The sequence below is a fragment of the Lutjanus erythropterus genome, chromosome 8 (genome assembly GCF_056507025.1).
Source record: "Lutjanus erythropterus isolate fLutEry1 chromosome 8, fLutEry1.hap2, whole genome shotgun sequence".
NCBI lineage: Eukaryota > Metazoa > Chordata > Actinopteri > Lutjaniformes > Lutjanidae > Lutjanus > Lutjanus erythropterus.
The window spans coordinates 5869555-5989335 of record NC_139324.1 but is presented as its reverse complement, the minus strand read 5'-3'; the positions used below and the strand labels follow the sequence as shown (position 1 = coordinate 5989335).

The 119781-nt window shown below is 39.1% G+C and overlaps 1 protein-coding gene across 2 annotated transcripts; it reads left to right on the top strand.

Annotated features, from left to right (window-relative positions):
* Positions 1-44796: 44796 nt before the first annotated feature.
* Positions 44797-99416, top strand: sh3bp4a (SH3-domain binding protein 4a). Of its 2 annotated transcripts, none has more exons than XM_084724324.1 (5): positions 44797-44938; positions 72866-73090; positions 76631-78993; positions 96420-96608; positions 98065-99416. In XM_084724324.1, the coding sequence occupies exons 2-5, from the start codon at positions 72967-72969 to the stop codon at positions 98287-98289; spliced, it is 2901 nt and encodes a 966-aa protein (XP_084580450.1). In that variant the 5' UTR covers positions 44797-44938; positions 72866-72966; the 3' UTR covers positions 98290-99416. The 2 variants fall into 2 exon arrangements, with proteins under 2 accessions (XP_084580450.1, XP_084580451.1); XM_084724325.1 differs by lacking the exon at positions 44797-44938 and adding an exon at positions 52037-52209.
* Positions 99417-119781: the final 20365 nt, after the last annotated feature.

Below are 119781 nucleotides of genomic sequence, written 5' to 3'. Positions count from 1 at the left end.
TGTTAAATAAACATTGTACCTGCTAAACATCAGCATGTAAGCTTCACTGTTATGAGCCTACTAGCATGCTGACATTACCATTTAGCTCAAAGCACTGCTGTTGCTAAGCAGCCTCATATAGATGTTAGAACGACTGTCTAACATCTGTGTCAAAACACAATTTTCAATCTTTTTCAGGCAAACATTTAACAAGTAGAATTCGGGTTCCAGACCTGACTGTTTCAGTCTATTGTCTGGTGGAAAAATTAGTTACCAAGGTAGAGAAAGGCCATTTCAACATTAATTAATATTATAATGAACTTAATATAAAATGCGTATGCTGCATGCAGCTTGACCTTCACCACAGCTGTGAGGATGAAATGCCAAGTTTATCGCCTGTGCTCTGTCATTGTCTGAACAGCCTCATGGAAGTAATATTTTACAGTTCTTCGTATTATAAACAAATTAAATCCATTAAAACAAACTATTTGTTGTTTTCAAAGTCACTCCACTGATCTGAGACAGATTACATATTCTGTAAGCGTTCAGTGCCAGCTTTCTGCTGTGACTCCAGCAGAAGGCTGGCACTGTTTTATAACTGCTTTTTCCTGCTTTGCCTCAGGATTGGGGGGGTCATTGCACCCAGCTCTTGAACATCCTCCCCCACCCCGTTATCAAAGTCACTGCTGTGTTGCATTTCATTGCAAGTGGGCCATTCCAGTATCCTCTGAGTTTGTGTACCAGCTGAAATGTTTCCTCAGCAGAAAACTGTTTGCTTCTTCACAAAACGGCCAGACACGCCTGACTCTTTAAGGCAATGGAAGATGACGCTCTGATTGGTTTATTTCATGTTATGCCCAAAACACACCTATGAGTAATTAAGAAAATAAATACAATTGTGCCCTTTAGCAAAAGTGGAGTTGGACACACCCTAAACTTGCACCATATGCTATAGATCATTTAAATAGGGTCCTTTGTCTTGTTGTTACTTGATTGAGTGATATTTACTAGGTTGGAAAGGTACAACTGGTACTGTTTTTTTGCTGTAAAATCCTAAACATGTTTTCAGACTGAAGATGGGAGCACCAGCTAATTCACTCAAGTTGATGTAAAGTGATGTCTCTGCAAGTTGAACATGGTTCAACGCAACAAAAAAAGAACGACCACATATAAAGGCGTGTTCAGATTGTGAAAAGTGAATATTCTTGTTTTGTTCATGTCTCTGTTCGACATGCCTCCCTCCCAGCTTGCTCTCACTGGCTTTTGCAGGTTTCTGCTCAGTATCCCATTGCTGTTCCTTTCACATTACAGGATTTCAAGTCATAACAAATATATTTGATATTAATGATTAAGAAACTCCAATCCAGCTGGTAGGATTATGTCTATGAAGCCCTTAAACTACAGGATTATTTGGGCAGATAATCTGTTCAGACCAGCCTTGAACTGAACTTGATTGTTGTCAGGGGCGGATCAGACCCAGAACCTGCCTAATTATCCTGTAGTTACCTTATGAGGCAGCTGGATTTGCAAGATCATGTGACAATCTGTCTTGTCAGGCTTTAAGTCATCCGTTTGTGTCCAAAAAAAAAAAAAATGGTGCAGGCAATCACCATCCTAGGGGGAACTACTGGCAGCTGGGGGCGTGGTTTTAGGTATGATGACCGCAAGAAGCATCCGTGAAAGATCTGTTGAAGTTAGTCCATGATAGACAGAATGTTCATCCAATCTCCTGCCAAGCATTGAAAGTGCTTGCCCTTTTCCACACAGTTTCTAAGGATGACTTCCCAGATTGCTCTGTGTAACAAACCATCTGGTGTGTCAGGTTAATCCTTAAGTGTGGGTGGTAGCAGACCCTGCCTCTTTTTGGGAAAAAAACAGTGTTATATCAAAGTGGACAAATAGCTGGAATGATGCTAAACTGACCTAACCTGTATATGCTGTGACATCACTGATTGGGGCGTGGCCAGAGGTCAAACATGTTTGTTAGTTTGAATCCACGTACAGCAGAGCAGCAGCAGTGAATCAGTGTGAGTTCTACCCTTTAAATGGGCAGTCAAAGAGTTTACACGTGATAACTTTTTTTTTATAACTTGTTGTACTTTTGGCCAATATACCCATAGCTTAGTGTAATATTGTACTCTTCACTGTCATTGTATAAACTGTGGACACGGGCTCTGGACACTGTGGACATGATGGAAACAGATTTACACCGGTGAGGCCACAGAAGTGTGATCATCAGAAAATGGCAGAATTTTCCTTTAAACGGACACAAGCTCAGAGATCAGACAGCCTCTGTTATAAAACCATGTTACTGTCCTGACTGTGAATAAAGAACAACGGCGTCCATAATATCATCATGTTGACATGGGCAACAGAAACGCCAGTTTCTATAGCAACGGCCGCTGAGCTGAGGGATGGAGCCAACGTGGCCGACAGTGAAAACTCTTTAGATCCTCTGAGCACTGTGTTTGTTAATGCAATGTATGCTATAGTCATTGTGTGCTCTTTGGCTCTGTGTGTGTGTGAGGGAGAGAGAGCGATCTTGAGTGTGTGTGTGTGTGTGTGTGTGTGTGTGTGTGTGTGTGTGTGTGTGTGTGTGTGTGTGTGTGTGCACTGTATACTGTACAGCTGTTTTCTGTATTATTGTATTAAACACAGAGAACTCCAGTTGCCACCTGTTATCAATTTATTCAGACTTTATTTGGAACGGATCATGCAGTTGTTGAGTGTTTGTGTGCATGCACGATCAGCTAATCTCATATACTACTAGACCAGTCAGAGGTGAGAAGTAACTAAGTACAAATACTTTATTCTTTATTTATGCTATACTTTATTTATATATTCAAGTAATTTTTTCAGGTATCTGTACTCAACTCTAGTATTTCTTTTTATGGCAAATCAAGACTGATTTCAACAAAAAGACAAACAACATAAAAGATGTAATGAAAAAAGGCCTAACAAAACAAAAATAATGTAAAAGATGTAACAAGACAGAAAACTACAGAAAAAATGGAATGAGACAAAAAAAAAAAACAATGTAAAAGACATAACAAGACGAAAAAGACGTACAAGACTAAGACGATGAAAAAGATGCAACAAGACAAAAACAAGACGAAAGACAAAGACTCTTTGGTTTTATACTTTCAATACATTTCAGAGCCTGTACTTTTTCACTTTTACTATAGTAAAAGTTGAATCAGTACTTCTAATTTTCCAAGAGTTTTTACACAAGTATCTGTACTTATACTTGAGTAAAGAATGTGTGTATTTTTGCCACCTCTGGGACTGATCAGACCAATTTTTTTGGTGCACATTCATGACTGTATGGGATTTGTGTGATTTTGCAGAAAGTGAATGTTTCAGTGAGCTCATGGGCAAATTAGACTGAATAATATACACATACAATATGTTTGTTTGATGTTTGTAAGTTACGTAAACCCCTTTTGGGCAAAATACTACACTGATATCAGAATATAGACCCTGCATTTTTATATTTTTCAGACCTGCAAACTCATAGGACACGAAAAAGGTCACCACTCACCTGAAGGGGGATTGTGGGCATCCTCCCCCAGAAAATACATTTCAGTTTGTACAGTGGGAGGAAGTGGAGCTGCAACACTCACCTTTAATAGACCACGCTGCTGATGTAGGATAATGACAGGATAGTGACAGGCTGCAGGGTATCCTGGGTAAAGTGGCTAAGTTAAATTAGAGCACATGCAAATATCTGATTTTCTCCCCAAAATTCTTATTAAAAAAACATCATGTTTGGGAAAAGTTTTAACTGAAATGCCTTTTTTCAAACAAACTGGAAACATAAAGGATATTTTATCACACATTGTATTACACTGCCACAAAAATAAATGAATAAAAATAATGAAAATTTCAGGGTGAACAATCTGGTTAAAATACATGTTAGCTTGCACACAGTTTTGCATCAAACCTAGCTGTCAAAGCACATCACTCAAAACCACTGTGAGCGTTTGGACCTGTCCAGAAACTTGTTTTGACAGCCTGAATCTGATGCCATTTAAAGAACATGACCTGTTAAACTGTATCAACCAACCCTTCAGTCTCATACACTGCATTACAGCTGACAGCAGGGGGCAGTGTGAACATGACTTTTCGTTCCTCATCCTGTGTTTGCTCTGTGAGTACACACCACCTGAAGAAAAGACACTTTGAAGAAAAAACATGAATTATTTTCCCTGACAGTTGATTATTTCTGACCTCACACTGTGACTTTGTTGTCTCCAAATGAAACCATCCAAAGCAGTTCGTCTCTTCACTGATTTGCTCCGTTGCCGCTGTTTATCCACTGATTAGTCCAGTTTAAAAACACTACAAGTGTCTCAAGTCACAGTCAAATGGTTCCTGATTAACAGCAGCAGTAAAACAAGGAAAGACTCAACACTGTCTCTGCTCTGCAGTCCACAGCTGTTACTACAAAAGAATCCTGAAATGAAGATGAAGTGAAATTAACCAGATGGACAACAATCATTACTGAGGGGAAATATTAATATATTTCACCAATAATATTTGGGGATTTTATTAATAATTAAATATATTGAATTGTATTGTTTTGTCTTTGATGTCACAGACAGGAAACGTGGGAAGACGATGCAACAATGATCCTGCAGTTACATGTTGTACTATACACCTCAGACATCTGAAGCAAAAGGACACCCAGAGGTCTTTTCTATAAAAGGGACAATCAAGTAATTTTTACACATGTAAGTAAGCTATTACTCTATAAAATGTCATGTCTAACAAAATACTCCTGGTGATAATATTCTGGTTGTACGCACTGTTTCTGTTTCCAGCCGCCGCTCCCTCTCGCTCCTCTCCTGATGTTTTTACATCAAACTCAGTGAATTAAGGCTTTATTTCAGGGCCGCCTGCTGAAAGCTGAAGACTTGAATCATCAGTCAGAGACCCCTGAACAGACATTCTTCCTTTATTTCTTTTGTCAGTCAGTGTGCATTAAAGTAACAGGATAAAACAGACAAAAGCTTTCAAAAATGCACAGGGAGAACATTTCAATGAGGGATTATAAATAAGGGGAATCATAGATATATTTTTATATTAGCTGGTGCACATGTTAAAAAAAAATATCCATGTGACAACATGTGCTGGTTCAGGGATGTTCAACTCGCTTTACCTGGGGGCCAGTTTATATACAAACATGAATAAACAATTAAAAAAACACTTATTTTTCTTTGAAATTCATTATTTTCAAATTAAATTACTTATTAACTAAATTAACTTGGTGCTGCTGCAATGACATTTTATTTGTTAAAAGAGTTTATTTAACATTAAACATAGCTGGAAACTTTTTTTTCAGCTTGCCAAGCAATAGCCAATGATCATTATTTAACATTTACTAATCGGTGTAAACAAACAATAAGAAAACAAACAAATCCCAAAATATTCCCAGTGTGAATATTCATTGTGCGTCATTACAAAATGGTCAGCAGGCCATGGAACAGCCAATCGTGGGCCAGATTTAGCCCCTCGGGCCTTAAGTTGAGCATCACTGTTGTAAACGTTTCAAACCAAGTCTCTAAATCTTCACAAGCCACAAAACTAAATGGGATGGAAGCAGAGAAGAGTGATAGAAGTGGAGGGCAGGTGACACAGCTGCTGCAGTGCATCACAGAGTTTAGTGTGGAGTACGTGAGACTTTAATTCCATATTCTCATGCCACATTTTCAGACATTTATGCATATTGTCAGACTTTAATCCCATGTTTTTAGACTTTTAAACTGTAGTGACTTTCATTCCATATTCTTTATTGCCATTGATATAATAACCTTGCAAATGATATAAGAGATTATTTGGTTTTATTTGGCTCATGCAAGAATCTATTGTGAAACAAAACAGCAAAATATACATTTTTACGATCCTAAAATTAGCTATTTTCCTATTTCTCACCAATAAAGAGAGGTTGTACAATGTCTGTGACCATTTATGTGGATATAATTTCAAGATGGCCACCTTATGAACCCCATGGAACATTAGTTGATCTTGGCAACATCAAAAAGTTTCAACTAAACACCATTACAGTCCTAAAAACAGGTATAAAAAATTCTATTCAGGTGCAGAGGAATCTATTTTTATGACTAGTCTACAAGGTCTGTTTCTGTAAGGATCCGTTCCAGTGTTGTCAGACACATTGACTAACAATCTGAACCTGTCAGTGGCAAAAATAAGCACTCAGTGGACACACTTTGACAGTTTACAGTTCCCCCCAAGGATTATGTTGCAACCTGTTTTGTGACTGACAGCTGCAGCACTCTCCCTGTCTCTACTGGACCAATTTCAAAATTTGTTATCCCCGTAAGTCACAGAGACACAAAACCTTAAGAAAAAAGGGTCTAGGTTTAAAAATAGCAAAGTTACCCTTTAAGGTGGTTAGGTGGAAGTCACCTGATTACTTTCTTTGGCACTTGTATCAATCTGTATGAGACCCTAAAGCCAATAATTAGCTAATTTATGGGATTCAACATGATTTTTTCCACAATAAGCAGAGTGGTTAGTGTGATGGACGTCCACCTGACTCAGCAGAATGTCCACAACAACATCTGTGACTGACTGAGTTTTTACTTTCTGAGTGCAAAGGGTCAAACTATCGTGTGAGAGCAGCAGCAGCAGCCTGCAGTCCGGCCAAACTCATTATAATTAAGACTATAACTCTGATTGACAGTGTTTGCCAGCAGCCACAGGCCTGTGTCAGCAGTTGGAGAAGACTTCACCCTGATCAACAGCTCGCTTTTTAAAAATATCCCATTTTCTGCATGCTCTGACATCTGACAGGCCGGTTGATTTTATTGATCCCGGTGTGGAAATTAGGTTAATGCAGCAGCAATTAGGGATACGGCACGGGACACACGGTTTGTTGAAACAGTTGACTCAACAAAAACTGAACATTATCAGTAGTGTAACAAGTCAGCTCTAGTCCCCAGTGCCAGGCCCAGCCCATCACAATCAGTCGAAATATAACGTAATGTCAGTAGTGAATGAAAGACGTGGCCCACAACGGAGAAATCACTGCACTTGAAGCCGAAATGAAATGATTACTAGGAAAACAGACTGCTGTGATATATAGGAGAAGTCATAATTGCAACACCAAGATATATCTTGGGCTTTTTAGCCTTTATTTGGATAGAGGCAGCTGAAGATATGACAGGAAAGCGGGTAGGGGTGGGGGGGTTGGGGGGGGGGGTGACATGCAGCAAGTGGGCCACAGGCAGGAATCGAACCAGCGATGCTGCAAAGAACCAACAGCTTCAGTATATGGGGACACACACTTTACCACCTGAGCCTAGGGGCCCCCCAACAGATGAAAACATGATGGGTAAAGTAACTAATTACCTGTTAAGAAAATGTACCTGGCAACATAACCTATGTATCACAATATTAAAGTAATGTAACTTGATTACTTTCTGTTACTTTTGGATTACCTCAAAATAAAATATGGTGAAATTGTTTAGCCTAATATAGTGTTTTTAGAGCTGCAACTGACAGTTATTTTCATCATTGATTAATATCAACTAATAGATCAACTAATGATTATATTCACCATGGATAATCAGTTGATTATTTTGCCAATTAACTGATCAGTTGTTTGCTCCATGAAATGTCCAAAAATGGTGGAAAATGTTGATCAAAGTCCAAGATGACGTCTTCAAATGTCTTGTTTTGTCCACAACTCAAAAATATTCAGTTTACTGTCAGAGAGGAGTAAAGAAACCAGAAAATATTCACATTTAAGAAGCTGAAATCTGAGAAGTTTAAGCTTTTTTTAATCATTTAAAAAATGACTTGGAACGATTGACTGATTAATTAATCCTGTCACAGTCTTGACATTTGAAAAATAGGTCCCATTTAGATCCTAATTTTCAAGTCTTTCCTGTAATGATTACTTTCATTAACGATGAATCTGTCGACCATTTTCTCCATTAATCAGTTAGTTGTTTGGTCCATAAAATGTCAGAAAATGGTGAAAAAAGATGATCAGAGTCCAAAATGACACCCTCAAATGTCTCCTTTGTCCGCAACTCAAAGATATTCAGTTTGCTGTTAGAGAGGAGTAAAGAAACCAGAAAATCTTCACATTAAACTTAAGCTGAAAACAGAGAATTTAGACTTCTTTGATTAAAATGACTCAAAGTGATCAGTTAAATAATCCTGTTGCAATCCTGTCAGTTATAAAATAGGTCCCATTTAGGTTTTGTTTTTCTGGTACTGATGTATTTCATTATCATTGATTAATTGGTTGATTTTTGAATACACGTTTTTTCACCAGAGGCCATGATAATGAATTGGCTGTGTGCACTGTGCACGGTCATATATTGTTCTTTATTCAGAGAAGAAACTGTAATCTTACTAATAATCCTTATTTTGACTAAATGTATTTGTAATGATTACATCTTTTTTATCTGTGACTGTAATGGTATACAGTTACCTTTTTTGTATCCAAATTACATTATCCATGTAATCCATTACTCCTCAAGCCTGTTTTAGTGTAACCAGCTTTGAAGTCTGTGTCTGGCTGCAGTTCATGCTGCAGGATAGTGACACCAAGAAGCTTCTTTTGGTTTGTGTCTGTTTGTTTGAGAGAGAGAGAGTGCAGCAGTGGCCGAGAGAGCTAGAGAGTGAATGGAGAGAGGGAGTGGTGGCAGTAAGAAAGCCGGTGAATCAGAGGATTTCTGTTGTGACCGTTCGATCGTGTTGAGGAGACACAGCTAACGTCTGAGTGGCAAAATGTTCCCTCTGAAATGAAAGACCGATGAGGCTGTACTGAACTTTAAATAACTCCTTCTTTGCCACCAAGATGGAAAAGAAGAAAAGGTCTGAAAGAGTGTCAGATTAATAATGTATGATCAAAGAGAAATGCTCCCAAAGTCACATCCAGGCAGCAGGCTGAACATGGACCCAGGTGGTGTCTGAACGCTCAAGTTGAGAAAAACGGGAGGTTGTTGCAGCTCGTTCAGCTCCAGCGAGCAAACACGTTTCCTCTGAAAGGGCCTTTCCCTCTCCGCTCTGTGATTCAATGATTTGAGCAGAGGAGCAAAGTTTGAAAAGCCTTTTGTCAGCCAGGAATCCCTTTATTTAGACCAACTGTGAAATAGCCAGAGCACAAAAGCAGATATCCCTGACCTCTGTGATCTGCCTCAGAATCTCATGCAGGTAGTCCAAAAACACTGAAACATGCATCTGCAGCTCTGGTTTGTGTTCTCTTGACATGTTTCATTTTATTGTCTGATGCTTTTCTTTTGGTTTAAACATTTACCTACTGCACCAACATTTGTCTGGATAAAGAAAATTTATTTTTGTGAGACTCTGCACACAAGATCAGTCAAAATAATTGTCAAAATATGTTTTTTATTGTTTTTGAAATGGCACTAAAGCTACATTGCTCAAGTACCACCACCAGTAACCAGCAGAGGATGCCGTCCTACTTGTCAGTAGATATTTGGAAATTGGTGATTATTTTAAAATCACTAAAGGACCAGCGTGTAGGATTTAGTGCCATCTATCCATGAGCTTACAGATTGCAAACACCTTGCCTCCCCCTCCCCTGGATGCAAAACATGAAGCTGGTGTTTGGTTTGTTTGTGCTACTGAAGAAGCTTGGAGGTGCAACATTACCACCTGCCAGATAAAAAAACTGACCTATTGTTATAATGGTTCCTGCTCCTGTAGACTTTTTTTCCCTGTTCCGTCCCAGTCCTGTGATGAATAGTGAAACTGACTCACATCCTGCTGAAATCCTGCGGGATTCCTGAAAAAATGAAGAACAAAGAAGAATCAGGTATAATAAATGAAAACATACTTATGAATATAGTATTACACTTTTGTTGCATGCTGATGTTTGACATTTAGCTCAAAGCATCACTGTGCCTCAGTACAGTCTCACTGAACTGCAAATCTAAGTATCACAATAATTAAGTAATGTAACTTGATTACCTCAATAGTGTTTTTAGGGCTGCAACTAATGATTATATTCACCGTGGATTAATCAGTTGATTATTTTGTCAACGAGTCGACTAGTTGTTTGATCCATGAAATGTCCAAAAATTTTGAAAAATGTTGATTGAAGTCCACGGACACGTCTTCAAATGTCTCATTTTGTCCACAACTCAAACATATTCACTTGTTGCTGAAATTTGACATTTAGCTCAAAGCTCACTTTGCCTCAGTGCAGCCTCACTGAACTACAAGCACAGCTGTGGAATTGCTAGTCTTCTTTATAAAAGTAGAACTCTTCTGTCTTACAATGTACTGTCTTATGTGATTGAAGCTTTAAAAATTCAGTCATTCAGAATTTAATTCTATGATTTTTTTTTTTTCCCAGACCAGACAAACGAAACACTGGCTCCATAGGGTCTTTCTTGGTTTTCATGAGTTTAGCAACCTCCTACATGCTTGGAAGGGGAGGGTGAGGCGAGCTGCTCACAATTTGAAGCCTCACTGTTAGATTACACTAAGTCCTACACACTGGTACCTTTTTCTGATCATCTCTGAAATATTAAGTAATAAGACATGCATCCACTCAAAACAATTTTCAGTAACTGCAGCACAATGATGTGAATAAATGGCACAATATTGCACATATTTCAGTGGCAAATACTATTGTGCTTTACAAGTGACAGCTGGTCAGTAGAGGGTGCTACACCACCTCCCCACCTCTCCCCAGATCCTAAAACTGTTTCACAATGTCCAAAGTTGAGGGTAGGTCATGTGTTTCCAGCTTGGGGTGCAGTTTTTTGAATGTGAGTTGACTATAAGTTGTACATGCACAGTTCAATCTTCTCACTACAAGAGAAGGGGCTTGATGGGGTGCACATAACCTGTGGCCTTAATTTGAATGCTGCTGGTTAACACATCATCAACCTCTGGGTGGCAGCAGAGAGCAAGAGGCTCAATCTACAGCTGACAATTAACAGGGCAGACAGGAGAATGTGGAGCTGATCAGCTGACATCATAAAGCAACAACAATCAGAGGAAGATGATAAAGTGTCTGTGGAGAACATGAGACAGTGGAAGTCAGCCTCACACTGAGACCAGGTGATCTTCAGACAGGTGAGCTCTGCTGGAGAAACTATTCACATCCTTTACTACAGTAAAAACACTAATACACACTGTGAAAATACTCCACTACAAGTAAAAGTCCTGCAGTCAAAACCTTACTCGAGTAAAAGTATGTGAGTATTCTCAGCTGTTATCAGTATGAAAAGTAAAAGTATCCACTGTGCAGTAAAATATTCCCTGTCAGTAACTAGTAACTGCACTTGTCAGGTAAATGTAGTGGAGTAAAAAAGTTAAGTACAACTATGAAATAATATAATATGCATGTAATTCAAAATATAACTTAAGTACGCTACTTGAGTAAATGTGCTTAGTTACATTCTTGCACTGGAGATGACAGAAGTTGAATGTGTGTTGTTGGTATTTTACAGATTTTTAAATAGTCCTGTTTTCTGTAGAAAAGTGGACGAGACACAAAGAATTTATGTACAAAAAGTACATTTGAAGCCACAAGATTCAGCCACAATTTTGAAATTTCAAATGTAATGCCATATTTTTATTTATTTATTCTTAAATCTAATTATTTTCTGTCAGGTTTTAGTGTGTTCATAATTTTCTTCCATTGTCTGAAGGTCTGTGGTGTCACATTTCTTTCATACTTGCTGAGGTACATTTTGCTGACTTTAGTCTTTCAGTAGAAACTTTAAAATGAAATCTAATTATTATAGATGATTTGCACTAAATAAAGTACCTTAACTTAACTAAGCAAGTTCCATTAGGCTAAAAAAAAGTGAATTTAGTTTTGCAAATACAAATAAAGGCACTTTTTGTATATTAAAATACACTGGTATGATACCTTAAGTTGTTTGCTTGATTTTCACTGAAGCCCCCCAGAGAAAAATTCAGCAGCTGCCACTGCACCTGACTGTTTATATCAAATGCAAAGCAATTTTGGGAATACATTGTTATGCTTATTCAAACAAACAAACAAAAATTGTCTCACAGCAAAAAATATAGAATCAACATCAGTAATGATGACCTGGTTCTTCTTCTATTAAATAAAAAGAAGAAAAAACACCCAATATAGAAAGAGAGGAGAACTTTATGAGTTTGACTGGTTTGTTCAGGAGCTGAAACTACCACAGCCGCTTCACAACATTTCAATTCTGCAACACCACATTTGAAGATGCAGAGGAGTAGAAATCTGACTTCAGGGGGCATTCCAGTTCAAATATCCAACTGGGAACTCAGAACTTCCCAGTTTAAATGGAATGCACCAATGCTCTTCCACAGGAGGGGGGTCACCTGTAGCTCAGTTTGAAGTTGAAGACATTTTCCATAGAATGTGAAGTGAGATATACACACCACCATCATACTGAAGCTCATTTTCTTTTCCTGTTGTCTCTTTTATCATTCAAAATGGATGTCTGTGAATGTTTTGAACATGACATCGTCAGTGACATGCAGTTTGATTGGTCAGATGTGTGCATGTCAGAAGCAAAACTTCAGAAAAATCGACCTTGATGTGAAAGAAAAGAAAAGCTGCATTATTACTCAGTGAAATTTCTGTCCTTGAGCTTGCATTGGCTGCATACAGGTTTGAAAAATGTTAAAAAAAAAACAAAAACAATCAAAATGTGTAAAGGTCTGCTTTTCCAAAATAAAACAGGCATTATGAAGATATGCTATTTGGCCAAAAGTATATGGACATGTTTAGTTGGAGACAGTTTTTCATCTTTAGGACTTTGAAAATCATAATGCTATGACAGGCAATGACAACTTAGACAGTAGCTTGCTTCCAACTTTTTTTTTTTATCCGTTTGTGATTGTTCCTTTCCTGTTTCAGCATGACACTGTGCATGAAGTCAGCTCCATAAAGATGTTTTCCAGTTTGGTGTGAAAGAACTTCAGGCTTCAACATTCAACAGGCAAGTAGTCAGAGATGCTTGTCCGAAGTTAAGTTTTTACTTGTTCCTTGTACAAACTGACTTATTTATTATCAGGTATCAAGTAACAAAGACTAAAGTTAATTGTCATGTTTGATCTAGGGCTGCAGTGTCTTTACCTTGCAAGTAAGATGGATTTGCGAGATCACATGATCATGCAAGAATCCATCTTGCCAGCATCCTAGGAGGGACTACTGGTAGCTACGGGTGTGATTTTAGGTGTGACAAAAGCGAGACGCATCTATGGAAGTGACTCATTTCAAACAAATAATGGCGGCTCCTGAAGAGGTAGGTACTGTGATAGCATCAGTTATATCAGAACTCAACTGGTTGAAGTTAGCCCATGTTAGTCATGATAGACAGATGGTTCATCCAATCAGCTGCCAAGATTTTTTTTGAAAGTCCCTGCCCTTTTCCAAACAGTTACCAAGGACTACTTCCCAGATGGTTCTGTGAAACAAACCATCTGGAGTGTCAGGTTAGCAGTGTCTATAAAATGTCAGAAAATAGTGAAAATATCCCGTTTTTTCAAAGTCCAAGGTGATGTCTCTAAATGTCTTATTCTGTCTGTCCAAAACCAAAGACCAAAGATATTCAGTTTAATATGATAATAAACAGAGAAGTGCAGGAAATCTTCATATTTGAGAGGTTGACAACAGCATTCCTGACATTGTTGCATGAAAAATTACTTCATTGACTAATCATTCTTTTTTCAGTCAATTCAGTTCTTTTTTTCAATGTCAATGTCAGTTTTTTTTTATTTAGCACATAAAAAAACAGCCACAACTGACCAAAGTGCTGCACAAGCTTCAAATACTAAACAAGCAAAATAAGCACAATAATCATAATAATAAAAAAACAAACAAAAAAATATGTTTAACTCAACCCGAATTGAACATCAAAGAGAAGAGATGTGTCTTAAGCAGTGACTTAGAGCACTGGATCCCAACCTGGGGACTGTCTGTCCTGTCTGCTCTGAGGTCTTCCAAAATAGATTTGCACATGTTCACTAAAATCACATTTTAAACAAAAGTCAGTATACAAAACTATCTTAAAAGACACATTTCTTTGTCCTCAATTTCAAAAAATAGTTGGCTAATTAGTCTGTGACCTCTTCAGCTCTGAATAATTATTTCTCTTTCAGGAAGAATGGTTGTGAATAAATCTAGGTTGTTAAAAGACTAAAACAAGCTTATACTATAAGAAAGAGGTATGTAGGAAAGGTAAAAGCTCTAAGAATGGAAACAATATAATTGATGTTCATTTTAGATAGTAAAGATTGAAACAAATTGCTTATTCTTTTGGTGTATGTGTGCGTGCGGGCTGCAGGAGCTCAGTGAAAAAAGGCTGAGAACCACTGACTTAGAGGTTTCTGGGGTTTGAACAACTCTTATAAGGAAAGGGCAGCCACTGCATCGGTCGCATTTGCATCTGGATCTTGGAACGTCCAGGATCAACATGGCTCCATGATCGGTCAGACAAGTGACTTGCTAGATCTACTAGACTGACGTAGCATTTCATTTCCTGCGGGCAAGGTGGCAGTCCTATTGTTGACTGCTGAACTTGACCTGCCTGCACAGATCCTTGATCTCAACACCTTTGGGATGAACTGTGGTGACTGACCTTATCACCCAACATCATTTTTGGCCCTCGCTAATGTTTCTGATGAGTCTGTGCCAGCGAGGAGTTCATTAGAGGTGTTTTTGTACTGGACTGCAGTACAGTGAGAGGTGTTCACTATGTCTGCTCTACCTCCATCCTAGACTATAATCTGATCCCTCACAGTCATAAACCAACTGTTCCACTCTTTGCAATCAATCCACCAGTTCTCAGCTCCATTTGTTAACCTCTTTTATTATCGTGCTGCCTCTGTGGTGGTGAATTTGAAATGAGAGAGTGAAGTCATTTTGCGATGGAGGAAACTTAACGTATCGGTCATCAGATGTTTTTTACACTGGCAGGTATTTAAGGAAAAAAAAGACCGCTGGCCTTCAGAAAATAATCAAAGGCTCTCTGAGAACTGGCCTCCCGCCGGTCATTTGTCTGTCTGCTCAGATGTGAATGAAGCGTCAGTCTCATTGTTGACACTCAGTGGGTCTGTTCTTTATTTGGGCTGATGGCGTGACAAATGCCATCAAACTGAGAGGGAGGACGAGGTCTCGCCACACTGAGGATCATAATAATTGGATTGTGAATACAGTCATTTAGTTTGCTGCTGAATGGGGACATTATTAACTGTGTTTGTTTCATCACCCAAACCTAATCCCCACTGGTGATGAACAGGAGCTGCAGCTGCACTGAAATGACACCCATCAGGGAGAAATGGGATGCAGCAGTGTGACTGTTGGACCTGATCTCACAGAAACACCCTCTAGTCAGTTGGTCTCTTGGTTGGTTGACACCTTGTGAGGCAGCTGGATGTGTGAGATCACAAGATAACATGAGAATCCATCTTGCCAGGCTTCAAGACATCAAGCTCATGTCTGCACCAAAAGTGGTGCAACCAAGCAGCATCCTAGGAGGGACTACTGGTTGCTATGGGCGTGGTTTTAGGTGTGACCACAGCAAGAAGCGTTCATGGAAGTGACTCGTCTCCAACAAACTATGGTGGCTCCTGAAGAGGTAAGCATAGATACTGTGATAGCATCAGTTATATCAGAACTGCTTGCAGTTTTTGTTAGTTTGTTACAGCTGATGGCTACTGTTAGCAAAATGCTAGCTGGCTAGCTAATCTACATTGTCTACAGTCATTAGCTAGCTAGCTTCATATTTAACGTACAGATATGGTATTGATGTTAATTGCTGGCAAGAAAGTAAATAAGTGTATTTCCCAAATTGTCAAACTATTCCTATCAGATGCATTTACAGCAGCTTCTTTGGCCAATACAGTTACTGAACGTTTGTCCTCAGTTGACAAAAACTGATTTGTATTTGTTGCATTTCATGTAACGTTTCTGTGAATGGCATGTAAGTGGCTGCCACTTGTCCTGTATAATACAAGATTGTCTGTTAAAAAATGAAATGTGTTGTCCCTTACTGAGTCAATACAGGATGCAATTTGTTCCTTATTTTCATGCACACCCTCCTCTAAGGCATAACACTGCCGTCTCACATACTAAATCAGAATGACAGGCAAGTTGTCACTCAACGTCAGTGTTACCCTGGTTACAGATGCTCAGACATAATGTAGACAAATACCTTAGGTGCAAGTCCACCTGTAAAAAGTGAGAACCTGTCCAAATACAGATCTAAATGGTGGACAGAACATGAGTAGATCAGTCCCGTCAGTGGGAGTGAGGACAAGACAAACTGCCCAGTATTTTATGTCGCCTGTGGTGGACGGTCTGACTGTCCAAGTACAAGGGCAGAGGTCCAGAGTGGAGTTATTGTGACAGGCCAAACATTTTTTCCTAATGTCTGATCTGGTGTTTGAACCCTTAACACTACAACAGCCAAAGGTAGTCATTTTGACCGTTGTCAAATTTATATGTGTTCAACTTTGTCGAATTAAAACAAACACAATGCTGCTGGTACCTGACTTCTACTAAAAGTTTTATATATACACATATGTATATATATATATATATATATATATATATATATATATATATATATATATATATATATATATATATTGCACAAAAGGCAAAGAAATTTTGATAATTTTTACCCTTTTCAACCACTACTTACTTACTTTTTGTGCAGTTGGAGATGCATCTTGGTTGCCTAGCAACTGTCATTATCCCTGGCAATAAAACTTCACAAGTGGTCTCAAGTTCCAGACATTAAAATACAATTAATTTTGTTAATTGGACTCAATGAAAAATAAAGTAGGGGAGACCAGGGACAGTTGTAACACTTTGTTGTCTGAGCACCTATAACTGATTTTTTGTGTTAAAGCTCTTAAATTTTGAAGCAAAGTACTTATTACTAATAACAATGTTTCCAGCTTTTTGTGGTTTTATTTTTGCACTTGTTTCCAGCCTCTTCCCATAGGCTGTGATTATTTTTTGTGATGGTTCTAGGTGGAAATTTGTTCTTATTAATGTTAGAATAACATCTTTATAATCTTATAAAATACATTTAATAGTTTTCGACTCTGAGTAATTTTAGACTGATTTAAAAGTTGAATCCTATCACTTGTAAATGCATAAATCTCTCAGTCTGGAATTCATCATGAGAGAGAAGTCAAAGGTCAAAACAACTCCTTATGGCTGCTCTAGTAGTTATGGAATTCAGGCGTTACTGTGTCAATATAATTGATGCAACTGAGCTTTGAGTGCATAAAAATTCACCAGAATGCAGGGAATGAAATGTCTCTCAAAGTCTCATGGGAGAGGACTGGAAAGTTGTCCCTTATTTTTCCACATTGAAGGCGGCAGCCCTGGTTCATGAGCATGCCAGCACGCATGTGTCAGTGTGCACAGCATGCAAGCAGAAATGCTTAAGAGCATGCATGCTGATGAGTGTGTCTGTGTGTGTGTGTGTGTGTGTGTGTGTGTGTGTGTTGTCTCTGAGCGTGCCTGTTGTGTTCGGAGGAGTGAAGAGAAGAGGCTCCCTCTGTCTCCAGCGAGAACACTTGAACTCCTCCGTTTCCTCGGAGACTTTCTGCCGTTTTTCAGCCTCACCTGTGAGCTGAATGTTAATGCTTGGCGGCCTGGAACTGAGCTGTCATATCACCATTCAACATGCCTTATAAGCAGAGAATGAAGTGCTTCTGTGGGAGTAGTGGGCTGTAATGAGGATGTGCTCGATACTGGGGATGTGCTGAAGCACTACAGCCTGGCTGAAATGCATTCTGATGGGGACAGATGACAGCGCGTCTTCATGACGGAGGACAGCCTCTATACTCCAAGAATACACTGGATTTTCTCATTAATCTCCTCTTTCATCACATATTTATTATCTTTCTCTTAATGCCGAGGTCCCACATGAGATGGAGAGAAATAGAATCAAAGCTGATTGAATTGTAATTTAGTTCCTATCTTGAGTAAATTTGATAAGTCTGTGCATTCAGTTGGACTGTGTGAATTTGTCACGAATAATGGAGTCAGTGCCTCAGAGTGTGTACTGGATCCTACAAACTAGGGCTGCAACTAATGATCAGTTTCATAGTCGATTAATCGGTCAATTATTTTCTTGATTAATTGATTTGAAAATGGTAAGTTGACATCCTCAAATGTCTTGTTTTGTCCACAACTCAGACACATTCAGTTGACTGTCAGAGAAGAGGAAAGAAACCAGAAAATATTCACATTTAAGAATTGATACCCATACCTATTATCGAGCACACAGACACACGCAATGATAAATCTACTGCTATTAATACTTCTGGCAATATGGTGGGGATACTAGTCGGCAGTGAGCCTCAGGCACACTCAAACTTTTGTGCGAAATTTTCTAGTTATTGTTATTATGTGAGCCCGTCTCCAGTGGTGGACAAGGTACTCAACCCCAGTACTTGAGTCAAAGTATAGATCCTCCTGGTCAAATATTACTCAACTACAAGTGAAAGTTGCTCAGTCAAAATTTTACTTGAGTTAAAGTACTAGAATTCTTGCTTTTAAAAATACTTAAGTTTTCAAAAGTACAAATCACAAAGTACATTTTCTAATATCAATACATGCTATATTGTTTTCACGATGCATTTACAGAACCTTGTAACTTTCTGAAACCATCTAATGATGCACTGACCTGCTTGTAGAACCACTCTGCTACACAAAGTCTACAGAAACACCTATAAAAACTTCAGCATAGAAATACAATCAAAAAACAAAAAGGACAGTTATTGTTATTTTCTGATGTAACTGTATTAAAATCACATCATAAAATTAGATTGAAGATAACTGTGAGGAGTTCTCCAAGTCTGTTAAATAACTGAGATTTCTTTCTGTCCTCAGAGGCAGTATATATACATGTATTATGTTGGATATTTCACCCCGATAAAAACAATCCAACTTTAAAAGCTACCTGGAATAATTAATAATTATAATAACATCTTGAGATTTAATTTTGTCTTTCTCCTGCTGTCACCATTACCACTTTTTGTTTGAATGACAGAGTGAGAGCTTGCTTGTTCTTGTTACAGAGCGTCTGGACGTATTTCTGCTTTTACATCAGTCCCATTTGAGAGGAGCTACTGTGATTGGTTTCCTTTTGTGAGGAACACAACATGTGACCAACTGCATTTCAGAAAAGAAAAAACAGCAACAGCTGACTTCAACGATGTGCTCAGTCAAAAAGTAACAACAACCTTCCTAGAAATGTAGTGGAGTCAAAAGTACAATATTTGTCTTTGAAATGTAGTGGAGTGAAAGTCAGAAGTTTCCAAAAAAACAAATACTCAAGTAAAGTACAGATACTCAAAAAATGTACTTTAGTACAGTACTCAAGTAAATGTACTTCATTACTGTCCACCACTGCCCGTCGCTAATGACATCGATCACAGTTTAGTGTTTGGAAAATATTTTTCTACCTCTCTGACTTTTCTGCAGTTTTTCTCTTTAGGAGCTCTTTTGAGGGTTGAGATCATGAATAATATATAATAATCGTGAATAATTTTTATCTTTACTAGAATCTACTCTTAACGTTACGGGGAAATTCTCCAAAAAACTTCTAAGAGCGTATTATTTCATCACTTGGGGCAAGTCTTTGCACTAGAAAGCTTTGTGAATACGGCTGGGTGGGTTCAGCCTTTCCAAGCACAAGCACATGCTGTGATCCAAACTTCATTAACTTTGTATACTTTATATGAATTTACATAAACAATTAGATGCTTTTCTCTTACATAAATGCTGTGTAAGGGGAAACCAAACTTAAAGGGGTTTTAACTGTAGAGAAGAGAGAGTTTAAGATGATGGCAGCTCCTCGTGCTCTCTGTGAGGAGCTCTTAATGTGCTGCCACTGCTGACAGATGATGATTGGAGCTGGACGAGCAGCCAGAGAGACGTCTGCTGCTGCTTTTTCAGATCAGTGATTGATTGTAAGCAGCAGATGTTTTCTGTCTGCTGTCTGATGGTGACAAGAGAATATCAGTCATTTGGTCGCAAACAAGTGAAAATGTGTGAAGTATGACTGTGACCACAGAGGAGCAGCTCCTGTTGTCACTGCTGAAGTGGCCTTGAACAAAGTACTGAACCAGGCAGGTGTTTTTTTTTCTTTCCCAACAGATCTGAAGTGCACTCAAACATTTCCTTCACACCTTTACTTTAATTTGTAAATTTTAAATAGAAGACAATGTGGATGTGACAAGTTGTACATATAGTGGTCACGACAGTGGACAGCTGTTTAAAAACACTAGTGTACTATCCCATAAATATACTGCCACCCCTGGCCAGTCCTCATAATGTAAATAATGTAAAGTAATGTAACTGTTACTTTTGGATTACCTCAGTATAAAATATAGTGAAATTATTTCACCCGGAATATAACTAATGATTATTTTCATCATTTATTAATTTGTCTTTTTTAATCTGTAACTGTAATGGAATAAAGTCACCTTTTTTTGTATCCAGATTACATAATCCTGTTACATGTAATCCATTACTCCCCAAACCTGGTCAGAAACTCTGAGCAGCTCGGGAACATCTTGCCAATCCCTCTATAGCTGGAGACTCTTGTACGTAACTAAGATTAGGTCACATTAAGTAACAACAAGGGAGTAATACGACTGCTAAACTTTCAGAGCGTTGATTCAATTGTCTTATCTTTTTTTATTCATCCACGACGGCCATCATGCAGTCTTTCACGGTTCGTGAGTCTGTGAATGGCCTTTTTTTTCGTGCCAGGATCCAGAACACACAGAGGGAAGCTGCTGCAGCTCTGTCTTGGGCTGTGCATGATTGCATCATTGTAGTACAGCTCCGGTTGTAAGATGCGATCAGACTCTTCACTTTTGCAGCCCTCTCCTGTGATCTGTCGGGAAAGTCTGGTGTTTGCACTTGTAAATTAAACACATCGGTTTGGCGCTTGGATTTGGCAGCAAAAAAAAAATATATAAGTATTTGTCAGTCCAGGCAGGGTTAAACCGATGGTTTTCATTGTCAATTTTGCATTTCAGGGTGAAGAGAAAGAATTGTTTTTAGGGGTTTTATTATAGGACTGTTACTTCTAACTTACCCACTAGTACACACACATTTTCACAACAATGCTGAGTGCTGCAAGGCTATGCAGAGTGTTGCATTCATGATCTGAACGACTGTAGGAATTTCCGTAGAACTGTCTATAGGGTCGGAGAACATGATTTTCTCGGTTTTTCTCTGCTTTTCTGGTTTTGCCACGGGCTCGGCCACTCAGGGATTACACAGGGATTACTTCTGTGCTGCACATAGCCCATGAGCTGCCGTTTCAATGGGCCTGGTGTAGGGTATCATGCTTGGTTTGTGACATCATAGATGATGATGTCATGGTTGGAGTTCTATGCCAGGCTATAAGTCTCTCCTGTGATGTCATACTGGTGTCTCTGGTTCAGAAGTTTATAAATAGACCTTGAGAAGATGATATGGACTGAGCTGGAGTCGACCCGGCTCCCTTAGATGGGATGCGTGGTGCAGACCTCCCCCACACGTTCAGAGGTGAACGAGTTGAGTCACTGGCGATCGGCAGTTTTGGGAGTTTCCTGCTCTGATCCAAAGTCAGCGTGCATTAACCGGTCTTGGGGAAGCTGGGCTCAACTCACTTTGGCCCCTCCTCTGTTGCTGTGGGCTGTAGGAACACTGCAGACACTCATTTCATCTTCGTAAGTCTGTGTGTGTGAGCGTGTGTGTGAGACATGTGTCCCCAACAGACCTGACTGAAATGAAAGTTGAGTTGAGGAAACAGTTGTCAGTCAACACAGTTTGTCACTGCATTTACAAATGAAAGTTAACATCAGAAGTGTGTGAAGTGAAATAAATTTATTTCGAGAACAATATATACCTCCATATCAGAAACAGATGCTAATGTAAGCCTGCGACAGTGTCTAAATGGGCGAGCTGAGAAAAGTGGCTGGGTGCTCTTTGGGCTACACAGCTAAGTGAGCTGCCAATAAGGCAAGTAAGGCATTTTAGGTAGCAGAAAAAGCATACATGCTTTTTAAGAGGTGTACCGCAGATATAAATCTTAAATTTTGCATAGTTTCACCCATAGTCTTTTATGTTTTAGGGGACCCAAATGAAATCTCAAGGGACCCACTTATGAGTCACGACCCAGTGTTTGGGAATGACTGATCTACAGTAACTTTAAGGTTGTGAATCAGTTGATTTATGTTGTTATAATGTAACTTGCAATTTCTGAAACAAAAACAATATTTTGTTCAGATTCTTGACAATATGTAATACTTACACCTAAACAGGGGTAAGGCTACACTGTCTAAAAAGCTCAAGAATGCTGATTTTGTAGAACTATTGAAAAGAACAGCACAAATGCTAAGAATATTATAGAAGTAGCAGTAAATTTTCAACTTCAAATTCTGATCTGTGCAGCATCAGTCCCTTTAATATGTGTCTGTTTCACTGCCTGACTTAAATTGAAGGTTTAAGACTGATTTGTCAGTGAGTCGGGCTGATTTGTCCGTCTTTTAGATCCATTATCAGTGCTTTTAGAATACTAAGCTTTAGCCATTAGCCTGACATTTACAACCACTCTGCAGCTGCATGTGCGTTTATAACTGGTATTTTTCATGTTACAGTCAAACACTGAAAGCATTTTTTAAAGCAGCAGAACCTTCAGTTCATGCAGTGCAAGACGATACTGAGACACTGACTTTTGAAAAGCGTGTAATCCTAATTATTAAAATAATGTGAGGTTCTAATTTTAAGCCTGCAGACTTCTGGAGTGATTAACTGTGACAACAGATGTGATGTCCTCTGCTCACTGACCTTTGAGAGACAATCCAGCATGGTGGAAACTCTCATCTCATACAACATGGTGCCGCAGAGCAGAGAAAAAGGACATGGAGTGTCTTGATGAATCATGTGTCAGGAGTAAAGGACATCTTCTAAGCATTTGATGATTTTATGTTTTTAAATTGATGCCACTGAGACCTTTTCTCACAGCGTTTTGACATTTCAAACACAAAGTGTAACGAATAACATTAATAACGTGTCAGAGACATGTACACTGTAAAACTCATTAGTAATGAAAAGTTGAAATGTGTTTGAATTTTCTTTCTTATATGTTTAAACTCATGACTTTCAAATTATGTCCCTAAAACACAAATATTTTAAGAAATTAAAAATATGTATTTTTTAATATATTGAGGTTATTGAACATGAAATAATAAGCTTTTATACTTACTCTATTTATTAATATTATGTATTAAATACTGTACTCAGACTTAACAGGATTATGTGATGGATACAGAAAAAAGACTATATTCCATTACAGTTACAGATAAAAAAAAGATGTAATCAGATTACAGATACATTTAGTAAAGAGTGATATCCCACCATGCACAGTGCACACACAGCTGCCAAATCATTATCATGACCTCTAATGAAAAAATGCTTCGCTCAATTATTAATCAACTATTAAATGATTAATTGCTTTGAAAAATGTTCAGATTCTCTGATTTCAGCTTCTCAAATCTGAGATCAAATAACTAATCGATTAATGGAGAAAATTGTCCACAGATTAATAATTTAATAAAAATATCTGTAACATTAGAGACATGAAAAATAGGTCCATGTTAGATCAGAGGTTCTTAATTTACCCCTTACAATCTGAGTGTAATAAAGACCCCTGCGGATCCCCAGAGCCCTGTTTGACAACAACTGTATTCAGTCATAAATCAGAGAATTGATACTGTTTGTCTGCTGTGTCTGCTGTCCTCTGCAGCTGTTCAATGTGTCCAGGTAAGACAAAAGTAACGAGTGATGAGCCCTTTGAATTCCAGTGATTGTAATTGTATTATTAAGCTGAAAAAGTAATCAGTTACATGTCTAGTTACTGCAAAAAGTAGTGAAAAACAGTAACGCATTGCTCTTAACACGGTTGATGACCATTACAAACTTTGGTTAGAAACCAAACAAAAGAAAACTGTGTAAGATGTAAACTTCAGAGGTGAGAAGTAACTACAAATACTAGATTTTTCAGGTATCTGTACTTTTTCTGGCAACTTTTTACTTTTACTCCCTACATTTTAACAAAAAAAAATCTGTACTCTCTACTCCTTCTACTACAGGCTCATTACTTTATTTTTAGAGAGGAATTATTGATTATTTTTGTTGCATTATTGTGTGCTGCCTTCCCAACATCAAGACTGATTTCAACAACAATACGACAGTGATGTAAAAGATATAACAAGATAACAAAACCAAAATAATATAAAAGATGTAACAACAAAAACAACAGAAAAGACATAACAAGATGAAAAAGATGTCAAAATGTAACAAGACAAAAAAAGGCCTAACAAGGCAAAAAAAAAAAAATATATATATATATATATATATATATATATATATATATATATATATATATATATAAAAGACATAACGAGACAAAAACAATGTAAAAGACCTAACGAGACAAAAAAGGCATAACAAGACTCAAGAGCAAGACTCGACCAGGGAGAAAAAGTGAGGTTCAGTTAGCTTCACACACAAACAGCCGTCAGAAATGTCTCTCAGAGGATGACTTTTTGCTTTTATACTTGGAGTATATTTCAGAGCCTGTACTTTTTCACTTTTACTTGAGTAAAGAAGTTGTACTTCTGCTTTTACAAGAGTCTATTTTTACACAAGTACCTGCGCTTGAGTAAAGAGTGTGTGTACTTTTGCCACCTCTCATAAGCTTTGCAAAAACTGTGTATCTTTCCAAGACCAGCAAGTGGACCAGGGTCTGCCTCCATCCAGAGCCCGGTTGCTATAGTTACGCAAAGCACTTCAATGTAAGACCAGCATCCGATACTACTGTGACTTCAGCTGAGACGCTCTGGGCACTCAAACTGTTTTCTTTTTGTTGTAAAGAACTCCTGCAGCATTTTGACTTCATCACAGCAGGACAAGTAACACAGGTGTTAATAAAAATTGATGAGGATATAATTGTTATAATATTTTCCTTTATACCATTCATTAATGAGCTTAATTTAACACACTGGTCTTTGGTTGATTTGAAAGCAAATATTCATGATGCTTGTTTTTTTGCCGGCTCTTTAGCGAGCGGTGAACAACCAGGATTCTCAAAGTGTGTTTACGCTTCCTTTTTCCAACAACAGAGTGACTGATTGCTGGGGGATTGCTTGTTAAATATTTAAAGTTGTTTTCAGCAGATTTCCTTTCATGCAGACACTCCAGCTGCACCCGCTGCTGTGATGAGAAGTTTGCCAGCGGAGTCTGGTGTCAATTAAAGTTTTTACACTGCCTCCCAAGCACAGGCCTATTTACACTCCAAGTTTTTCCACACAGGAATCGTCGCTTTGATCCATAATATTTATTTACACTCTGTCTGTCTGTCTGTCTGTCTGTCTGTCTGTCAGTCTTTCTGTCAGTCTGTCTGTCTGTCTGTCTGTCCGTCAGTCTGTCTGTCTCTCTCTCTCTCTGTCTGGCCTGCAGCTGTGGCAGTTTGCCTTTTGCCAAGTTTAGAAACAAAGTGTAAACTCATGATTGAAAATGTTATTTACAGGGTGTCCACAAAGTCTCTTTACAATTTAGAAAATTTATTACAGAAACAATTGATGAAATATGTTAATCAGATTTGTTCTATGTACTCAGAGGTTATCAAAGCTTTTAATAACATTCATGCTTCACACATAAAGCAAAAGATCACTGATGTCTTTGCCACTACTGATGAAGCTGTGCTACAGTGAACATGGCAAGAAATCGAGTACCGTCTTGATGTGCTTCATGCAACTAATGGTGCTCATATAGAGGTGTATTAAATGAGGCAAAAAAAAACTTCAGTATCTACTTTTCATTTTGTAATAAGTGAAATATGAGAAATGTAAGTGAATTAAAATAATGATTTACAAGTGCCATCCATCTGTCTGTGCGTCTGCCCATTCATCCAATCCATCTGTCCGTCCGTCCATCTGCCCACCCATCCGTCCGTCTGTCCGTCTGCCCATCCATCCATCCATCCATCCATCCATCCATCCATCCATCCATCCATCCATCCATCCATCCATCCACTCACCCGTCCATCCATCCATCCATCCATCCATCCATCCATCCATCCATCCATCCATCCATCCATCCATCCACCCACCTGTCCATCTATCCATCCATCTGCCCACCCACCCATCCATCCATCCATCCACTCGTTCATCTATCCATCCATCCATCCATCCATCCATCCATCCATCCATCCATCCATCCATCCATCCATCCATCTGCCCACCCATGTCCACCCAAAGGGACATGAGTTTACTTCTGGGTTACAGTAATGGAACTGTCCATTCATTTGTATGCATCATACTTCTACTCTATTCTAATCCTACTCCATTACTGAACAGCCTACAATTTGAAAACCTGCTTCAGGCTCAGGACAAGAATACTTTGTACTTTATTATTTTATTGAAGTATTATTTTAAACACCAGTAGTTGAAGTTGAATCATATTTTAGTAATGTAACAGCACTCTTTCCACCACTGATGGCTCTTAATATGTAGGCAGTTACCCAAGTGAAAGATGGCAGTAATGGTTAAATTATAACATTTTCAACACTGACTATGATGAGACAGGATGAGGAAGTGGAATTTGTCATGAATGACTCAAAGAGCCACAGAAAATAAGACAGAGACACCAAAGATTCTCTCACTCACTCACTGATTTATTTACAATAAATAAATGGATGAATTCATAAAGTTATATAAGAGATTAGATGTGGATGGCAGTAAAGTCTGTTTGAAGCAAACTTGGAAAGTAATGGATTATGTGATCTGGATACAAAAAAGTAACTATTCCATCATCATTAAAAAGATGTCATCAGATTACAGATACATTAAGTGAAAATGGGGATTATAAGTAAGATTACAATTTTAAAACACACAGTGCACAGAGCTGCAATTCATTATATGACCTCTAGTGAAACAATGATTCACCAGGCGGAAATATAATCATTTTTTGTTTTTAAGTCAATCAGTCAATCAATAAATTGTACACGACAAAGGCAGAACAGCTGAACAAACTAATAAACCTAACAACAAAAATAAAACACTTAGAGCTGCAATGATTAATTGATTGTTAATTGACTATTAAATTAATCTGCACCTATTTTGATAACTGAATAGTTGTTTTGAGTCACATTTTAAAATAAAAGAGTCAAAATTCTCTGATTTCAGCTTCTTAATGTGAATATTTTCTGGGTTCTTTACTCCTCTCTGACAGTAAACTGAACATTTTTGAGTTGTGAACAAAAATCTTGGACATTTTTCACAGTTTTCTGACATTTCATCAACCAAACAACTAATTGATTAATTGAGAAAATAATCAACTGATTATTGATGATGAAAATAATCATCAGTTGCAGCCCTAAAACATTATATTAGGCTAAACAATTTCACTGTATTTCATACTGAGGTAATCCAAGAGTAACAGAAAGTAATCTAGTTACATTACTTTAATATTGTGATACTTGATACTACATTTTTTAACAGGTAATTAGTGACTGTATCACATTTTTAAAGTAATTTTTCCAGCCCTGGTGGAAAATCTAGTGTGCAGATGTTGTAGGGAAATGATAAAAGAACCAAACAAATCAAATGGACAGAGTCTCTCCAGGAGGACTAAGGGGACAGCTCTCACAGTGACCAGGTACACTGGGCTCAGGTGCTCACATTTAGTTCAAGTGGACAGAGGAGCAACAAAAGCTTGTCATATTGAAGAACAAGCACAAAGCATCTGCTGCTTCATCTAAATGAGCTGAAAATGTGTATTTATGCTTATAAGACATGCAGGAAGTGGACAAACAACTCTAAACCACAGCGCAGGTGGACACAAGTCAACTTGTCCTTTGACAGCATGAGTGAGGCTTTGGTGGGAAGTTGAGGAAAGCAAAGTGTTTGTCACATGTCAATAGCAGCTCAGAGGTTGGTGTTCCTTCTTTTGTTCTGCTACTTCCAGCATTTCTTTCAGAGGAACAGCTGGAACTGACATCTCCTGCAGACTGGGAGCTGAGTCATGTTTTATTATGCTTAACAGGGCTGAACTGCTGCTTCATTTGCACATAATGACAAAGTGTTTGTACCATCAGACTCTGTGTTACACAATGTTCACTCCAACTGTACATTTTCCATTCAGCTAAGATATACCTGGAATTATCTCATCTTTGGGTTTGGAAGGGTTACTTAAAAAATGTATTCCAATACAGTTACTAGTTACTGGTTAAAAATGTAATCAGTACCACAGTATTAAAGTAATTTAACATCATTACTCTTCATTACTTTTGGATTACCTCAGTATAAAGTATGGTGAAATTGTTTAGCCTCATATAGTGTTTTTAGGGCTGCAACTGACGATTATTTTCACCATCAGCAATTATTTTCTCCATTAATCGATTAGTTGTTTGGTCCATGAAATGGAAATATTTTGTTTTGTCCACAACTCAAAAATATTCAGTTTACTATCAGAGAGGAGTAAAAAAACAGGAAATATTCACATTCAAGAAGCTGAAATCATTGTTTTTTTCACTTTTTTTTTAATTATAAAATTACTCAAAGTGATTAACTGATTAATTAATCCTGTCGCAATCTTGTCAGTTGAAAAATAGGTCCAAACGTGTGGAGCACACAACGTAGGTCCATGTGTTCCACAAGTCTTTCCTGTAATGATTATTTGCATCATCGATTAATCTGTTGATCGTTGTCTCCATTAATCAACTTGTTATTTGGTCCAGAAAATGTCAGAAAATGGTGAAAATGTTGATCAGAGTTTCCCAAAAGCCAAAGATGACGTCCTCAAATGTCTTGTTTTGTCCACAACTTAAAATATTAATATTACTGTCAGAGAGGAGTAAAGAAACCAGAAAATATTGACATTTAACTTTTTTAAATTAAAAAATCACTCAAAACAATTAATCAATTGCCAAATTAGATTAGATTAATAGTTAATTAGATTAATAATAGATTGAGATTGCAAATCCAAGTCTTTTATGTCTGTTGTTAGGTTTACTAGTTTGTCCAGCTGTTTCTTTCTTTGTTGTGCACAATTTATTTATTGATTGATTGATTTAAATTGATTTTTTTCACTAGAGGTCATGATAATGAATTGACAACTGTGTGTGCACTGTGGACGGTAGGATATCATTCTTTATTTTAAAATTTTAATCCTAAAAATGATCCTCATGATTACTTCTTTTTTCTCTGTAACTGTAATGAAATACAGCTACATTCAGTCATCCTGTTACATGTAATCTGTTACTCCATAAGCCTGCTGTCACTCTGCTGCATTCATCCTTATTAGTTTGAAAGGGGTGCTGAGTGTCAAGAAAAAAAATAGAAAGTGTGTTAATGCAGGCCTGCAGTGAATCTGTAGATTAAATTTTCACCATGACGCCATGATACTGGGCTGCTTCATCACGCTGAGCACACACTGTAACTTTCAACCGTTACATACAGCTGGAATGTTCAGGTGTCCACATACATTTGGCCATGTCGTGAACCTTAAAATATATAATATCCTCTGGGGATAAAATAACACTACACCTCCAGTCATGACTCATAAGATTTTGTCTGTGAAGTCAAATATGCACACAGCCCTCACGCTGCCTACCCAGAAACCATCGGTGCATTTGCCTGAAGACGGAGGTTTACAGGAGCTGCGGTGCTCGATGGAACATTCTGATATAATGGCTCCATTTGTTTCGCGTGGGAACACGTGTTATGAAACTACACGTATTTGATGCATTCGCAGGCCGTCTTCAATCTGCCTGCGAGTTTTAATATTACACCATACATCTTTTATATGTATAAAAGCTAATGCATTTTATCAAGACGATGGCTCCCACTGCATATCAATGAAGAGGTTTTTACTCTGGCGACTCCCTGATAGTACATCTTATTTTTTTCTGGGTTTGAGATGGAGATGGAGCCTTTTAAAGCTATGAAACAAAACAGTTTGTTAGGTGGTAATACACAGTGCATTTCAGCTGTCTGTTCTGTAGTGAGAGTGAAATGTAAACTAGTTGCATGGTCATGCTGTGTCTGTCAGGATGAGTCTGAGTTATTTGCAGACAGGAGCCTCACAGCCGATCAATTCCTACATCTCCACTTTGTCATTAATCATACTGACTGTAAGCCTTGATAATGACAATACAGATATTTCACTCAGATTCTGCTTTTTTCCTTTGTTTGTTCTTGTTTGTTTTCATGCTGACCAGTGGTGGACTCAGGCTGTCTGAGGGACAGGGGCGAATAAAACAAAAAGGGCACCAGCTATGCGTGGTGGGTCTTACTTTGCGAGGCCACTGGATTCGCAAGATCACACGAGAATCCATATTGCCAGGATTGAAGTCATCCGTTTGTGTCCACACCAAAAGTAGTGCAGCCAGTCAGTGTCCTAGGAAGGACTACAGGCAACCACAGGCGTGGTTTTAGGTGTAGTGACAGTGAGAAGTGTCCATCGAAACGACTTGTCTCAAACAAACAATGTCAGCTCCTGAAGAGGTTAGCATACATACTCTGATAGTATCAGTTATATCAGAACTGGAGAGTAAGGACGTTGTGGTGTTTGACACTGAGACAGTGAAAAGGACATGCCCACATCATCTCAGAGCAGAGAGAATTTTGAGACCTAATTTGATAAACTTGGCTAATTCTTTCATCATTCAATTTCAGCTTAGTGATTAGTAACACACATTTCTGTGGTCTGACACATATATGGGCCTTTTCCACTGGCGCTTTTGGCCGTGCCGAGCCAATCTGTACAGCACCAAATTGCATTTCCATTATTACTTTCAGTGCGCCAGGCTGCACCAAGCTGTACCCAAGATGGACCTTCTCTGGAGTGGAGCCAAAGCGAGCCCAATGCTCCTCCAATTGGGATGTGGTGGCGGCTTGCCGGCCACAGCCAACCTGTGATGACCCTCCTTTCTCCCCCTTGACCACACATGTTGTGATACTGAGTTCATGTGTGCAGAGAAAAATAAGTTTCTTAAAGTCTCTTTATGTTCAGCTCTCAGTGGTTTTGTAGATTCTAACAGAATCTTCATGTATTGAAATGTAGGTTCCCTCCTATGTCACTGTTTGTACTTTCAGGTATCTGCATTATTTTACTGTTTCATATTCACTTTCAGGTGCACTGAATGATAACAGCCCCCCACACATGATAACATTTCCTGTTTGTGCTACTTCATAATAAATGCGTTTAAATAACAAAACAACAGGGGATTTTTATTGTGAAGAATTTAAGGAAACAGTGTGTTTATCCCAGAGATGTACATGAACAGTTTATCCACCACTTCACAGCCTCTCAACTCAAGCCTCCTTGAGTTCGTCTTCAGTTAAAAGACACACCTTCAAGCGGGTATCCCTGTTGTAATGGAAATGTAAACCCCTGCCTTGCTGGGCTGACAGCCCAAGTCAAACTGAGTTGAGCCAGGCCAGCTCTGTGTATGGAAAAGGGCCATTATTGTTGCTTTACAGTATCATTAATACGGTGCTTTTTGGCGATTACCCACCTAAACTTTTGCATGGCTCCCTGAGCCAATCATCTGTCCAGCCTGCACCCCTGACAGCGGGCCTGCATTTTATGGGGCTCATGATAACCTTTGGGATCATGGAAATGTCACCGCTGATGTTATTTGGACCTCTCATGCTAACCATTACATTTAAAAAAGAAGAAGAAAAAAAAAAAAACATTTCGGAGAATTTAAAGTCTGGCATTAAAAACACATTGACACAGTGGAGGCGTGTGAATGACTGTATGAGGTTCAATCACACTTTAAAGTGTCTGACAGAATAATTTATGATCTGCAGTGGAAAATTCAGAAACAGAATATCACTTTGATTCAACCTCCACAGAGACGCAGCATCAGAAATAAGCTCCTCCATCAGTCCACGATGGTGGAGAGCTTTCCAATAATCTTTTCTAATATGTTGGACTATAACATTTCACTGAAATGTCACATTATTATACTGTTAGTTGTTAGGAGCAAATAATTCTATTATTTGGTGACTGAAACAGCAATCATTGCTGTTTGTCTACAGCATAGACATCTTTAGTTTTGAACTATTACCAATTATTTTCAGTTATATCTGAACAAAAAGCCCCATGAGCGTCCCCTAACAGCAATAATGTTCCTTACATTATGCTAGAAAGAGTCATCTCTCCATCCTGTCTTTATTTGGTTTACAAAAAGACATACACTCCTCATTTTCTAAACATAAACAGCTAAATTAACATAAATGAGCTCAATTTAAGACCAATATGAGACTTTGACCATTTTCTCATACTTCTGAAATCCGTCTCCTGAGAATTATCCTTTGTCTTGTCTCAGCCTGAGACTAATTTGAACCCAATAGAAGATCTTCAAATGTTCTTTTTTTTGTCTCACTGCACTGATGTTGAATTTGTGTGCGTGAGTGTGTAAGTGGGTGGTGGTGGGGACTTCAATGAGCTCAAAAATGAGAATTTCATTCATTTCTTATAAGACAAAGATAAACTTTAGGTCGTAAATCAGAATGGATTTTCAATGTTAATGTTTTTTTCAGTGGGCCTGAAATTTTCTTTCCCAAAGTCAATTTACACCTGCCCCTTAATAATTTATTATTTATTAATCTATTTATCAGTGGTTACCAAAATAACAACAAAGACCAAACTGTTTATTCTTTAACATAAATGAATCAGATCAAGGACACAGTGCGTAGATGCAAAGCAACAAACAGTCTTGCATATTAAAAATCCACACTAATGTATAGTGAGGGTTTGCCACGCCAAATTGTTTCAAAGGGATAGTTCACACAAATATGATTATCTATTCACCCTCATGCTGACTGAAGGTCAGGATTAAACCACAGAACACTGCTGGAGTTTCACAGGAAAACAGCGTGACAGAATCTCCCAAACAATGGAAGTGAATGGCACTGAAGTAACGCAAAGAAGCAGCAGAATGATAGAAAAAAAGGGCAATTGTTGTCTGACCTCTTTATTAAAACCACAATAGTTTGTTTTGCTGCCTCCAGAATTGTGTGACCCAGTGATTCCCTACGTTTTTCCTTGGAGGCCCCCTACTTGTTTCTAAGGAAAGCCAAGACCCCCAGCCTGAACACAGACTTTTGTATAAATTACAGTGTTTGTATCGGTGCTGGAGATCCTTGAAAACACTTGAATTTAAATGTAGTGTTTTCAATCTTTGAAAAGTGTTTTAGATAAAGTGCTTTAAACTGCTTGAAATGATAATCATATCACTGTCTGACTCAATAAGTTAGTTAAATTTAAGATAAAATAAGAAATAAGAATAAAATAAGTCAGATGTTTGCTGATCCAGATTGTACAGGAAGATAATGATTAATCATTAATTGAGTAATTGCCAGAAAGAATCTAACTGAATAAACATGTATTAATTGATAATTAATTAATAGTCTAGAAATGACATTAACTCTGCCTCATTTGACATTGTTTTGTCTGGTGGAGACATTCATTGGATATGGAACTTAACATTAAACTTAAAATAAGGAAAAAAGAAAGAAAGAAAGAAAGAAAGAAGAACAAGAACAACAAAAGAAAATGAGAAAAAAAATGAGAAAAACTTGTTTATATCTTATTAATTATTAATGAGTCATCAGTGACTCAATTGTTAGCATTTTTAACAACAGAAAATGCACAAAAAAACCTACTTACAGACAGGTGACACATTTTGACATTAAACTTTCTTTTACAAAACATCATTTTGGTTGATAAAAGCACAATAAGAACTGATTTAATGTGATGAAGAGATGAAATAATCATTTTGTACACAAATAAGTCATTTACCAGCTGGAAAAGCTTGAAAATTGCTTAAATCTGACTTTGGAAAAGGTGAACAAACCCTGAAATTGTGATTTTAAATCAACATGTGCGAATCTGAGGACCTCTCTTTTGAGGACATCAGAACAGACAAAAGTCTTGAGGACCTGCCTCTGATTTGAATTTAACTGTATTATTTGTTTCAGGATTTCATACCAGCTTTCTGACTACATTTATTTGTTCAACCATAATGTGATCTCAAAATTTAAGGCCTTGCAGTATTTTCTTTAATCAATGTTCAATTTGACTTTCTGTAATCAATCATTCACCTTGTTTTGTTTCAAGGTAAAAGGAGAAATAAAACTGTCAAAGTCTAATTTGAAATAAAATCTTTCTTTCTGTTGTTAAATGACTGAGTTGACCTTTTCTTCTTTCTAATCATATCGAGTATATTTATGTAAAATAGAGACTGGATTTGGAAAGAGTTGTGACTCAGTCTGTGTTACTCCAAGACTAAATGGTCTTTTGTAGCCAATAAGGCTATCTGCAAATAGGCTAATGAAAACTATGACATATGGATAAAAAACAAGCTAACTCTGCAGCAGGCACAGGTTTGGAGAAGTACAGGAATAATTTAGACTGAAGATTTAGAGCAACAGAAAGCCCTTCCCATTGAATGTATTCATAATGCACAACGGTTAAAAAGTAACTAATACTCCGAGTAGTTTTTGAGAAGAATACTTTGTACTTTTACTTTAGTAAGTCTTTTAACACCGGCCTGTGCACCTATATATACACAGGGTTTGGAAAATTACTTTAAAATTGTATTCCAGTACAGTTACAGTTACAAAGAAAGGAACACCAACCTCTGAGCTGCTACATGTGACAAACACTTTGCTTTCCTCAACTTCCCACCAAAGTCTCACTCATGCTGTCAAAGGACAAGTTGACTTGTGTCCACCTGCGCTGTGGTTTAGAGTTGTTTGTCCACTTCCTGCATGTCTTATAAGCATTAATACACATTTGCAGCTCATTTAGATGAAGCAGCAGATGCTTTGTGCTTGTTCTTCAATATGACAAGCTTTTGTTGCTCCTCTGTCCACTTGAACTAAATGTGAGCACCTGAGCCCAGTGTACCTCGTCACTGTGAGAGCTGTCCCCTTAGTCCTCCTGGAGAGACTCTGTCCATTTGATTTGTTTGGTTCTTTTATCATTTCCCTACAACATCTGCACACTAGACTTCTCACCAGGGTTGGGAAAATTACTTTAAAAATGTGATACACTCACTAATTACCTGTTAAAAATGTAGTATCAAGTATCACAATACCTCAGTATGAAATACAGTGAAATTGTTTAGCCTAATATAGTGTTTTTAGGCATGCAACTGATGATTATTTTCATCATCAATTAATTGGTTGATTATTTTCTCAATTAATCAATTTGCTGTTTGGTCCATGAAATGTCAGAAAATGGTGAAAAATGTTGATCAAAGCTCTCAAATGTCCTGAAATATCTTGTTTTGTTCACAACTCAAAAATATTCAGTTTACTGTCAGAGAGGAGTAAAGAAACCTGAAAATATTCACATTTAATATTATATAATATTGGACGTTATTTAAATTAAAAAGCAAGTCAAAGCAATTAATCGATTCATTATTCCTGTCACAATCTTGTCTCTTGAATAATAGGTCCAAACATGTTAAGACCTATTTTGTATATCTTCGCTGTAATGATTATTTTCATTATCGATTAATCTGTTGACCATTTTCTCCATTAATCAATTATTTGGTCCAAAAAATGATGAGAAAAAAGATTATGTCCTCAAATGTCTTGTTTTGTCCACAACATGAAAATATTGTTTACTGTCAGAGAGGAATAAAGAAACCAGAAAATATTCACATTTAGGAAGCTGAAATAAGAGACTTGTGACTTTTTAAATGAAAAAATGACTCAAAATGATTACTTGCTGATCAAACTAAATTCAGATTAATCAGTGGTGGACAGTAACAAAATACATTTACTTGAGTACTGTACTTAAGTACATTTTTTGAGTATCTGTACTTTTCTTGAGTATTTGTTTTTTTTGTAAACTTCTGACTTTCACTCCACTACATTTCAAAGACAAATATTGTACTTTTGACTCCACTACATTTCTAGGAAGGTTGTTGTTACTTTTCCACTAAGTGCAGCTTTGAAGTCAGCTGTTGCTGTTTTTTCTTTTCTAAATTGTAATTGGTCACATGTTGTGTTCCTCACAGAAGGAAACCAATCACAGTAGCTCCTCTCAAATGGGATTGATGTAAAAGCAGAAATACGTCCAGACGCTCTGTAACAAGAACAAGCAAGCTCTCCCTCTGTCATTCAAACAAAAAGCAGTAATGGTGACAGCAGGAGAAAGACAAAATTAAATCTCAAGATGTTATTATAATTATTAATTATTCCAGGTAGCTTTTAAAGATGGATTGTTTTTATCAGGGTGAAAAATACAGCATAATTCATGTATATATACTGCCTCTGAAGCCAGAAAGAAATCTCAGTTATTTTACAGACTTGGAGAACTCCTCACAGTTATCTTCAATCTAATTTTATGATGTGATTTTAATACAGTTACCTCAGAAAATGACAATAACTTTTTTATAGGTGTTTCTGTAGGCTTTGTGTAGCAGAGTGGTTCTACAAGCAGGTCAGTGCATCATTAGATGGTTTCACAGAGTTACAGGCATAGACATATATACTTAGACGCCTCATTTAGCGGGTCGGCCCGTTGCTGCGATACGTCGGCGTGTCCACCATGTTGGATGTGGCAGAACTGCCCCGTAAACTAATGCAAGGAAATGGACTGAACTTCATAAAGTGCCTTTCTACAAAGTGATTTAAATTAATGCCCTTTATTCACCCATTCACACACACACTAATATATTTGGGAAACAAATAGGCATCAAAAACAACGTATGTAACTTTTAATGTGATGATTATAAATGTTTATTCCTTATATGTTTAGGACATAGGTAAGCACCAAACCAACATATGTATTTTTCTAATGTTTTTATGAGTTTTTACAGCTATCAATGTACGTAACACTGTTATTGTGATGATAAATATTGAAATATTAATATTAAACATCTGTGTTTATAATAACCAGATCCTGAAACGTAGATGTGACAGGTGGGTTTTCTGAATAAAGAGCATGGATGTTTACATTTAACTGAATTTGATTAATCATTTTGATATTCAGTGATTGATGAACATATACACTAACTAACTAACACTGCCTATCATGTTAGCGCCATTTGCCTCATTGTAAAACCTGCTATTACTAACTGTTAACTGTTAACGTTAAATGAATGCCTTCTCATGCATTACATTTAGATGACCATGACGAGAGACAGAGTCTGACTGGCTCAGAGGCTGGCAGTACTCGCTCCAGTTCACGTCTAGCTTCCTGTTTGTTCTCCATTTTTCTAAATGAGAATCGATAACAGAATCGATAAAGAACCGAATCGTTAAGCAGAATCAAAAATGGAATTGGAATAGTAAAAATCTTATAAATTCCCATCCCTATTCTTGAGAGACCACAAAAAAGACTCATGAAACGCTGAGTATCACTCTTCTCAGAGTCTCCTGCACACCACTTCTACATGTAGATAAATGGAGAGCTTGACAGCTCTAGTTACGGCCTAAATCTGCTGAAAATAAACTGTCCTGCTTTAAACTTAGCGTTTTGTCTTACTCATCTTGCATTCATGTGCTGTCGTAATTGGAATATCTGAAAAGTGGCTAAATTCATGTGAACGTCCTGTCAATATGGAACAACAACCTGAAAAGTCAACCAAAATTTTGCTGCAACTTTCCAAGTTGTCTGTTGACGTCATATATGAATAAATAAATAAATATAATGGAAGAAAGTGAATATTTCGTTGATAACTTTTTATTAATTCATGCATCATTTTTTTTTACTAACATGTAAATTCTTTAACTTATTCTTAACTTGTACTGTACTGTACTATTCCTATCATACTCGTATCTTTTGTCTTAATGTGTACAATATTTTTATTTGTGCATAATTCTTTAGCTAGGAAGTGGCTGAATGCTAACATTACCTATGGTATCTAATGGGTTATCAAATGTGCTGTTTTGACTTGAAATATAGCATGATGTCTCTTCAGATTTTCACTATCAAGTGTGTTTTAAGTTGCAGATCAACAGGGAAATGGTGAAATGATAATAATTTGTCAAATTCCCTGTTTATGTGACTTGTAACCAGGAACACAGGTCAGAAGAAAATGACCACACAGTAAATATGGTGAATTCAGTCCAATATCAGGCTAAATCAGGCTTTGTGCTAAACTTGAAAAAATGACTTTAAAGAAAATTTAAATAAAGTTTGAAATTTAAATAAAGTTGAAAAAATGAAAAAAAAAAAAAAAATAGAATGTTCCCGTGCTTTGATCTCTTTAAGTGCTTTGATCTGTGATGTCACATTCTAAAAACATTCACTCAGCAAGCGTTTGGAAGTACAGTGTGTCGTATTCAAGTCAAGTTCGAGTTAAACAAGTCAAGTTCAAGTCAAGTTTGAGTTAAACATTTACTACAACCACACCTCATTAGCGTTCGGAAGTACAGTGTGTCGTATTCAAGTCAAGTTCGAGTTAAACAAGTCAAGTTCAAGTCAGGTTCGAGTTAAACATTTACTCCTACCATACCTCATTAGCGTTCGGAAGTACAGTGTGTCGTATTCAAGTCAAGTTCGAGTTAAACAAGTCAAGTTCAAGTCAAGTTCAAGTTAAACATTTACTCCTACCACACCTCATTAGCGTTCGGAAGTACAGTGTGTCGTATTCAAGTCAAGTTCAAGTTAAACAAGTCAAGTTCGAGTTAAACATTTACTACAACCACACCTCACTACAGACAGATGGATCGTAGGAATAATCCAAGGCCCAACCAAACAAGAGTGGAGACCTTTCCTAACACTGACAGTCAGGATTTTACTGCACCCACTTCAGACACCATCCCAATGGAGCAGCAGGAAGCACACCAGCCCCGCAGCAGGCACGTCCAGCACCTCATTAAGAAAAACGATGATCTAAAACGCAGACTCACCTTGTCTGAAGGTCATCGCTTGGAAATTTCTGTAGAGAATGACAAGTTGCGGGAAAACAACAAAGCTCTGGAGGAGAGACTTCAAGAGTTGATAGACAAGATTAAGCAGGCTGACCAAAACCATCAGGCAGGAGTCGTCTTAGACAACGAAGATTGGGAAAATAAATATAAGGCTCTGGAGGAAAGGTTTAAACTTGAGATGGCAACAAAAGACAACATGATCAGATTGCTTGGGTGCCAGATCTCTGATCTAGAGTACCGTCACAAACTGCAGAGGGAGCCGGTGGGTAACAACCAATCACGGAGGAGAGCCAATCATGTCCAGCAGCTGAATAAGAAGATTGAGGCTCTGGAACAGAGGCTGAAGGCGTCCCAAAACAGTCTGGAGAAGGCACTTGCAGAAAAGGAGGTTTGGCAGAATCAATACAAAACCCTGGAGGACAAATTTAATGATGCAATGGCTGAAAAAGAACAGGTGACCCAAGATCTCCTTACAAAACTGGTCTCACAAAACCAAGACTGGGAAGACAAGTACAAAGCTCAACAGGAGCAGTTCAGCAACGAAATGGCCGAAAAAGAAGAGGCGGCCCAAGATCTCGTGAGAAAGCTTGTCTCAGAAAACCAGGACTGGGAAGAGAAGTACAACTCTCAACAGGAGCAGTTCAGCAAAGAGATGGACGAAAAAGAACAGGCGGCCCAAGACCATATGTTGAACCGGTGTCAAGCTCTGCAGCAGAAATTCAAAGAGGAGCTTATGGAGAGAAACCAGAGCTGGCAAACAAGAACAAACCAGCTGGAAGAAGAAAATAAACAGCTAGCTGAAAAAGAACAGAGCTTGAACACAAAAGTAAACCAGTTGGAGGCAGAAAACAAAGAACTGGCTAAAAAATTGGAGAAAATGGACAGAGCCTCTCAAAAGCTCACAGAGACCACAGACCAGCCGTGTACCAACAATGTGGAATCTCTCCAGGGAGACAAACCTCAGGATCCAGAGCCTAAAGACATGCCAGAGGAGTCTAGAGAGGAGCAGGTGGATCAGACCAAAAATGAAAGACTGGACTCAGAACCAACACAGATGGAGACCAGTGAAGAAGATGAGACAGAAATAAAAACTAAAAAACAGGAGCAGAAGGTGGGGAAGCGCAAGAAAAAGTGGAATTTTCTGAGCCGGATGTTCAGAAAAAAAGACAAGAAGTGTGACGACAACAGTAACATGGAGGAGAAGGCTGCTGGTTGTTCGTCTGACGCCCAGTTACAGCTCCCTCCTCCTCCACCCCTCACCTGTCCACCTTCCTCACACTCCCCCACCCCCACTCTGTCTCCTTCACCTTGTCTCTCTTCTCACCTCTCCTCTGATGCCTCCTCCACCCCTCCTCCCTCGCCCCCTGCTTCAACCTAACCCAACCCCCAACTGACCCCACCCCAAACCACTCCACCCCACCCCATGACTCCACATCCCCTTTTCTTTTCTTTTTTCCCTTTTTGTGGGTTTTCTCCTGGTGCTCAGGTTTCCCCCACATCTAATTCAATCAATAAAAATCAAATAAAAATTCAATCATATTTCTATGTGTTTCTTTGAATAGAGATTTAAGGTATAAATAAGTATGTTAAGACATCATGGTGGCTATAAAGTACAGGTAGTGTTACCTGTCATCAAATGTTGGTTTTTATATTTTGATTTAACACAGAAATCCAGTTAGCTAGTTAACATGTCAACACTAATACCACTACTGCAACTACTGGGCCTACTTACTGAAAAAACATGTTGGACTGTGGTGATTCTGGTGACTGGAATGGTGATTAATAATTGTATTGGTTGGTTTTAATTGACCATATTACAAAAAACAATCTATTATCTATTAAACTAACTATTAATTAAAATTTATTATTATTAATTAAAATTGTAAACAGGGCAGGAGCAAAAAACTCCTTGGCATTCTTTAATTATGTGCATAAAATCCAAACTAACATCAGGGCACTGAAACAGTACGCTTTCACTGGTATCTTTAAAAATCATAAATAACTATACATTCAAAAAACTCAAATACAACAACTTAAAGAAGAAGGGTCAATTATAGATCAACTTATGGCTATAACATTACGAAAAAATAAATAAAAACAACATGCATTACGTTCTATAAAAGGGTCAGTGACATGACATTCATTTTTTTTGTGTCACTATATTTAAGTTAAATTTAAAATAATTAAAATTTGAAAATAAACTTCCACACATTCCCCTTTTGAAAACCTAGTCTAAACTTTCTGGTTTGAATCAACTGTGAAAACTTTGTACCAACTGATTCAACTTGTTTAAAAAAGGTGAACACTCAATAAACCAGTTTATATTAAATACAAGTAACAGAACATCATTCATGAATACTATAATCATGTGAGTGAGGTCACCTTCCCAATTCATTTTTTGTGTATTGTGTAAGAAAACCATGTGACAGGAAATGATATGACAGAGAGGGACTGACTGCTGCATGACAAGGTTTTAACGTCTTTACAGTATAATGTGACATTTTTATGATAAGGTCAGGTATGCTGAGGTCTACATGTCAAATGGTACGACCCCAAGAAAACAATGATAATTCATCATAATTACAAAAATGAGTATTTACTTATAAAAAATGTGTTATATTAAATATTTGGCTCATTGAGGATAAACTGCGCCTCACCTGGAGACTAGACGAAAACAGGTGGAGGAGGACCACTTCTACAAGAGGCAGAGACAAAAAGCTGCAGCTAAGTCTGACAGTTTCCAGCAGACTTCAGAGAATATACAGGAAGAGACACTAACTTCATGTTAGATCACCTGTAGGTGACCTGTAGTCTGCAGACAACGTTCATCACTGACAAATAAAGTGTGTTCTTGATCGCTGATTGAAGTTGAAATAGAAGACAGTTCCCTTCTGTTACATGGAACCTCTGTTCTTTTATCTGCCTTCTAAAGCACTTTGTCATATATAACCTTTATTATTAGTATCAGCCACAAAATATCTGCTTGTTAACAGATTAAAACCTGTTTGCATGACAGAAGACTAATATAAGGTGTTAAATATTACAATCACAGAAAATTAGTAGTTTACATGTGGTGTTTGTAAATTAAGAGCCAATCGGAGCCTGTGAGCTCATTGATCAGGTGACAACGAGGTGCTTGCAGTTGGTGCCTGATCCCAAAAACTGCAGCCGCCATGATCTCGCAAGGTTATTGTTGCCCATGTGTCCATGGTGTCAGAGCAAGTTGGGATCAAGTCAGAGACATGTCTAACTGGCATTGTGCAGTGATCGCCGGTGATCGATTCTGCGCAGGCCTGGCTCATCTCGAAAGCAACTGTTGTTAGTCTTGTGTAAGAAGACCATGTGACAGGAAGTGATATCACAGAGAGGGACTGACTGCTGCATAACAACGTTACAAAGTCTTTATGGTATAATGTGACATTTTAGGGTAAGTTCTTGTCTTTTTTGTCTTGTTACATCGTTTTAGGCCATTTCCATTCATTTTAGGTCATTGGAGGTCTTGTTATACTAAGCACCTCCCTCCTTAGTTACTGTTGCTAAGCCCTTTGATTCTACATCAGCCCACATCAGAGTTTAATCCATTCACCACACGTGTGCTCTTGTGTTTAACTTTCTTGAGTAGGGATGGGAATCGAAAACCGGTTCTTGTTGAGAACTGGTTCCCAGTGTTTCAATTCCTTGGAATCATTTGCTAATTTTGCAAACGATTCCAGTGGGTTCGAATGACATCACCACGCACGTTGCGTATTGACATCATTCACCAGTGCAGCCAGCAGGAAACATGGTCCCCAAGCGGCACAAACGCTCGAAGGTTTGGTTACATTTCATGAGAAAGGATGACAACAGGGCAACTTACAATACTTGCAAAGTGGATATTTCATCAAAGGGAGGAAATACTACCAATATGTAGAAACATTTTCACACACAGCATTCGATAACTTTGAATGAATGTCACGTTTTCGATCCTCTCCAGAGTGAATCTCAACCCAGCAGCAGCGGCAATGTTAGCACATACTCTGCTGTTAATACTAGGGGTGCAACGGATCGCAGTTGACCTGTGTCCCGTACAGATCGCCATCTACGGTTCGGCACACATGTGATCCTTGGAACCACATGAGCATCATAGTTTTACTGTCACTGTTACTTTTGTATAAGTTATAATACCCAAAATCTCAGTGCAGAGTTGCAGTGAACAGACAGGACAGATGCTGCTGTGTGCAGCTCATCTCTGTGAAGAGCGACTGATTTAAAAGCCGTCACATCACCTTGAGTGAAATCCAGACCATAACTTTTTTCACTGATGTAACTCTGCTATCACCAAAGAAACAGATCATAAAACTGTGATGTCCATTGAAACTTTGGTGATATCAGCTGTTTTAACTTCTACACAGCTCCTCTCTGCTCACCGGTGCAGCTCTGTCTCACCCCGTCTGTGACACAGTGTGTCTGCTGATTGATCATGACGTCTAACCAATCAGATGTGCTGCTGTAGGCGGGACATTGAGCCAGACTACAGAGCATAGTTGTGTATTATACTGTATAGTGTATAATGATCTAATATATGTATAGTATATACATAGTACAGCACTGTATAAGTTTGAAGTTTTTAATATTATTACCATTATCATTACTATTATCATTATTATTACATTACATAACTGTGGTGATAATTACAGATGGACAAAGATCAAAGACAAGTGCATTTTTAAAATAATTTAACCCTAATCCCACTTTTTTCTTTTTTGCTGATCTGAAAAATGATCCGATCCGTGACTCAAACCCGTGATACAATCTGAACCATGAGTTTTTTGATCCGTTGCACCCCTAACATATATACATACATATATCTATACAACTATACAACTACAGTCTCTGTGTGTGTGTTTTTAAACTGAAAACCTTGGAAAAGAATGGTCTTGCACAGCTTTTTCCGTGTGTTGCCACTCTGCATGAATGAATAAAGCATATTGTCCATTCACTCTTGCCACATCCAATATGGTGGCAACGTCGATGTATGATTCAGCGCTCAATGCGGCGTCTACGTATATATGTCTATGGTTACAAGCTTCTGTAAATGCATCATGAAAACAATACAGCATGTATTGATATTAGAAAATGGACTTAATACTTAAGTATTTTTAAAACCAAGTACTCTTGTACTTTAACTCAAGTAAAATTTTGACTGAGCAACTTTCACTTGTAGTTGAGTAATATTTGACCAGGAGGATCTATACTTTGACTCAAGTACTGGGGTTGAGTACTTTGTCCACCACTGAGATTAATTTAAAAGTTGATTAATAATCGTTGCAGGTATAAGTTTTTGTTTGGAGTCAGGTTTATTAGTTTGCTGTGTTCAGTTGATTGATTGATTGATTGACTGTTTGATTTTCAGACAAAAAAAATGTTGAAATCTTTTCACTGGAGGCCATGATAATGAATTCACAACTGTGTCCACACTGTGTTTTAAAATGATAATCCTATTAATAATCACAATTTTCACTAGGTATATCCGTAATCTGACTACGTTTTTTGTCTGTAGCAGTAATGGAATACACTCATCTTTTTTTGTATCCAGTAATCGCGTTACCTACGTTGTAACCCGTTACTCCAGCCTGTTCGTTACTTTCCACCATTGTGTGCAGTCAGAGGAGCTCCTGGTAGTTGTGACCCAGTGTGTTACTGTAGTTTTGTGGGAGCTGATGTCTTATTGTGACAGACTGGGAGAGTCCGTGATAACAGAATAAAATGTCTCGTCTGTATATAAATGTTGTGTAGTGGGAGTCATTTGAACCAGTGAAGTGACATCATGTGTCCCGGTGAGGCCCCTCCCTGTCCCGGTGACATCAGCTAGAGCTCGGCTGCTTTCCTCCAGGAGAAGAACACGGTGGCTCCACACACACACACATCCGACAGCACCGGGAGAACTCGACGGAGACTGCCGCCTGGCTCCCCGCTTTTATCGCTTTCTTCATGGGACAAAAACAGACTTCGTCTCCACCAGGTAAGCTGCCGTGTCTTTGTCGTCTCCACCTTCCTCTCTGTGTGGTAAAAACGGGTTTTTTCCCTCACCGTGGAAAAGTGTTGTCGGTGTGAGAAAATGTTTGAGCCGCTCCACCTGGGAGCGACGCTGTTCATCCTGAAGAATAAACTGTAACTTTTCATCGTGGGAAATGTAGTCAAAGTGGCCGTATTTGTAGCTGTGGGTAAGAAAACGACGGTTAATCTACATAAAACTGGTCTAGTTTGGATTTCCAAGACGGTTAAGTCGCGTTTTTCTTCTTTTTTGTCTGTGTCGCTGTTTGCTGGACCGTTTTAAGTCCCAGAGAGCCTTTCTGTGGGTGTAACTGTATCGTACCTGCTGTAAAACTACAGTAACGGTTGTTTTCCTGTTAAAGCAGCTACATTAATGTCATAAAAGTCTTTTTGAATTCGTCGTTACAAGTTTATAACCGCTTGAAAGCAAACTAAAGCCTTAAAAAGCTGTAATAAATGTCATGTTTCCAGCTGTAGCGTTGTTATAACGTGCTGGTCCGTTAAGTCTCACTGTAATGCTAATGAAGCCGCTGCTATCACGGTGGCCTGTCTGCAGCTGGAGAGGGACTGTGGGTGACACCAGTTGCCATGGCATTAAATAACACACATCATCTTCATCATCTTCACAAGGCTGCCTCATGTCTGCGCGAAGATCCCAGAGGTTTCAGTCAGGAACTGTGGAGGCCAGTAGGCAAAATAAATACACACAGGGACATGAAGAATGGTGACAGTTATTACTGAATTGATTAGTTGATTAACAGGAAATTAATTGGCAGAAATTTTGATGGTTGTTGCATGTTTTTAAGCAAAAAAGACAAAAAGCCTCTGCTTCCAGCTTCTCAAGTGTGAACACTTGCTGCTTTTATTACTCTTACAGCTGCCTTACATGGATAATAGAACCACTCACACTGTTTTGTGATTGGTTCTATTGCCTGACTTCCCCCTGAGTCACTTACATACAGTTTAACGGGAGCAACATGTTTAATATTTTCTTTTTTCCATGATGTTAATTCTAGAGCTGTATTGATTGATTTACTATTAAATGAATCAACAACTTTTTTGCGAATGGTTTAGTCATTTATAATAAAAAATGTCCAAATTCTCTGAATTTAGCCTCTTAAATATGAAAATATTCTGGTTTCTTTACTCCTTACTATTCAGTAAACTAAATATCTTTGGTTTGTGGACAAAACAGGACATTTGAGGATGCCATCTTGGGTTTTGGGAAACAGTGATCAACATTTTCTGACATTTTACAGACCAAGCAACTAATCGATTAAATGAGAAAATGATTGATAGATTAATCGATAATGAAAATCATTGTTACAGGAAAGACTTGAAAAAAATGTCCAAACATGTAGAAATATATCTGCGTGCTCCACACGTTTGGACCTATTTTTCAAGTGACAAGATTGTAACAGGACTAATTAACTGATAAATTGTTTTGAGTCTTTTTTTTTTCAGCTTCTTAAATGAGAATATTTTCTGTTTTCTTTACTCCTGTCTGATAGTAAACTGAATATTTTTAAGTCGTGGACAAAACAAGACATTTCAGGACATCATCTTGAGCTTTGATCAACACTTAATAGACCAATTAACAAATCGATTAATTGAGAGAAGAATTGACAGATTAATGGATAAAGAAAATAATTGTTTGTTGCAGCCCTAAAAGCACTTTACTGGGCTAAACAGTTTCATCATATCTTATATTGAGGTAATCTAAAAGTAATGGAAAGTAATTAAGTTACATATTGTGACACTTGGATTATGTTACCATGGTTACCCTATGTGCCCCACCCCATTTAGATTTGCTATGCAGCCGACTCTGCCTGTATGCAGCCATTACAAACTTTAACATCGATACTACCAGAATTCTGTCAGACCAAGGTTGATTTTTCCTAAATTTTGCTAGGAATAGCAAATGAGCTTCAGTGTGATAATGGTGTGTATATCAATCTTAAACATTTTACGGGAAACGTCTTTGTTTTAACTTCCAGTTAAGTTACAGACAGCCCCCCTCCTGTGGAAGAATATGAATTAACCAAATGCAGTTTAAGCCCAGCTGAAAACTGTTTACAAATCATATAATAGATCTTACCCACAACTAGACACAGCCCCAGGTCAATGGACTATCTGAAATTACTCCTCTGCATATTTAAGTTTGGTGCCAGCTGTTGCAGAGCTGCTGAAACATGCCCTGAAGTGGCTGTGGTTTAGTTCCAGCTTCTGAACCAAGCACTTAAACTCAACAAGTTGTCCTCTCTTTCTCTGTATTGGGTGGACCCAGGTACAAAATATCTATACTTTCTCATCATCATTAATCAACGCTGGTTTAATGAACTAAACCTAGTGGGGACAAAATACCAAATTATTCCTTTAACTGGTGCCACAAAGGATCATCTAAATGTTAAATATAATAAGTCTTGAATCATAATTTGGACTTTTAATCTTTTTCAGTGCGTCATAAATTAATGAAAAAGTGAATTATTATGTTTAATATTGAACATACATGAAGAGCAAGGAGACAGTGTGTCATAATGTTCCTCATGGTACTGAAGCTATGCTAACAGGCAGCAGTGGACAGTTGGAGCTCAAGGATCAGCTCAACCACCATCAGTAGGTTAGAGAAGCTCTGCAAAAACATGTATTCATGTTGATAGATTCATTATTCCTCCATGGCATTTTACTTGCCCCTGGCAATCCTTATTGTTGATCCTTGACAGTGTCGTTGTAATGTGTCAGTGTAATTGTGAAATTTAAAATGAGATTATTTATTTCTCATCTTTTCTAATCTATGACCCGTGCGTTTCCTGGCATTCGTGGAGAGAAAAGCTGTTAACATGCTGAGCTCAAGTCTCCTGACTTTTTCATCTTATTCTTAGGCTTTAAGCTGACCTGTTGTTCTTCACACGTACCACATTGTGGTTTAGCCAATATCTGAAAGCTACATGCTTGGCTTGTTCCTATTGTTGATGTTGGAACTTTTAAACAGCCCTTTAAAGGAAATTTGTGTGCTTTTTTGAAAATTATCCTGACTGACTCATTTCTTACTTTTGACCATCATTTCTAGTTATGATAACATGTCACAAACTAACTGAGGATGTTCAGTGTTAAGTGTTAAGATTCGTCATCTAAATCAAATTATTTGAGAGAAAAAGAGACAAGAAAGTTGACCATTAAATGTTTTACCTAAACTGTCTGTTTACAGATAGACTTCCTGCCTCAACATTGACCTTCTGTAGAAGTGGATGTAGCCTCTGGGTCTGACTATGTGAAGCCAATGAGGAAGTACGTGTATTCTTGGCCAGCTGGGGGCGACTCTACCAGTTGCGAAAAGAAGTCAGATTTTACAGCAGTCTAGGAGAAAATGACCCAATTTCTCTCTTGATTTATGACCTCAGTAAACAGTTTTCTAATGAGTTTATGGCCTCAATTGCTAGTTTCAAGCCTTCTTCATTATTATGGTTCCATTTAGAGTAAAATAGATGATAAAACAGGCTGTACTTTAGGATGCATCTACCATGGGACTGACAAGTTGCCACAACGGTGACCCGTCAGTCAGGACAGATGCGTAGCAATATGTATCCATGACACTGTGTATGTTTAAATAGATGTGAACTTGTTTTGCTGTGTTTTTCGTGTTTTCATCTCAAAACTTTGACCATGTGATAATTGGAACATTTTGGTCATCTACAAATGTCTTGTTCAGGATTCGGTTGTACTAAAAGACCCTTGGCCCTTCATTTTGTCTGGTAACTACATTTTGTTTAAGAAAAACTTGAAGCTTCACAACGGTAGTCTATGAACCACTGGGTGGCTATGGTGCGCACACAGTTTTCTTGTGCAGTGAGGGTTCATTACACACATATCAGGGGTGCAGTTTGGTTTGACCTCAAAATAAAGTGCTTTTAGATGATTTGGCCAAAGTGGCCTGAGTCCCTGCTTTGTTGGAATCTTGCTGCCATCAAACCAATACTGAAGTCATATTTATAGCCATGCAAGGGCCTGGGAGCTCTGGTTGGCAGCCTTGGCCGGTCCACCGCTTTGGTCAAGACTGAAATATCTCAAGAACTATTAGGCCCAGACTGACTGCCATGAAATTTACTATGACATAAATAAATACATTTGTGCAGCAGAGAAGTTAGTTTGATGTGATATTGTATGCAGCACAAACAACATGAAAAATAAACTGGGTGATTTGCCAACATGCTAAACAACAGCAGTCAGTTTCTCATAGATTTAATTTCACTTAGATGATTCATCATAACCATTTGTTATTTACTCTTGATATAATATTCATATTGAATAATACATGCATATAGTATGTTTGATTTAGAAGTGCCTCACAGTGCTCCAGCAGTTGGTGAAATGTGTGCTTATTTCCAAAGAGCTGGACTAGTGTGACTATGACTCACTGAACCTTCGTGTTCACACACAGGAAGCCTATGTACTGTAATGTACTGTTCAAAAGGAAAATAAGGAAAGAAGACATGAACCTTAATTTAGGCTGGTACTTCCTGTATGTTTCATGTTTATATGTAATAATTCATTTATATTCTAATTAAAAGCAATTCCATAAGCCTTAATTATGTATGTGGGGCTCTCTTGTTTTACACACATATAAATTAAAAAATGTATCTTGAAATAATTTATAGCATCAAGGACTAAATAGGCGTAGTGATGGCCTAGATTGATTAAAGGATGGTGTCTCCTCTATTATTCTTTCAATCTATCAGCTGTTGTGTACAGTACATGTACATAAGTTGGGCACTAAAGTATCACAACTTTGATACCATTACAAAAGATTTAACATCATACATATTTAATATTTTCATTAACTTTGAATAACCTTAGGGATGTAAGGTAATTACTTGCTTGTCATAGCTGATACTGATGATTTTTTTTTTTTGATGATTTGAAAAATGAACTGATCTGTGACTCAAAACCATCATACGATCCAAACTGTCAGCTCAAAATAATCTCAACTAAATGCCCGCAGATGAGTTTTTCTATTTTTCCCCAGAGCTTTCAACCACATCTCATGCTTCTATGTAGTTTAAAAAGACGTTCACATAACCTGTAGTTCATGCACACCTGAGGTTAAGAAAGACTGAAATGTAGTGAGGAAAGATGGATAGACAACAAAAACAAGTTATGACTCTTCAGATATTCATTTTTTTTAGATCTAGTAGTTCATAAAAAACTTCACAAACATACTTTGGCTTTTATAGAGCATTTTGCCTCGATGTATCATTATATCCCTAGAAATAACCTGTTTTTTAGAATACTAAAAAGGACCAAAAGGACCACACCACTGTTTCTGAATGTCTCCATAAATCACATGTTCTTCACATTACTGCAGACCATGATCCAGAAATATGACAGTCAATTCAGATTTGATTGATATAAGTAATCCATTTAGTGACCATTGTGTTTGTTTGAGTTGGCAAAAACAGAGAGTAATAGTTCGGTCTCAACCTTGGAAACTGTAGACAAAATAGAAGTGGTATAACGGAGCGCAGTTTGTCTGTCCGCGGTTCGGCACGCATGTGATCCACATCCTGAATGTAACCATCGTAGTGTGAAATACAGTTTTACTGCCGCTGTTACTTTTCAAAGTAATAACTCCCTAAATCTCAGTGCAGAGTTGTGGTGAAAAGACAAGACAGGTGCTGCTAGGTTTTACTCTGAAGACTGTGGGACGCAGAGTCTTAAGAAAAGGAAGAGAAACTGAGTTAAAGGACGTTGCTTTCACCTTCATCAAGTGAAATCCATGCCAAACCATGACTTCAGGCATTTTCATTGTTGTAACTGGGAAACTGGGTGCGCTTGTTATCACAGAAGTAGATCATGAGATTGTGATGTTTGTTGTAACTTTGGTGATGTCTGCTGCTCTCTCTTCAGTCTCCACTCGATAACTAAAGCAGCTCTGTCTCTGCCTGTCTGTGACACAACCGTGTTGACTGGCTATTAGTCATGATGTCTAACCAATCAGATAGTGCTGTGGGCGGGACATTGAGTAAGACAACAGAGTACAGAAGTACAGTAGAAGTATACTGCATAGTGTATATAATTATCCGTTATTATTAGTATTAGTATATATTTTTTGTTTGTATTATTATTATTATTACATATATACCATATATAGTACCATATATATACATATATACCATATATATCACTTGCCTGATCGGGCAAGAAGAATTAAAAAAAATAACTTTATCCGCAGTTGATGATAGAAGTAGCTAAGGAATGAGCCATCTCACTTCCTTCTCATTTCTATTGCAAGTTGCATTTGCGCTCTACCAATTGGGCATGGAATGATGGTGAATAAAGACAAAGATTATGAGCTGAAGTACAGTCGTCGATTATCCTGGAAACACGAGTTTAGTCAGAGAATGTGGGCCAAACTCCAACACTGTATTACGCAGTTTTCTCTAAGTTTAAGAGCAAGGTGGATAAAACAGAGTCCTTTTACAGAAGCATGAAATGAAAAGGCTTGTGTTACTTAATACTGAAATAATCACTAATGTGGTCGCCTATCTTAAATATACTTTCTGACTACCTTATCCTGCCTGTTCTCCTCAGATCCAACTCCATTGTCACTGTAGTTGAGAGAACACGCTGCTCAAACAGAAGCAAATAATGCATTTGCTGGGGACTATTTTCAGCAGTGGATTAATTTATCATATTGATATCATGATATCAGACTAGACATTGTGTTAGATTTTATATGTTATATTTTGTGTGTAGCATGAAGAAACTACAAATTTAATTTTATTGTACAACCCTTTGTTGTATAATCAGAATAAATGGCCTTGATTCCTATCATGGGTGATTGCAATGCTTTCATTAACCTGAGAATGAAAACATTTCAGTGAGAAGTTACTCAGAATTTGACCTGTTTTATCACTTTCTGAGTTACTGAACTACTTCATCCCTTTGGCCTGATGTTGGGTTACAGCTGGACTTGAATAGACCTCATTGTTTGAATGAATACACAGGATTCCAGATAAGACTTCTCCACCTCCTCCCCTACAGCTGTGAACGTGCGTCTTCTGGTGTCGCTGAAGCTCACTTCCAGCCGATGACATCACGAATTATGACAGGGAAGGCACGGCTGTAGTTGGCATCAGACAAGCAACTGGTACCCTGCTCCCCTGTCATCCCAACCTCAGCCCAGGGCCACCCTTGTCAGCTTTGCTTGTCAGGGGACTGAAGCCAGCCATTATACCAGGCGTGAGTCATCGGTCTTTCCCCTGCTCCCCACCACCACCACCCATCCATTTGTACTGGGAAGTTTCCAGGTTTCCAGTTGGAAATGAACCCTAACCAAACTGAAACTAAGCTCAGGAGATAGGACAAATATATTAGCCATCAGTGATTTGCTCCATTGCTGTTTTTCGGTTGGTGATTTTGTGAGTTTATTTTGTTTGTTTTATTTGTTGTGTTGCCTAACCCAAAATGGAATGCCCCCATGAAGTCTGATTTCTGACTCAGACGGTTGGAGGAACCAACCCAGACCTCAAACGCTGTAGTAATAAACTTTTTTATTAGCACTTATATCTTTTGTGTCTTGTACACACAGTACTGTCCAACTTCTATCTGTGGACATGTTGCTGGGGTGTTTGTATGTGCAAAATGTGAGCACAGTGTGTTGTTATCAAGCTGGACAAAGGTTTTCTTGGTTTTCTGACTTTTTTTTTCTATGAACATGGTCAACTTGAGTGTGATGCCATTTCCAGCTCAGACATCCCAGTTCAGTCGAACACAGCTTAACTTCCCTACATGTTGCCAGCACCCAGAGCTCCCAGCTCATTTGCAAGTCTGCCAGATGACATGACTAGCTTGACCAGCTTTAGGGCTGTTGTTTGAACGGCATGCTTCATGGCCAGTCAGAACAAGATTGAGGGGCGGCTTCAAAATCAAAACATCATGTCCACAATCAACTAGCTTTGAACAACCACTAGAAGAATCAGTCCTTTAACCTGACACAGCAGATAGCTGGATAGATAGCTGTCCCTAGAAACTGTTTGGAAAAGGGCAGGCACTTTCCAAAAAACACTTCCTACTTGGCTAACAGGAGTCAGCCAAGTAGGAAACACAAGAAGCCACAATCTGAAGATGTAGTTAGCAACTTACACATGTCTGTATGTCGTCACTCATAAAACGCCTATAGCTGCCAGTAGTCTCTCCTAAAGTGCTGATTGGGTGCACCAGTGTTGGTGTGGACACAAACGGGTAACTTGAAGCCTGCCAAGATGCATTTTCACATGATCTTGTGATCTCAGAAATCAAGCTGCCTCACAAGGTTGTTGCCATTCTGTAGCCAATTTTCAGTCGCTAACTTATGTGTGTAGCTGTGCCATTAGCTAGTTATGTATGAAGATGTCGTCCTTCTTCTTAATCCCACTTACAAAGCTGAAAAGTCGACTGTCTCTCCAGCCAGTGTAAACAGCTGTCAGTGAACCAGAGTTTTGTTTCAATCACTGAACAAATTGGAGTAAAACCTCACATTCCTGGCCCTCTAGTGGTCAGCAAAGTTTCACTTGTCCATCAGTTTTGTTGTCTGGTGCAGCATGACTGCTGACTGTATACTCTTCTTATTAGAGAAAGCAGAGGGAGTGAAGCGTGCGTGTCTGGGTGACGGGGTACAGGGATCGGGCTGTGAGCGCAATGCCATTGTTTACAAGTTCGTGACAAGACTGACAACAACAAAAGCAGCCCCATGAATTTCCTGATAAAAGCCCACAATGACAGTTTAACATGATCTCTAACCTCCTCTTTGTCGTCAAAAGAATGATAAGTTGTCTCTTTTTTACTCCTCCTTCACTTGAATAATGCATGATTTCATTTGGAGCTCCACATTCCGCACATTCTCCCTTACTTTATCCCTGCAGCCATTCCACCTTGGTATGTTTATATTGTCAAGTAAAGGAATGAATGATGGCTGCAGCTGGTGCAGCACTGACAGAATTACATGGAATACATTTTTGGTTAGAGAAGAAGAAAATAAACCAATTGAACCGGTGTGTAACACCGTAGACTACCCTGCATTAACACCTGTATATATTAAACAAATGTACCCTCTGACTGACACAGACAGAGGTGTTTGCAGACCAAATGTTTTAACATGCAGTTTATTGCCCCGAGTCAGCATCACAGTACCCTGAAGAGAGTTTGTAAGTCATCAAACAGACAGTGAATCTTACAAAGAGAATAACTGCCCTGAGAGTTCTTAGTGTATGTGTTTGTCTCAGATCAGGTTGTATGGACCTCAGGCGATCAGGAGTTGGTGCAGCAGACTCTGAGTGAGTGTGTGAAATAATGAATATGGTTTCTAAAACAGAGGTGGGATATGATACAACCTCTCTTTGAAGTGGGCAGATCACACAGGGTGAATACTAGAGCTGCAACTAATGAATATTTTCATAGTCGATTAATCAGATTATTTTCTTGATTGATTGATTAATAGTTGTTTGCCTATAAAATATGGAAAAATGTTGATCAGTGTTTCCCAAATCCCATGATGATGTCCTCAAATGTCTTGTTTTGTCCTCAATGGATAATATTCACATTTGAGAAGCTGGAATCACATAAAATCACTCAAACTGATTCATCTACCAAAATTAGGGATGCACTGATCGACCGGCCAGAGACTGAAACCGGCTGGTTTTCTGCATGACCGGTGACTGGCCAGTCGCTGTCACATATCCAGTTTTGTGCCTGTCATTGTCACATACATGCTCTGCACAATGGTCATGTCATGCGCGCAGCACACACACTGACCTAAGGTAACACCCACAGAAGAGCTGATCACAGCTACACAAACTCAGACACATGCTTGCATGAAGTCGGTGTTAGTGATAGATTCCAAGAACAGGATAAAGAGAAGACAGACAGTCTACAGGGAGACACAGCAGCCGATGATGTCGCAGAACAGCAGTAAAATTTCCAGCTCTTCATGCTAATGTTAGCCAGCAGCAGACTGCTGTTCACAGAGGGACAGTTAAAATCTCACCTCCTGTTCTGGCTGAAGAATAAACAACCTGTGTTGATGTGTCTCCTCAAACATTTCCTCATCCAGACTTGTTAAACTTTTCATTCTGTGTTTCTCACTCCAAACCTTTACTACAGCAAACTGTTGCACTATGTCACTCTCCGGTTTGTTTACATCTGCTTCCACATGAGATCACTTGAAATTGCATCCTGCGAAATCCTGTGAGATCTTGTGAGATTGTGTTCTTTCTAGTACATAATATTAATATAATAATATAATGAGGCCTGGCTGTAAGCTGGAGGACTTCTGGAGAAAATGTAAAATAGTATTTAATGAATATTTAATTATCAGTGTTTTATTATGAACATCCAATTTAATTTTACAAGAAAAGTTTGCAAAAATATTTCTTAATGCTGTCAATTATAGTTCTTAGAAAGACTGAAAATCGGAATTGGCAGGGCAGGACTTTTAAAATCGGAAATCAGAATAGGCCAAGAAAACTGGCATCGGTGCATCTCTAATCAAAATAGTTGGTGATTCATTTAATTATTGATGCAGCTCTAATTAATAGGGTTTGTCTTGATTTTTTAGATAAAGATTAAACAGTTTTATTTTAGGCATACCTGTTGGAATACTACACTATCAACAGGTTAATTAGTATTGTGGTAAGATAACGTTACAGAGAACTGCGATGTCGGTGTTGGTGACATATTGTGCGAGACAAGAGATGTAGTTCACTGAGCGGTTTCACACAAAGCTAAACTAAACTACAGCAAACCTACCACAAACTGAGACTTTCTTGACTTATAACATTATCCTTTAAAGCCACAAATATTTTATGTGTAATTCACTGCACAATTTGAACAGGAACAAAAAAATAATTTGTCTCTTGTTATATACTACAGTTCATATTTTTTGCAAAGTAAGGTCCCATAGAGCACACTGGAGAGGGAGGGACTATGCCTCTCTGTACACGCGACAAGAAATGTTCATCACTTGTTCTAATAATGGTTCTAGTGGCACCCATTACTGCTTACTGTTTACATGAGTTGTGCCAGCCGCAAAGTTTGTGCTTGTGACTTATTTTTTCAGATGTTTCAACCGCAGAATTTGAGCACTGAGCACACGTGTACTCTGCAGCGGGGGCTCCGCCTCGCTCCGGGACAGGAGATACTGGAGCTTTGTTTCCAAACACTTGAGGCCTCAGCAGTGTTGACTCAGTATGAGACTGTTTGTGTTCTTACATCTCTCGCTGAGCTGCTGCCTGAGAACACGGCATCTGGGCTCCTCTCATTATCTGATGAATTCACAAGCTAATTCAAGGTCTGTGAGCTCGTTCAGCCGCCGCTCGTCAGGTGCTAAATCCTCCCTCGCTGGAGACCGAACCAGACAACTCTGCATGTTTGTGGCTGTAAATGTGAGGCACGGCTGGCTTCACTTTAACTTCTGTTCAGTCCATATGTGTGTGCTTTGTTGTTTTCATTTCAAAATCTGAAACAGATAAGCAGAAAACAACCAGATGAATTCAAGTTCATCTTCAGCCCGTGCCTTCTGTTTTGTATCTTTTCCTTTTTATTCAAAAAATTAATGACATCATGCATTTCAGAAAATAACCCTGTGGTCAGCTGAGCAGTTGACCACAGTTATTCTCAGTCGTCCTCTCTGTCTCTCCCTCTGCTGCCGTGCTCTTCACTTCAGTTGTATATTAGGTGTGTCTGTAGAAATATTCTGCTGCTGTGCTTGGTGGTGTTGTTGTTGTCACAGCATTATGTAAAATGCTGTTTAAAGATGCCCTGTGGAGTGTTCTTGGAAACAAACACGCTTCTGTTTACATTCAGTGTTTCGCACCAGAATACACTGCATGTGTCCTCTCTGGGGAGTGAGGGAATAGGGAGCAGGTAAAAACAAAAACAAAAGGAATTTATTCTACTTAACCTGAACTGCTTCAGCAACATTCAGAATGCAGTATCAGGTCAGTTTATGTCATCTGATTTTTTTTAGATTTTGAAATAAAAATAAAACCAACTTGTTTTTGTTATCTTATTTCAACACAGATACGGACTAAATGGAATCTAAATTAATTTAATTGTGTAAGATTCTCATTTTGATGTGTCATGTGGACAGATGAAGTAAGTAAGTAGCTGAGATGTTTGTGTCTTGAGGGTGTACAGCCTTATTCTACCAGTCCAGATCCATTTTGTGGCATAACCAGGTTGTAGTGGTGTCATGGAATGTAGTTGACCTGTGATCCGTATGGAACGACTCCTTACCCTCACCCTCCCTAACGGTCAGTTACAAACGTACCTTCAGTGACTCTCTTAGTCCAAATCAGCCCAGCAGTTCTCTTCAGCTCACTTCAGTTCCAACAATCAGACACAGAAAGAAAAAAAACATCCTGTCACCGTCCTCTGGCTCAAACATGTCTGGATGCTGCCAGCATATGCTGCACTTTAGTTCACTTTTGATCAGATGTTTCCTGTTTTGAATCTTTTGTTACGCTGTATTTTGATAAAGTTCCTGTGGCAGTGTGGTAAGTGTTGTTTCCACAGTGGTATGGATGAATTTTGAATAACATTCGGTCTTAAGCAGGGCAGAATACAGACAATCTGGTACCAGAGAAATCTGGTACCCTGGTTGGTACTGATGTTCCGCCCAGACTATCTATTATTTATCCATCCAACAGTTAAGTGTGCATTCAAATGTTTTTGCCATGGAGCGTTCACTCAAATATAATGTAACTAGAAGGCACTCAGCTTGTGGTGCTCAAAGCACAAATAAATACATTTGAAAACCTCAACACCAGTGTCTCTTTCCAGAAATCATGACCCAGTTACTCAAGATAATTTACAGACCTCGTTGTGAGCAGTTTCATGCAGGAGCTATTTTCTTTCTACGGTAAAAAGAAAATAGTTCCTTGCAGATGTGGCTTTGATATCTGACTTATGTAATGCAAAATCAAGCTTGTTATGATGCAGGTTTTTTCTGCCACATTCCCAACATTTCAGGTGTGTGCAGGAGCCACCTGCCTTTTTATGGATACACACCGTTCATCTTCGCTGCTCAAGTCTTAAGACATGAGGAGCTGGTCAGGGCAAACACTGGGTGGTCTGCCATTTGAAGTAGAATAATTGAATCATTTCAAAATGTTTGGGACTAAGTCCATATTACAGCACCACAGCAAATTGCTATTTAGTCTTAGAATGAAAATTTAGCCAAAGCACAGTAATTATATGTATAATTTTAGAGCTCTTTCTATGGTAGAAAGAGAATAGTTCCGACATGAAAGGGCTCACAACAAGGTCTGTGGATTATCTTGTGTAACTGGGTCATGATTTCTGGAAAGAGACATTGCTGTTGAGTTTTTCAAATGTATTTTTTGGCTTTTTGAGCACCACATGCAAATACTGTCTAGTTCTATTCTAATACTATTGTATATATTGTATGGCCTGTATCTCCAAAACTTGAAAACACACACCAAAACAATCTAGATGGATGAATAGCACTGCAGGTAAAAGGAAAAATGCTTATTTTTTAATTTTATTTTGGGGTGGAGGTGGAGAAAATGTGACTGCAATCAAATTTCTACAGTTGCGTTTCTGGATATTCTGGCTGCTTAAATCTCATACAATCTGGGTATGCCAAAAACAATGGTATCCATTCTAGCCCTTGAGGCTAATGTTAGCTGGTTAAAATCTGCCCTTCAGTTTTTCCTGAAGAATAAACAACTGTGTTGACCGTGTCTCCCTAAACATTTTGTCATCCAGTCTTTTTTAGCCTTCTGCTTCAGTTCAGTCTTCATTTTATTTACATCTGCTTCCTCACGAGATCACATTAATTCATGTTCCCCATGAGATGATACTCCCTCTGGCACAATAATCTCAATACTGTAATATGCTGCGGTACATGATACACCGCCATTTTCAAATCTTGTGGTGTGTGCATATTTGAGATTAGTTTAGTGTCTCTTTATGTGTGTGTGGTGTAACCTGATTTTTAAAATTGGTTAGAATTTCAGCTTCTGAGAGCTTTCCATAAGTAGTTGCCAAACAGCCAACTACTTGTTTAAGTCCAGTCGGCTTTTTTAATAGGCTATTAAACAGTTTTTTTCTAACATGTCTGCAGCAACAACAACAGCATGTCTGTCTGTATCAGTCCTGCACCCACATGCTCTATGTGTGTACATGTGTGCATGTGAGAGTGCACTCAGCTGAAAGGTTGTGTAAGTAGAGAGCACAGGGTCATCTTCAGTTTTTAATACAGTTTCAAAACATCCTCATTAGATGGGCTACTTGGGAAAACACCGGTGGCAGCAACTTTATACAACAACCCTTGCAACCTGATACACAGCAAGAATTAAAAAAATCCACTGAGCGAATGCGCACTAAGACAGACTGTTACTGTCAGTGTAAGAGGCCTGTGTTATATGAGCATGTACGCTAGTGTTGGACGAATATATCGGCGATGGTCTGAATTCATCACTGGTTATGTTTTTGGGTGATTTTTGGTGTGGTGGTTGTGATATTATTTTGCTGATGGTGGCTGGTTGAAAAATTTTAAAATAGGCTGAAAATATACTTGCTGTTTGACCATGTGTTTGCAAAGACAACTGGTCTGTGTAGGGAACACCACTAAAGTGCAGAACAGAGAACTCAGACCATAAACTGATCCTAAAAACGAAAGAAAGAAGAAAAGGCATTCTCTTTTTCCGTTATGTTCCTCAGTGCACGTACTTGGCAGTCTTGAGCCCATTTCCATTTATTTCGACATGTTTCGACATCAGCTTCCAAAACTGAACTTATCTGTTGCCAGCTGTTGTGGCAGGTGTTTGTCGCTGTGTAGCGGCAACGATATGAGGGTAGTTGAAGACTTGTTCAATGAGCCTGTCCTCAAAACTTTCTGCCCCCACACTGCCTCTATCAGCCATGTGGGTATTGCATCTTGCAGACGTTAATTTCTGAGGACGTGCACAACTGATGCTCCAAATGGACGCAGGATACATAAGGCAGATGTCATGCGTACACGAACACGTAGTTAAAAAAAAGTAAAAGTAAAAGTAAGTAAAAGTATTTCTCTGCCCGTAGAGACAGAGTCTTGATCGCTCAAGGTTCCTGCACATTAAAAGGATGTTTTTTTTTCCTCACCACAGTCACCTCAGTGCTTGCTCTTGATGGGAACTGTTATTTATAAAGATTACCGTCTAGATCTGCTCTGTGAGATAACTGTTATGATTTGGAACTATACAAATAAAACTGAATTGAACTGAACTGAATCACGCATGTTTTTCCATATCGTACATTTAATCCATGGTTTACATTCTTGGTTATCTTTCATTGAGTTGGGTGATGTTTGGAAGCCAGTTTTCATTTTATCTTTTGCATTTTATCTTCCTGTGAGGGGATGGTGTCCTGCCAGTGTCCTTACAAGTTAAATCTGATATCTTTCTCGTTAAGTCTAAAGCATCTTTCTGGACTGCGAGTGAGCAGATGAGAACAATGTGTTGAAGGCGGTGCTTTGAAGGAAATGTGGCAGGCAGGGAGTGTCAGCAGAGATCTGGCTGCCTCTCATCACAAAGGCATTTCCTCCTCAGCCACTTCCTGCTCAGGAGAAGTCGTCCTTAAACTCACAGCAGAGTCTCGGCCTGCTCCGAGGGGCAAACTGAAGCCACTCATTTGGTCATCAGGATGCTTTTATTATTGCAGGGTGAACATTGTTGTGTGGTTGACCTTGTACAGTGACCAGTTTTATTGCCCAGGCCTCATTAATATTCTTTCTCTGCAGTCTTCTTCTCGATACAGATACACACAGAATATATTGTAGCATAAATGATGAGTAAGCAAGAGGGCAGGCTCTGTTTAAAGTCACAACAGTGATCCAAACTTAATCAGAACAAATTTAAACATGTATTAATGTGGGTGGCCAGAAAATAATATCGCACACTTGAAATAGACTATTAATTTCATCATTAACATCATTAAAACACAGTATTGCATCAGAGGTGTGAAATTTGAAGTTATAAACAGAAGCAAAAAGACAGCGTAACTTTTGAAGTTCTCATAACTCCGTTTCATTGTTTAGAATACCACTCTGAGGAAAAGGCATATGAAAAAAATTGTTCCATCATCATAGCCATTTAGTTGGCTACATCAGATACTAATATTACAACACAGCAACCACATCTGAGGTATTTGTGTTCTGATGATGGTAAAATGTTAAGAGATCTGAAAAAGTGTAAGTAGTCATACACAAAGTATTTTTTCAATGACCAACAGAATAAAGACAAAATACAAATGAAGAAACTTTAATGCTGGATGTAAATACACTTTAATCGTAAAAAAATACGTTTTTGGCTTCTAATGTTGGAAAAGTTCTTTTTATGAGATGCCAGTAATGTTAAATATACACTGTAAAGAGACTTGTGCGCTTGTGGATGTGCTGTGCATGATTAAAGAAAAAAAAAATCATATCATGATAATGTCAGTAATGTGGAAGTTGTTTGGGTCCCAGAGTAGTATGTAAAAAGTGCAAGAAGACTGTAACACAAAAAGGGGCAAAACAACAGTCTAATTTCATCACCTCAAGCAGAAGCAGCCAGTTGAGTGCAAGGAGAGACAAACATTTTGCAGTGAGAGCTCAACAGCTGTCATGAGTTCTAAACCAAAAATATTTTTCAGTATTTTATTACATCATCAAGAATATCATTATCGCAGAATATCATAAATATTGTGACTTTATTTTAAAGCAGTATCGTGCACCCACGTCACATCACTGTCATATTCCTTGGTTGCCACTGGTAAAAATGCTCTTTTCTTTTTAGAGAAACAGCTGTTATGTACTTTAATGCAGTGTTGGCTCAACTACAGATGTTTTTTTACTACTTTGTTGCTGGCTGGGAGTTTTAACTGTTCCACTTGTGCTTGTATCTAGAAGGCAAAAATTAAAAAAAATAAATACACTCCATTCCACTCCTGCCTGTAGTCTACACCCCAGCTCCCCTAGCAGCTCTTCTTCTTCTCTGCTCCTGTGGCAGCTGGACTTTCTCTCCTCACCGCTGTCCCTCGTGTGTGTGTAGAACAATGGATTAAGAGAGAATAGTTGTTGAGGTTGAGAAATATCCTGAGTTATGTACAGTATGCTGTGTATGGTTGATGCACTGCAGTGCAACACTTTCTATTGGTGCTATGATCAGCGCTTCACATGTGCCATATGATGAGATACAAACAAACAGCGTGGTGCTCATGGATTTATAATATTGTCAAAATGATGATTTTGAATTTTTGGAACCACTGGAATGAGGAAAACTAACATTGTAGATTTGAGCCAGAAAACAAGTAAGGGATAATCAACGAGTAGGTGTGCGTTAAACGGTTTGAGGGCATGAAGTGGAGGCGAAGAAAGACCCAACGTGAAGTTTAATGCGCACCTACAAGTTGATTAGCCCACTTACACCATGGTCATTTGCCAGCAACATGAAATAAAATCACTCGCAGATGTTTTGGTGAGGGTTTTGCACTCAAGTATGAAGTAGGAGCTTACTGTTGTCATGACAGTGAACAATTCTAGTCCCTTTTACAACTAAATTCAGCTGGTTTGCCGCAGTTGATAACAGGTAACGCCACTTCCTAATTAGAAGTGATGAAAGCAAATAACTGTCCACATATGCGAGCGATGTCACCGCAGCACACTTGAGATTCCTCCCCCTGTAGATTTGTAAATTAGGTGTCTGAGTTATTTATTCATAACTAACATAATTTTCTTAAATAGGCCTTGTTTTATAGTTGAAGGACAGTTTACTTACTTACCCTGTTATTTCCTCTGAAAAGGCCGCTGTGGATCATATAAAAGATGATGCTTCTTCTCAGCCTCTTTAATTAGTCTCTCATCCACCCCTGTGACAGCTCTGAGGAGGGGAAGCTGAAACGTCAAGGATGTCATATCCATTTTAGCCAGATGAAATAGGTTGGAGGTACATGAAACTTGGCTGAAATAGAGCCAGGGCGAGTGATTTTTCAAGCAAACGACATGTCTCTAGGACACAGAGAACTGAAGCGGTAACTGTAGTGGATGAATTTCAAATGGTGATTAAATCTGAGCTGACTGCATGTTCGTTAAACCGTTTTAACTAGGGATGTTCTTGGCGACTAAGTTCCCTGTTAAAAAAACAGGAACAAAAATGTGTTATTAAACACAAATTTCTATTTAGACTAGCCGACTAGTTTAACAGCAAGAAAAACTCAGACAGCAGTTAAAATTGAGCTCAATTTATTAATTGATAAACACTGTCTGAAAAAAATACTGTGTATTAAGAGCCATTTAAAGGTGTTAATCACATTCTGCAATTGCCAAATCATATTTTAAATGCTGCTTTTTAAAACTAAATGCTTCACCTTTTCAGACCAAACAGGACCACAGTATCTGTGTGCAAGCATTGTTCATCCAAAGCTGACATTAGCTGCTAGCCTGCCACACAGTGTGGCTGACGTTAGCAGTGCTAGCAGCAGCAGTCTGCTCTGCTTGCAGGTTAATGTCTGTCTTGAATGTGGTCACATGTTGCTCCAGTTGAGTGATTATACACCAGTTTATTATGTCACAGCCTATATTCAACTTATTTCCATTTTCTATGTCAAAACACTGCCAAACTGTGCTGGTTTTACCAGCTGTCATCAGTCCCACTTTGCTGATAAAAACATCTGGGGTTGGGTGGGCCATCGGGGTGATACATGCTAGGCGAGAGGGGCTGCAGACTGATGGGGCTGCAGCCCCAACCAGTATCAGGTGGCTGCATAGCAACTTAGAGACATCAGTTAACTGACACTGTGCATGAATAAATTATTTCTAAATAGAATAGAAAAAAACGACTAGTATTTCTAGTGCCGACTAGTGAGGATGGCGATGTTTAATCATGTAGTTGACTAATAATGCACATCCCTAGTTTTAGCGCACAGCTGCCAGCCAATCAAGAAAGAGCATTCACTCACTGGTATGATACTAATTAAAAACATCAATTTTGTCTTATTTTCCTTTGCCCTCTAAAGGAGAGAATGCCAGTCGATGAATATCAGTGTCTGCTTTGATACAGGATCACGTTCATGATCTTGTAGGATCTAGGAGGTTGCTGAGCAGTGTAACTAACCATAGTCCACCTGTAGATCAGTGTAACATGACCAGCTTCACCAACATATTTAAAGCATTGGAGAGAGTGTAGAAACTACAGGTACATTCACAATCTCTAAAACTGTCAATCTGTTTCTTAGACGAAGCTGAGCACTCGCTCTACCCATCAGCTGATCAAAGACGCTTTGTGTTTTCCCTGTGAATCTGTAATAAAAACGCTTGGCAACAGCCTTTTCCTGGGGGACATCCACCCCACAGGAAGTGAGCTGCTGAATAAAAGGCGTGGGATGGATGACAACTTCGTAGAGGACTTCCTCTGCGGGGACTGAAGGAAAGGCTGAGTGTCTCTTTTTTTTTAAGATGGGCTGTTCTTCCACGGTTGCTGCAGTGAATTGAAGTGTGGAAATCGGCTTTACGGTGTCTCAGTAGGGTCAACGCGCCACCGCTCCCACTGCCCGCTGACAATGACCACCTCACGGCCCACACAAGAAATTAGAACAGAGGTTGGAGAAGGGCAAACGCGATTATAATTTCATATTCATAGCTTTGGTTTGCGTTGGGGGAGTCCTATCAGTCTGAGGCAGCAGTTAACACAACGGAGCCTCCCTCCTCCTCTTCCTCCTCCTCCTTCTGCAGACAGTTTGAAGGACAGACCAGCAGGCAGCCTGAGGCCGTCTGAGCTTTAACAGGGCTGTCTGTGGATCTGTGCTGTTAAACTACTCTGCAGAGAGAGCGGCAGCAAACAAAAGATATGACCAAATTATCCTCTCACAGCCTGCGTAACAGTCCAATGCACCAAAGTTTATTGGACGATCCGGAGCCTGGTAAATGTTCTGTGTAAATAATTTAGGCCTTTATTGCTTCTTTGACCAACTGTACAGATGTATTTAATGTGTTTGGTGGGTTTAAAGATTGCACACTTAAAGAACAGTTACTCATTTTTTGGACCATGTCAGACCTAAACAGATCCTTTATTATCTTGCTCTAGCTCTTCACTGAAGCTGTGTTATGTTTACACTGAATGAAATATTGAAACCCTTGTTTTTTATGGCCGCACCAACAGTTTTACAAATTAAAAACCTTCAACTGATTAACAGATGTCTATTTGAAAAATGAGAAAAAAAAAAGTTTTTAATTCATAATTATTTCTCTGGCTTGAATCCACAATGTCAGTTGTCTTCATTCCAGTGGTTCCAACAATTTAAAATCTTCAAATTTTGAAAGTGGTAAAAATCTATAAGCACCACACTGTTGTTGTGTAGAGCACGTCAAGTGCTGATCATAGGACCAATAGGAGGTGTTGCACTGCAGTGCAAGAAAAAAAAAGTTTAATCAATTAATTGATTGTTAAATTAATTGCTAACTATTTTGATAATCACTTAATTGGTTTGAACAATTTTTTTATGAAAAGAAGGTCAAAATTCTCTGATTTCAGCTTCTTAAATGTGAATATTTTCTGGTTTCTTTACTTCTCTCTGACAGTAGACTGAATGTCTTTGAGTTGTGGACACAAGAAAACATTTGAGGACATCATCTTGGACTGTGGGAAAGACTAATCGTCATTTTTCATCAATTTCTAGCATTTAATGGACCAAACAACTAATTGATTAATGAAGAAAATTATCAACAGATTAATCAACAAACATCTTTAATAATAACAGTATTAGTATAGTAGTATTAGTAGTATTTATAAACTGCTGTGTTTTGCTCAAGTTTTTCAGCCACTGCAGGTTTTCCTATACACTTGGAAGGGGAGGGTGACATGTAATCTCACAGCTGGATGCCAATAAATCACGTGTCAAACTCAAGGCCTGTGGGCCAAATCCAGCCCAACACTTCCTTTTATGTAGCCTGTGAGAGCTTGCAAAGAATGTAATTTGTCCAATACTATATTATATCATACAGTTGTTTCCAGCAATGGCACTGTCTCTGAGTGGTTGTAGTTAGTAACATAAATAGTAGCAGCCTGACAATGATTTTTTTGGGGGGCGTTTTGGCCATTGTTAGATAGGACAGCTCAAGAGAGATGGGAAATAGGGAATCAAAAAGAACACATGGACACTGCTTTTAAGCAAATATGCATTTTAAATTTGAAACCTTGCTCGTAAACTACACAGATGGAAAAAACCCTTACTGTTATTTTGACTTATTTATTACTTCTACTACTTTTTTATATTTCATAATAGTTGTATACTTATCTGCGTTCAGAGCTAATTATTAATTATTAACTTGCTAGTAAAATCAAAAGTAATTGACTGCAGAGGCTATTATGTAATCTGATAACTCGTATGCATTTATATAGTCTTAACATTTACAACTGGTCCTTTGAGGGATGCCATAATACTGATGTGGCCCAGGATGAAATTGAGTTTGCCACCTCTGCACTAAATCCTACACACTGGACCTTACACACTGGAATTAATGTAGGGCTGCAACTAAAGATTATTTTCATTAAAGTTAATCATTGGATTACTTTAATGTATAATCGATGAATCATTTAGTTTACAAAATGTCAAAGGATTCTGAAAAATGCTCATCCCAGTTTCCCAGAGCCCAATGTGAAGAGTGTTTATTTGTCCAAAACCCAAAGACTCTTCAGTTACTCTAATAAATGACAAAGACAAGCAGCAAATTTTCATATTTATGAAGCAAGAGCCAGCAAATGCATTTGCTGCAAACATTTTTGAAAAATGACTGAAACAATTAATTAATTAGCAAAATAGTTGGCAACGATCTACACATATCAGAGAAGCTGGCTGAGCCCCATTACGGCCCCACCAAGCGTCTTATTAGCAAGCAGCATGTGGTGATTTGCATGACAGAGTTTTCTTGTTGTTGTACTTTGTGAGATTTACATGCCAGCACTCCCCACCCACCATTGTTCCATGGTGGGAGTTAAACAGTGCAGTGTGGTCAGGCTGAGGTTTGGATAGCTGCTGCTGCAGACCACCCAGACTTTACGTTTGACCTCACCTCACCCCTCCCTCCCACTCCAAGAGATGAGATCCAGACGACGTGCCACCGAGGAAGCAGAGCATGTGAACATTAGGATGGAATTAAGTGACAGAGTTGCTTTCAGGGTCGACTAACATGGATTATTGAATGTGATCCTGATATGTTTGGATTCATGCTGCAAATACCTTATTACACAGCTGAATCAAATTACATTTTATTCAGGCAAGTGCAGTTCAAAAGTACAAACATAGATGCACTAAAAATAAAATATAGATGATTCAAAGGATAGTCCAAATAAAATAAAAAACTCAAAAGATAAAAAAAAAGATGAAAATTAAATAAGAGCCAGAAAACATCTGCAGCAAAAACCATGCTAAAAGGGTAGTTTTTAAATTTATGTATAAAGCTGTCAGCACTGCCTCTTCCTCTCAGATCCTTGTCAGGCTGTTCCAACAGCTGTATAAATGTTGAAATCTGCATCACTAGATGGTTTTGTCTTGCACTTTTGAACAACTAAAAGGCTTGTGCAGAGGACTTGATAGTCCCTTGTCACTCGTACAAATATATATACTGACAGGTAACCAGTGTAAAAGACTTCAACGTCGGTGTAATGTGCATAAGGGATAATCTGCATCGAGTTGTGCAGTTATCTATAAATAGCCTGCCTCATGGAGTGTGTTATTTTTCAATTTTGCATCTCTCAGAGTTGATTATTCCACTAGGTCTGCAACTAACAATTATTTTAATTATAGATTAATCTGTCAATTATTGTCTTGATTTATTGATTGTTTAATCCTGTCACAATCTTGTCAGTTGAAAAATAGTTCCAAACATGTGGAGCATGTGGACGCTAGCTGCATGGCTAGATGAGCTAACTAGCTAAAGGCAGCTACAGCTGGGACAGAGCTCATCAGAGGGAAAAACAAAAAGTTTCATCAAAATCAGTGAATAAAATTGTTAAGTTGTGTCTTTATACAGTAACCAGTGAGGCCCAGCCTCCAGAAACACTACGCTCCAACAGTGTCTACTGTGTTTATAATCTAATTCTGGTCTTATTTGGGGTCTGACAAACAGAATTCATCAAATTTAGTTTAAAATAGAAACAATGTAATTACCAGCAGAAATGATGTTTATTTGCATATAGAGCTGGGAAGTGAGATCTGATCACAAGTGGTCACTTGAGACGCATGTAGAGATGATTTCTAATGTGAGGTGTGAACTGATGTACTCACAGCCGTCCACTGGTGATCAGATCACGCAGGACGCATCTTAATATCACGTGTGAACAGGCTAATTGTCATGCATTACTCCTTTGAATAGAATGGAGCATCATTTACATGATTAGTTACATCAGTGCTTTCCCTAATATGAGAAGTCATAACGTCTGCTGTGATAAAGGCCCATTTGCCTCACACCTGATACCCAGAGTGCCTGAGGAGGCAGTAAATGATAAACAAAAGAAATTACATTAAACTGATGAAACAAATCCATCAGCAGTGGTTTATCCCATTAAAGATTCCAGTCATGTCCACACAGGAATCTGAAACTCACCATTGAAAGATGTTAACATAGGCTATGTATAATATAAAGACAAACAACTACCTCAGTATTCACACCACTATATTGTGTAACACCAGGAGAGCTCCTTACCTTGTGAGGCATCTGGATTTGTGAGATCGCATGAGAATCCATCTTGTCAGGCTTCAAGTTATTCCTTTGTGCCCGCACCAGCAGTGGTGCAGCCAATCAGTGTCCTAGGAGGGACTACTGGCAGCTATGAGCGTGGTTTTAGGTGTGATGACTGCAAGATCCGTCCATTTAAGTGACTCGTCTTGAACAAATAATGGCAAGTCTGAACAGGTTAGCTTAGATACTGTGATAGCATCAGTTATATCAGAACTGGAGAGTATTTCTTCATTGAAAATATGTTTTTGCTCTTCTCCTGACTGGCAGAAAACATGAGAAACATGCTGTCTTCACTTACAGACTATTTTTACAGAAGAGAACAGAACTAATAGACAGCTGAAAATTATAATGTCACAGTGATGTTTGACATTTGACCTTTTTGATATAAAATGTCATCACTTTATCCTATTAGATATTTGTGTGTAATGTCCTGAAATATTGTCTTCTCAAGAATGGCATGGACATGAGGTCAAAGTAACCTTTGACCACCAAATCTATTCACTTCATCCTTGATGTCCAAGTGGTCATTTGTGCCAAGTTGGAAGAAATTCCCTGAAGGCGTTCTTGAGATACTGCGTTCACAAAAACGTGGTGAACAAACGGGTGACTTTTAAGGTTTTTCAAAAATTCTGAATCACAGAGGTCCTTCAGTATTCAGTCATGAAGGTGCTTGAAATATATTAGACCTGTGGGTCCAGTAATATGCAGGACTTGCCATGGCCACACACTCAATACGCCTGGGTAATAATAATAAAAAAAACATAAGAAATAGAGTTGAATTGATTGATAAGAGTGCAGCAGTTGTGGCCTTTGTTGGCAGAGGCTGGCAGTATTTTCTCTGAACTGTTCCAGCTGTAGAAGTGTGTCAGTAGTAAACTATCAGCAGGCTCTTCTTCTCTGTGCAGCGTGTCTTCTCTGAGCTGACACTGTTATGAATTATGGATTGAAGTAAAAAGCCTGGTGTCTCTCAGGCCATAGTGTTCCACTGACCCACATCTGTTATTTACAGTTCCTCTGCCATTTATTTTGTTCAATTTCATTTTAATCACCATGTTTACGCTGACATTTATGGTTTAATAATGTTTGGAATGGTTGCAATAGGTCCTGGAAGAGCAGACACAATGAACTTTATTCTCAAAACTGTTGTTGTAGGGATGGAACTAAACAACTGGCTTAGGAATGAAGTCAATGTTTAAATTCACCCTGTAATGAAAAACAGCAAATGAATGATTTCTACGGAGGATGACAGCGCTGGGTTACTGCAGGACACTGTACATTTATTACAGTGACATGTAGAGCAGCCAACAGTGTTCAGACTAAGGGTCGTACAAGGACAAAACAAATCTGCAAATTTTCTGCATCTTCTTTTTTGAGTATTCCCTACATGTATTATTTGATTTGCTTGATTCACTTTCATTGAAGCTCATCTGTTGGAAGTATTTGCTCCACAAAAGAGGAATGCTTTACAGGCAGCAGAGAGACCAGAGCCAGTCTTTTAAATAATCTGTATGAACCTACTGTCCTGTTAGTAACCAGTGAGAGCTTTTACTTTGTTCAGTATCTCTGTGTTGAATAAAATGGTGTTAACAAAGCAGAGGTGGCACAAGTACAAGTACAGATGCTTGTGTAAAAGACTGGTGAAAGTAGAAGTACTGATTCAACTTCTGTACTCAAGTAAAAGTGCAAAAGTACAGGCTCTGAAGTGTACTCTGAGTATAAAAGTAAAAAGTAGCCATCTGAAGGACATTTCTACCAGCTGTTTATGTGCAAAGCTAACTGAACCGAATCTTTTCACCCATCTAGTCTCCCTGTTTTGTCTCATTACTTCTTTTATGTAGTTTTTAGTGGTTTTACCTTTTTCGTGTAGTTATTTTTTTTATATTGTTTGTCCAGTTTGTTGTGTCTCGTATGTCATTTTTAATCTTATGACATCTTTTATTTAGCTTTTTTGTCTTGTTGCATTCTTTACCTTGTTTTTCATCTTGTTGCATCTTTTTAGTCTTGTTATGTCCTTTTCGTCCTCTTATGTTTGTCTTGATATGCACTGATGGATACACCAAAAAATCATATTTTCTATGTGTTACTATTCTATCCATTTACATCGAAATCAATGTTAGATGTAGGCCATAAAAGTAAAAAGCTGTCAGAAAAATAAATACTCAAGTAAAGTACAGATACCTGAAAAATCTACACATGTACAATTAGGAAGTATTTGTACTTAGTTACTTCCCACCTCTGGAACACGGTGCTAGGGGGACATAAACAACAGACTGCAGAGAAAATAGAGTAAGATAAGCTATTTTCACTTACTAGTACACACATTCACTACCTCTACACATAATCCACCCAGAAAATAGTCCCAAACACATGCACTATTTCCTCCTGTTTGAGTAACATTTGCTAAAAACTACAGTCCCCAGCCTTTTTAGAAAGTTGCTGAGCCTTTAAAAAAATTTTTATATAAAATATTTGCAATTTTTAAAGATTCTTGTCTTTAATGGGAACCAGTGGGCTTGGAGCTGAGAGCCACAGAAAGAATAGGGAAGTCAGAATATATCGAGAGACGGACTAACATGTTGGTTTTGGTCTTTTTGTGAGGTTTGTTGACAATAAGCAAATAACAGAACCTGGTCAGGCTTATCATTTAATAGGTTAAGAGCTCTTACTTTGGAGGAGCCCCTGATAATTTTGCAGCTGTGTAAATTCTTCTATTCAGTATAAAAGAAAAGTAAATGCATTTTGGGCATCACACAATACAGTACCCTGCCGGCAGCTATGCAATTATATCTGTTTTAGCACAATTTAAAAATAACTCACTCGCAAAGTTAATTCACTTCATCATATTTGGTAGTCAGTTTTTTCTTATTAAAGTATGTTTTGAAAAGTACTGTAGTTTTCAGATTTAGAAAAGAAAGAAATGAACTGAAGTTTTTAATATTCATTTCCTCTCAGTTTACCAGTGTGTTGATGATCACAGGAATCATGTATAAACAAGGCCTAAATTGGTATGAATGAATAATCTGATATCTATAAACATTCATCAGACATCTCCATTTATGAGTCAAACATCCCTGCTCTGCGCGCAGTAATTTGTTTTTCTGTTTATATTGATCTTCTGACTCTTCTGTTGGTCTGAGTCTGTGCACCAAGATCCAAATTCCTGAGAGGAGGCTGGAGGATCAAAGTTATTCACAAGACTTTAATCACGCACAGATTTATGCACATCCACTTCACTTCGTTTATTGCTTAGTTTATGTTGATTTGTTGCACACTGGAAGCTTAAAAGTGGAAAAGAGAAAAACATTCAGAATTAAAAGTGAGTTGAAACACTCAGTTATGGTGTGATGAGCATGAATAATGTCAGTAGGGTTAGGGGGGGTTACTTTAAAAATGAATTCCAGTACAGTTACTAATTGCCTGTTAAAAAATGTAGTCAGTAACGTAATCCAAGTGTCACAATATTAAAGTAATGTAACTTGATTACTTTCCTTTACTTTTGGATTACCTCAGTATAAAATATGGTAAAATTGTTTAGCCAATGTTTTAGGGCTGAAATCAGAGAATTTTGACTTTTTTCTATTAAAAATGACTCAAAACAATGAAATAATTATCTAAATAAATGCAGATTGATTTAATACACTATTAATGATAGATTAATTGTTGCAGGAAGTGTTTTATGTTCATTGTTAGGTTTATTAGTTTGTCCAGCTGTTCTTTTTGTTTGTTACATGCAATTTATTGATTGATTGATTGATTTGAAGACAAAAAATGGGGAAAAGTCCACCCAGAAAAGTATTTTTTCACCAGAGGCCATGATGACGTGTGCATTTTTACTAAATGTATCTGTAATCTGATTATTACTTTCTTTTTTTACTGTAAATCTAATGGAATACCGTTTTTAACTTTTTTTTAAAAAATCCAGATTGTATAATCCCGTTATATTTAACAATCCAAGCCTGCAGATTTCAAACCACAAGAGGATGAAGAGTCTAGATGTTTGAGTTTAGTCTTTCACACAGAACAGTGTATCTTAAATAGCATAAAAAACAAGCAACCAAACACTTGAAGGTCGATTTTTAGAACAATGTGACTTGTTATTTGTTTTATTACATATATTATAATCCAATATTTTTTGTCTTTCAGAGATCATGGGAGGCTGTTGACATCCGACTTGGCCACTAGCAAGAGGAAACCTATTGGAGTAGCCTTAACGCACCAGTTGGTGCAGAGTGACAGGTCTGAACATGGCCGCCCATCGAATCAGAGCCACCACCACCAACAACGCTTCTCTCCCGCGCTGCAAGTCCGAGGGGACGCTCATCGATCTCAGTGAAGGAGTGTCAGAAGCCAGTCTGACTGATGTCAAAGGTCAGCAGCTCAAACAGAAAAAGGCATTGAAAGGGTTAACTCAGGTATTGTTTTTCAACCGCCTTCCCATGTTGTTGTGTCTGAGGGACTAATGGGGACAACAGGTTTTGAAATTTGGCCAGTGTTGAGGGAGACAGCTGCAGCCGTCAGCCACAAAATAGGCTGCATCGTAGTCCTTAATGGTAAATGTGAGACAAAAGTGCATCCACTAAAAGTGCTTGTTTTTGCCACTGACAGGCTCAGACACAATGGAAAGGATCCCTATAGAGACAGACCTTTTTGTGTAACCAGAAACAACTCTCATTTACAGAAACAGTCATTCAAACACTAAACTCAAGCTGCACAGAAATAAAACAAAACTCACATAAACCATCTTGGTTCGGCTTTCTTCTGTTTGAACAATCACCAACTGTGATTTGGTTTGAAAATTTTCTCGCATTACACGCCATTTTCCCCTGTCGCTTCTCTGATGTCCGAACTCCCTCTCGCTCTTCTCCCGGTATTTTTACATCTTATTAGGTGAATTAAGGGTTTATTTCAACCAAACTAGAAGTGGTGATTGTTGGAGCAGTGGAAAGAAGAACTAAGACAGTTTTGGTGAGTTTTATTATGTTTCTGTCAAGTCTGGTCTGCAGTCTGGTGGTTTTGGTGAGAGTGATAAATGGACTGCTTAAACAAAACGGACCTCACTGTTTAACAGAAAGGTGTATCTCAGTGGCGGTCCCTTTCATAATGTTGTCCGCTACCTGCAGTAACAATCAGAGCCTGTCAGTGACAACAATGGGCACTTTTAGTGGATGTATACTATGACTTTTGCAAAGTGCCCATAAGGATTTCATTGCAGCCCGTTTCATGGCTGACGGCTGTAGTGGTCTCGCTCAATACTGGACCAATTTCAAAAACTCCTCAAATAGACACAAAAACATGGGAAAACAGGGTCCAGGCTGAAAAATACAGAGGTTACTGTTTAATGGAGAGAAAGTATTATCTCTGTAGTTCCATGACAGTAATAGTGGGGAATAAATCTAAGTAATTTGATTCATTTGAATCATTTGATATTTTTATTCAAGTGGTAGTAACTCGAACACAAAATCACATCAAAGACAGCCGCTTACAGTCTGTGTGTACACACTGCGGTTTACAGGATTGCAGATGGCTGGCTAACTTTGGTGGAAGTGAATCTTGCGATCACATCTACAAGAGGGACAGACTCACACACATCTGTGTTCTTGGTTTGTGTTTGTTGATGAGATATTGCAGGGTACTCATGGGATCTTAAAAGTATTATAAAAGCATTGAATTTAAGGTTTTCGATATAAGGCCCTAAGTTTCATTGACAAAGTATTGAATGTAGTTCATAAAGGCTCCTAATTGTTTTCTTGTCCTTTCATAGTATTGAATAAATACCATAATGTCATAAATAACTAGAACAATATGGGTACTGTTTACATCAGTGTATGACTTTATGCTGTGGCACAAGGCAGTCAGTTGTCAGGAAAGAAAACGAAACACATCTTGCAAGGTAATACTACTTTGTTGCCTCAGAATGGTGGTTTAAACCCTGAGTGGCAGCAGAATCCAAAGTATGAGTGGGTTAAGCTTATTCCAGGAATAATATGAATTTGAGTATTGTAATAAAATGTTTAATTAAATCCAAGTTCTTGGTCAATAATTATGTTTCAAAGTTTAAAATCTATACTTACTTTCCATTATATTCCTCCTACTTTTGTCAGTATGGTTGTGAAGTTTTCATCAAATTTCATTCTAAAAGGTATAAAAAAAAACTTTAATTTAACTTGGAGGACTCTGGGGGTACCCTGTATTGACCCGTCTCTGGTTAGAGAGGTGAAACTGAGCGGCAAGTAGATTCTGCTTGTTTCGATCTGTCCCTTCAAGAAACACAAACAGCAGGAGCAGATGAATTAATGAGCAGACTTTCAGTTTTCCCTCAGTTTGTGCTGAAACAGATTAAGTCTATGCTCTGCTAGGTTGAAGCATCTGGTAGCGACAGGCCAAAGCTGCATGGGATAGCCTGTTTTTTTTTTTTTTTAAGAGGCACACTGTAGTGATGATGTCCTTGTAAGCGGTGCAGTTACCACACCCCGTTTTTGTCTCTTTTAGCTGGGAAACAGGAGATAGCAGATCATAGAAGTGGTTACATAAATACATTAAACACACCCTGAAAATTAATTTAAGATGTAGCCCAGCACTTTGTCAGGTTTTCTAGTCATCAGTCTGTGATAAACAGTCTTTACTTTAGGCTTCTATTCATATTTTGAAATTTTAGAGTGTAAAACATTATGATGGAACTATATGATGATTATTCCCATGGTGGATGTTGTAGTAATTTTGTGGTTGATATCTTTTATTACTCAGACTTGGTGCAAAATTTAAGCATTTTTGATCAATGGAGAATTGATAGAAATGGTCAAATACCCCTCCAAAATACCATATGAAGACACTGAGACCTTAGAAAAAAGACCATAGAAAAAGTCCTGCTGTGAATTGATTTCTGTAAGAATTGCATTTTTGGTGATTTGATGGTGACAGCTTCCATTTTGGGGGCTGCCTAGAGACCCGTTTATTGACAATATAAGTACAAAAGATATCCATCCTCTGAATTGCTCAGGTCTCTAGTTTGTGGTCGTGAAGTTTCACAATGCTGTGATGATCTTTGAGGTCACTATAGGTCATTATGCAGTGATGTCAAGTTTCAAAATATGGTCTCACTGCAATGAAATGCTACTACGGGTATGGACATCATCACAAATGAATACATTTGGGCTTATTGAGTCCCCAACAGTCTCAGCTCAGCTTAATTTAAATAGTAGCCTCGGTATACAGAAATACTCAAGTAGAATAGGTGAAAATAACAAATTAATGCTGCATGCAAAAAGAACTGCATGGGATTACCATAAAGTGGACATTTCTAAGGGAAGACTTTTGGGTACCCACTGAATCCATTTTCAAGATATCTTGAGATGAGAAGTCAGTGGAATATATTGTAAATATCCATGCCAGTTTTTCACTTGCCAAGATTTATCCTAACTTATCCTATCCTAACTTCCCAACATGCCAGTATGACATGCTCGGTACCAATGGATTTCTTTGCTGCTAGTGTCAGATGATTGCATTATCTTCACTCTAACTTTAAAACTGACACTGGTACAGTCTCTGAAAGAGAATAATGTTGGCTGGGATGGGATCTAGATATTGTTCTTTTGATATTTGTGGAGGAAATACTATTTACTAATAAATATCCATTTTTAGGATTTGAAAAGTGCCAATTGAGTGATCACAGTAGCAGTATAAAAAAGAGATAGTAGTAGACAGCAGTACATGCTGATACACCCTTCACTTTGTGTATCTGACTTAGGAGCACTGAACTGAACAGGCCAAAAACAACTGAAAGACTGCACCTGCTTTATGCCATCAGAAAAATTGAAAGATGATAAAATCTCATACATTGCTGCTCATAGAAAACTTATGTTTAGGCCATTCACATCCACGCCTGCCTTACATTGTTGTGTTTTTTTCCAGTGCCTTCTCCCAGTGCCTTACGACTGGACGCAACTGCCTCCTTCGGTGCTGCAAGGGAAGTTGTTGCCATTAAGGACTACTGCCCATCCAGCTTCACCACCCTGAAGTTCTCTAAAGGGGACCGCCTCTACGTTCTGGACTCATCAGGAGGAGAGTGGTGGTACGCCCACAACAATACAGAGATGGGTTACATCCCTGCAGCTTATGTGCAGCCCATCAACTACAGAGACTCATCCTTTAGCGACAGCGGGATGATTGACACTGTAGGGGACTGTAATGAGGAGGCAGCCAAAGAAATGGACCTTCTAGGAGAGTGGGCAGGGGTGATTTTGAAACCAACCACCTTCCAAAACGGAAATCCTTTTGCAACAACCCATACCTCTACAAACCCTTTCCTAAACGGGGGTCCTCAAAGCTCACTTGATCAGAACAGTAATGAGAAATCAGTTGACCTCCTTCTGTTTGATACGCTCACTCCATCAGTGCCCAACTCCACCAGCAGCACCGCCGACATCAATGGTTTTGGCAGTGGCATTTTTAACTTGAACCCCCTAAGTCCCACTGCAGGGGTGGGACAAACATTGCGCAGGGACAACCCATTTTTTAGAAGCAAACGGTCCTACAGTCTTTCTGAGCTGTCCATCCTGCAAGCTCAGTCTGACGCCCCACTCAACTCCACCAGTTTCTTCGGCGGCCTCAAAGCACCGGCGCCAGAGCAGTTCCAAAGCAGGGAGGATTTCCGGACAGCGTGGCTTACCCACCGCAAGCTAGCCAGGTCGTGCCATGACTTGGACTCGCTGGGTCAGAACCCCGGCTGGGGACAAACACAGCCGGTGGAGACTAACATTGTCTGTCGGCTGGACAGCTCAGGAGGGGCTGTCCAGCTTCCGGACACCAACATTAGCATCCACATACCTGAGGGCCACGTGGCCCCAGGGGACACCCAGCAGATTTCAATCAAAGCTCTGCTTGACCCGCCACTAGAGTTGAACAACGACCGCTGCACCACCGTCAGCCCTGTGGTGGAGATTAAACTCAGCAACATGGAGACCAAAACCACCATCACCCTGGAGATGAAAGTGTCCGTCGTGGTGAAAATGGAGAGCAGGCAGACGACAGAAGTCTTGTGTGTCAGGAGTGATTGTAAAGAGGGACCTTACACTCCCATTCCTCAGGCATACATGTATGGGGACACAGTCCAGGTGTGCCTGGACAACCTAGAACCGTGCATGTATGTGTGTGTTGTGGCTCAGTCCCAGTCTATATCCTCAGACTCCACAGTCTGGGAGCATGTGGTTAAAAAGATCACCTTAGGAGTGTATGGTCCCAAACACATTCACCCGTCCTTCAAGACAGTCGTGGCTATGTTTGGCCATGATTGTGCCCCAAAGACATTATTGGTGAGTGAGGTTGGCAAACAGGTGCAGTCTGCACCATCAGTTGTCCTGCAGCTCTGGGGTAAACACCAGTTTGTCCTGTCCAAACCCCAGGACCTCCGCGTTGGAGTTTACTCCAACATGGCCAACTATGAGGTAAAGGCTAGTGACCAGGCCAGAGTGGTGCGGGGCTTCCAAGTAAAACTAGGCAAAGTCAGCAGGCTTGTCTACGTCATTGCCTCACGCAACACCGAAGATGTTTCTGATTTCACCTTAAGAATCCAGGTCAAAGATGACCAAGATTGTATACTGGCTCAGTTTTGTGTCCAGACACCAACACCGCCACCCAAAGCCGGCCCGAAGACATCAGGTCAACGGCGCTTCCTGAAGAAGAAGGAAGTGGGCAAGATAGTCTTGTCGCCTCTTGCCATTGCCACCAAGTACCCTGTTTTTCAGGACAGGAGGATAAACAACCTGAAATTTGGAAAATTAATCAAAACTGTCATCCGACAAACCAAAAATCAGTACTTGCTGGAGTACAAAAAAGGAGACTTTGTGGCTCTGTTGAGTGAGGAGAAGATCAAGCTGAAGGGCCAGTTGTGGACAAAAGAATGGTACATTGGATATTATCAGGGCAAAATGGGATTTGTTCATGCCAAGAATGTGCTCGTGGTTGGCAAGGTTAAGCCCATTTACTTCAGTGGACCTGACCTTACGACTTCATTGTTACTGGAGCAGATACTGAAGCCCTGCAAATTCCTCACGTACATCTACGCCTCTGTAAGAACTATACTGATGGAGAACATCGGTAACTGGCGAGCGTTTGCAGACGCCCTGGGATACGTCAACCTGCCCTTGACCCATTTCTGTCGTGCAGAGCTGGACAGCGAACCTGAGCGGGTCGCATCAGTGCTGGAGAAGCTGAAGGAGGACTGCAACAATGCAGACAGCAAAGAGCGGAAGTCCTTCCAGAAAGAACTCCTGACGGTAAGTTACAACCTTGGCATCCTCCTTTGTTGCAGTGACTTAGCATTTTCACCAAGGCATTGATTTGATAAAATGGAAATGATCCTTCCCTGTTTTAAATGTTGTGTCAGAGCTGCATCTTTTCTCCTTCATGTGTCCAATTAAATGGTCGTGTGTTTCTGTGGTTATCCTCCTGGTAGTTGATTTCTCTCTCAGAGCACAATTCGTCCTTTCTCTTGTTATCTGCCCACAGCTGCTTTAGGCTTTTGGCTTCAGGCTGTGGTCCAGTCTTTTAATTCTGCTGGGAGTGCAGTCGATAACTGCTGTGTAGGCATCGAGGTCTAATCGGGACCTGAGGATCTGTGGAGAGCAGCAGAATACTTTGAGCGTCTGTTGCTTGTGTTACAGTTAGTGTGCCATGTGTATACAGTATGCAGGTCTCATAAATTCAATTCATAGCTCAGGCTGATAATTCTCTATCTTTATGCACATATGAATCAAAGCCTTTGAGGGGAAAAAATAACACAGTGAAACCACTTACTGAAACAGAACACAGGCAAATTTATTGAATCAATATTATGTTCTGTTACTGCATCTTAAAAGCTGAACCAATTAACCATTCTTCTCATACCACAATGATAGTGTCTTTTCCAAAAAAGCAGTCTACTATAATTATAATATCAGACCCGTATTTTTTAGCCAAGGAAGATATTAGTTGGGATTTTACTCGTCTTGTTCTCATAAAAGACCAGATCTCATACTCTTCATGCTTTTCAGTGTGTTGAGCTTTTCTTAGAACAAACTGCTGAGCTGTGTTCAAAGTAAATGCACATACCAGCTCTCTTCTGCACTTGGTTGTGCATCTACTGTCATGGAAATGTGGATTTTCAGTGTCGCCTCAAGCAGTCTGGGTAATGATTTTCATCCTGAGATACTTAAACACACTGAATAACCTTATCATATCCACTCTGACTAAGGCTCATAGCCTAATGCTCTATAAAACTTAACATTTTTATTTGCATGGTTCTTATTTTAGGTGTTTGTGCCTGTTTGAAATACTACAACATTAGAATGTAAACAGGCTCAGAAAATTATAATTGGAGTATATAATGGTGCTCTATCATGTCCCATAAGTTGTTGCAACAGTTTTTGGGTTGACACCATTTATTACACTGATTTGATGCACAATTTAACCATTTTTTAGAAAGAATCCCTCCAAAATACCACAGACACAAACACAAAGACCTTCAGGAACACTACAGAAAAAGTCATGCCGTGATTTAGGGCGAAAAACATTTTTTGATGATTTCTGTGAGAATTGCATATTTGGATTGTGATTGATGGGATTGGAAGGTGAGTGCTTCTGTTCTGTTTGGTGCAGTGGTTATAACTTTCACCAGCAGCAAAGTCATGGGTTTGCAGTTTGCATGTTCTCCCTGTGCCTCCATGGGTTTCCTGCTGGTAGAGACTGAGTCGGACTGTATAATTGTACTCTGTATGGTTGTATATATCACAGTAAGGTTGACCTTTACCTTATTGTCAATATACGCAGAAAAGCCATCCATCCCCTGAATGTCCCCGGTCGCTAATTTGTGGATGTGAACTTTCACAAGGCTGTGAAACAGTGAGATCAAGTTTAATAAATAGTCTCACTATTAGGAAATGGCTAGTCCAGGGACTATGTACTCTCTGATACCCAGAGAACACATATTCATTCAGGTTTCTTGAACATGAAGAGGCCCCTTTAAAAAGTTTTATGCCAGTTTTATCTTTGACACATTTTAGTCTAACTTAGGAGGGTTAACATGCAGGGCATGGCAGTACCAGTGTTCCCAATGGCTGCTCGGGGTCATCTAAGTTCTTGTGATACCAGTGTCTTTACTCTAGCTTTAAAACTGAGCCCAGGACAGCCTCTGAAAGAGAGTAATGTCAGCCGGGGATGTGGACGTCCCAGTGGAGTTGAAGAGGTTAAGCTTCCCTGCAGCTAACACTGTTCCTAGACTGTGTCTCTCTGTCAGCATATTATCCCACTGAGAGTCTCTTGTCAGAGGTCATGGACATATACAGCTGAAGTTACATGCAGCAGAAACACTGTAATTTCTGTGAGGTTGTAAACACTAGTTAGAACCATTTATAGACAGAGGAACTGCAGTATGGAAAAGAACATAATAAAAGGTGGTGACTTAAAATATGCCCTTTGAGGGAGTCGGTATGGTACAGTTCATTTCTGAATATAGGTCTGTTTTTCTGCTGCTTCTGTTGGGATTACACCTAAACTACTGGTTACTGTGGGGACCATCAAAGCATGCAGCAATCCAGCAAATTTGAAATCACGCAGGCCCTTTGTTTAACCGACACAAATATGCTGTTTGTGCCATATGCAAGCATCTGATGTTTGTTTTTCGTCCTCTGAAAAGTGGATTTAGTTGCGTGTTTGCCTCAGAGTATAGCTGAGTGACTCTAAAGACTGTCAGATAAAATCCTCATCTTCCTCTCCTCCTGCAAATAAACAGTTTCCATGTCACAGAAGACAATCTCTTATGATTTGCTGGTGTGTCATTTGACATGGACGGGAGTCTATTTTTAGAAGAAAGAGACCCAAATCAAAAGCTCTGTGGTTGCAAGAGCTTCCTTTGTGTCAAATGTCTGAATCCATTCTGGGCTGCTTTGATTATTGCTGGAGAAAAGGATCATCAGCAATGTAGGACTTTTGGGGTTGAAATTTTGTGCATTTTGCTTAACTGATAATGAAAATGCTACCACTCGATTTATTGTTTAATCACAGATAATTAATAAGATTAAAAAAAAAGTTTTTTATAATTTTTTTCTCGTTTTTTTGTCATTTTTTCTCCTTTTGAGTTTAAGTTTCCTTATCTAACAAATGGCTTTGCCAGACAGAACAATGTGAAACAATTACTGCCATTTCTAGACTATCAAGTAATTATTCATTAAAACATTTTTAATCAGTTAATTCTTAATGGCTATTAATTAAGTAATGATTGATCATTAACATTCCTGAAGCATATATAAACAAACAAAATAGTATAGATTTTTCATTTCTGCATTTAATTGCTTCTCAGGATTGTCAGTGTTGCTTGTGTATTTTTGTCACAACATGTCCCTCAGTATCCAACTGAAGAACACAACAGCAATGTCTTTCTAAAAATCATGACCTGGTTGTGAAAAATAATCCACACCCCTTGTTGTGAGCAGTTTCACATAGGAGCTTCTGTGTTTCTGTTTAATTACTTTCTTTCTAATATTAAGAAAGCAGTTCCTACAAGGTCTGTGAATTAACAGACACCAACAGGTCATGATTTCTAAGCGACGCTGGTTTTGAATTTTTCTTTTTCCCTTTTTTTTTTGTTTCTTGGTGCTTTGAGCACCACAGGCCAAGTTCCATTTAGTCCTATTATAGTGGAGAGAAGGCAGAGAGGCTGGTATCTAGATGGATAAGTAACACTACAGGCCAGGGGAAATATGTATTTTTGATTTTGGGGGTGAACTGCTGCTTTATTAATAGCCCCATAAACCAGGGAAACAGAAATGAGAGTGTTTTCAGCTTTGGATGTTATATTTTGACAATACTCAAAGTTGTTCTTAGCTTTAGGCAATTATTAATTGTTTTTGCAAATGATAATTACTTGTTCACAGGATTAACATATACCAACAGATGGTTACTAGCAGCAAGCAGTAGAAGGCTGGAGGACACAGTGTAAACCTGAGCAGTAGAGGTCAAGAGTTATCATCATGTGTCTCTGTGCCAACTACCTGATAGGTAGCTTAAAAAACAACTTAAAAAAGACGGGACAGAGTACGCTACTTTTTTTTTTAACACAGCATGCTTGTGCTTTTATAGTTGTTTTTATTACTTTAGATTTTTGCCTTGTTCTGCCTATTAATAGACGTGCTTCAATCACTGTATTTTGAAGCACATTTTGAAGTTAGAAAGGGTTGATAGAAATGGTAAGATTCCTCAGTTTTGCAGAAAAGTTTCTACACTCACTTGAGGTGATGTTTGCCTTTTTCAGCAACTAGTTAATGTGCTTAATGGGAGGTGGAAACATTTTTCTGAATAAGTTCTAACATAGCAATGGGCCTGGCTAGCCAAGTTTATTCACTCTAAACTAAATGATCAGAATGCTAACCTGACACCCCAAATGGTTTATTACACATTACCACCTGGGAAGTTGTCCTTAGAAACTGTTTGGAAAAGGGCAAGCACTTTCAAAAAACACTTAGCAGGCGATTGGATGAACCATCTGTCCATCATGTCTAACACAGGCTAGCTTTAACCAGTCAGGTCAAACTTGCTGAAGCCAGTCAGGAGAAGAGTGAAAACATCTTTTCCATGGAGAAGAGCCTTCAGTTTCGTTCTTTGTAATTCTTTCAGTGAAGAAATACCCTCCAGTTCTGATATAACTGATGCTATCACAATATCTGTGCTAACCTCTTTAGGAGCCGTCATTGTTTGTTGTATTGTGTCGTTTGAGTCACTCCCATGGACGCCTCTTGCTGTCGTCACACCTAAAACCACACCTGCAGCAGCCAGTAGTCCCTCCTAGGACTCTGATTGGCTGCACCACTTTTGTGCGGACGTGAAACCTGGCTAGATGGATTCTTACATGATCTTGTGATCTTGCAAATTTAGCTGCCTCAGAAGGTAATGAAAACGTCTAATTAGCTTTTCCCTATATTTTGTTTTATTTTTATTTGTGACATTTCAAAAGTTCACTTCGAATAGGCTTAACCTGTTTCTCTTTGTTTTTGATTCTTTTGCTTATACAGTATTTTTTTTTTATCTTTGATTGGATACTGGCATATCCACTGATCGTGGCGATTCCATGAGTATGACCTGATTTTTCTGCAGTATATAATATTTTAGATGCTGGTGCGACCTTTACCAGTGAGAAGGTGTTGTATTAGTATTTTGTGACACCTGAGAGTCGACAGATCTCTGTTTTCCAGAGGAGTTTTTGTCTGAGTTTCTATCAACTGAACACAAGTTCTGAGAAGTGTTGAGGCCAGTGTGTACAGAAGAATTCATAACAGTACAACATGAAGTGAATCAGACATTAATTCAAAGTCTGTGTGAATGAATCTTTCATCATATATGAAGCAGTGTGGAGCAGTTTGATGTGAGTGTTGTTTGTTTGTGAGGAGCTTGTGTTGTTGTTGTCAGCGGATGATGGAAAGGTTCCAGGTTGTGTCTGTTGGATCTCAGGCCTGCAGATGTTTCCTGCCTCATTGTTCACAAACTAAACAGAAGCTCCAGTTGTGGACCTGCAGGCGCCTGCAGTCCATACCACTTCCATGTCCTTCCCATAATCCTCCTTGACCCAGACCCCCTCCGACCATTTGCACTCAACTGTCACTTTACTCTCTGCTGGTGAACTCTGTTACATAACATGATGATTTCTCCTGACTGCCGTGCGTGGCTGCACTGCAGATATTTTAAACAAGTCATTTGATTAGACCTGCAACTGACGATTATTTCCACTGTTGATTAATTGGTTGATCATTTTCACTATTAATCGATCAATTACTCACATCACGATCTTGTCAACTGAAAAAATATGTCCATTTTTCAAGTTGTTTCTGTAATGAATATATTCATTATCGATCAATCTGTTGATCATTTTCTCCACTGTGCACTACCTGCTCAACACAGATACAGTTAGAGACCAGCTGGTGAACACAGTGGGGCATTTAGCAACTAAACAGCCTGATAAATGTTGGTTGAGACCAAAAACAGAGCTAAAAGAGAGTGAGAACTGGACATACTTTGGGTGGACAGAAACACACGACTCCAAATGAATGAGAATGTTAGGAATGATATAGAATGATTAAGTTTAAATAAAGGTTAAATAATTCAGTGTAATGAATAAAAGATGGCTTTCATATTTAGATTAAATGTGACTTAATCAACATGACATTAAACCTCTTCAGGATTCAGGTTGTGCTACTTTAGATCATAGAAAACAGTACGTGTCTAGACTTGGGGAGAATGAGATTTGAGAGCTGTTGACACATGACACGAGTACTCTTAAGTGTTTTTATTAATGTAAGAAGTTACAGATCAACAGTATTGTGAAAGGACTCTGACTTGTGATCGGGTAAGTCTGGGCAGGCTTTTACAGGTCGTCCCCCCTCCCCCTCCTCCTCCTTTTCTTTGTGGCTCTCTTTCTCTTAAGCTGCTGCAGGCATCTTTGGGGATTTAACCAGAAATTTAAAATGCAAAACAAAACGTAATCCAGCCCATCTCTTCGCTGATGTCCTGCTGTAACCTCTCCCTCTACATAATGTTCAGGCATGTTCAGGTTTTACAGTAAAATGTAACAGTGCCTCCTGGACGCGTGTTTAAACGTTCACCCACAGAAACCATTCTCTTGTCAGCACAGATTTACCACTGCAGCAACAGATAGACACTTTAATGGGCAGTGGGTGAAAAAATCATTTACAGTGGAACATTTTCTAATTAAAAAGCTACAGAGTAAACAAACCTGTAAATTATATGAACACATTTAGGCTGTGTTTACTCAGCCTCAGCTTTTTAATCTAACACTGTAGTTTTCTGTTTGTATAAAATGACTCCTTTGCCCATTGAAATGTGCATTGGAGGTATTTCAGTTTGGACCAAAGTTTTGGACCAAATGACCAGATGTCATCACCATCCTGAGAGCCACAATTGTGACCAAAAACTGACCTCACAACTGTATAACACGCACTCAACCATGGTATGGTTTAGGCCTGGGCAATATGAATATTATATTGTATTGTGATATGACACTAGATATCGTGTTGTCTTTTCCTGGTTTTAAAAGGTGCATTATGGTAAAATTATGTAATTTTTTTTTGTCATTACCCACTTAGTATATCCACATTACTTACGACTACTTATCTAAAAAGTTTCATTGGGTCAATATTTTGTGACAGCACCTTTCACTCTTCTTCACTGCAGCATTGTCATAATATGGATATTGAGGTATTTGGTTAAAAAAACAAACACGCAAACAAAAAAACCCTGTGATTTTTGCATATTGCTCAGCAATAATACAACAAAGTCATTTTAGGACCTTAGCTGCTTCCATCCCCCCGCAACCTCACTACGTTACGCATGCTGCATACGTTCACTATGTCCAGTAGACAAAACAAACTCACAAAGCGTCAAGAAATTAAATGTTCTCACACGTATTTTACCTTTTAAAAAGGAGAAATACAACTGTACACCTTCTGAATTTAAGTTTCTCTGAACTAAGACGAGCTTTATTGGCTTGTTAACTTCTTCGAACACACTTCATTCAAACTTGACAGAAAAACATGTAAAACTCACTTAACTGTCTTTGGTAGTCTGCCCACTCTTCCAACAGTCACCAACTCTGGTGTGGTTGAAATAAGTCCTTAATTCACCATGTGAAAAGAGTGCAAAGAGTGTAATTCTGCAGGCTGTTTATCTCTCACTCCTTACCCAATTCAGAGCACTCATGGTCCGGCTGGGTGAGTGTGAGGGTGAGCTGCTATATGAGAGTGTGGTGCAGAGTAGCAGCTGTCAATCTGCAGAACATTTCATTAGCAAAATAAAATGACAGATACTGCCCCAAAAATCAGCAAAAGAAGGGTGATGGATTCAGCCCATTGTCGACATATTCATCCAATATCCCAACCCTAAACCCACATGATCAATAATTGCCAATATTGACCAGTATGACATTTCACTATCATGATAGGTTTTTCAGCAATATTGCCCAGGCCTAGTATATTTATTGCTAAATATATCTTTTATCTAGTTATGTGATTTTAAAAAATCTCACTTCATTGTATTGTATTTTCTTTGTATTTCATTGTTCATAATGGACCAGACACAGAAACCAATGTGTCCAGTTTCCAATTCACTTACTATGTGCATATTTGAGGAGTGGTTTACCTGTAACTCCCAACAGCCCCTATTTTCCTTCCAAACCTCATCCTTTGTGGTGATACGTGTGGAGGTGGGTGTGGTTAGCAGTCAGCTGCAGGAGAGAGAGGTGGGGCTCATGAGAGTAGTGTCAGGTGAGTTAATTGGCACAGCTGCTGCTAGTTTCCTGATTACACTCTTCTCTCTTTATGCAGCAGTGTGCTGGCCCTCACATGACTTCTGCTCACACAACAAGGAGGACATGTGCTGCAAGAGCTGGGCAGTCACAGACACGTCATGCATTGTTGAGTTATGTTGCAGTATTTTGAGCAGGAGTCATAAAGTAAAAGTACAGTGTTTTGTGGGCTAAATCTGTGTGTCTGCGCTTACGATGGTAGTGAGACGGCTACAGTATCATTATATAAAAGTTCTAGGGATGATATTAGATGTGCCTTTTCTTAACCGTGTAAACTGGTCTCTCATTTACCATGTTGACCGCTGACTGGAGGGGAAACATTTTGACCAAAGAAAATGAGTTGGAGTTGAAGCAAGTGTGTGAAACTTTGCCAAGATTAGAACCAGGGTGACCATTTTTTTTCAAACAAGCATCATGTCACTTGCCTGTTCGCTGAAGCTCAGAGCAGATTAGGGCATCGTGGAGTGGACAGGTTAGCCAAGATGGTTTAGTTGTCAGATGTGTATTTTATGATTATAAAATTACTGTTTCTGTAAATGGAGTCTGGTGGCTTTGGCGAGAGCATAAAATGGCTGTCAGACAAAAAGATCTACCTCCATAGGGATCCTTTCCATAATACTGTCAGACTGATATAATAACAATATGAGCCTGTCTTGCTCAACACTAATTTCAAAATTGTTGTCATCATTTAGACACAAAAACAAGTGAAAATAGCCTGTTTGAAAAATTCCCCATAGGTTTAATGCTTTTTGTCCCACATAATGTCAATAAAAGTGAATCCCACTGTGAGAAAAACCCTCCTCTTGTTGTCAGACAGTGGACGGACAGCAGATTTCATAACATCTTGAAGCATGAGACCACAGCAATGGAACCTTTGCTGTATCTTGGTGCTAAAAGGGGATTTCATTTCAAAGCTCTCACTCAGCTCTGCAACAGAGCATCTGACCCTGCTGAATTATTTGCAGTGAGATCAGTGTGGCAGGTAGAGGCAGAGAATAATAACAACATCCTATTTCTGAAGGCGGAGTCTGAACGCTGGAGAAGAAGCCAGGCCCATTATGTTTGATTAGCTCTCTCTTTTGCCATTTTTGTACACAAATCTAGATATTTTTTTTCCTCCACCATGTCCGGCCTCCTTGCTCTTTTTTTTCCCTTTGCTTCCTCTCGTCTGCTCCTACAGTGGCTGGGTGTGGCAAGCTGCTGCTTTTGGAATAATTGACTGAACAACAGATCACTCACTCTCTGGAGATTTGGCCTTGTTTGGGAATGTTATTCTGGAGCCAGTTTCTGTAGCTCACATCTAGGATAAAGTATCAAATCAAGCACCCACAATCATTAAAGATTGTGTAAAGACACAAAAATGTGTGTTCTGAGTTTGTCTCACCATAGTAACGTGTTACTAACAGGGGTTGGAGGGTTGCTTTAAAAATGTAATCCTAGTATCACAATATTAAAGCAATGTAACTTGATTACTTTGTTACTTTTGGATTACCTCAATATAAAATATAATGAAATTGTTTAACATAATGTAGTGTTTTTAGGGCTACAACTTATGATTCTATTCATCATGGATCATTGGTCGACTGTCTTCTAAATTAATTAATTAGTTGTTCAGTCCATGAAATGTCAGAAAATAGCAAAAAAAAAAAAAGATGTCCTCATATGTCTTGTTTTGTCCACAACCCAAAGATATTCAGTTTACTGTCAGAAAGAAATAAAGAAACTAAAAATAGTCACATTTCAGAAGCTAAAATCAGAGAATTTTGACTTTTTTAAATAAAAAAAATGGCTCAAAACAGTTCATAGATTATCAAAATAGAAGCATATCAGGTGCTGAGGGCATGTCTGCTCCACAGTCTCATCGCCAAACATCACTGCAACCTGAAAACAGGGGAAAAGTGGACGCTTCATCTAGCAGCTTTATTGGACGTGTCCAGACATGTTTGAGCCACCAGAGCCAGAGGACAGAGGCAGGAGGGTATTTTTTTTTCTTCTGTATTGGGTTGTTGGAAGTGAAGTGAGCTGAAGTGAACTGCTGGGCTGATTTGGACTGAGAGAGTCACTGAAGACACCTGGTAACTCACTGTTAGAGAGGGGGAGGCGCACACAGAAATCGTGAACAACAGTTTAACAGTCTAACTCCACTACTAAGTACTACGTACTTGTCAGTGTTTTCACGTTCTCAGTAACTTCTTTCTAACAAGTAGAATGTGATTGGAAGGGAAAAACTCCCCTTTTCCTCTGAACAGACTTTAATATTTCCTATAATCCAATGGTTTTGGTTTGAGCTTGAGGTTTATTCACAAAAAGGTAAAGAGAGAGCAGGTTTAAAGCAAATCTGGAAAGGAATGAAATTGCAAAGCCACAGTGCGGCTAAGACGGAGTGCAGTCAGATGGAAAATGAAGATGGGATAGAAAAATAATAAAGAGGAGATTGAAATGGGGAGATTGAGTGTCAGTTTTGTAGCTGAGAGGAAAAACAGAAACAGGATGATGGAAGAAACAAGTCATTTATCAAAAACCTCACTGGTTGGTTATACGCAGGCTTTCGTTCTGCCGTTGTCGTCGAATCTAAAAGCAGAGGGGCTGTTTGTGTTTTTATGTGCAGCGACAGCCACGATTGAACCCCCCGCTTCGTTTCCACATCAACGTTATCTCTGAAAATATGTCTGCAGGAATTGTCTTCTCGCTTTGACAAGCAGATGATTTATGCGGCGAGGGAGTGGGGGGGGTCTGTTGGGCTTTAGAGCGCTGATTGCTGAGCTGGTGAAACAAACTCTGTGGCATTTAACTAAAGCACACACTCTCACACACTCAAAGAGCCCCCTATCCCATCTACATGGACCAGCTGACATTTTAGAAAAAAACACAGCACGGCGTTTAATTTCTCCTCTGTCTCTGTCTATTATTGAGGTTCAAAGGAGTTGTTTGAATCGCAGTAATGACAGTGCACCCGGCTCCCTCCATCTACTGCAGTGCAATTATTAGTTTAAAATAAGGCTGGAGCCTCGCAGGGCACAACGTTCAGTGATAAATACTTTACAACACGCCATCAAAGATTTACAGCAGCCAGAATGTTTCCAACCAGAAGGACGTGCCAGGAAAAGCTCAAAGAGCAGCCTCACGAAACTTCTCAAAGCTCTGACCAGCAAACTAGACTTCAAAAATCATAACACATTAAAAGAAATTCAACACACACTGTGCTTTGGTATTAACCATCTTTTGTCCGGAGCGTGATGGTTCATTCTATAGTTTTTATTTCAGTCTACACTTGTTCTGCCTCACTACCAGTGTCTGCTAACAAGCTTGGGGAGTAACAGACTACATGTAACGAAATCCAGATACAAAAAAAGGTAACTCTGTTCCATTAAAAATGTGGATTATTCGCAGGATCGCAATTTTAAACTAATAAATCAAACAACAAACATAAAGTACTTAAAGTTGCAATGATAAATCACCTATAAATTGACTATTAAGTCATCTGCATCTATTTTGATATTCAAGTAATTGAGTCATTTTTTATTTAACATAATTCCAAATTTTCTGCTTTCTTTATTCCTCTCTGATAGTAAACTGAATGTCTTTGGGTTGTGGACAAAAGAAGACACTTGATGACGTCATCTTGGACTTTGTAAACACTAAACTTTTTTCACCATTTATGGACCAAATAACTAACCAACTAACGGGGAAATTGGTCAGCAGATTAATTGCTATTACTGGAACAGAGCAGGACTTTACCAGGGATTAGCTGGAATTAAGAACAAACAAGGCACCAGGGAGTGATGCTGGAGGAATTAATTGTGAGTCATCGCCGTTTTGAGAACTTGAGAAATCACTTGATCACCTGCGGGAACACTTTTCAACACTTTCTGGCTAGCAGGCTTTGACAGGAAACATGAGACCTGGCTGTTCAGGCTCATTTCATTTTCACAATTAAAGCCTTTGAGACAAATGAAAATAAGGAGAGGGAAGAAGCTAGCAAGTGGGCTGATAGATAAAGCTTCACCTGTTTTTTTTTTCAGCTCTCTGCTAAAGTCAAGCTTACATAAGAGGGAAACAAACTACAACAGCAGAGTGCCTCTTAAAATGTATCTGTTGTTATTAATAAACCTGCAGTAAGACGGGAAGTGATGCTCTTTATTTTGGTAGGGATTTCCTGCTGTTCTTATCCAGTGAGGAAACAGGTGCTTGTCAAAGACTTTATCTGCTTGACAGACTCTTCCCCTCAACATCCACAAAGAGCCAGAAATAAACAAATGTTCTGTGACGCTGGGGAGTCAGAACTAATCGTAACTCTGTAGAATTTGTCCAAAAGTGGTCACTGAACTGCTCGCAGTGTTTTTCTTTTCGTTGATTAATATCATTTGGGGGCAAGTCAGCATTCCTGGAGAACGGTCAGCGGCGTCTGATTGGCCCACAGCCGCTGCTATCTCATCCTCAGACTGAGAGAGGCTGCTGGAGCATGGCATCTGCATTCCTCACCCCCCTCCCCCTCCATCCTCCTCCTCTTCCCCCCTTTCATATCCCCCTCGTTCCACACATTCCTGAACACGGAACTGAAGCCTGAACTGGAGCTTTAAATTCACCTTCGCTCTGTTGAATCTGCAAGTCAGAGGCTGCATCCGGGTGTGCCAGGCCATCTGTGTGAGTGTGTGTGTGTGTGTGTGTGTGTGTGTGTGTGTGTGTGTGTGTGTGTGTACCTTTGACTTTGCAATGACCAATTTTAGTTTTAGACCAGGGGCCTCATTACAGAAAAATGTCCTTATCTTAACTTCAAAGATGAGAAAAATCTTCCAGTTCCTAAACCCATGACTGTCTTGTCCAGTCTGAGACCTCTTACATTAATATAACAAACCTTATCTAGAACTGTAAACTAGAATCTTCAATCAGCACTCAACTCGTCATGCCTGTATTTGTTTAGAATGGACATGAGACTCACTTCATTTGTCACCAGCTAGCTACTATAATGGACAAGAAAAGATGGGCGTTCAGTTTTAGCTTTGAGTCCATGACAGCCATGGAGGCATGTATGTTTTTCAGGTTGTCTGTCCCATTCAAGTGAACGTGATATTTAGGGTTACTACATGGTCAAGACCTCCTGGACCCAATCACACCGATTACAGTGACTTGTTTCAGTGTCTGTTGAAATGTGTCTAGCTGACATTACAGCGGCATTCGCTCTGCATGACTCTGGCCTTGTGCTATGTTGTAATCACAGTAACCATGGTTAAAATAAACAGCCTAAAGTGCATCCATGTTTCACTTGAAATGATTCTAACACCTTTGGGGATGTCCAACAAAGACTAGTGTGTAAACGGGAGAAACATCTGGCAACACACGGACTGCATTTTTTTCTCCCCAGGATGACAAAGTCAAGACCCATGGGCATAAGTGTCCTATTGTTTCACTGTTTCATTTTTCTGAATCACACACTCACCATTAAAAATCATGACTAGGCTTTGGCGGTATCCATTTTTTCACACCGTCATACCCTCCTGACTTTTTACCGAGGTATATGGTGTTAGGATGGCACTAGGGATGTCCCTGGTGACTAATTTCCCTGTTGATTTAACGCAAAATTTCATTTAGACTACTTGATTAGTCTAACACCAAGAAAACACTCAGAAAGCAGTTAAAATTGATCAGAATTTCTTAATTTATAATGTTAAACACTGTCCAAAAAAATACTGTTAATTAAGATCAAAATCAAAAGTTAATTAAAATCGTACTTTAAATGCTGCTGAAATGTGCACTACTTTGCTCTGTGCAATACAAACCTTATACATTAAGGCACAAATCACGACAGCTGGCCAGCCTGACACACAGTGTGGTTAACATTAGCAGTGCTAATAGCCGCAGCAGCAGCTCCGCTTGCAGGTTTATGTCCGTGTATGTGCTGAATGTGGTCACGTTTCTCCAGTCGAGTGAATATACATATCAGCTTATTCTGTCACAGTCTACATTCAACATTATTTCCATTATCTATATTAAAACACTGCCAAACCGTGCGGGTTTTATGAGCTGTCATCTGTCTGACATTGCTGATATAAACATCCGGGGCATATGAGTGCCGCAGCCCCGACTAGTGGCGGGCGGCTGCATAAAATGAAGTATTGATAAATAGTTTCAACAACTAGCATTTCTGGTGCCAACTAGTGAGAGTAGGGACATTTAATCATATAGTCGACTAATCGCATGCATCCCTAGATGGTAGTTGTGTAAAACTATGTAAAACAGCTCAACTACACTGTACTCTAGTGTACTACACTCACACAATGTAGGCTGATCATCAGCGTGATACTATTCCCAGAGGTGGGAAACAACACACACGCATGCAGGAGCTTGACTTCGATCTGGAGAAGATGCAGCCTTTATTCACTGTCAAACTCAAACCTTAACTGTAAATTTACAGCACGGTCTCTGTACACGTTAACTAATTAGTCCTGTAACATAATCCTTAAGACGGCATGTTTCTTCTTCCTATGAAAGCTGTTTGTCTGCTCAGTGAGACCCCTTATGGTGTAAGACGCACACTACAATACAGCATCTCCCTATTAGTTTAATAGAAAGAAGAGTGTCTGTATTTATGACAATCTTGAAAATCACACCATCAGAAATTCTTAATACCCTGGTATACTGTAATACCTTTATATCACCCAAGTCTAATCATCACTGACCATATTGTTCATTGTTCCATTGTTACTCTATTTTATATATGTCTATATTCTATTATATTTTATTGCTAGAGTCACTAAACACTAACAACTATTGTAATTGTGATACATCAGTTAATGTTCAGGGCCAGGCAATGCATTGATTGAATGAGGATCCTCACAAGTATAGCAGTACAGATGTGTGTTTGTGTACGTGCCTGTGTGTCGTAAATGTGAATATGGTGCATGAATGATTGCCCTTGTATTTGCATGTATTACATTTGCATTTGCAAATTCCCTCTGAAGGGTTCCAGGTTGTGTCTGCTGTAGGAATAGACTCAGGTGAGTCTCCACAGTGTTTTCTTTTCCCATAAACACCAGTCGTCTGGGCAGAACTGATGGAGACGTTATAGAGGCTGATGGGAAGAGCTGGACTCCTGTCCAGGCTTGTTAGACCCAAACAAACAAGAGCCACATTGCTTCTCTCTCTCATTTTGTGCCTCACTAGCAGCGCGGCCTGAGGATGGACTGACCCAGATGTTTCTCTAATGTCAGCCCCTTGACAAACTAAGCCTAAATCATCAAATTTGTTGCCTTTATTGTACGTACTGGGAAGCACCATAGTGATATATGAGCAATATGAGGAAGAACTAGCAAATAATGGAATAAACACAAAGATAAAGGTACAAACAACAACATCAATAAGAAAAAAAATAAAAAATATAAGAGGAAAAAACTCTCAGTAAAAGCTTGGAAATATTATAAACCCTTTCATTCACACACAGCTCCACAGCAGTCCATCCATATATACATTCAAATATTCACTCAACCACCAAAAGCAGGTCACACAAGTTGCTTTGCATACCATTGGAGTTTGATGAATTCTAATAAGTTAGAGTACAAGTTAAATAAACAAATCAATTTCGTAAATATAATATAGCTGGAAGGAGAGAAACAAACCCTTGACATAAATAAATGGTACAACCCTGATGTTGTATAGTCTTAACTGTGACAGTATGAAGGTCTGTAATAGTGTTGTACCTATTGATGACTTTTCTAATCAGATATCCTACCCATTATTCCATCAATTACTCAAGTAACTGGATAAAAAATACTTTTGTTTATTAAAGAGCAATAGTAAATACACAAAAGACTTCTAAATGAGATGCTTGAACTTTTCTTTTTTAAGTACCTCCGATATCAGAGTATTACATTTCACAGTAAAATACAGCTAGCATCAGTGTTGTCTTTTCACTGCAACTCATCAAGATCCCTCACTCCTGCCTGCCAGGTATCTCAATCCATCTGATCACCCATCTGAGCCGGACTGGTGGTGCAGCTTTGTGGCCATTTGTTGTCCATCTTCCCTTCCTTTTTCTCCTCATATCCCCCTCTCATCCTCGCTCCTCCATCCCACTAACACTACATTGGGTGGAAGAGAGAATCAGAAAGCATCTAGTGATATAATGTCTTGATCATTTTGTGTGTGTGTGTGTGTGCGCAGAGAGACAGACTTTGCAATTTGACCAGGTTTTAGCCGGTCTAAGGCACAAGTGATTTTGACTCCAATGTGCAGTGGACAAGATGTCAAATGCACCTAGCCACGCCTTCATTTTACCTTTATTTTTGGACCTCTCTCCCATGGCCAGAAGTTCATTTGCTATCTTGCAAACGTGGCAAACATGACAACTGTGCCAGTGTGAGGTAGCAAAGCCACCGGGTGTAGGATGGGGCCCTGTGTGTTTTTCTTGATTTTTCAAAATGAGTTTTTCAACTCATAGGAATACATGTTTTGGAGGACCTAACGACTTTAGCCCATCTGAAGTTTTTTTCCCCAAGAACACCACCATGATAAAGTGTACAATACAATTTTTATCGGAATATTAAAAGACAAAGAAAAATGTAGACATAAAAATGTCCTTTATTAAATTGATGTGCACAGCATTTTTTGTCTGTATCAAATTTGTTTTTCCTTCAAACTTCTGATTTCCCCCTTTAATATAACAAAGTAAGAGTAGTCAGCCATGACCTAAGCATGTGCAGGACGTTGGCATGAATTGTCTTTGTATGTACAACTGCCCAACAAAAACAGTGCAGCAGTCAGTAACAGTCCATTTAAAATAGAAAATAATTAAGCATGTAATATCATGGTAGATATTATCACAGCCTGGTACGGTATTAAGACATCTGTATCTCATCATGGTAACACTGTTTATCAGTATTGGTTACCCGGTGTTTTCCTCCCCTCAGTTCAGATGTGATGTAAATCCTGAGTGTTGCTGTTGAAGCAACATTAGGTTCTTATTTGTGTTTCCACCAGAAAGCATCTGAAAAATGCACAAAGCTGAGATTTGCAGGGGGATTGTGGAGTTAGGCCATGGAAAATAACAGGGGATCAAGTCAGTGGAATGAAACCTGCACATGTACATTCATTAGTCTCTTTGTAGTGTGTGGTTTTAGTCAAAATTCACTGTCCTCTGCTCAGTTTGCATCTTCACTAGACTCCTTTTTAAAGATTCACTGTGGTCCTCTCTCGTACCCTGCCAGAGCTCATATCTGATTCTTCTTTACTATTCAGACTCCACATGTCTCCAGAATCCAGGATCTTAATCTCTACCACCCTCCACCCTTTCACACTGTGCGTTTCACCATTCTTTTATTTAGTTATGCCAGTCTGAGGCCCTCTTATGTCCTCTCTCTGCAGGCTCTGTTGAAGATGGACTGCCAGGGTCTCGTGGCCAGACTGGTCATGGACTTTGTCCTCCTGACCACGGCTGTGGAGGTGGCCGGACGCTGGAGGGAGCTGGCTGAAAGGCTCGCCAAGGTTTCACGCCAGCAGATGGACGCTTATGAGGCACCACATCGTGACAAGAACGGGGTGGTGGACAGTGAGGTACATGTTGTCTTAGGTTAAACATGGGGATGCTTTGTCTTTCAGGTTTAATAGGAATAAGAATCACTTTAACACTTTGTTTTCAGATCATTCTCAAGAAGTCTGGGGTAAATGCCAAAACAACAGGAAAATGCTTACAACCCCTTTTCACCTCATTTACTTTAGTAGTGGAGGGTAGTCAACTAAACTGCAATATCACCACCATCTGGTGTGCAGATCTTAAGTCTTAACCTTCAGTTCACTGTGGTGAGAATTAAGCAAGTCACAAGTGAGGTCATATGACAGCTTAAACATTTAGTCCAGTTAGAAGATAGTGGTCATGAAAAGTTAAGTTTTATTTCCCATATTGAAAACTTACAGATATTTGACTTTGTTTGGCAATCAATAGCAAAATTCCTAAATGAATGGAGAGTGGGGCTGTTTTTCAGGCCCTCGCACCTCTGTGCATGTCAGGACTTGCAACCACTGCAGCCTTGTTGCCAGACACCGACCAAATGACAAGGCTCTTAATTTTTAGAGGAGGAAGAAAGGATCCTGTCTCCACTAGGTGCCGCTACAGAATATTGTACTAATTATATGTCATATTCCAGTGTATCAAGTGTAAATCACATTGAAAATTTCATGTAAATCAAATGACTTTCACACAAGGTTTACTTCCTGTTGCCTGTAGGTGGCACTATGACTCATAATTGTCATGTAGATGTTTTGAGGCAGGGACTCATTAAATGTGAAGTTAAGTGAAGATTGGACAGTGTACACTCAGGTTACAACAACTTCCCGTTTTGTGGCAAAACAAAAAAAAATTTGCTTCCATTCCACAATGTTTGCCAAAAACTAAAGCTTTTCATAATGTTGGTTTGCAAATGTCTCTAGATTGCACACAGCAATTTGCAGTAGATCTGATCAGTTGTTTAGGAGGAGTTTGATTTCGGTGCTCAGGCCTTAATAATCAGAGAACTAATCAGGAGGTTGTATGTCCGGTCTGAGGACCTTACTGAAATGGCTGTTTTTTGTTTTGTATTGTTTTGTTTTTTAAAGTAACACACTTGACTCTCATTGCTCTCTTTCTGCCCTAATGAAGACTTGGTTGAGTTGAAACACATTGGCAGATCCATGATTGAATTAAGTTAATTAATTTAATAAAGTTTAGAATTATTATCAGAATGCCTCAGATCATTCCAGACATGAATTTCTTTGCATTTTTATTGTTAGTAAGTTGGACCATCAGTCTTTGTTCTATTTTTATGTTGTTTTTGGCTCCATCCTTGAAAAGCACCTGATACTTTGATTTTGTCATCTTTTGCACTACTACTACTTTTTGACCCTGAGCTGCACTCCCCATTTGTTCTTCAACATACATTATCAGTGTGCAGTGAAGTGGAAATCTGTTCTGCCAGAGTGAGGAGTGTTTAGACATGTCAGTGTCTCAGCAGATCATCGCTCTCTCTGTCTGCAGGCCATGTGGAAGCCAGCGTATGACTTCCTGGTCACGTGGGCCGCTCAGATCGGCGACAGCTACAGGGACGTGATCCAGGAGCTGCACATGGGTTTGGACAAGATGAAGAACCCCATCACCAAACGCTGGAAGCACCTGACGGGCACGCTCATCCTGGTCAACTGCCTGGACACCCTGCGGAGCTCCGCCTTCAGCCCCGCCGCTCAGGACGACTACGCCATCTAAACTCTCCATGTTAATCCTGCCGGCGTTTCCCCTACACCAATTCACCTCGCTCTCCTGGAGCATTTTAAAAGTTACACAGTTTAAAAATGCTGCATATCAGCTGTCTGCTCACTCTGAATGCCACTACTGCTGTCGTATGTTGTTTTGTTCCTGCAGTGCTGCCTTCAGCTCCTCGTTCCCGGGGGACCATTGCCGAGCTGCCCCCACGTCTCCGCGGCTGCCGGCCAAACAACACAGTGCTGTACGGAGCTCAAAGTATTCACAGAGACTCTTTTAATAGTTCCTGTCTTGCATAGTTATGTATTTTTGTACTCTTATTATGGCACAGCATTTTTTAAAGCAACACTTTGAAGCATTTGGTTAAGAACTGTGGATTGAACGCCAAGAAAGACACTTTTTCAAGAAAAGACACTTTTCAATATCGTATCCTTGTTACCGTAGCCTTGTCACATGTGTCAAATCTGTTCTATTTATTTGTACATGAAAGAGAAAAGTTTCTTTTTCCTCTTCTTCTTCAGGTTCTCTCTCCATGACTGTGTTTACATGCACAAATTATTCCAGTTTTTGTCCATATTCAGAAAAAGACAATATTCCTACAATATTCCTACTAAGTTGTTTACATGACGAACTCCAATTAATGTAATGATGCACATTACATTAAGCTAATCATTTGGCAATGAATCCTCTCAAAAAACTGTCTATAATTAAATTACATAACCTGCATTACTTCCAGAAGTTATCAGTACCTTTGTATATTTTTTGTGCCAATTAACAGGCCTGACATATTTAGCTGGCAGGAGTCACATGACTATAGAAACCAATGAGAGCCCAGGGTTCATACGTGTGCTGAAAATCCTTGAAACACTTGAATTTTAACCTGGTGTTTTCAAGGTTTGAAAAGTGCTTAAAACAGGTTGAACTTGCAATTGCATTCCTTCCAGAATAAATCAATACCTGATTGAATAGTTCCATTTTTAGAAAAAGAAATAACAGAATTGGATGACTATTAGCTCATAACATCTAATGTGATGAAGTGAATCATTTTGAGTCCAGGTATAAGAGTGTGTAATTTACCATAGCTGTAAGGTGCTGGAAAGGCTTGAAAATACACCTTGAGAACTGAAAAGAATTTTGATTGTTATTTGGAAAAATGCACACCCATTTAAAACATCAGTATGTGTATCATTAAAATTAAAAACATCTTTGGTGAGACGTCACATGTCTTTTGGCCAATCACATTCAAGATAACTGCATCATCTTCTTTTCTCTTTTAAATGTGAATGTGTACGAGGGATGTTAGCTTTGAGTGAGGCCATAGAAAAGAGGAAAGTCTTGTAACATAACCTATCAAATCTTTCCCAACCTGTTTAATTGAAAAGCATACCAGGTTGTTAGCACATCAGATAATGTTAACTTTGGTGAATTTTGTATTAACTTACAACATTAACGTTACTGTTTAGACACATTTTGCTGAGTTAAGGATAACTCCCACTGCATCCGTATTGTCATCCCATTTTAATGTCCTTCATTTTCGGAAGTGACAAGGGACAGAAAAACAAACACGTAATGAAATAAGACCCACTGGTGTTCTGGTTTAATGAGTGACCATGTTAACTGGTGACTCAGCAAAATAACTTGTAGTACTAGTGACGGTGTTAAACCGTATTTGGTGACCCATCAGATTCTGTGACCTGCAGTGAGGAAAAAGCACTCAGATCCTTTACTTAAATAAAAGAATTAAGACCATAATGTCAGAAATACTTCATTACAAGTACAAATCCTGCATTGAAAGTACCTTACTTAGTACTTTTTACTATGTACCAAGTGCAAAGCTAAAAGTAAAAGTAGTAATGTCTGCAGAAAACCTGAACAGAAGATGCACCAGAATGCTTTTACATGTTAAAATGACTCTGGGGTAGGGTGCCCCCCTGACTCCCCTACAGGGGAATGGTTTATCAACATGTCACCTTTTTCACCTGTTACGAGTTTGCAGGTCTGATTTTAAAGTTGAGTGTCACCCATTCTAACAGACGTCCTGCAGCACATCCAAAAACCTGTTGATATCTTTTGTGTGTTTCTACTTCTGACCAGAATTGTGGGGTTTTCTTTTATACACATAGCCTCCTCCCTGTTTACAGCCAGCTCTGTTTGGAAAGCTGGGATGGAGATGTGTGTCGCAGAAACCCCAACAGAGACACATATCCTGAATGCGCTGTACTTCCTAAGGATGCTAATAAAACCTGAATAATATTGACGTACTACACATGTCTTTATGGGAAAATGTTACATTTGAAATAAGGCCTAATTCAGAATATGCTGTTTACATGACTTGGATCAATTCGGAATATTGTCATATTCAGAATAATACTGGAAAATTTGTGTGCATGTAAACATAGTGGTCCTTCTCAGTTCAGAGATCCAAATATTCTTCTGTCAGTCTGCATTTTTTAAGACCAGGTCCTGAAGAAAAAATAATAATTTATTAATCCTGCACACCATGGTCTGATCAAGCTCTCCACTAGTGCCAAAACACTGAGTCAATTAATTGGATTTTCCTTTAACAAAAAATTAATCAACGACAGATGAAATTGTTAAATTGAATTATGGTTTGCATCAAGAATTTATAACACTGGTTCTTTGTAAACAAAATAATCTCAACCCAAGGGTAATTCACTCACTTGTTCTGGGGCTTTTGACCATATGACTTGGTATTCATCAGCAGATTCAGTTTGCTCTGCTGTCATGGAGTAACTGCAGATGTTGAGTCTTTCCATGACTCTGAGAACTTCCAGAGCCCCTTTCAGACATGCAGCCTAACCCTGAAATGTTCAAGAACATTTCCTGTGTGGGGTCATGTGTGAATGGGAGCACGGATCGATCTGTAACACTTCCAGTATAATACTGCTGTGTTGTGAATGAAAGCAGAAACATTACAGGGACAAGCACATAAAGGGTTATGTCTGTCTCATGAAAGATGCTTTCACATGCAGTGACTGAACACATCACAAAACTGGAGTCACAGTGTTCTTTAAAAGTTACTTTAAATATATCGAATGTGCTTCTGATTCTAGTACCTCACCAAGAGCATCAGACAGAACAAGGTCCCTATCCACCACGTCCACGTAAATAATCTTCCATCATGTACGCATACATCTAGTCTTCCCTAATCTTCCTCTATTAAATTTTATGGCGGTTGGCATCCATGACTGTTGTATTACAGCCTTCCATTGGTCTGTCCTTTGCCCATGTATTGCCATGACATGCTGAAAAGGCAGAAGATGAAAATGTTACTGAATGTAGCTGCGAAAAGCGAAAATCGCAGTGTCTGAAAGGTTATCCCAGTTTACATATCCCATTTAGTAAGAACTATGTGTGAAAGAGGCTCAGTCCTCCACGCTGACTTGTGCTGCCTTCAAAAGGGGTCGTCTTTTACTGTGTTCATGAGAAAAGTCCATATGAATCTTCCTCCCCTTGTGGCATTCACAATCTTCTAAATTGGAACTTTTCTGAAAGCTCAGAGTACATGAGTTGTGTACACAACTTCCCATTAGAGATGTACTGATTCCCTTTTTCGATTCCCATCCAATTCCAGTATCTGAATTTGGATATCTGCTGATACAGATATGATGCCAATACCAGCGCCCTTTTTTTTCCTTATGAGTAGTTGTCGTCGTCGTCGTCGTCGTCGTCGTCATCATCATCATCATCATCATCATCATCATCATCATCATCATCATCACATTACATGAGGCTGAAACTGAACCTATTCTGGAAAGCTTGTGTAGTTTGTATAATGTAACATTCAACCATTGTGGGGTGCTATAGGATTCTGGCTTCTCACATTCACGTGTGCCGCTGATAGGTGGAGAGACTGCATAATTTGCATGATTTCCCATGATGCATTGCTGAGAGTTAAAATTTTCTAGTTTCCCTTACATTACATACAAATACAGATTAGAAGTGAAAAACAATATTCAGACTGCTTAGGATCATGGTTACCAATGGAAAACACGTGGTGGTTTTGGATATAGATTGGAATGCAAATCAGTGTCAAGTACATTGCCTTACGCCAATATAGGGCCCTGCGATACTCACATTGGCTCAGATTGGTCCCATCTCTGTTGCCCATGTCATAAATACGAGTTCACATGTTCTATTTGGAGGCAGCATTAAACTATCTGCTGATGAGGACCATGGGATACAACAGAAAGTTCCAAAACAGCTGAGTTAAGTAGACCGTGAGTTGAGGTTGCCGTTTTTCATTAATCTGTTGATTGTTGTTTTAGATGAATGGATTGAAATAATTGTAATTTTCAGCCTTACCCTCCATATAACAACCAAACTTCAGCGACTCATTTCTTGACTCTTTGCTGTCTTCTGCCTGTGTTTCTTTTGTCAGATGTAAGTCCTTTTTACCAAAGCTTGCCAAAAATGAATACAGCTCCACACAGATGACCTTGTACAATGTTGAGACCACTGTTGTAAAGACACTGTCTGTCAAAGCTTCTGATTAGGTTTTGTCTGAGTACTGCATACTGTATAATGTGGTAGTAACACATCCAGTGGTGACTTTAAAAAACCTTTTTTGTGACTGCATACTTTTGTGGAAAAGAAATAAAATGTAAATATTTGTACACAACATTTGTCAGATTGTGCCTGCTTCTGGCTGCAGTCTGTTATAGAGATAATTTCCCTGTTAAAGCACACATCGACCAGAACATCGCAGTCAGGAGGTTTCCTTATCTGAAACAGGAGCAACAGGCCGTCATGTTTCGCGCGTTATCAGCGTTCTGTTGGAAGAAAACACCCTGAAAATACACCCTGTGAGAAAATGTGCAGGGTAAGGTTAACCAGATCGTGCAGGAGGAGGGAGGACATGGACAGAGAGAGTTCAGACCAGTTTCTCTTGGTGACCTCCAGCAGCGTGTCCGCTTATCTTCACGCTAACCTTGTCGTTTCATGTCTTCTGTGTAAAAGATCAAATCACTACAGCCTCAAAAATAGACTTACATTTTGATTCGGAGCCCGATTTATCTTACTTTCTTATCTTTCTGTTTCCCAGCAGCAGAGTTCTCCAGGAGGTAAAAAATAATCATGTTCTTTTATATTTTTAATCTACTGTGATTCTTACCTGTCCTGTGTATTACTCTGTTCTTTCTCGTGTTTGTCGATGATGAACTTGCAGCTTGGGTTTATGATTGTCTCACTCTCTCTTTCATCAGAGCATCTATTGTGGATCACAGTGCTTTTTAAACCTTTGAGTTAGTATTTTGCAGTCCTTCTTTTCCCACTTTTGTGAGAATAGCCAAAGACCCCACACTAGTTTGCAGCACTGAAGATGGGGGTGAGTAGGCGTCACCAATCCGCTCTAGTGAGCCACGTCTTGGTATATCCTGTTACTTCATATAACTGCCTCCCCTTGTTCATGGCTGGGAATGTCTTACTGCCTCTTCTCCAAGCTGTCTTTCCCAATATTCCCAATGAGCCAGCTACCTTTCCCCCAAAAATACTCTCTCCACTCTCCATGTGAGGGGTGAGCAGAGAGAGTCGCAGTCATCTGAGCACCCTGCTTCATTCCCCTGTTGAAAACAGTGACTCTTGACCTCTCAGAGTGTTGCTGCTACGGTAAATGCTCGCTCCATAACAAACAAATTGTTTGTCCTTAATGATCTAATTATGTCTAATAAATTAGACTTTCTGTTCCTGATACCTGACGGAGGACTATGGATGATGGCTCTCATTGTTCTGCTGTCCATGTCCATGTTGTTCTGTCCATGGTGGAGGACTTTCTGTGTTGGCACCACATGGCAGCAACAGCTTGAAATGTGAAGTTACTGTTGCACAGACAACGTGGTTAAGTGCCCTCTAGGTTGCCCTTCCAGTGGAGAAAATGCAATAGGCTTAACTTGACATGCCAGATGGTTTGTTACACAGAACCATCTGGGAAGTCATCCTCAGAAACTGTTTGGAAAAGGGCAAGCACTTTGAAAAAACACAGGTGGTTGGATGAACCATTTGTCTACCACATCTAACATGAGCTTCAACCAATCAGATCAAACAGCACAGCCAGTTAGTAAATCAGACTCTTGCTGAAGCCGGTTGGGAGAAGAGTGAAAACTTTCCCATGGAGAAAAGCCTTCAGTGTTGTTCTTTGCTTGTCTTTCAATGAAGAAACACTCCAGTTCTGATATAACAGATGCTATCGCAGTATCTACCCAAACCTCTTCAGGAGCCACCATTGTTTGTTAAAGACATGTAGCTTTCATGGACGCTCCTCACTGTCGTCATACCTAAAACCATGTCTGTAGCTGCCAGGAGTCACACCTAGGATGCTTTTGGTGTGGACACAAAACCAGGTAACTTGAAGCCTGGTGAGATTCTTTTGTGATTGTGTGATTTCACAATCTTCTGAATCAAGCTGCCCAACGTGCTAGAAAATAAATTGGTGTCTACATGCCCAGAAATGCTTGAAAAATCTGTGTTTAGGGTGTATAGTTCCCTGTGTGTTATTGTCACAGACAGCCTGAGTACGCCACTGTAGCCTGATGGTAGTAAAGTTGTCAGAACTGGATGTCTTATTAGTCCCTTGCAGGGTTGAAAAGTTTGCTCATTGGTCGTTGACTACAGTAGCTCTAGATCTTAATTTGAGTAAAACTGAAAAAAGACAGTGTCTCTGTTAGAGGAGACGGGGAAGACCTGCTTCTTTACTCTGATAATTAGGAGGATTTCTACATCAAATCGTCTGTAACTTTTCAGGCTTATTTTCTCTTCGTCACTCTCTCTTCCCATCCCTCTCCTTCCTTTTTTCTGCTTTTCGCTTTCTGTGTCGCTAAAGCAAGCAGACCTTAATTAAATACACAGATTAATGGAGGAGAAAAAAGGAGCCAAAAGGAGTGGAATTAATTACAGCAGAGTATGGGCTGACATGCTTCAAATCCCAGCCTGGAGTGCTGGTAATGAGCTCCCCCAGGGTGACAGGGCTCACAGAACAGCACACAGCTCTGTACTCAGCTTCAAAATCCAGGGATAATCTGTACAAAGAGGGGACTCAGGGGCCGCTCATTCGACATGTTGACTTTTCATTGTCATCCAACATGTCCATGCTGTTATATCCCTGATATTTGGCTTGTTATCTGTATGCTAATTTGGTTTAAGGCCTGAGTTTCCAAAGAATTGTAAATATTCTACTTGAAAATCATGCTGTTGTCATAAATGAGTGGATTATAGTTCAAGCCTCATAAATACCTGCAGGTCTCACTTTGTACACAGGCACAGATCACAATGGAAAACTGAAAATGAATAATCTCCCCATTTCTTTGTCCTGAATCACTGTGCTTCCACACCCCAGACGTTTTTATAAGGGGTGAGGTCTCCATGTGTCTGGCTCCCTGTCTGCTCCCGCTCACTGACTGATGTATTTCCATTTCCATAATGCTGTTTCTAAATTTGTCCCTTTGTGGTGACCGAGCATGAAGCAGGAAATCAAAGTTCCCCGGAAATGCAGAGAGGCCATGCAGAAGCACACAACTTGCTTTTCATCTTCAAATCAGTTTGAAATGTGATAGGAACACTGGGACAACGTAAATGTGCCAAAATGTTGCATAAATCTTACAAACTTTAAAAATATCTGTAATTACATCAGGAATGCCATATTCTATTGTTCATATCTTGCACAATGTTACAGGCAAACTATGACAATGTGGCACACATTAGTGCATAACACTACATGTAGAATGAAGAGGCTTTTAAATCTGCAATAACATTTTATAGCCACTTGTGGGCAGAAGAAACAAGCTGTGAATACAACACTGACATATCATCATCTTTTTAAGGTCCAGTGTGTAGGATCTATTGTCAGAATATGGCAGAAATGGAGTATAAGATAAGTAAGCATGGTTTCATTGGTGTTTAATTGCCCAAAAATAAGAATTGTTAAAATAAGTCATTTATATCTACAGAGGATGTGAGGGGTCTTCCACAGAGGAGGCCATGTTGCACCGTGCGCTGCTCCTGCACCCTACAGAAGCAAGATTTTGGATTCACCAAATAACTCATTCCTCTTTAAGAGTCATTCAAAAAGAATGATTGGTTTGTGAATCTAACATCTCTAGGCGAGATAAGAGACAGTATCGCTGGAGGTCCAGGGCCTTGTAAATGAGTTCAACTCACAGCCAATCACCTTCCCTGCAGGGCGAAGTCTTCCTGTTAGCGGCAGCAGTGTACCAGATAGTGATGGCGGGGCTGCACCTTGAGGTCCTGGGTGATGATGGTGGAGTCATACTGGGCGATGGTTGTGGATTTCAGAAAGTGAACGGCCCCAACTGTCCCCATCTCCACTGTATTTAGACTGTTGAGCTCCATATTGTTTTGTCTTCACCAGGGGCCTGTTAAAACTGTATAGGATTAAACATCATAAATTAAAAGGGAAATTTCTTTATTTTAATTTTTTGAGATTAATCAATTTATTTTGTATTCATAATCTGTAATCACTTTAATCAGCACATGAAGCTCTGATATCTATGCACTCCTGCCATTACTATTTTGCAGGAATTATAAAGGACACAATTGAATGTAATACCCCTTTTTTGGGTTTACCTTTCATACCACACTAATTTTTTAAAATAATCTTTTTATTATTTTTAGCAATAAAAGGTAGTTTAATAGGACTGGTGAGAGGATGTGGGAAGGATGGGATGAGGGATGAGGAGGAATGCTTGGGGTTGAGGAGAGGGATGAAGGAGGTTTTGGGCTGGGGATGAATGGGGGCTGGCTAGGATCATGGTTTGGCTGGAGTGGCTTAGAAACCCAAGGCCGAGACTCAGGGTGGGGCCACGTCTTGATGAACTTTGATGCCTTATCATCCCCTTGCATGTCCTGTAAGGAAAAGAAGAAATACTTAGATGGAAGTATTAACCCAGACGCTCACGTCTTTGATGGTGGGAGCAAACTGAAGCACCTGGCGGAGAACGTGCAAAGTCCTCGCAGAAGGAACCTGAGATGGCTGAGGATGAACGTGGGACTTTCTTGCTGTGGGGCCACAGTGCTGACAAATGAGCTGCCATGATCCCTGCAAGGGGAGAGGAGAAGAACAAGAGGTGGGGGAAAGGTTTGTAAGAACTGAGACAACTGGGAGAGATGGGTTGGACACACTTATAGAGGTATGTACAGGTGGTTGAATAACAGAGGTGAAATGTGGTGCACCTTTGCCAGGATAGGGAAGATTCCTTTAAAATGTATTCAGACACAGTTACTAATTACCTGTTAAACAATGTAGTGAGTGACATAATCACAATATTAAAATAATGTAACTTCATAATTTTCAGTTACTTTTGGATTCTTTAGCATACTATAATGTTTTTAGGGCTGCAAATGACGATTATTTTGATGATTAATGAAAATTTAATCAGTCACTTATTTTCTCAATTAATCGATTAGTTGTTTGATCAACATTTTCAGACATTTTATGAACCAAAGTCCAGGATGACGGATTTTTGACTTTTTTCTTAAAAAAGACACAAAACAATTAATTGATCATCAGCATAGCTGCAGATTAATTTAATAGTTGATTAGTTATAGACTGTGTGTTTTATGTTTGTTCTAATCCTACTAATAATCCCCATTTTTACCATAATGTATCTGTAATCTGATTACATCTTTATCTGTAACTAATGGAATACAGTTATCATTTTTTTGTATCCAGATTATATCCTGCTACATGTAATCTTTTACTCCCCGACCTTGATCTTTGCGAACGTCATGTAACACTGTGAATCATCAGTGAAATATCCCTGCTAATATTCATTCATACTGACTGCATGAAGACGATCGAGGCAAATGCTGAGAGGATTGAAGTATAAAACCAGAAATTTCACACAGTGTGAAATCGATATTCTTGTTGGGGAGGCTGAGGTAAGAAAGATGTTATTTGGTGGACACAGTGGACACATAATGACCCTTAAAACAGACATTTCACAACTCAAAAAGAAAGCAACAATTCTCCTGTCTGCCCAGCAGAGCACAGAACTCCATCCACTGCTCAGACCGCTCTGAACGTACACGCTTTATTCACTGTGCAGTCCCCTCATGACTTCAACACCATCTGTACATCCTACACCCCTGCATTAATTCTTCCTGGATATCCAAACAACGAGCTCAGCCACAGCACAGATAAAATTCAGAGGAGTGCAGAGAAGAGTGCATTTTCCTCAGCAGGTCTCGAGGACCATATATAAATCACGACACCAGAATGTTAAACAGCGCTACAATACTATTATTAAAAAACAACACTCGATGCCTCTTTTACCACAGCAAAAAGAAAAAATCCAGGCACACAAAAGACTTACAGATATTTTTTCCTTTCTTTTAGAAGTAACAACCTGCACACAGTGCTGGTACAGAGAAAAACACTGATCACTGGCTGAGTTTGCTGCAAGCTAAATTTCAGGCAGGACAATAAAGACTTTTAAAGCTTCGGTACTTTTTGATATTTCAGATTTCTTCCATTAGTACCCTGTCATGCAATACACTTTGCACACTATGTGCCTTGTGTACTGCATGAATTTCGACAGTATAGTGCACTATGACAAAGAGCATTGAACTGCATATTAGTGCTGTCTGAAATCGAGGACGGGCCGTTGTGCCGATCGCAGCTTCTTCTTCCTCGTAGGTGAACTGAAGCTGGGTGGAGCTTCACTACCACCCGCCAAAACATCTACTGGCTTGTTTTTTCATTTGTGTTCAATTTCACTTCATTCAACATGAACATCCTTTCAGTTTCATTTGCTTTTGTTTGCATTCTGTTTCTCAGGAAGTTAAAAATATGCCATCATCTCCATCGATGACAGGTCGGCCCTCCCTCTTCCCACCGGCTGAAAAAGCACAATATGTTGATTTATATTTGACTTGTGGTGACGTCAAGTCAGTAACACACAGCTTAACCACACTTTATTATTATTTCTCAATGAAAACCAGTCCAAAGGGTTTGTGGAAAAAGTAGAAGAACACAGGAGATATAAGAAAGTAACATACACCTTATTTTGTGCGTACACAGCATTTATAAATGAGGCCAGCAGAGAGTCAAACTCCCACCTGTAGGCAGACTCATCTCCATCAGAGATGAGCCCGCTGATATTTAATCCAGTCAGCGTGAAATACCACCAAACCCATTTTCTAACGCAACAATGACAGCTTAGTCAAAACTAATTGATTCTGGACAGACTTGACATTTCTCTGCTGGGTATGTCTGCCGCTGTTTAATTGTTGCTTCACAGGAAGTGTGTTCTGAGTTTGTCACGCCACAGAAACGTGTTATTAACCACCCAGCCAAATTTGAATGATTAAAATAATCACTAAATATATAAAATTAGGTCTCAAAATCATGAAATAAAGTAGCAGTTTTCTCTGTTTTGAAACATGGGGGGCGTGTCCGCTCCGCTGTCTCAGTGTCAAACACCACTACAGCATGAAAACCACCTGAAACATGGACGCGCCGTCCAGCAGCTTTATTGAACATGTCCAGACATGTTTGAGCCACCAGAGTCAGAGGACGGTGACAAGATGGTTTTTTTTTTTTCTTCTGTATCTGGTTGTTGGAACTGAAGTGAACTGAAGTGAACTGCTGGACTGATTTGGACTGAGAGAGTCACTGAAGGTAACTGACCGTGGAAGGTGATGCGAGGGGGGCGGTATTGTTTGGTGTCTGTTGGTGACATGCCGGAGTCATGATTCCCCAACACTGAGTCATGTTTCAGGTCCGACCAAAAAATCCTGAACACAGAAATTGTCAACAATAGTATAACAGCCTAACTCCATAATTTAGTACTGCATAGTTCTTGGCATTTTCACCAACTATTTTCTAACACGTAAAGGAAAAAGGGAGTTTTTGTTCTGAACATCTTATACAATCACTTTAACATGCTTCCATTTTATCTGAACTTTCTACAGTTTTCTTACCAGCTGAATGTGAACAAAGTGGTGAAAGAATGAAACCGGCCGTCTCTGACACGATGATTGTGGTGTTTTATTTTTCCATGAAGAGCGATGGCTCCTCCTGTCAACAGCTGCAGCCCAAAGGTCAATTTAACTTGAGCTGAGACTGTGGCGAACGCTCTGACGTCCCGGCCGCTGAAGACGAGCCCAGTGTAATCGGAGTCATTTTTATCATTGTGTTGTCATTTCACCGTGGCAGCTATCAGCGGTGCCAAGAAAAGGTCAACGTCTGCATGAACCGCTCAGCCCGAGCCTCGCAGGCACTTAATGGAACCATTTTCTTCTGTCTCTAAAAATTTACCCTGAAAAATAGGACCAGATCGCTGCTCTCTTGTCTTCTCTGGAGGTGAGTTTTGGCAGTATCCCCCATCATATGAAACTTGTTTAAACATGTTAATGCTGCTTAGACTGGTCAACCTGTATGGAAGCAAAATCAGGACAATCACAAGATATAAAAGATGCTCACCTGCCATTTTATAAACCAAAGGGATCAATTCATGCACATTTCTCTGTCAGGCTGCATCACAGATAGACCCCAGATTAATAAGCCACTGGATGACAAGTGACAAGACGTAGGCCTGAGCCTTTTTTTTTTCTCATTTTTAGGTCGCCTGATCTCTGAGTGTAAAAATGCTTGTAAAACCTCAGCCTTGTCCTGCACAATCATCTTCTAACATCCTTTTTTTTTAGGACAACCGTGGGTATCAGAATATGTAAGCTGCAGTGACGTCACATGAATGTATAAATAGTTATATGACCATAAAGATAAAAGTAAAAACAAACTGGAAATTGAATCATAACATACAGAGAAAGTCTTGGAACAAAGTTTTTGGCATTTGAATATTGTTCTGCTAAGTCTTGGTAATCAGGGGGAAAAAGCCACAACACTCAACACAACACACAGCAAAAACTATACCAGGTGAGTCCATACGAGACTCACCTGCTCATGTCAGCCTGAGCAGAGACTGGCACAGGTACCTGGTCACTATGCGCCCTGGCAGAACAGACCACTCCTCCACTCCTTCATGAAGGCCCTGTGCATCAGGGGGACTGTCTTATTGTCCTGCAGCAGAGGTGCCAGGCTCTTCATCACTGTAAAACAACAAAAACAAAAAATAAATAAATATGAGATCATATATAACAACCCAGTAAGTGTTTCTGTATTCACATCTCATATGAAACCTGCATAGCTATTCTACACACACTGTGTGCTGAGCAAAGCTTACAGAGAAATAGCCCAACTCCCAAAAGGCAAAACATCCTGTGTTCATGCAACACCTTTGTGCTGGAATGTGTGTGTATTCATTTTTTTTTCCCTTTTGCATGCCTGTACAAATAAGCACCAAATATACAAATAGGTAGAAAACCAATGTACGTATCTTCATGCCTTCATATTGACTTCATTCATTTCATTTCACACATACTAAAAATAGATATAGGCCACTTGCTCTTCAGCTGTTCAGGTGCTTTTTGTAAACCAACACAACATCTGTGAGAACTAATAAAGACATCTTAAACATAACTGACTGAATGACACTCAGACAACAGTGAAAAACATTCATAAAGACTCAAAATCCACTGATCAAATTTCCATGAACTTTGCTGTGTATATTCATGCTCCTCAGAGGATGAACACTAATGTGTAATGTTTAAATGATGGGAAATTAGTTTTGAAAATCTCAGGGTAAAAGCAGAAACAGATTTTAGAAACACAATTTATCTGTTTCTGACTTATCTGTTATTTCTTTTTTCATTTTTCTTCTTCTTCTTTTTTTTTTTTTTTTACTCAGCTGAACTTCCTAAACTTTCTTTTCCCTGCAGTTCTTTCTTTTTTGGGTGATGAGGGATATGCATGAAAAGTGGTTGCAAAAACACACATTCTTAAATACAGATACTTGTGTAAAGAAAAGACTCTAGTAAGAGCAGAATTAATGATTCAGCTTCTTTACTCGCCCTGCCCTGCACTGCCCTCCCTCCCTTTCTCATTTTCAGCCTTGAGGTAACAAATGAACAAATAAATAAATAAATAAAGAAATATGCGTTGTGTTTGTCCTGGCCTGTCTGCACTGTGCACACTCATCACAGACAGCCCACATCTGGATGATGGTCCAGCCTTCAGCTGTGCAAGGAAGAAAATGGAGATTAAAGAAGGAAAAAAAGAGCTCAATACAGAAGTGTATTGTCTTACATTAAAATGCCGTTTTGTGTAGATGTTTCATGTGTTGTAGCACTTAAGAAGCAATAAAGCAACATAATGATGCTACCACAGCTGCTCTCCCTGACCAGTCTCAGTGATGTTTCATGTTTATACCTGCAGTCAGAACGTGACTTAGAGTTATGTTGTGTGCACTGCTTTTAGTAATGCATCACAACCGATTAATAATTTATCTAATAATTTATCTTATAACCAGGCTAACTTTGAACTTATGTACAGCTGGTGCAACAGGCTGTTGCAGTTGTTTGTTCTTCTCTGCAGATACATGTTTTCACTTGTAACAGGCTCATATTTACTTTGCAACTGTCCAGATGCTCTGAGGAAATAACGCAGAAGTCTCCAGCTGCTGAAGACACATCTGATGACAGACCACAGTTTCACCAGACGTCTTTTCTCTGCTGTCAGTGTCCCTATCTGTGACTGAAAGACATAACAAGAAGAAACAGACAGACATCTTTCATGTCATTGTCATTTTGTTACATGTATTGTGTGTGATGGATACAACAAGGAATTTTTATTTTTTTCTATTTGTTATTGTCCCATCCATGTCAGTTGAAATCAGTCTTGATGTTGAGAAGGCAGCAAACCAAAGAAACAAACCTGTTTGAAAATGTTAAAATCAGGTGATGAGTCACGTTTCCTTCAGCACTGGAACCTTTTCAGATGTGACAAAAGTACTCAAATTCTGTACTCAAGCAGAGGTGTAGGTACTTGTCTAAAAAAAAACACTCAAAGTTGAAGTACTGATCCAACTTCTTTGCTCAAGTAACACTCAAAGTATAAAGGTATAAAGTCGCCCTCTGAAGGACATTTCCAGCTGCTGTTTCTGTGCAAAGTTAACTGAACCTCACCTTTTCTTTCTTTTTTAAAGATTCAGTATGTAGGGAGCACACGCTACCAACCAAGCTACAGGGGCGTCCCCCCTCACCTTTTCTTTTATGTAGACTTTTGTCTCATTCTGTTTTTTTTCTTGTTACGCAGTTTTAATCTTGTTAGGTCTATTGTGTAGTTTTTTGTCTTGTTATGTCTTTTTTTTCTTGTTCTGTTGTTTTCAACTTGTTAGGTCTTTTATGTAGTTTTTTGTCTTGTTAGGTTTTTTTTTGTCTTCTTACATCATTTTCATCTTGTTACATCTTTTACATATTTTTTTGTCTTCTGACATCTTTTTTGTGTTGTTTTGTTGTTTTCATCTTTCATATTCATCACCATCATGTCCTTTATGCAGTGTTTCATCTTGTTACATCATTTTCACCCTGTTATGTCTTTTTCATATTGTTATGTCTTTTATGTAGCTTTTTGTCTTGCTACGTCTTTTACAAAACAATAAGTATAATCAATAATTCCATTCAAATGCAGTAAAACTAAAGTAATGAGCAGTTTTGAGTATGTAAAGAGTAAAAAGTACAGATATTTGTGTTCAAATGAAGTGAGTAAAAGTTGTCAGAAAAATAATTACACAAGAAAAGTACAGAAACAAAGTACTTGTACTTGATTACTTCCCACCTGTGTGCATGAATAAAAGCAGGTGGATAGTGTTTTTCTGCAGCAGGAGGTTGTGTCTCTGCTGACAGGAGCAGAACAGGAGCGTGTTTGTTCTCAGAGCAGCTCTCTGATGAGAGAGGTGAGGAAGATCGAAACCTGGCAGGGAGGCCAGCTCTCTCTGTGTACTCAGCACTGTCAGCCCCCTCCCCGAACCAAACCCTCCTCTGTGTGTGTGTGTCCACAGTCCACTCACTCAACCCTTTGTGTGTGTGTGTGTGTGTGTGTGCACACTAAACACACTCAGGTTTGAGGGTTTGTGGGGGAGATAAGGAGCTCCAACAAACAGCAGCATGCAGAGCCAAAGGAAAGGCGCCGACACACTCACAGAGCTCAGCGAGCGGACGTATGATGGATGGAGACAGGAGGCAGAGGCCAAGACCCGCTCCGTGTTTACATGACACACAGGTGCAACAGACGCCCAGACAAACACAACATGCTCAGGTGATGTTACAGATATCTTTAAACCAAGGCTTCACAAACATTTTCACTGAGATGCAACATCTACATTTCTAAACCACTGACTTCATTTTCTGCTGCCAAAACAGTGTCTCTTGAAAGTCTCTTCTTTCCAGGAAAATTCATTTGACTTGCCCTGACACTGAGAAGGCTTCATTTGGAGACGTCTGTCATTTGATCATTTTGAAAGGGACAGATCTAGTGCTATTTATACATCAGTTTTTTTTGTTTTTATTTTTTAACAATGATTCACACTTAATAAGCTTTTTTTTAAAAAAACAAAACCAATTCAGTGTTAGTAGGGAAGTTAGCCTTCAAAGCTTTCTGCTGGCAAGACCCCCTCGGTTTGTTTTGGTGAGGGGGTGTTTGTTGTTTATTTGCATATAGTGTGAGGAATGGAAACAACCATGGCAAATTCTTCATCATTTCTACCTTCTTGGAAATTTGGGATTAAATTCAACACATCAAGATATTTCCTTCCTTGTAAAAAACACTGTTGCTGAGAGGAGCAGGCAGAAGGGTCCATGGTGCGCTAGGACGCCCACTTTTTCTTTCTCTGACTGTCATTAATGAAAAAAAAAAGAAAAAAAGACAGCCATGTCTAAACTTGTACTCTCAATTTACAAATCTGTGTGCATGGTTTTGCATTTCGTGCAATTTGCAATTCTTCTGTACATGTACTGCAAACCTCTAGAAAGATGCCATAATTCAAAACTGCAAAAAAGAAAGGCTTTGAAAGGTTAAAACTGTTTGAAAACCAGTTTTTAGACGATATTCACAAGGTTTCAAACCTGAAAACGTAATACACTGGGAGAACAATGACAAAATTGAAAATCTAAGGATGTGTTGGAGAAACACTGAAAAAATGTGCTGCAATTGGAAAGAAAATTTCAAAAAAATGTTGCAGAGATTTCAATTTATTTGTCTATCAGAAGTTTTGATCTGTAAAAAAGTTTCAATCCTGAAAAACCTTGCAAGCTTTTCAAGACAGTTTCAAAATTCCAAAGCTTCTTTTCTGTTTTGAATTAAGGTGTTATATAATCCCAGCAGTTTGTCTTTCCTCCTAGAAGGACACATAGAAGCGTACAATAAAACCACTATAAATCCACTACAAATCAAAGTTACAAAAATAAAAATGTTTTCTGAGCTGACTGTTCTGTGGTTAAGGTTTGGGTAGGTTTAGGCACAAAAACAGCTTGTTGGGGGTTAGAGAAAGCTCATGGTCACTACCACAATCAAAAATCTATTAATGAAGCTTAATGTAGCATAAGACTGTGTGATATTTTTTTTTGTCTAGCTGTGTTTGTATTCAGCATTTTACTTAAATGTCATTTTCAGTATTTTTGAGTCAGTCACTCAACACTAGGTCTGTACAGAGAAGTACTTTCAGAAAACTACAGATGTTTCAGTAACAGTATTAGTTTCAGTAACATGGTGTCGGTGCCAAATCATTGCAAAACTGCCCCTGAAGTGCCTCACAGCGCTCCAGGGGACAGAGAGCATTGAATCGCAACATGTTCTGCAAAGAGTCCCTCGTCTCAGACAAGAGGTTTGGACCTTTCCTGGAGTTTTAGGATGTGGTGTCGTGACCAGGTTGTGAGGGTAAAACTAGAAAGGGGCAGCACAGCTTGTCCGGCTTTCTCATTGCCAAGATGACGGACAGAATATATCACTTTTTACGGGGGACACCTCAGTGTCCAAACTGATTCCATCTCAGTGAATATGACCTTATTCTTTACCCCATTCTTTCTCTCTTTTTGACAACAGATAACGGCACTGTGGGTGACGTTAGCCGTTTGTCTCCAAGGAAACCTCGTCGGTTTGAAACCTACCCGGTTTGAAGGAGGATGGGCTTGCCAGAGATAAGGACATTTCATCAGCCTAACACTGGAGACCAGCTTAAGAACACTCTGCCTTTTATCAGTGGCAAGCAACAGAACTGAACATTTCACCATCTATCATGATTGCTTTTATCAAACTTATCTTTCCTCACAATCTCAGTCTGACATATTAGAATTCACAATTCAAAAACTGTTTGCTCTATATAGGAATTTATTCCAATACATTCTTGAGTGTATTTTTAGTATAAGAATTCTTTTTATTCTGTTTTTTCCCCTTCAAGATGAACAGCAGCTAGGCTCACTCTGGGCTGAACTAAGTCACAAACAGAATGAAGAATTACAAAATCTAAGAGTCACACCAAGCAGAGAGAAAAGTATTTTCATGGCATTATCTAAAAATGTGAAGTTACGTCCCGGTGGACGTTAAACTTCACAGGATTCAGACAATTAATCTGCTGATGTCTCTCCTGCAGGCTCCCCTGACTCTCTTTTAATACACACCAAAACACAGAAGGAGGTTTTTAGATTTTTAATGCTCACACTGTTCTAAGACACAGACTAATGGCAAAAGTTTATGGTTAAAACAGCACGACTGAATAATAATTTTTCTCCCTATTTTTAGTTGAAGCAAGTCTGTAACTCAGCACCTTTCCTTCCTTCAGTTCCTCCTGAGCAGTGGTGCACTCAGAGGGACAGACAAAATGTGAAAAAGTGTCCTCTATGGTGCAAATCCAGCGGACAAAATGTGAAAAGGTGCCCTATAGGGTGCAAATCCAGAGACAACATGAGAACGTGGACTAGGATGCAAATCCAGTGGACCACACATGAAAAAGTGCCCTCTAGGGTGCAAACCCAGTGAACAAAACATTAAAGGTGCCCTCTTGGGTCTAAATCCACTGGACGAATTGTAAAAAAGTGTCCTCTAGGGTGCAAAATCACTGAACAAAACATGAAAAAGTGCCTTCTGGGCTGCAAATCTGATGGACAAAATGCACTGTCCACTGGGGTGTAAATCCAGTAGACAAAATGTAAAAAAGTATCCTCTTGGCTACAAATCTACTGGATAAAATGTGAAAAAGTGCTTTATAGGGTGCAAGGTGAGGGTGCAAATACAGCAGACAAAATGTGAAAAAGTGTCCTCTACAACAGGCAAAAAATGGAAAAGGTGCCCTCTAGGGTGCAAAACCAGTGGACAAATATGAAAAAGTGCCCTTTGAACTCCTTCTAATGGATAAAATGTGATATAGTGACATATAGGCTGCCCTACATGGTAGAAAATTAGTTGGCCTCTACGTGCCACTAAATGATTAGAGTTAATAGTTCACTGTGTGTTTTTATCACCGAGGTGTAGTGGTTGTAATAAAACAGTTTTAGTGTTTGGACTTGTTTCACCATGAATGCATGGTCAGTCCACAGAGTTGGTGCAGGTTTTATTTTTTCGCTCCTGCCCCTCAGACAGTTTGAGTCCACCACTGCGCCTGAGCATTCTGCTCGCCATTCACAGCTGCTTGTTTTTCAATCATCAGATCATAGATCTTCTGTAGAGCACACCCCTTTCTCACTTTCTCTCGCCCACATCCTGCTCTTCCTCCATCTCAGTCATTATGATCCATTTCAGGAGTCATCCAGCGCCGCATTCAACAGGCACAAACAGAACTGCTTTATTAATTTGAGCTGCTGGAGGAGGCAGAGCGACCACTGTGCCAACAAAACACTCTGCCCCTAGTAAAACCTGCCATCACCATGGCAACCTCCAGAGCACAGCATGCAAATCTCCATAGCAACCTTTGTATGTTTGTGTGCATGAGTGAGAGACAGTAAGACATAGGTAATAACTGAAAGACATCAGGACAAATGATAAGTGCAACAAACAGAGAATGCATTTATAATCACTTCATCTGTCTGACTGCAGCATCCAGGACATGAGTCATAGTACAACGTGAGAGCTGAAGGGAAACAATATCATATTCTGATAACAAACATCTGTCAAAGACCTCTCGCCACTTCATTTTTCATTACTGCTCCAGTGTTACCAGATACTTCTTAACAGAGGTGAAACCAAATCATTGTTTTGTGAGACCCAAATACCTCTCAAGTTCACACCCGCAAACCAGTCATTTTTTGGCGAAATTAGCTGTCTTGAATTGAAATACGTCATTGCCGTGGATCATGCCAACTACTCAATATACTGTTTAACTAACTTAATGTTAGCTAACTAGTTGCTAAAGTAACATTAACCTGCCAAATCAAGTTGAAGGCTGTCCTAACATAAATCTTTTATAATGGAAAATGTTCCAGCTTGTTAGCATGTCAGCTAATGTTAACCTCAGTGAATTGTGTATTAAGTTACAACATTAACGTTAGACTTCAGAATCATTTAGCTGAGTTAAGGCTAACTCCCACTGCATCTGTATTGTTACCCCATTTAAACTTCCATCATTGTTGTAAGTGATGAGGAAAAGAAAAATGAACATGTGATGAAACAAGACCCACCAGTGTTCCAGTTTAATGAATGACTGTCACTAGTATTATGACTTTTTTTTCTGAGTCATCAGTTATTGCAGTGTTACACCATATTTGGTGACCCATCAGATTCTGTGACCTGCAGTGATGGAAAAACTGCTCAGATCTTTGACTTAAGTAAAAGCATTAAGTAGCAGTTTACTTTAGGTTTGAGTTTTAAGTGTGAATAATATGCTTAACAAAATACTTTTAAATGCACGTAATTATTGTTATTATTCTGTATGCAGGCATAAAAAGGAAGGAATAGCTGGACAAATATTTATAAACCTACAACAAACAATAAACATTATATTAGACTCAGAAGTTTCACCATATTTAGTATTGAGGTAATCCTAAAGTAATCAACTTACATTACTTAAATAATGTGATATCTGGATTAGGTTAGTGACTACAAGTTTTTAACAGGTAATAAGTAATTCTATCAGTACCTTTTTAAAGTAACCCTCCCAACACTGGTTCCAAATCCTAAACTCGAGTCTTAAACAAGTCATAATACAACAGTGAGTCAGCCTCATTGATTTACAAAGTTACTTAGCTGTTAAGCTAACATTAGCTAAGTCAGTGTTTCCTCTGTCCTGGTCCTCAGAGCTCACTGTCCTGCATGTTTTAGATGTTTCCCTGCTCAAACACACCTGATTCAAATGATCAGCTCGTCATGAAGCCTCTGCAGAAGCCTGACAACAACCTGGGCCCCGTTTCCCAGAGCCTTCGTAGCGCTACGTGCGTCATAAGTTGTATTTTAAGGCTATGAAGGCTCTGGGAAACGGGGCCCTGATCATTTGAATCAGGTGTGTTGGAGCAGGGAAACATCTAAAACATGCAGGACAGTGAGCTCTGAGGACCAGGGTTGGGAAACACTGAGCTAAGCATTAGCTCACTATGTTAATATTAGCCTCGACTTACTCTTCTTCAGTTTGGTGGAAGTTG

What these genes read in the sequence shown, in the direction of transcription:
- sh3bp4a (XM_084724324.1), top strand. Translation starts at nt 72,967, where the DNA reads ATGGCCGCCCATCGAATCAGAGCCACCACCACCAACAACGCTTCTCTC. An exon ending in TCCAGAAAGAACTCCTGACG is followed by an intron (nt 78,994 to 96,419) that starts GTAAGTTACAAC and finishes CTCTCTCTGCAG; the next exon opens with GCTCTGTTGAAGATGGACTG. An exon ending in ACGGGGTGGTGGACAGTGAG is followed by an intron (nt 96,609 to 98,064) that starts GTACATGTTGTC and finishes CTCTGTCTGCAG; the next exon opens with GCCATGTGGAAGCCAGCGTA.